Source organism: Peromyscus maniculatus, chromosome X (assembly GCF_049852395.1).
Source record: "Peromyscus maniculatus bairdii isolate BWxNUB_F1_BW_parent chromosome X, HU_Pman_BW_mat_3.1, whole genome shotgun sequence".
Classification (NCBI taxonomy): domain Eukaryota; kingdom Metazoa; phylum Chordata; class Mammalia; order Rodentia; family Cricetidae; genus Peromyscus; species Peromyscus maniculatus.
The window spans coordinates 121,949,406-122,076,771 of record NC_134875.1 but is presented as its reverse complement, the minus strand read 5'-3'; the positions used below and the strand labels follow the sequence as shown (position 1 = coordinate 122,076,771).

Sequence of the window (127,366 nt, the reverse complement as noted above, 5' to 3'; positions counted from 1 at the left end):
TAATAATAAATGACTTAATACCCGCCAGGTAATAGCACATACATTTAATCCAAGCACTTGGGAGTTCAAGGCCAGCCTGGTCTACAGAGTGAGTTCCAGGATAGCCAGGGCTAAGTAGAGAAACCCTGTCTCAAAAAACCAAACCAAACAAACAAACAGACTCATTACCGACACAAGAAAGGAGAGTACAGACATTTCCCCCCAAAACAATGCCCTCCTTGAACAAAAGAAACAAGAATCGGAGTACATTAATGTAGGAGTTCACAGCTTTACTTAAAAGCTAATAACAGCATCAGCTCAGTTTTTGGTGGGTACCTAGTGCTGCATCATCATAACAGTGCAAATGATAAGGGCAAACAGGCACATGTGGGATAGACTAAATGTGGGAGTCTGGTTATGCACTCCCACTGTCAATAATCTGCTCCCTTCAGAAAGGCATGAATTTATCTCAGCAACTAATCACCTTGTAAGGACTCCACATACCAACACACGCACACATTAAAAATTTTCAAAATGAATTTTGAGAACTACAACTGTATCTGAACCCAACAGCTGGGTTCCCCCATTAAATTAAGATATTGCTGTAGTGCTAAATTACACCACACACATATTCTCACATACATGTTAATACCAAATTCCTAGTCTATTGAATACTTTGACATTTCTCTTGGTTTTTAAAAATTATTTTATGCTTATGAGTATTTTGCCCATGTGCATGTCTGTATACCACATGCATGTGGTACTCACAGAGGCCAGAAGAGGTTATCAGGCCCCTGGGACTCGATTTTCAGGTGACTATGAGCCATGATATAGATGCTGGGAACTGAACCTGGGTCTTTTGGAAGAGCAGTCAGTGCTCTAAATCTCTGAGCCATTTCTCTAGCCCTTTTGGGTACCTTTCATCAGCACTGCTGGGGTCTGAATGCTGGGCCTCACATGAGCTGGGTATGTGTGCTACTATGGAGTTCAGCTCCTTTTTGAATGTTTTAAAAATGAAAAGTTGTATTTCTTTTACATTTCTCTTCTCCATCTGCTGAGACGAACATAAACATTTCCTTCTTAGCCCTGAAAACATGATTGATTATGTTAATGATCCAACTGGTAGAGAAGTACCCTTGCTTTTGTAAAAATAAACAAGAGGATGAGTATATTTTAACATGCTTTGAAGCTGGTTTGCTAGCATTATTTTTGTATTGAAACAGTATAAAAAACTTTTTTGAGACACAGTCTTACTTAAGTAGCCATGGCTGATCTATAATTCACTATGTAGACTAGGCAAGCCTCTAATTTGTAGTAATCCTCCTGCCTCTTCCTCCCACATTTTGAAATGACAGGTATGTGATATCATGTTGCCTTTGTAAAAAAAAAAAAAATGAAATCTTTGCCAAGGGAAGGGTCAATTACTGTTCCATGAAAGAAACATGGATCTCTCTCTCTCTCTCTCTCTCTCTCTCTCTCTCTCTCTCTCTCTCTCTCTCTCTCTCTCTCCTCTCTCTCTCCCCCTTCTCTCTCTCTCTCTCTCTCTCTCTCTCTCTCTCTCTCTCTCTCTCTCTCTCTCTCTCTCTCTCTCCTCTCCCTCTCCCTCTCTTGCTCTCTCGCTCTCACTCTCGCTCTCTTGCTCTCTTTCCCTCTTTATATTTCTGTTTGACACAGAACCCATGTAGCCAGGTTGGCCTTGAACTCACTATGAAGCTAAGGATAACTTTGAGCTTTTGGTCCTTCTGCCTGAGTGCTAGTTTATAGACTGCTTATACTTTATATATGTTAGGCAAGCACTCTAGCAACTTAGGTGTGTCCTCAGCTCCAAGTTTTTCTTCTTTTTCTTGGTTTGGGGAATAAGTTGGGGGGAGTTCTGCCATGAAGCTCTTTGGGCCTGTTCCATGCTCTGTTTTTTATTTTACTTTTTGGTAGAGGATTGCTTTAAGCTATTTTCTTAACCCCTTTCCTATGGAAGTTTGTCTTTTAAATTTTATCTCTTGACCCATTTAGTTTAAACCAAGACCATTCGTGTTATCATTTGGATTAGAACTATCCATTATAGCCTGTGGGATCATCAGTGAAGACCCCAGTGAAAGCAGTTACATTCCCCTGAATCTATCAGTAGTCAATAGTTCAACAATGTTGGATAGGACCCCCCAGACCTCCTCCACCATCTCTACCTGTTGACAGGCATATTTTTGTTCAGACCCAGTGCATGCATCTGCAACTTTGAATTTGTGACAACAATAGCTGTGTCTTGTCAAGGAGATTGCATTTCACACCCTCCAACTCTATGTTCTGAATATTATATTCTTTCTTCTGTTCATTCTGCAATTTCCCCTGAGCCCAGAGGGGAAATATAAATGTCTTATTTAGAGATAGACAATTATTTGTCACTCATTCCCAGCACTTTGTTCAGTCATTAGTCTCAACATCTATCATCGTTTACTAGAAAGAGAGATTTGTCTGGCTAAGGCTAAGAGTGCTGTATGAATACAGAAAAGGAACTGATTACGATGGGGTAGTGTTGACAGGGATGGGGGAGATAAATGAGAGAGCAATCAGAATATGTTTTACACATGTATGAAATTGTCAAAAAGCAAAAATAATTAAATAATAAGAACATTTCTTGAGACGAACTTGGGTAAGCTCTATTTTTTATTATTAGCTATATATGTTTGTGTCTATGTATGAGTATGTGAAAATGAGTGTAGTGCCAGAGGAGGCCAGAGGTGAGTGTCAGAACCTCTGGATCTGGATTACAAGCAGTTGTGAGATGCCCACTTGGGTGCTGGGAAGCAAGCTCAAGTCCTCTGAAAGAGTAATATGAGCTCTTGGGTGCTGAGCCATCTCTCCAGCCCCATAAGCCATAGTAATTTGAAGTTTATTTTATCTGTGATTTTAAATTTCTTTGTAATCTTTTAAAGAAAATATTTCTTTTTGCTGAGGGGTCTATCTATTCATAGAAGGAGGTGGAAAGATTGTAAAAGCCAGAGGTGATGGATGACTCCAAGGAAACACCATCCTCTAGATACAACAGTACTAATGAACATATGAACCCATAGAGTCTGTGGCAGCATACACAAGACCTGCACAGATTCAAGCCAGATGGGGTCCCAGCACTGAGAGAGAGAAGGGGACAAGAACTTCCATTCCTAAACAAAAAACTGTCTCCAATAGACACTCACTGCAAAGGAAAACTTAGTTTCTCCAATGGAGTCTTACTGAAACCACACTTAACGTTAGGCCCCATGCCTAGCAGTAGATAACCAACACAAACTCCATGTGTTTTCTTTCGGTGTATGAGGGGGTGGTTTCTTTGTTTAGTTTTAGCATTTTTGTTTTATTGGGTTTTGTTTCTTTGGATTTTTTTTAGAGAGAGAAAGAACATGAAGTTGGGTGGGTAGGCAAGTGAGGAGGGTCTGTCTGGGAAGAGTTGTGGAGGGGAACATGATCATGATACAAAATATATTATATGAAAAAAAAATCCTCTTTTTCTAGTTCTTTCCCCTGTAATTTCCTTATTTCTGTGTTTGTGTTTTCTTCCATGTGTTTTCTTGATTAAATTTGTTTTTAGATTAAAAACAAAACCCTTTTCTCTTATTTTTAAAAGCCTGAAGAGCAGGTATGTCAGACCCATGCTCCCTCCATGGACTCCAAGGGAGGGTCATTTCTGTCTCTTCTAGATCCTAGGGGTTACAGGCATCCCCTGGCTCGTGGCTCCATGCCTCCTGTCTCTGTCTCCATTTTCACAGGGCCTTCTCATCTTTGTCTCCTCAAATCTTCCCCTCCTTTCTTTTATGAAAACACTAACTATTGGATTTATGACCTATCCTAAGTTTCAGCTTGAGAATCCTTAGCATCTGGCTGATGCTATTTCTAAATAGTCATGTTCTGACATTCTGAACAGACCTGAATTTGGGGAACAGAACACATACACATTTCAACACTGCACACACTTAAACACATATATCCAAGCACTAGTGAGCTGCTTATTGGTCATACTACCTGGATGCTCTTCAGCTTTGCTCAGGTCCTGTCCATTGGAGTTGTCCCGGGTGTGTTGATACTTGCGGGTTAAAGCTTCCATTTTTCATCACACTGATGGTAATTCCTACTTTTGAAAACTATTGCCTAATGACTCTTTAACTTTTCAATGCACAGCATCACCCACAGCACCTCCATGAAGTGGCCTTCTTTATTGCATCCCATGCTTTTCAGCCCCAACTCCATCTTGTTAGACACCAAGAGTGCCAAAGATGCTTTCATTTTGTTGTTTTCTCCTTTAAGTACCTTTGTACATGTTCTGTTTTCTGTCTTTTTTTGGTACCTGTGTTTCTCTATAGATTAATATTAAAATGCATTGTGTTTGATATTTCTAGAAATGCTTTCTTTGAACAGATCATCTGGATGTGCACATTTATTAATGATGTTGCTTTATAAAAAACGTTCTTGCTTCTGTTCTGGCAGACACTTTTCAGCTGATGCCTAGCTCTCCTGCTGGTAGTTGCCGGAACTTGTTCAAGGACCTGGTCCTTCTTTTAGGCTTACATCTTAATGCTCAGGAAACCCTTTTATTTTATCTTTTGGTCTCAGCAATGAATCCAACATAACAAATCATAACAATGTTAGAGTTTTAACAACACACATTTACACTCTTATACTTCTGGAGGTTGGAAGTTTATAATGGGCTACACCGAGCCCACAGTACTGTGTTTAGTCTTCAGGCACAAGGGAACAACATTTCTTTGCCTTTACAACTTCTAGAAGCAGCTTCAATTTGTCTGCTCATGGTTCCATCCTCAAGGCTCATCATGCACTATCTTTAGCTCTTGTTTTTTAATTGCTTATTTAATCTTCATGTCATTTTCTCTGATTTTGATCCTATCTCCTTATTAGGTTCCCATTGATGTCATTGCAACCATGCACATGTTCTAGGGTGTGCTGGTTATTTTTTATAAACTTGACACAAATACAGACATGTCTAGGAAGAGGTAATTGTAATTTTAAAAATGCTTCTTTAAGATTGGCTTGTAGCTAAGTTTGTGATGCATTTCCTTAATAGATGATAGATAGGAGGCCGAGTCTACTGTGGAAGGTGCCACTTCTGAGAAGGTTTCCCTGGGGTGTATAAGAAAGCAGGCGGAGCAAGCCATGGGAAACAGGCAATATTCTTCCATGGTCTCTTCTTCAGCTCCTGCCTAAGTAACTTTGAGTTCCTGCTATGATTTCCTTTGATGATAGATTGGAATATGGAAGTGTAAGCCAAATAAACCATTTTCTCCCCAGTTTGCTTTTGGTCATGGTGTTTATCACAGCAACAGAAACATAACTGAGACATAGGGCAAACTCTCCATCACTCAAGACCCACTAATTCAATCACATCTGTATATATCCTTTCCTCATCTAAGCCAATATCTTTAGAGGTCCTGCAGACAAGGGACTAAACACTTTTGGGGGGCAACTGTTCAATATAGTGCAAAAGCACCCCCATTTGAAGGGTGTGTTTCTGAGTTCCTATGTGGATATCCACTTGAAGCCATCTCTATCTTTGCTTTGGAACCAATGATCAGGTACTGCTGTGTCTTGTTGAAGCAAGGTCTGGAGGCCCAAAGGCAGAAACTGTCCATTTTGTGGCATTTGGAAATGCCATGCCTGAGTTCTGTACTTAGAGGCACATAGACCTCTGGAATCTGTGCCTTTCTATCATTCCCACCAACATACTTTCCAGCCAGATTGCTTTACCTGCCCTGAAATTACAGGCAGCATGCCAAGGGCAATAAACACAAATTGTTTTACCTCAGTGGAATTCGTTTAGTAGAAATACTTGGTGGCATTAACAGAATCATCTATGATGATGCAATTTTCTAGATCCCTATTAAAATATTAAAGTTAATGGAGCACATGTGAGATTTAAGCACTTGACATGTAGCTACTATGAATGAGAGACTGAATTTACAACTTATAATTTAAGCTAATTCCTTTGTCAGTTGCTAGTGTTGCTGGTGGCCAGCATCCTTGGCCAGTACAATTCAGAAAAATTTATATTTCTGCTTCACAGTACTGAGACAAGGAACATTTTTTGTAGGTTAAAAAAGCTACTCCTGAGGGTTGGGGATTTAGCTCAGTGGTTGAGTGCTTGCCTAGCAAGCGCAAGGCCCTGGGTTTGGTCCTCAGCTCCGGAAAAAGAAAAAAAAAAAAGAGACTCCTGGCTTAGGAGCAGTAAAATCTTAATTCTGTCATTTAGATAAATTGACATAATGTTGAAGCACCATATATATCCTTAATCTCAGAGAAGGTTCTCTTTCCAATGAACTTTGTTGAGTGAATAGAGACTTTTGGTTGCACGAGGTACTGAGACTAAATGACAATGGGGTGCTCAGCCCTAAAGAAGACACATGTAACATTTCTTTCAAACTCAGGGAACATTGTGGAAGAAGGGAGTGAAAAGAATGTAAAATCCCGAGGATAGGAGAAGGGTTGTGAAACAGAACCTTTTGGATAATACACAGTTGTTGTAACCATGAATACTCAACAACTGCGCAGGACTGCACTGGGTCTGCACAAGAATGAGTAGCATCGCCGGGTGGTGGTGGCGGCGGCGGCGGCGGCGGCGGCGGCGGCGGCGGCGGCGGCGGCGGCGGCGGCGGCGGCGGCGCACGCCTTTAATCCCAGCACTCGGGAGGCAGAGGCAGGCGGATCTCTGTGAGTTCGAGGCCAGCCTGGGCTACCAAGTGAGTTCCAGGAAAGGCGCAAAGCTATACAGAGAAACCCTGTCTCGAAAAACCAAAAAAAAAAAAAAAAAAAAAAAGAATGAGTAGCATCAACAATAAGGCATGAAAGGAGGAAATGCTCAGAGGGCCCTGTCCCTCACTGCTGAACTACTTCCTCTGCATAGTTTCAGGGAGAGTAGAAGTCAATGCCCTTGGTAGTATGTATCCCACTGATGACCCCCAACTAGCTTCCAATGGGTAGTCCCAATCTGGTAGTCACACACATGGCCCTGGTGAAATTAAAAGGGTCACAAAACCAAACAAAAAGGCATGAATCTGGGTGAGGGACATTTGTGTTGAGGTGTGGATTGGGGAGCTTGATGAGGAAAAAACTAGAATTCATTATATACATGCATGAAATTTTCAAAGAACTAAATAAAAATCCAATTACTTCTAGGGTCCCTACACAATGGTGATGGTATGTAACAATGGCCACTGTGTATCAGTTTCCAACTCCTCATTCAGTAGTTTGAAATCAGCCTTGGTGAATCAACACAGTCTATGGGAGTCAATAAATGCTGTAGCTCAAGTCTTCTTTGCTCTAATCTTGAAGAGCTGGGTTGCTTGTCATTGACAGACATATCACAATACATGTGTCAGCTGGAGAAGATGGCCTTCTGAACCAAGCTTGGTGATGCATGCCTATTACCCCAGCTACTATGTCTGACTGAAACAAGAGTATTGGAAGTTTAATGCATGCTTGGGCTACTGAGTGGCAAGGCCAACATGAGCAACTAAGTAAGATTGTTTTAAAAAATGTCAAGAAGAGGGCTCAAATTGTAGCTCAGTGGTAAAATGTTGGTCTGGCACGTGCATACCCCTAGGTTCAAATGGAGGGGCTAGAGAGAAGGAAGGAGAAAGAGAGGGGAAGGGGAGAGATATGAGTTGCCTTAGCACAGTCTGAGTTTCCTGGCAGCCAAATAGAAAAGGGGGATACTATCACCCAAGAGTTCTAAGCGTAGAGTCACAGGGTGTGGGTGTGGGTATGGGAGGTGGAGCAACAGTTTTCTTACTCCTGTAACTTATGCACGCTCTTGCCTCAAGCAGCCTAGAATAAACAAAGACCTTGACAGCAACTTAATTGAAAAATGGGGGTTGTTTATGGCTGTCATTTATCACATCCATAAGGCCATTCCCTCTATCTAGATCAAAGTAATATAGTCCAAGTCTACAGTTTTCAGATGTCTGATAGGATCTATAAACACAGCTCAGAATCCTGGGGAAATGCTGAATTGCAGTCTTATATTTCACGCCATTTACTTATTCCTCTAAATCTTTTAAAACATTTTTCACATGTATAGCACCAAATTGGATGGGAAGGATTCATTTATTAATTCATTCAAGACAATGGACCCAGGTGTAAAAATATTCAAGATGCACCAGGTGGTGGTGGGGCACACCTTTAATCCCAGCTCTCAGGAGGAAGAGGCAGATGGATCTCTGTGAGTTCGTGGCCAGCCTGGTCTACAAAGCTAGTTCCAGGACACCCAGGACTACACAGAGAAACCCAGTCTTGAAACAACAACAAAATACTCAAGATGCAAAGTCAAGTGGAATAGGCTTTTTTAAGTCTCACCATTCACAGAATAACTTACCAGATACTCATGGCTGAAATTTGTAGGCAAGTGAGGTAATTGCCTTGTGTGCAAAGTTTAAGAGCACTACAAAAGGCATCAATAACGATTACGTTATTTGTTAATGTAAAAATTAGTACAAGGGGATAGAGAGGTGGCTCAGCAGCAGTTAAGAGCACTGACTGCTCTTCCAAAGGACCTGGGTTTGATTCCTAATACTCACATGGCCAGTTCACAACCATCTGTAGCTCCAGTTCTAGGGGGTCCAATGCTGTCTTCTGGCCTTTGGAGGCACCAGGCCTGCAAGTGGTGCTCAAACATACATGCAAGTACAACACACATATGCTTAAAATAATAATAAAAATTAATGGAAACATCTATAATGCAGAAAATACCAAGTTTTAATGCATGTAATGGAGAGAAGCTTCTATGTTTAAGCATACTTGTTTTTGCAGAGGACCTGGGTTTGATTTCTAGAACCCACATGGTAGCTCACAATTGTCTATAATTCCAGCCCCAGAGTATCCAACAGCCCCAGAGGATCCAACACCTTCTTCTGAACTCTGAGGGCAATAGATACGCATGTGGTGCTCTAACATACATGTAGGCACAACACTAAAACACATAAGGTGAAATAAAATAAATCTAAAAATTACATTGTTGTTTGAGGAGCCTAAATTATTGTGCAAGGGGAGCAGTAAGCCATGGGTTTATATGTCTCATGTGTCCTCCTAAGATAGGTTTATACAGTTTTACAATGGCATGTAAATAAATTGGGCATGGTGTGTATGTCTGTATAATCTTAAAAATTCCACTCAATTGAAAAGATTGGAGAACTATATATAGGTACATACATTTCCCCTCACGTCTCCCATGCAAAAAAAAAAAAAGGCACTACTTCCTCTATCTCAGTGGCTCACTTATGCCTCACAACAACTCCAAATGGTGGTGTCTCAGGGTTACTATTGCTGTGATGGAACACCATGACCAAAGCAACTTGGGGAGGAAAGGGTTTATTTGGCTTACATTTCCACATCACTGTTCACCATTGGAGGAAGTCAGGACAGGAATTCAAACAGGGCAGGAACCTGGAGGCAGGAGCTGATGCAGAGGCCATGGAGGGGTCCTGCTTACTGGCTTACTCAGATGGCTTGCTCAGCCTGCTTTTTTTTTTCCTTTCAGACAGGGTTTCTCTGTGTAGCTTTGGTACCTGTCCTGGAACTCACTCTGTTGACCAGGCTGGCCTTGAACTCACAGAGATTCGCCTGCCTCTGCCTCCCAAGTGCTGGGATTAAAGGTGTGCACCACCACTGCCCAGCGATCAGCCTGCTTTCTTATAGAACCCAAGGATGGCACCACTCACCATGGGCTGGATCCTCCCCCAATGATCACTACTTGCAAAAATGCCTTACACCTGGATCTTATGGAGGCATTTTTTTCCAATTGAGTTTCCTTCCTTTCAGATAACTCTAACTTGTGTCAAGTTGACATAAAACTAGCCAGCATGGGTAGATTCTATGACACTGCCCCTATTCACAGAAGAGAAAGGTAAGATTTATTTGGACTTGAAAATATAGCACAGATAGGACTGGGGCTGTAGTTCAATTGGTAGAATGCTGCTTAGCATGCACAAAACCATGGCTTTGATGCTTAGCAGATATTGGGTATGGTGATGCATGCCTGCAATCTCAGCTTTCGAGAAAGAGAGAGGAAGGAGGATCAGAAGTTCAAGGTCATTCTCAGCTACATAGCAAGTTTTAGGACTGTCTTGATACATGAGATTATCTTTTTAAAGAGCACAGAAATTAATATTGTAACATATTCAAAATATATCAAGATGGTATGTTAGATGTGTTAATTTTTGGTTGAGAATATTTTTAACATTTATTTTTGTTCTTAATTATGTATATATGTATGTGTGTGGGTATATGCACATGTGAGTGTAGGTACTTGCAGACAGAGTTCAGAAGAAGGTGTCTGATCTTCTGGAGCTAGAGTTACAGTCAGTTTGGAGCCACCAGATGTAGGTGCTGGGAACCAAACTGGGGTCCTCTGTAAGAGCAACAAGTACTCTTAACCTCTACGCCATCTCACTAGCCTCTTGGTTGAAGACATTTGTTCAGAACTTGAGTTGCTGTAACTTGGTATGGCCTAGAGATAGTGCTGAATGTTAGACTTTCTTTGGCAGGTAGATCCAGCTCTTCTTGTTTCTAAGAGTGATAGGACTGATGTGAGCAATTTACTTTGAGTCTAATGTGATGCATGCCATGCCAGGGTCTTGGAAGCTGTGGATGCACACAGGAAATAAGGGGACAATCAGGGCAGGGACATCATGCAGAGATAAGCAGGGACCATGAGTCCGTGTCTGAACACACAGTGTTCCAGGTTGAAGAGCAAGAGGCAATGTCAAGCCTATCTTCTGTCCCTTCTGCAAGACAAGGACACAGCATTTTCCCTGTGCTATTGCTGATAATACCTGACTGAAAGCATCAAAGGACACCCTAAAGAAAAATGTGCTCAATGCACTGAATATTTGACACATGCACCTAAGAGTGCTTGGGACATGTATGGTTAAAAACATATTTAAATGCATTGCAAAACTCTTAAAACTTTCCACCAGCCTCTGAGAGCCAGCCACTGGGTTCTCCTCCCCGGAGATATAACCACCTATTTCTTGTGGCTCTTTCAGAGACGGTGTATGTGCAGGCAGGCAGTTATTCTTTCCTTATGCTTTAGTGCTGACATGTAAGAGCTTCATTATATAGCAGAGCCTCTAGCACATTGAAATGCTTCAGAATGGCAGGGGCATCTAATCATACCTTATAAGTCATTCTAAGCCAGAGGCCCTCAGCCTCAGTCTTATTGATATTTGAGGCTACATCATTCACTGTCACGGGCAGCAGTTCTGCACACTGTGGCCTGTTCCCTAGCATCTCTCAACTCCACCCACTGGATGACAGGAATACACTGCCAGTCACTATAGTGCCTGGGCTGGGCAGGTGAAAATGTCCCCAGGGGAAAAGGAGAAAAGTTATTACCACTAAGAACTAGTGTTCTAGTTGTACAAGGTGGCTCACAACACTCAAGAGGCAGCCTGAGCTGCAGAGTGAGATTGTTTCAAAGCAAAACAAAGCATGCCAAACTGAATAACAATCACATTGTGTTGTAAATCTTGTGTGGCATTTCTGGAAATAGCAGATAATGAAGAGGGGGGAAGTGGAAAAGATTCTATGTTATGAAATTCCAAATATGTGAAGATAACATTGGGATCTAGAAATCAGAGCCTAATTGTGCTTCCACAGCCACCGAAGAAACTTTTTTCTTTCTTTTATTTTACATACCAAGCACAGTTTTCCCTCCCTCCTCTCCTGTTTTCCCCCACTTCCTCTCTTACCTCCCCCCATCCACTCCTCCTCCATCTCCATTCAGATGGCTCTTTGGAACCCATTCCCTATGGTGGGGTGTCTTGTTCATGCCTTGTTCAGCTTTGAAGCAGGGGGAGGAGCTCGGCCTTGCTCCAACTTTATATGCCATGCTTTATGGATTCCCAAGGGAGACCTTATCCCATCCATCTGAAGAAACTTTTTGAGACAACCAACTCTCTCTCTCTCTTTCTCTGTCTCTCCCTCCTTCTCTCTCCAAAAATGAGAAGCATGGTTACAAGAAAGAGAAAATGCCATGATTGACCCTCAATTCCAGTGCCTGACAGGTAGAACTCCAGAGTAGGGCTGGGATTGTTTCTTTCAAGCTTTGTGCTTAGGACTGGAGATTCTTCAAATAAGAACTGTGCATCAAAAATTAGCTACAAGTGTGTATTCTGCATACTTCTTTTGTGTCACTGTGGAGAAATGAGATTGCATAGCAAAGAAGAGGAAGGATAGGAAGAAGGAGGAGGAGGAGGAGGAGGAGGAGGAGGAGGAGGAGGAGGGAACTAAAACACTCTTAATCTTATTTGCCGGTGAGTTGCCACATTTTGATAATTTGGTGAATTATTCTTTATTATTTTCCATGTTCATATATAAAAGTTTGTGTGTAACTAACTGCAACTATATTATACCCACAAACAACAGATAAATCACTTGGTACATAATGTTTTGGAGCCTAATTGTGTTCCATTTAACCTGGTACAAATGTCTTTTTCTTCTTAAGCATCTACCATCATAGTAACTTTTATTCTCTTTTGGTATTTGAGGGTAAAAGATATTACAAGAATAATTTCATTCTGTTGGAATTTCATGGCCCCATTTTAGGTCTGGTGTGTGTGTGTGTGTGTGTGTGTGTGTGTGTGTGTGTGTGTGTGTATAAGAGAGAGACAAACAGAAAGTGTGTGTGTATGTGTGTTTAAGAGAGAGAGACAGAGAAAGTGTGTATGTGTGTGTAAGAGAGAGACAGACAGAAAGGGTGTGTGTATGTACAGTGTGTGTGTGTGTGTGTGTGTGTGTGTGTGTGTGTGTGTGTGTGTTTGGTGGGGGGGTGTTTGCTTTCAATTGAGCAATCACCTGGGTAAAGAGAAGATGAAACTAACCTGTTTTTTTTGTTTTGTTTTGTTTTGTTTTGTTGTTTAAATGTCCCCAGATGAGGAAGGTGTAGGCATTCAGTCATTTAAGCCAAGCTGAACACAAAGGAAAGCTGTGGGCAGCAGGGTGAGTTATATGCGCTGCAGTCCTCCACCCCCCGCCCCCACCCCGGGAAACTACGACCAGGGAGCACCAGCCACTGGAGCTGGGGCGTCCTGTATTGCAGAAACACGGTTCTCTCCAGACACTTTTTCACCAAGGTTGGAAGGCCGGACCACATTACAAAGTATCTTTCAGAGCCAAGAGGTGGCCAGGAGGGCAGGGCTGGGCTGAGTGGCTGAGCTGAACACGTGATACTGCCAGACTGCCTCCTGGGCCCTCTGTGAGCCTGAGGCTGAAATCAACATTTGCCTCTGGCAGGGAAATGAACTTTTTAGTTTCCGTGTGCTTCAGACCCTCAGCCCAAAGGAGCCAGGAGTTGCAGTAGCAATTTGGCTTTGTGCATCGAGAACCTCACGGCTATAAAGGTAAGTTGTTTGTCACTCTGGGAAACAAACCTGAGAGCAGTGACCTAGAAATCCACACCACCACTGTCAATTTACAAAAATATGCTCTTGAAAAGAATAGATTGCTGACAGAGGCAAGGGCTGTATTTAATCTAAGTTAGAGTTTGACTTTGTGAGCAGAAATGTGGTTAATCTGGAGGCAATGTTGGTAAAGGGGACAGGTTTAAATATAGAAGGAAATAAAAGCTGTTGGAATAAGTGGCCAGCCAACTTACCTCAAGCCTGCTTGTAAAACAATCTATTTAACGTGTCTTTCAGAGAGTGAGCAAAAGGCAAGTTATAATTGTGATTTAAACTTAAAACAATCCCTGTGAAATTGGGGTACAAATGAAAAGAGCTTCCACCATTGCCCTTTTACATCCCCACAACATTTATGTGGTTTGGCAAACAACAAAGATTTTATACATGAACTGCTTTAAGTTCTAAATGTGCTAGTTTCAATTTATGAACTGATCACAGAATATTCTAAAAGCCTTTAAAGTAAGGCTGTTTTACCGTGAATGAAAACGACAATGTACATTATAATAGTAAAGTGACTCACTTCTTCAGAATGTCAGAAAAATTAGACAAACCGAAATAATGAGTTGTTTTCACCAAATTCGTGCTTGAGAGATGAAATGGCTTATCCAGGAGTTAAGAAAAATAAACACAGACACATACAGTTGTGTTCTCAGTGTTTTATTTTAAATAATCAAATATTGCAGTGAGTAGTATTAATGTGTAGTGCCACTGTTTTTGTTTCCCTTAGCAAATAAAACTAATGTAATGCAGCTACTGAGAGTAATTAAAAGTATTAGTTATCGGTACACTTAGCAGAATATTTCAGCAAGAATTGCTGGAGTGTAATATTTGGCATATAGTTTGGAACACCAAACCTCAAATGCAGTGTGTTCATGCATATTCAGGTGTCATTTTTGATTTTCATAAAATATATTTCTTTACTGCATCTGATAAAGTAGAACACCAGATTGTGTTCCATTCCACAATAATCTCCTTATTGTTACCTTTTTTTTTTTTTTTGAAATCCTATTATATGCTTGGAACCTGTAATAATGTCGATTGCTCCTGTGTACTGTTTCCCCTAACTTTCCAAACAAGGCCAAGCAATAGGCAAGCATCAAGACAAACACTCTGAATGGAGGTCAGTTTGACTGTTACCTGCCTTCTTTGGAACATCCAGGGTCTTCCCACCCCACCCTAGGACCTCCGGTCTTGCTCCCAGCCCAAGGACTCCAAAGCCATCACGTGGCAGCGTGGAGTCCGCCTCCTGATGACGTCATAGCACTCGCAGCAGACGTGCTGAAGAAAGGATGCTCTAGGATGCTGTCCAGGTGGACCGCCAGGCTGCAAGATGCGGCATTGCAGGTAAGGGGTGCGTGGTGCCTGAATGCCCTTCATGGAGCTCCCAACAGTGGAGACGCTCCAGGTGGAGCCCGGGTCGGTGGTCTGCTGCCCTGGCAGCGCCCCCAAAACCGAAAGTGGGGCCTTTGGCTGCTGCAGAGCGTGCTGCCCACAGCTGCTTCCTCCTGCTCCTTTTGCTGTTGCAAGCATCAGATGGGGAGTGGCCTGATGCAGGTCCATGCGTGAGTTGGGTCTTGGTGTGTTCACCTGCAGAAAGTGGGCAGGGGCCAGACAGAAAGATAAGAGCCTCTTGCAAGGAGGGGGTAGAAAAATATGTACTGACTACAACACATGCATTCTAAGGACAGAGAACAAGAGCACAAGCCGCTTTGAAAAGATAACCATAAACCATTTTCCTTCTGCCATCGTGCTGGCTCAATAAAAAATATCTTTATTAATTCTTCTCACAGAGGTTGCTTCTCAGCAGTGATCCTAATTTCATTCAAAGCAAAAACTTGCTGGGGAATGGCAACTTCTTAGCTGGAATATCCAGGCCAGGTGTGCATTATTTTGCAAGGTACCAGCGTTTAAACGTATTGTTTTTTTCAGGCAGGTGTTTTCAGTAAATTTAAAAATAACAGCATTCAATTAAATACAACAAAATATAGTTTGCAAAGATAATGGGCCACTGTAAAACATGGCTATATCTCTAAGAACAAAATGCTACTTAGCAAGAGCTGGGGGTTGGAGATAACCCAGACCTTCAGAATTTCCGGCACTCTTCTTAATTGTTTTGCTGCATAATTAGCTCACTGAAGGAAGGGGCTTGATGACTCAGCGGGAGATGGAGGGGTCAGGTGACTTCAGTCCCAGCATGACAGCTTGTGTGTGCACGTGGTGGGGGGTTTAATGCCCTCTTTCCCACCAACCCTGTTTACATTCCTTTTCTTTTGGTCTGTGGCCAGGAAATGTGTGGGCACCCTAGGGAGGAGAATTAACATTCTTTTCTGAAAACCTGATGTCTCTAGAAGCTGAGGCATCAGTCAACTGCACTGAAACTTACCCTCTGAAGAAATCCATCCACCAGCAACTTTGGTGAAACAATGCTATTCAAACTGATAATTAAAGATGGCATTTTATTTAGACTTTGGGCTATCCTGATGGGTTGTTGTATCGTTCATTCAGTGATTTATTTATTGTGATTTTCTTCCTTTGGTTTAGGTTGGCTGCAAGCATTAAGATTAGTCAGTATTGTAGCTCAGTGTTAGGTCATGTGCTTTATATTTGAGAGACCCTGGATTCCAATTTTAACAGCAAAAAACGAAGCACCCTTAGGTCCCCATCCTTTCTTCTCCCGAACCAACTCTTGACAGAGCAAAGCAGTGATGGAAGCAGGTGAAATAGATACTTGGATCTACTTCTGATTTTGCAGCTATATAACCTGGGAATAGTCACTGTGATCTTTACAGACTTCAGCTTTCTCGTTCTGAAAGTAACAAAGTCATTTGATTTACAGTTTCTTAACTTTAGGGTGGCCATGAGGGGCATCCGATTCACTGTAGGATGTTTAGCCTAGTCTGTGGTCTCCACCTACTGATGCCAGTATGAAGCTCTTCCTTCTGTTGTGACAACCCAAAATGTCACCAGACATTGCCACCTGCTTAAGGATTACATTGGCCCTGGTTAAGAGTTACTGATTTAGATGATACCTTTATTCTTTTTGCCACCCTGGTATTGGGGGTGGAATCTAGGGTTGTGTATTGTCTGTTAGGTAAGCACTGTACCACTGAGCCATAGTCCCAGCCCATAGATGTACTTTAAATGTTTTTCCAGCTCTTACATTCCAGAATTTTTTTTTATGATTTGTTTGATGTGGAGCCCTTGTTCTGAAATCGTCATATTGGGTATACGTGAATTATAAATGTGAAGGCTTTCTTTATTGAAGATTATCATTTGCAGTTTCTGAGGGAAGAGGAGAGGGATGCTTGCATGGCATTTGTAGTTGGGGGCTGGACTGACTCAAAAGTGAGTGTTGGGGACAAAGAAACAGGCATTAGCCCATCATATGCTGACATCTTCCCAGCAAACCTGTATACATAATAAGTCTCAATCTGGGTGAAAAGTGTCCAGTGAAGATGCCATTTTTCTCTTCTGCAAGGGTGAGAATGACAAGCTGCACTGGAGGTATCTGAAGGATGGAGTGAGATGCTTTGTTCTGGGGCCAGGTATGGTGAAGTAAGGATGGCAGTAGGGTCCCCACAGCTATGAGGAGGCCAACATGACTACCTGCTGAACCAGCAATCTGGCAGGTATCTCAAGGAAGCCATGCATGCAGGCCTCAAGATTTAGGATAGGACTATGTGTCTTCACACTTATGAGGGTAGACATTTGGCTACATTACTTCTCATCTTAGCGTAGATGCAAGATATGTAAGATGGGGCCAACTAGTACTTTCTATTCCTCCTTCTTCATGTTTAGAAATGATCAGACTAATGGAAGATAGAAACATTCCAAGAGACATGAAACTGTGGTCCTGGTGCTGTTGCAAGGTGGGAAACATGTTTACTAAGGGTTTGAAGAATCTGAAAATATTTCCTTGTCTCCTGTGCCTGAGGATTTGGGATGTACCCATTCCAATTCTTTTGTCATCAGCTCATGTCTGTCTGCCCCTCCTCTCTTGGCCTCATCCTTAGGAAATGGTTTGCTTTTAGTGAAACAGGCTGCTGCTGAATTCTAGGACGATAGCAGCTGGCCATATCTACTCCTCAGGTGGCTTTCTGCTTGGGCTTCTTTCCCCTGAGTCCGGGTAGCTCTTCTTGCAGCCAGAGAGGTAACAACTCTTGTTACCTCAGAAGGCTTGGCCTTCACTCTCAGCTATCTGGCCTTGCTTCTTCATAATTCAGTATCATAAAAGCAAATTAGAATGAGGACATGAGGGTATTCTTCATCAAATGATACCTCAGAGATCAAAGAACCTAATAAAATTTGTGGCCCTTGATTGGATCCCAGACTGAACAAACATGCAGTAGACACCTGGGGGGACACTTGAAGGGTTATGTGTCTGGCTATCACATGATCCAAGGAGACTAGTGCCAATTTGGTAAAATGAATCTGAGACTTATCCTCTTACTGGGTACAATCTTGCATAATCCTCTCCCTTGGCAGTTGGGCCACACCTAGTGACTCACATGGATATAAAATGGCTGGGACAAAGATGTGGCACTTCTAAAACTAGGGTATAAAGAACCAAGACTTCAGTCTTGGTTATGTGTTCTCTCTCTTGAGTCACTCCAGCACAGGGGCGAGATGCTGAGCATTCCTGCCTTGTGTTGGAAGCCAAAACCAGTTGTGGCATGGGTGCACTTGGCAACAGATCTCTTGGCCCCAGCTGAGGCTTGAGGTTGTGGCAGTCTTCTGAGAGGCCTGGGACCTAGGGACTTAGCTTAGGTACACTCAGATTTGTGTCCCAAACACCGTGATCATTAGTTTTAATTGTTAATGTGACACAATATCACCTGGAAAGAGTCTCAGTGATGAATTGTCTAGATTGGGTTGACCAGTAGGCATGTGGGGGAGATTTTTTTTTTAATTTTTAAAAAATATTTATTTATTTATTATGTATACAGCATGTATGACTGCAGGCCAGAAGAGGGTACCAGACCTCATTACAGATGGTTGTGAGCCACCATGTGGTTGCTGGGAATTGAACTCAGAACCTCTGGAAGAACAGCAGTCAGTGCTCTTAACCTCTGAGCCATCTCTCTAGCCCAGGAGATTTGTTTTGATTGCATTAATTGGTGTGGGAAGACATAGCCCATTGTGGGCACCACCATTCCCAGAGTTTGGCTCCTAAACTGTATAATGGTATAGAAAGTTAGCTGAGCAATAAATATTCATGCATTTATTCTCTCCCTGCCCTTGACTGTTAATGTAATTAGCTGCTTTAAGTTCTCACTGCTTTAACTTATCTGCAATGATGGACTGTCATGTGGAATTGTATACCAGATAAACCCCTTCTCCCTTGAAATTGCTTTTTTAGGGTATTGTGTCACAGCAACAGGAAAGGAAACTAGGACACTCAGTGAGATAAGACATGCTTATTTCCTATGACTGTGTTTTGGGTAATTTGTTACACAGCAATGGATAACTCATGCATATGTTTTGGAGATTCTTGTTGAAGTACTCCGGTTGAAGAGGTAAAACGCCATGATAAAAGCAATTTACTTTTTTTTTTATTTTTGGTACTTTTTTTTTTTTTTTTTTTTTGGTTTTTCGAGACAGGGTTTCTCTGCGAAGCTTTGCGCCTTTTCCTGGAACTCACTTGGTAGCCCAGGCTGGCCTCGAACTCACAGAGATCCGCCTGGCTCTGCCTCCCGAGTGCTGGGATTAAAGGCGTGCGCCACCACCGCCCGGCTATTTTTGGTACTCTTTTGAGATCTCTTTAATATATGTTTAAGTAGAAGACAGAGAATTATTCTCCTAACTATTATTTTCAGTGCCTTGTAGCATGGCCCCTCCCTGCTCATCCAGTGGGTGTGCTGGATGTGGGAAAGTCTTACTATCAGTCTTTTGCTTAACTATGTTTTCAGAAGCAACCCAACAGACATTTTCTTTCTCATATGCAGGGGTGAGCTTCTTTTATAGATCATGATGTTAATTATATATTAATGAAAAATAATACCTTATTTTTGATGAAATAGGCATTTATGGACATGATGACAATTTCAAGGTTACATAAAGACCATTTTATTCCCTTACATTCTAGTACTCCCTACTCCCTAACCTATAGATAATCTGGTTATATACTATTTCAGAAAATGCTTGTGCAGACACACCCATCTATATAGTATGTCATCACTTGCCTCTTTTCTCCCCTGTCTTGACATACAGTATGTACAAAATTGGGGCTGGAGATATGGCTCAGTAGTTAAGAGTACTTGTTCTTGCATGGGACCTGGGTTTGCTTCCCAGTACCCATATGCCAGTTTGAACTGCCTGTAACTCCAGTTCCAGCAGATTTCACACTCTTTTGACCTTTATAAGCAGCAGGATGGATCACATGTAGTATACATACGTACATATCACATGTAGTATAGCACATGTAGTATACATACGTACATATCACATGTAGTATAGCACATGCAGTATACATACGTACATATCACATGTAGTATACATACGTGCATACACACACATACATATATATGCAAGCAAAACCACGTACACATAAAATAAGTAAATCCAAAAAAAATTAAAAAATGAATATACACAAAGTCAGATTCAGGAAGATTGCTTCCATTAATTTTGGTATATCTGTACATTGAACATTGCTAGACCTTCCAAGGAGGTCACTACCATTTTGGTTCCTATTAGCACAGGTTTGCCTATTCTTGAATTTCACATAAATGGAATCATAAAATACACTTTCACATCTAGCTCCTTTGCTCTGAATGCCTTAGAAATTCATCCCTGTTATAGCAGTGACTCAATCTGTGTTCTTGTAAATAGCACCATAAGAAATAAAATTGGGGAAGCCAGGTATGGTGCCTCATGTACTAAGGAGGCTGATGCAGAGGATTGTGAAGAGTTTGAGGCCAACATGAAGTGAATTCCAGAGTAGCCCGGGCTACAGAGTGAGACTTTGTCTCAAAAAAAAAAAAAAAAAAAAAAGATAAAATTAGAGCACCTGAGTACCTGACAACTCTGTTTCTCCAGCTATTGTTAGAGGATTAATTTATATGCGCGCCGGGCGTTGGTGGCGCACGCCTTTAATCCCAGCACTCGGGAGGCAGAGCCAGGCGGATCTCTGTGAGTTCGAGGCCAGCCTGGGCTACCAAGTGAGCTCCAGGAAAGGCGCAAAGCTACACAGAGAAACCCTGTCTCGAAAAACCAAAAAAAAAAAAAAAAAAAAAAAAAAAAAAAAAAAAAAAAAATTTATATGCGCACATTCATAGTACATTCCTATCTCAAGGTCAGTACAGGAATTTACCACACCAATGATGATTGATAGACATGTGGATTAGGCACTCTTTTTTAATCAATGATAATGGTTTTATATAACTAGAAAATCTCTAAAGAGGAAGCAATCCCCTGAGATGAAACTACAGTGTTTAGATGTTGAGTAAACTTCAAAATCAAAACAATTTTTGTAATTTACTTCTGAGGAGTAGATGTCCAGAGAAGCTGAATGACTGGTCTAAGATCAAGCAGCCAGTTTTGATAGAGCTAAGTATGAACAATTGAGATATCTTTATTTTTTTCCAGTCTGTCTTCTTCAGTGCTGTGAGCTTGAAGAAGGTGCTTCTTAAACAGTGGTTCAGTGCAAGCCAAAGTTATGTGCGAAGTGTGGTGGTGCATTTTGGAGGCTGTGGCAAGAGTATTGACAGTTTGAGGCTACCTTGGGCTACATAATGAGTTCCAGGCCAGCTTAATCTGTATAGTTTGACATTGCCTCAAAACAACAAAAAAGTGTGGCAGTTGGCTACAGAGATGGCTTAATGATTAAGAACTAGCAATGCTCTTTCAGAGGACCCAAGGTCAGCTTCCTCCACCCACACCAGGCAACTCACAACGACCTGTAACTCCATTTCTAAGAGAGCCAATGCCCACTTCTGGCCTTGGTGAGCACCTTCACTCAAGTGCACATGCCACCATATGGACACATACCCATACATATAATTTAAAAAAATAAAACAAATCCTTAAAAGACCCAAAGGCATTAATGCCCTTAGAAAAGACCAGTAACATTAATATGGCAAAAGCATTTCCATAAGACATGAACCTCATTATCCATTCACTCCTCTGCTCAACACCTTAACAACACTAGTTTATTTTTGAGTGTGTATGCATGCACACCTACATGTGTAGGTGTGCGTGCACACACAAAAGTATATTCATATGTGTGAATGTGGGTATATGCATAGAGGTCAGAGGACAACCTTTGATGTGGGGCCTCATCTTCCACCCTGTTTGAGACAGGGTCTTTGTTCTTTTTCTACTGCATATACAAGGCTAGCTGGTCTACAGGCTTCTAGGGATTCTCCTGTCTCCATCTCCAGGAGTGCTGGGATTATAGATGCGTGCATCACAGATGTTCATGCTGTGTATCTGGCTTTTTTTTTTTAGTTTTTCAAAACAGGGTTTCTCCGTGTAGCCCTGGCTGTCCTGGAACTTACTCGGTAGACCAAGCTGACCTCAAGCTCACATAGACCTGCCTATCTCTGCCTCCCAAGTGCTGAAATTAAAGGCATACACCACCACTACCCGGCTTTTGTATCTGGCTTGTATGTGTGTTTGGCAATTCCAACTCAGGTCCTCACATATACGTGGCCTATGCTTTTACTCACCAAGCCGTTCCTCCAATCTCTTTAATAACATTTTAATCCATCAACTATTCCTTGCATCTCTGTTGTGTGTCTAGGCTAGTTTCTCAACTTGATACTATGTATATTTGAGGCTGTGTGATTGTTTTGTTTCTGTTGTTTTAGAGACAGGCTCTCAGACTTGTAGCCCAGGCTGGCTTCAAATTTACAGTGTTCCTGCCTCAATCTTCCAAATGCTGGTATTACAGTCATATACCATCACACCCTGTTGGGGCTGCAAGGTTCTTTATGGTGGTGGTAGTGTAGGATGTTTAACAGTTCCCCTCACCTGCATCTACATAGCAACCCCTCTAGTTGGGACACTCTAAAATATTTCCAGGGGTTGGGGATTTAGCTCAGTGGTAGAGCGCTTGCCTGGCAAGCGCAAGGCCCTGGGTTCGGTCCTCAGCTCTAAAAAAAAAAAAAGACAAAAAATAAAAAAAAATAAAACATTTCCAGTCATTACCAGGTGTCTGCTGGATGTAAAAATTGTAGACGACTTTGGGATGGTGAGGGGGCAGTGATGCAATCATCTCTGCTGCTGGCCCTCTAAACACCAGGCTGGTGACAGTGACAAGAGCTCCCCATTAGCCATTTAGTGCCTGAGAGCCACAGGACCAAAGAGGAGACAGTCTCAAACAGAGGGAGGCTGGGAACAAAGGAATGCATAGAGACGTAGGAGAACTAAAGGGGCCCTGTGTCAAAGTGTTAACAAATTACAAACCTGTAGCACACAGAGCTCAGGGAAGATCACTTCCTATTGCCTCCTCTGACTTCTTCCCTGCCCACCAGTGCTCTCTGTACCCTGCTATCCCAGGCTGCCTTACAGGACTGAGCAGGCTGCTGTGTGGCATGGCAGGCTTCCTACAGCCCCAGGCCCACACAGCTATTTGTCCCATTTTGAAACCTAGCCTGTGTGTTGGAAAGGAGACCAGGCCAACCTCATATGGCCTCTAGTGACACAATCAACCCAGTGTTCTCCACCCTCACCCAAGAGGGGGATGGGGCTGTGAGATCTCTGTGTTGCTATTGCCAAGAACCAGCTACTTAGAATTTCCCCACAGACACTTCCCAATAACAACAAAAAGAAAAGGCTCAAAATAATAATAATAACAGCAACAATAATGAGTATATGGCTCCTAGTGCATCTTCAAGCACTTTATATGCATTAAACTCATAGGGCTCCTGGCACTCTATGAATCAAGAACTGTTACCATGGGCCCTTGTTCAGATAAATAAACTGAGGCAGGAAAGAACATAATTCTCACACACCACGAGAAGCAGGTTGCATAGAGCCCAGGCCCCAAGGCCTTTTGCCATGCCCAACAGGCAATGATCATTTTTGGACCCTGATGCTCCCTGGTTACACTGAGTGGTTTGTTGGAAGCCATGTTTCTCCATGTGGAAGTATTTTACTAAAGACACTTGGGTTATTCTCTCATTTCTCAGGTGGGCAAAGGCAGACACATCCACACAAAAACCTGGTTATTACTATATTCATTGTTTGGGCTGCTGTGACAAAGGATCATATACCAGGTTGTTCAGTAACAGCAAATTGCTCATAGTCTGAGATTAAGTTGTGGGTGGGGTTGTTTCCTTCTGAGGGCTGTGAGGAAAAAGACTCTTGTAGGTCTCTCTCCCTGGCTTGTCTTCTTATGGTTGTGTTTCTGTGCCCAAATTATGTCTTATAACGACACTGATCTTGTTGGATTAGGGGTTCCATCCTAATGACTTTATTTCAACTTAATTACTTCTTTAAAGACTTTGTCTCCAAATATGGTCACTCTCTGAAATACTGATGGCTGGGACTTCGACACAGGAATTTGGAGGTGGATACAATTCAACCATAACAGTGCCAAACAGTGCTTGAGGGAAGTTGTGCCCTGTGTCTCTCCCTGTCCTGGCATTCCTCACATTAGCCTTCTGCTGACCATTTTTTTTTCTGGCAAGTTTTTCTCTACAATCTGTTTTCTGCCTCCCTGTGATAGTCCCACTCATAGATTAATAAAAGTGAAATGCCACCAATGACTAGTGACTTTGTCAAGCTTACATGCAGGGGGGCATCAAACACAGCTTTGATGTGTCCCTCCTGTGTCCTCATACTGGCCACAGCAAAGAGAACAAGGCTGATGTGGCTGGGGTGGTGGGGGAAGTTTTAGTCCTTTCACATGTTTCGGGGGAAACAGGGTTGGTGAAAGGTCTGACTAAGCTGTGTGGAAAAATAGCTCACTGTGGTGGCTCCTCCTATATACTGACCACAAAGTTTTTTTTTTTAAGCCAACAAGCACCTCGCAGGCTTCCTCTGGAGGAAAAATAGTAAGTATCACATTTAGCCAAATCAACCCAGACCAGGAACTAAGACCTGAGAAGTAAGCAAACACAACCAGGCCACAGAGCCCTGGAAGAACTGCTAAGTCAGCGTAAGTATAGACCTTAGTGGCCACCCTGAGATGTATGTGCAGGTTCCCTAGCGAAAGCCAGAGCAGGTCCCAGGGGATCTGCAAAGCAGGCCACTGGATGGCCTTATTTCAGCCAAATTCCAACTCAACCCCAGGAGAGGTGCGCCTACACGACAGCATTCTCTCTGCCATCCTTCTTGTTGTTGTTGGGTGATCATTAGACCCAAGCCTCCCTTACACCCATCTTTTGTAGCTTCAAGTCTGGTTAAACTTTCCTTCCTGTAAGGAAAGCTCTGGTCTCAAATTTATACGAACTCCAGCCAATAGCTGGATACTGTGCTTTCAAGAATTGCTGGTCATCTTTTGCCTCTGACTATTGAACTCCAGAGACCTCCACAACTCCAATGACCTTGTCTTCAGTTCCATCAAATGTCCCATCATCTATTAACTGACACAATTTTGTCCCTAGGGTTCATTTGACAGTATATTTTTTTAAAGCTAATTTTAAAAGATTTTCAGACAGGGTCTCATGTATCCCAGGCCGGCCTCAAACTCATTTTGCTGAGGATGACCTTGAATTTCTGATCTTCCTGCCTCTACCCTCCCACATAGGGGATTAACAGTATAGGCTACTACTCCTGGTGGGATTCAAACCCAGGGCCTCTTGCATACTAGGCAAACACTCTGTGAACTGAGCTACATCCTCAGGCACTGACCAACACTTTCGAAAAATTTATTTATTTACATGTGTATGTGTGTATTTGGGTATGTATCTATGCTCATGCATGCATGATGCTTTATCGGAGGTCAGTCAATTGAGAGTTGGTTCTTTCCATTTACCACGTGGCTACTGGGGATCAAAATCAAGTTATTGGTGGTAAATGTTTTACCTATTGAGCTGTCTCACTATCCCAACAGTAACTTTTAAAGAAAAATTTATCCTTGGGTAAGTTTTTTTTTAAGATTTATTATTTTTTTTGCATGTTTGCCTGCATGCCAGGAGAGGGCGCCAGATCTCATTACAGATGGTTGCGAGTAACCATGTGGTTGTTGGGAATTGAACTCAGGACCTCTGGAAGAGCAGTCAATGCTCTTAACCTCTGAGCCATCTCTCCAACCTCCACCCCAACAGTAACTTTTAAAAGTAAGATGGCATTAACTCAAATGAATTTGAAATGGCTGGGGATTCCCACAGGCAGCAAGATGAAGGGATGAGCTTCCATTGCTGAGGAACCCACCTTCTAAGATGGATCTTCCCTTATGTCTGATATATAGGCCCCTCTGTTGATTAACTATAAAGGCTTTTGTGTATGTACTTTATCTGCCCTCATGGCAGTTTATTGTCTGTGTATCTTTTCTCTCTCATTGCTTTTAAGAGACCTTGGTTTGGGGTTATAGAGATGGCTCATTGGTTAAGAGCACTGGCTGTTCTTCTAGAGGACCCAGGTTCAACTCCCAGCACTGATATGGCAACTCATAATTTCCTGTAACTACAGTCTCAAAGATTGAGCACCTTCTTCTGGACTCTGAGAGAACTGCACATATGTGGTACACAGACATACATTCAGGTTGGATACTCATTCATACACATAAAATAAAAATAAATATGTAAAACATATAGAGAGAAAGATCCTGGTTTTCACTAGTTTTGGCAATTTGATTGTGATGTGCCTGGGTGGTTCTTTTTATTTTGAGATGCATTGAGCTTCTTGTTTCATTTAGAATAAGATTTTCTACAATTAATGTTCTAGTTATGATATTAAAAGTGATTTCAGATAAAGTTCCTGAGATACTTTATATAATAATTGTACAGTGCTGTAGATGGAACCTAGGGTCTCAAACATGCTGATCCACTCTCTAGCCCCTTGAATGGGTTTAAAAACCAGTTTCCCTGTTGAATTCTCACACTCCTCCACCATTTGCCTGAAAACATTAGGGGTTGGTCTCATGGTTGGTTTAAGGAGCTGCCAGATTGTGGTTAGTGCTTAAATTATCTGGAGGGGCAAGGGAGTAGGGGTATTTGTACACCAGTTCTGAGAGTCATTGCTAACATTGGCTCCCAACCATACATTTCAAATATGTCACATGAACAGAACCACCATCCCTGGCTTCCACAGCAAAGTTAGAGTTAGAGATGCTACTAGAAATCAGTTGGAGCTTACTACAAAGTTTTGAGTGATGTGGGCAGGGTACATCAGATATAGTTGTTATTCTAGAAATTGGATAAGAACAACAGAGACACATGTACAAGGCAGTTCACATGTATGTGGTCACATAGCAGTGTTGCAACCATTGGCGAAACTGGTCAAGGTCCAGACTTGGCTATAAGTTCTTTGGAATGTGGCAATAATGCCTGGTAAAAGTTAAGGACAGAGGTATGGGGAGAGCCTCATGTACCTAGCTCTGCATCTTGTGTGTGTGTGTGTGTGTGTGAGAGAGAGAGAGAGAGAGAGAGAGAGAGAGAGAGAGAGAGAGAGAGAGAGAGAGGAGAGAGAGGCAGAGAGAGAGAGAGAGATGGGGGAGAGAGAGGCAGAGACAGAGACACAGAAACAGAGAGACAGACATACAGAGATAGAGAGACAGAAATGTAGGTGGAAAATAAAATCCTGGTTGCTCTGTTATGTTTTTTTTCTTTTGTTCATTTTTTTTTCCTTGAGACTGAGTCTCATATATCCTAGTTAAAGCTAAAACCTGCTATATAGTATGGGAGGACACTGAAATCCTGACTCTCCTCTCTCTCCCTGTTCTGGTTAGTTTCTTTTGTCAACTTGACATAGGCCAGGGTCATATGGGAAGACGAAATTTCATCCATCTAATTGGCCTGTAGGCAAGTCTATGGGGGCATTTTCTTGATTAGTGATTGATGTGGGAGAGCCCAGCCCATTCTGGGCAGTACCATCCTGGGCAACTTTATCACAGCGAAAGAAAGCAAACTGGGGCCCTCTCCTGGGTCCTAGTATCATAGACTGCTAGAATTACATACATTCATGACCATAGCTGGCTCTTCACTGTTTTTAAACTTCCATTTTTAATCTTTCAGTTCTAAGCAGTATGAGTAGATCGCTAGAGCAATATTTTCTACTGCCTTAAAATATTTGTGGCAAATTTATTTTTGCCTCTATCCACTCAGGCAGGTTAGGAACATTAAGTGCTTAATGGTGGTGAATGTCTGTAATATCTACATTCAAGATACTGAAACAGTAGGACTGTTTTAAGTTTTAGGCAGTCTAAGGTATAGAACAACAGAAAACAGACGAAGTAAACAAAAAAAGGAGCACGGTTCTCTCTTGGGCAATGTGATGCTAGAGGTTACTTTGTACTGGATGGCAGTGTTTGAACATTTTGTGAGGAAAGGCAACCTGGGGCATCATTATTCAGTGCGAGCTCCCAATACTCCTTTCACCAGAGAACCAAGTGGAGAATGAGAAAGTGGCCTGGCTATCCAAAGCCAGTGGGCTGATGATGCCCCTCTATCTGACTGCCATGTCTAAGAGCAATTCCCTGAAACCCCCAGCCACCCTGGTCAGGACACAACATATTGCCCTCATCCATCACTAAACCAGTCTTGTGACTTTTGTTGTTTGTGTCTTTGCTTTTCTCTGTAGAATTACCGTTGAATTGTTCATTCTTGTGAATTATAGCCTATTTCTGCCTGTTTTTGAATATTCCATATATAGAATCACATCATGTGTATTCTGATGTGTCTGAATTGTTTGGCTCACCCTTTTGTGTTTAAAAGTCATCTACTGCAAGCATGTTTAGGGATGTGCGTGAGTCGGAGCAGATTAGAAGAGAAGCTACTGAAGGGAACAGAGAAACTGTCATAAGTTTTAGAGCAGTGCCTGTTCCTCAGTGCTCGGTTGGTATCATGGGTTCTTCAGTTTGGGACTTCTGGCAACCTACAGGCCCAGCAGAGAAGCTCCAATGAGGCTGGGTTGAGTTGGTTGCTGGAGCAATTGCTGGCTTAACCAGGAGATCCTGAGAGGCTCCCTCTGGTGGTCATATGTGATGACACTGTGTGTGAGCCTGTACCAATTCCTGAGTTGAGCACTTTATGTAACCCATGTAGATTACAAGGAAAAGACCTTTAAAAGGCTGTTTGTGGATTAGTCATTTGGAATTGGCTAGAAAATCTGTAAGAAATGAAGGTTTTTTTCCCTGTAGGGGAATGATGCTTATTTTTAGATGCCACCTGACCTAGGCCTGTCTCTGAGCATGCTATTCTCAGGTCCTCTCCTCCAGCTGTACACTTCTAGAATTCCTATTGAGTCTTATGTTATTCACTAGAGGTGACCTCTAATACTGTCCTTGAATACTTTATTAGAGAAATGCAGCCATTATATTTTATTCATGAACCAAAGCAACAAGAAACTGGAAGAATTAATTAGTTGGGGGAAATCCTTCTGGTTGGAGAATCTCATAGAAACCTTAGAGTGTGTGTGGGGGTAGGGTGTGTGTGTGAATATGTGTGTATTAGGAACTGCCTTTTATCATCTCAAAATGTCAAGGTCAAAATGTTAGTAATGTTCTTTTTTTTTTTTTTTTGGTTTTTCAAGACAGGGTTTCTCTGTGTAGCTTTGCGCCTTTCCTGGATCTCGCTCTGTAGACCAGGCTGGCCTCAAACTCACAAAGATCCGCCTGCCTCTGCCTCCTGAGTGCTGGGATTAAAAGCGTGCGCCACCACTGCCCGGCAGTAATGTTCTTTATTGGTATTTCTGAACCTCCTTTTGTCCTTTAAATAACTCTATGAGGCACAACTGGCTGCTTAACTTTGAACTAGCCCCAGTGGATCACAACAAAAACCTGTCCCTAGTGGAATGGAGCAATACATTGGAACTTAGTTCTACAGTCAAATAACAGAGTAGGAACTGGAAAAATACATTGTTTCATGGGCCAAACCCAGCTTGCTACCTGCTTTTGTGCGACTTCCTCTGAGCTGAGACAGTTATATTGTTGAAGTCAAATGGTTTTTTTGTTTTTATATTGTTGACAGCCCCAAGTATTTTGTAACACATGAAGATTATGTGAAATTTGAATTTTGGTGTTCATAAACAGTTTTATTGAACCAGAGCCACAGCTGTGAATGCATGTCTGGTCTTTTGCTGCTTTTGAATGACAACATAGAGACATAAAAACCTAACATCAACCACATGGCTCACAAAGTTTTAAACATTTATACTCTGACCCTAGAAAGAAAGCGTTGCCTCCCACCTCCCCAGTTACAAGGCAGAGAGGTTGAACACACAGTAATTATGTTCAACAATGTAGATAGACCTTATAGCATGATTTAGAATGCAAGAAACTGGAAACAAAAGATTAATAAAAAGTTCGAAGTAGTGGTAGCATATGGTGTAGGCTTATCATAGCAGTGCTTAAGGACTAGGGGTGAAATGAGAAGCTTCTAGAGCCTAGGTATATCCAAATTAGTTTTTGAGACATGGTCTCTCACTGAACCTTGAGCTCACAAATTCAGCTAGACTGTCTGGACAGTGATTCCCAGGGATCCTCCTGTGTTTGCCTCCTCAGTGCTGGGATTACAAGTATATTGCTGCATTCTGCTTTTTTCTTTCTTAACATGGGTGCTGGGGGTTGAATTCAAGACCTCATTTGTGCACAGCAAGCGCTTTACTGACTAAGCTGTCTTCACAGCTCTGATTTTTGTAGATAGATATTAACTTCAAAAGGAAGTGATTTCAAGTGACTTGTGGTGTAGGTTAGTGGTAAAGCACTTGCTTAGTATGCATGAGACCCCGGATCTATCTACCAAAACTGAAAAGAAAGAAAAGAAAAAGGTGGAACGAGTGAAGAAAGGATTTCAAAAGATTAAATACAGAGTTCCGTAGTGGTATTTGCTCCGCCCAGCGCTATAGGCCTAAAAAGAGGAGAGAGGGGCCGGCTAATGGCAGTGAACTGATAGGTGCTATCATACAGGCTCGAGTCTCGAACCCGGGGGGTTGGGAAGTTCAGCCACTACCTTTAACCGCTGGGCCAACTCTCTCCTGTAGTTTCCAGAGCTCACTTACGAAGCTAAGAAGACTCACTCCTTCAGGCCGATGGCCGGAGGTCATGGGCGGAGCAAATACCATTGCCGAGTTTCCCTTTGTCCGAACAGCTTCACGCTGAAGCATATATGCAAGAGACATGAAAACTTGAATACGAACACTTTACACCATGTTTAAAATAGCATTATTCATAGCATCCCAAAAGTAGAAACCACCCAAATATTTTTTCAGGAGAATATAGAGCAACCAAATGTGATATTGTGCCACAATGGAGTATCATTCAGCAATACAAAGGAATGAAGTGCTAATATATGGCTCTTAAAGATATTGTGCTAAGTGAAAGGGGATAGCCACAAAAGGCCACATAGCAGATGATTCCATTTAGGTGAAATATTATAGAATAGGCAAATTCATAAATAGAAAAATAGATCGGGGTTGCTGGAGGACTAAAGAGGGAATGATTGCTAATGGTTATGAAGTTACATCTAAGGGAGACTGGATGGTATTGGTGATTGCACAAGTCTAGGAATGTACCCAAGTATAAGTTGCAATTTTATAATAGATGAATTATGTATAAACTATGCTTAAAACAGTTTACTGCTCCATGGCCCCTTCCGCAATGTGGGTCAGAATGCAGAATTCTTTTATTATTATTATTATTATTATTATTATTTTATTTTATTTTACAATACTATACAGTTCTACATAACAACCTCAGATTCCCTTGTTCTCCCCCTTCCTGCCCCCCTCCCCTTCCCTCCAGCCCACCCCCCCATTCCCACCACCTCCAGATCAAGGCCACCCCCGAGAACTGAGATCGACCTGATAGACTCAGTCCAGGCAGGTCCAGTCCCCTCCTCCAGACTGAGCCAAGCGTCCCTGCATAAGCTCCAGGTTTCAAACAGCTATCTCATGCAGCGAGCCCAGGACCTGGTACCACTGCCTAGATGCCTCCCAAACAGATCAAGCCAATCAACTGTCTCACCTATTCAGAGGGCCTGATCCAGTTGGGGGCCCCTCAGCCTTTGGTTCATAGTTCATGTGTTTCCATTCGTTTGGCTATTTGTCCCTGTGCTTTATCCAACCTTGGTTTCAACAATTCTCACTCATATAAACCCTCCTCTTTCTCGTTAAATAGACTCCCAGCACTCCACCCGGGGGCCTAGCCGTGGATCTCTACATCCAGATTCCACAGTCCTTGGATGGGGTTTCTGGCCCAACTATTAGGGTGTTTGGCCATCCCATCACCAGAGTAGGTCAGTCCTGGCTGTCTCTCGGCCATTGCCAGCAATCTTTTGTGGGGGTATCTTTGTGGATTTCTGTGGGCCTCTTTAGCACTTTGTTTCTTCCTTTTCTCATGTGGTCTTCATTTACCATGGTCTCCTATTCCTTGTTCTCCCTCTCTGTTCTTGATCCAGGTGGGATCTCCCGCTCTCTTTCCCTCGACCCTCGCCGTTCATTGCTCCCACTCATGTTCAGGCTGTTCATGTAGATCTCATCCATTTCTCTGTCATTGGGTGGTCCCCGTGTCTTTCTTGGGGTCCTGTTTTACAGGTAGCCTCACTGGTGATGTGAGTAGCAGTCCAGTCATCTTTGTTCCACATCTAGTGTCCTCCTATGAGTGAGTACATACCATGTTTGTGTTTCTGAGTCTGGGTTACCTCACTCAGGATGATTTTTTCTAGATCCATCCATTTGCCTGCAAACCTCATGATGTCATTGTTTTTCTCTGCTGAGTAGTAGAATGTAGAATTCTTAAAGTGACAGCCACCTTATCAACACAGATACCTCAAGGGATTGGCTCTCCCACCAGGTTATCTAGATTTGTCACTTGGGTCCAGGCTGATTGTATCTCGAATTCAGTTAAAAGGGACAACTAGAATTCTAGTTCTCAGAAAAACAAGGCAAATTAAAAGGTCATAGCAAAATAACTAGTTTCCTTGGGCTTTCCCTGTGATTATATCTAGCTTGGTTCCCACTTCCCTGACCTCTGATTTCCTTTAGTCTGAAGGGAGAGCAGTGAGACTCTCAGTTGGCTACTGCTATTCATTGCCACTCCTGAGGGAGGACTGTTAGTTAGCTCCTTGCAGGTTGCTATAAGGACCCATTGCTTACCTGTATGTATCTTGTCTCTTTTCTTCTCTGTTACTTTATTTTATCCTCTCTCACTTCTTCCTTTCCTCTCTGTCTCTCTACCTCCCAGCTCTTTTAAGACAGGGCCTCTCTCTGAAGCTCTGGTTATCCTGGAACTTGCTATACAGACCAGGATGGCCGTGAACTTGCAGCAGTCCTCCTGCCTTAGCCTTTCAGGTATGCCTAAGATTCCAGGTATGCCATTAGACCCAGTTGTAGATATCTTTTTATAAATAGTTATCAGCTTCTTCTGTGTCATACTCCTTGGTCCTCACTTCTAGATGGTAAAGACAATAATGGCTATTAAGAGTTTGAGACAATCTCCCTGATTATCTCTATTTAAATTTTGCTGGCACCAAAGAATAGGTATTTTAGGATTTTCTTTTCCATATTACTAACTAGTTAAATACAAATGGCAGTGAAGATAGCTCTGAAAATTCTGGAAAGTCCCAAGGGCCTAAACATTAGCTGTGGCACAGACAAATCATTTTGATTAATGAATAAATGTTTGCTTGTCAATGAGAGGGTAAAAAGACTAGGCATTAACTTTCAGTCTCTGTGTCACATGTTTTGGCAGGTCAGAGGAGGTCACATAGCTAGACTGGGGATTCATGCAAATATCTCAGTGGTTTGTCCACTTTGAATTGAGGAAACTCAGATTTGAAGGAAATTAGTCTAATAAATGCAAACACTTTAATGGTATTTTCAGGAAAAAAGATTTAAAATCTCTGGCATAGATTCCTATTTTAGTGATCTAATTTACTGACCCTTGAAAAAGGCAACCATAGGAGGCCCCATAAAAAGCACCATTGGGGGCTGGAGAGATGGCTCAGAGGTTAAGAGCACTGACTGCTCTTCCAGAGGTCCTGAGTTCAATTCCCAACAACCACATGGTGGCTCACAACCATTTGTAATGAGATCTGATGCCATCTTCTGTATACATAATAAATAAATAAATAAATAAAATCTTTTTTTTTTTTTTTTTAAAAGCACCATTGGAGCTGGGTGTGGTTACTCACACCTTTAATCACAGCACTCGGGAGGCAGAGGCAGGTGGACCTCTGTGAGTTTGAGGCCAGCCTGGTCTACAAAGTGAGTTCTGGGACAGCTAAGTCTATTAAAACTGCTCTCTAAAAAAAGCACCGTAGGATCACCCTAGTCTCCTCAAGCTGAAATGGATCCTGGGTTTGGGTGGTACTGTTGTCAGCCAGAGACTCCACACAGTCATCTTAACAATATCCTGAGGCAAGTGCTGCTCCAATCTCAGTTTCATAGCAGGGGAGAATGAGACCAAGTAGGGCTCAGAAACTGGCCTATAATTATATCACTAGGGAGTGTTGCAGCTAGGTTGGAACTCAGACAGCACCGCTCCAGGGTCTTAGATGTGCTACCTTTCAGGATGAAATCTGAAAGTACAGCGGGAAATATGTATTAAAGAATTAGTTTGGGCTAGGGATGAAACTCAGTTGGTAGAACGCTTCTTTATCGAGCACTAAGCCCTGGGTTCCATCCCTAGCACCATATAAACTGGGAGTGATAGTGCACACCTGCCGTCTGCAGCAATCGGAAGGTGGAAGTAGGGGATCAAAAGTTCAGGTGTGGGCCAGTGGTGGCATATGCCTTTAGTCCCAGCACTCGGGAGGCAGAGCCAGGTGGATCTCTGAGTTCGAGGCCAGCCTGGTCTACAGAGCAAGATCCAGGACAGGCACCAAAACTACACAAAGAAACCCTGTCTCGAAAAAACAAACAAACAAACAAACAAACAAAAAGTTCAAGTTTGTTGGTGCATGCCTTTAATCTCAGCACTCTGCAGGCAGAGGCAGACAGATCTCTGTAAGTTTGAGGCCAGCTTGGTCTACAGAGTGAGTTCCAGGACAGCCAGGGATACACAGAGAAACACTATCTCAAATCTACCACACCAAAAATGTTCAAGGTCATCTTCAGCTATATAGCAAGTTGGAGGCTGGCTTGAACTATATGAGATCCTGTCTCAAAAACAAAGTAGTATTTGATGTTTGAATCTAGCATGCTAGTAAGTGCACTACCACTGAACTACAGTGCCAGCCAGCCGATTGTTTAAGATATACTTATGAAAAATTATAGCAACATGTTATAGTGACCTACAGCCTAAGATGATCATCAATAATCAGTATTTTCTTTTAGATATTTTTCTGCATTTGTGAAAACTTTTTGTAACGTGAATGATCAGTTCTACTTTTCAAAAATGGCCACACCACTATTTCTGGGTTCTGGGTGATTTCTAGAGACTCAGCACTCCCCCATCATCAGGATTGTGATCTACTTTCTTTCCACTTGACCTTGAGTGTGCTTTTGCAACAGCCACGATAGGCAGTATGTGACAAGAGGACTTCTGAGGCTAAGTGAGGTCAAATGACATAGCTTCTGCCTGGTCTCTCTCAGGACACAGACACTGTAGAGCCTGGGGCCTCCAAGTAAGAAGGCCTGCCACCCAATCCCAGTGCAGCCATACTGGAGAGGCCACATGGCGGTGCCATGTGGAGCCTTAGCTATTCTAGTCCTCACTTGTTGACTCTCCCAAGCCAGGCACAGATGGTAGTGAGCAAGCCTTCAAATGATTTCAGGCCCTGCTGTCTGTAGCTCCTGAGCAATCTCTAGTGAGAACTGTCTTTTTCTGGTAAAATTCCAGTGCTAATGGGAGACAAAAACAAGGCACTTGGTCCTATGTACGCCATCATAGTTTGAGATCAACTATCAATAACCTATATAGCTCATATTACTTTTATGGTTATGATAACAGTGATACAACTACTTTTTGCCTCCCCAGTACTGGGATCATAAGTGTGTGTTACCCATTCTGCTCTCTGCACGGATTCTTTGGATCTAACTCAGGTCCTCATGCTTGTGTGGCAAGCACTTTCCCGAGGCAAGCTTTCTACCTAGTCCTTTATAGTAGTATCAGAAGGTAAAAGGACAGATATTATATTAAACCTAGCTGTCTGGGGCTGAAGAAAAAGGTCTGCCCAACCCAAAGTTGTGCTCCTTGAGCTACTTTCTTGAGCTCCTAGTCAGAGGTCAAGAGTTTCTTTTACCTCCCTCACCCAATCCATTTGGGATAGAGCTGCTCCCAGCCCCCTCCCCCCATACCACCTCCCTGCCATTCATGGTAGACCATAGCAGTAATTCAAGATAATAGTTTTCTTGCTTTCTCTGAGCAAGTCAGTGACATGTTTTCTTGCTCACCGTGGTCTTCTGCTGGCCTTAGATCCTCAAGGTCAAAGACGGACCCAGAAACTTTAGAGGTTGCCTTATCAATTTATTGAGTCCTGTCCAGTCTTCACTTTCTGGCTTCTGGAAACGAAAATGTTCAAAAGCATCACGAGAAGCACCTGGGGCTGTTAACCTGCCTGGCACTAATACCACTTCTGGTATCTCTACTTCCTTGTGTTTGAGCTTGCATGATGCTTCCAGAGATGAACCTGGAAATTCTGGATCCTTAAGTCCAGACAGATTTGGCTTTGTCCTGGAAAGATGAATATAGTGTAGAGTATCCTGAAGGCTGACTCAGTACTCAGAGAAAGATCAAGTTTTAAACCCCTTATGACTAATAGCATGTGTTAATGCCACTAAACTCAGTTTTAGAACCACAGAGTCAGGGGCTGGAGAGATGGCTCAGCAGTTCAGAGCACTTGCTGCTCTTTCAGAGGTCCTGAGTTCAATTTGGTGGCTCACAACCATCTAGAATGAGATCTGGTGCCCTCTTCTGGAGTGCAGGCATACATGCAGGCACAACACTGTACATAATAAATAAATCTTAAAACACACTCACACGCGCGCGCGCGCGTGCACACACACACACACACACACACACACACACACACACACACACACACAAAAAAAAAAACCAAAACCAAAAAACCACAGTCAATGAATTCCAGATCTGAAATGACCCTCACAGGACTCATTTTATGGAGGAGAAGACTAAAGGCCATGGAAGTCAGGAGGCCTTTTCCCATCATCCCACAGCTGGGTAGAAGCAAAATCAGCCATGTACTTGAAGATTTGTTACATTGTTTGGGTCTTTCTAAACTGTACCCTTCAGAGTGAAGAGATCAGGGCCTATTTCGTCTCACACAAGTTCTTTTCAAAAGGGGTGAAGTACATCATATAGAGTTTTAAAGTCAAAAAATGTAGTCCCATAGAACTGCTTGTGAGTGCTGTATCAATAGTGTTGTCTTGCCTTATTCTCACAAGTACATAAGGGGAAGTCTTGTTTCTCTGCCTAAGGGATGTGAGGAAAGTGGCACAGAGCCGAAAGCCTAGGCAGGACCTTGTGGGAGAGCACATGCTGGGGATCAAACTTCATTTTCCCAGCCTCCAAATTTAGCTTTTCCAGGGATGTGCCACCAATCAGCCATAAGGGAATTGGTCAACTGAAAATGGATGAGGAACTTTGTTGTACACCCAGATGCTGAATTATTTATTCAAATAAAGGATGGACTAGAGTTTGGGGGGTTAATTGTTGTCTATGCTTTGTATAGCAGGGCCTTATGGCAATGGGCACAGTCAAGGGCTTCTTCAGAGTGATCTGGTGGCTTCTAACATTTTGCTCTGAGAGATGAATACCCTCAAAATCATGCTGATCATGCCCGCAAGGTTATTGGTCTAATCTGTCCTGGACCACACAGTAACTACTGGCAAACTCACTTATTTGCTTTTACATCTTTTGTCCATGTATCTTCCAGTCACACTTCTTTTTCTCCCTCTCCCCTCTCTCTTTCTCATTTATGATAACATTAACATTAAAACTTCTTTGCTATTTTAGGTGGTTGTAAGAAGTTCCAATGGGCTTTGTTGCCCCAGTGGTCCAGAAATAACGCATACAATTGAATTAATTCAATAAAGGTTATTGAACACCGACTGCACTCCAGGCCCAGACACAGAGAGGCAAAAATGACTAAGGTTTTCATACCACAGAAGATTACAGTAAAGGAGAAGTTAGTAATTGATGTGACGTTCATAGGAATTCTGATAAGGGAGACTTTGAAAGAGCCTAAGCAGAATGCAGCATCTCTCTCTCTTTCTGCCTTTCTCTCTCTTTCTGGGGAAACAAATAGGTGAGGACATGCAGCAAAAGAGATCTACAGAGTAAACTAGAACTTTCCAGGCAGAGAATGAGAAGCCATTCAAAGAAGAGGAGCAGCACATTCAAAAGCATGGCATCTGGGGGCAGATATGCTGAGAGCCACCATTTAGTTCAGGGTGGCATGTTCTTTTATACTTAGTCGGGGCCATGATTATACTTCTTGATCTTTATCCAAGTGATTTCCTGCCTTCTTTCATGTCTAGAATCCATTACATCTTTACCATCACCCAACTATGCACAGGCTAGGTTTCCTTTAAATGATACAGATCCCTATTCTGAGGGTGAGCTGACCCATTCAGAGTAGCTTTTAACATCAAAGTCCTAAGTGGCACCATTGATGCTATCACTGCTAACACATGCTTGTCTTTGTTGGGCTCTGGCAAATTGAGTTTATGGGATAGAGTCTGTTTTCATCTGCTGTTGAAGACTTTGATCCTGGCCTTTTGGGGCCTTCATGCTGAGACTAAGCCTTACAGATATTTTCTTGCCTTAAGGGATTAGATAAAAGATCTAGGTGTCCTGCATGCTTTTTAAAGACCCTTTGTAGGTAAATAATGGTTGTATAGGAGAGATGCTATCTTCTCAGGCAGAATACCACCAGCATGAACTAAGGAAAACTCTGTTCCATCCTCTCTCTTCTGGGCATTGTCATCCATTGCTTCAATCTCCTTCACCACTGGAGTTGCTTTTCCTTTCTGCAGAGCTGACTCCAATAGACTTCATTTTCCAGAGCCCAAGTGGGCATGACTATATGCTGATAAAACTTTATTTCTAAAATTAAATGACCTGAATGTTCCTATGGGTTGCAATTTGCAGAGGCTTGATGTAGGTGATTCAGGTCAACAAGGGATTTCAGAATCAGACTGTAGGATGCTGTCATTCTTCGATACAGTGGCTTCAAGGTCATATGCAGAGCTATCATATGCCAGCAAAATGTACCTGTTGGGAAGAAGGAACAAAAAATAAGTGGAAGAAACAATGAGCCCCTTCTCAGGTGCAAATGATGATGTGTTCAGGGTTCCTATACCATACTGAGCTGACAGAGTTGGTCAGTTCATTATGGTGTCTGATCCAAGCCACGTACTTCTTTCTTGTTGCTCCCATATCTGGCTGGACTCAAGTTACTCCTCCATTTGTGATATCCCACTGGATCCCAGACAGAGTTCCTTTCATTTTTCTCACCCATGTTGTCTCTATTTGCACTCTTCCCAGCCATCCCTTAGTCCCTTCTCCTTGTTTTTTTAAACTCAGTCTCAGGAGAGACATCAGCAACTCCTTTGGGGGTTCCTAGGAGGTAATCCAAACACAGTTGATTATATCATGTTTACTTTTCCCTACTGATTCTGGGTCTAGTCGTCATACCTGACATCCTCTATCCATGTCTACAGATGGATGGGCTGTGGAGATAGCTCAGCGGGTAAAGCTCTTGCCATGTAGTCATAGGACTTGAATTCAGATCCCCAGACCCCATGCGGTACACTGGATGTGGTAACACATTTATGTGTAATTCTAGAGCTCCTGTGATGAGATGAGAATGAGACAGGGGAAGCCAAGGAAGCTGGTGGGTCAGCTAGCCTGATGTACACAGTGGTGAATAATAGATCCTCTCTCTAAGAAGGTAGGAGGCAAAGAGCAACACCCAGGGTTGCCCCCTGACACTTGTCTGTACACACCCACACACCTCCACCTCTTCCCCAAATGAAAATTTTGCTGATGAATTTATTCTCTAAAGTGGCTTTTTCATTGTAGCACTGTAGCCTGGAGTAGCTGCTGCAGTAGAAACTTGGTTAGATTTCAGGTAGTCCCTTTCCCCCCCTCTTTGAGATATGTCTCAGTCTGTTGCCCAGTCTGATCTTGAATTCATGGCAATCTTTCTGCCATATCTTCCAAGTACTGGGGTTATATGCATGAGCCACTCTGTCCAGCACCAACTTTCCTTCAGGAGCAGGACCAAGTCTCTGCAATTCTTCCATTAGCTGAGGTGTTTTTGTTTTTTGACAAGACCTCTGCATTGTGGGTCTACAGCCTGTCATCTTACTTTTCCCTCATCAGAGGTTTCCCTTCCCACATGTCATAAGAGATTGTGACCATTGTGTTTTTGTAAAACTGAGAATGCTAACCCTGCTTTCTAATTTTATTCCTTCCCTTATATTATTGGTTATGTTATTGGTTGCTACTGACTTCTGCAATGTAATTCTTCCCTGGGTACTCATCAGTAGGTGTACTTTTCAACTTGGCACAGCTCAGACCTCAAACTTTGAAAGTTTTAAAGCAGCTGAGTTACACAGATGCTCAATAAATCACTCACTGTGGCCATTTTATTGCTTGTAAGGTGATTACCCTATTTTGTTCATAGTGACTTTTCTAGTTGATTAAAGTGCAGTTTCATCGGGACATGGTTGAGTCCTCTAAATATGTTAATACATAAAGCAATGAGAGAGGTCTGAACACAAATATTTTTATAACCACCTTCAATGTTTTAACCATTGATTCCAAGTCTTTTGTGGCCTTCATACTATAATTCAAATTTCCATGCTTTTTGCCAAAGTAATTTTTATTTGGTGCATTTTCCAGGCTCTTGCCTTTGTAGAAGTTGTTTATTTTTTTTCTGTTAATCTGAGTGAGCATTGGTCCTGCTACAAAAATTTTCGGTGCCTCAAATTGGTTTCTATGTGATTTGGAAATGAGACTTTGAGGGTGGCAGAACATGGGAGGTTTATGATTGATTGGTTTCCAGGCCAGGGCAGCCTGAATAGTTGGAATGGAATTGTTATCTAAGACATTCAAATCTTTTACTGTCCTGGCAGCAAGACCTGTTTGACTGTGTTTAAGAAAAACTTAAATCAGTGTCTGTTCTCAGAGCTTTGTATGGCTCTTTGCTGTCAGTGGTTTGTCCTATTGCTTTTGTTGATATCTGTGGTGGTCCTCCTTTCTCAGAGGGCTGCTGCCACCTACGGATTGCCTTGATTGTCACTTTTGGTTAAAAGTTGCTCTGCAGCTACTGTTGTACATCTGGACGTCTGTGATGATAACCGCAGAGGCTGTTTATTTCTTTCATCTATTCTATCTCTCAGGAGAATCAATGATTTTCGTTATTATTATTTACCATTCTGATGATTTCCTTTTGTAGAATATGGAAAGAAACTCATATTTATTTGTGAACTGTATTTGCAATTTTGCCTATTCACTAAAATTTGCCATCTTGTGTGCTCTTGAGCTTAGCATCACTGTAACAAAATGTCTGATCTAGTCAACCTAAAAAGAAGAAGGGTTTGTGGGGTTCATGGTTTTTGAGAATCCAGTCTGTGATCAATTAGCCACCTTGCTTTGGGATTGGTGACAGTGTCCATCGTCATATGATTTTGTGCTGGAACCGACACTTCATGGCCAGGACATGAGAGGGGATTGAGGGGAAGGAGCTAGGGCCCAGCACTCCTGTTTGAGGCACAAGTCTTATCATAGTAAGGACCCCCTCCCCTTCAGCTCCATCTCTTCAAGGTTTCACTACCTTCCAATAGCACCACCTTGAGGACAAAGTGTGTAATACATGGACTTTTAGGGGACATTCAAGAACCAAACTATAGTACCAAGTCAGTAGTGGTGCTTTAAAGGTTAGTCACTGACTTGGAAATTGTGTAGAATGGTGAAAAGTTAAACTCACCAGAAACACATCTGGCACCTGTGGTCAGAAAAGATAACTGTCTTCCTTTGTGTTTCCATGGTCGTACTGTGAACAAATGGCCTTTTTCTGTTTTATTTAGTTTCTCATTAAAAACAAACCCCCATGACTCACGCCTTTAATCCCAGCACTCTAGAGGCAGAGCCAGGCAGATCTCTGTGAGTTTGAGGCCAGCCTGGTCTACAAAGTGAGTTCCAGGACAGGCTCCAAAGCTACACAGAAACCCTGTCTCAAAAACAACAACAACAACAAAAAACAACAAACAAAAATCCAACCAAACCTGTGCTTCTTTTGTCAGTAATTTTGCTGTTTAAAGTGTCCTTGAAATACTACATTATAGTGCTGCCTGTGTTCCTATGTGCTAGAGCATTGTTTGCAAGTGCTTTGTGGAGAAAATATATCTGATAGAGAAACTTCGATCAGGCCTCAGCAATGGTGCAGTTGTGGTTGAGTTCCAGGATACTGAATGAGTAATGTCTATCAGATAAGATGTCTTTAAATAGAAACACAAAAAAAGGTGATATAGTGATAGGTTGGAAAAAAAGTTGTGAGCAGAGACTTGGAGGATTTGTTTGGGGGCATTGCTTGGTATTTCCTAATTCAGTGTTCAGTATTCTTTGCAGAAGATAACAAGTGAGTAATAAGGATGAACTGTGTACCTATTACATTACAGCAGAGATACTGATGTGGAAATAATTTTTATGTTATGGAAAAATGGAAGCAAGGAATGGTGGCAAATGCTTGTAGTCCTAGTTCCCAAGAGGCAGAGGTAAGAAGACTAGGAGTTCTAGGTCATTCTCTGTGATATAATAAGTTCAAGGCCAGTCTGGGCTACATGAGACCCTGTCTAGAAACAAACAAACAAACAAACAAAAAAACAGAAAAGAAATCAGTGATAATGTACTTGCTTAACATGTGAAAGGCCCATCCAACACACAGCACCACACACACACACACACACACACTTCCCCCCAGCCCCTTCACACTTCACCATACCACCCCCCCCAAATGCACCCCCACACCAACACACACATATAACACACCACAACACACATAACACACCACATACAATACCACACCCACACCCTTTCCTACCCCACTACATATACATACACACACACACCCCACAACATACCACACCACACACAATACCATAGAGAGAGAGACGGAGAGGGAGGGAGGGAGGGAGGGAGGGAGGGAGGGAGGGAGGGAGGGAGGGAGGGAGGGAGAGAAGAAAAGTAGATACAGTTCTTGGATTATGGTGCTATATTCATGTTGTGGTCATACTTATTTTGTTTCTTTGTGGAGCTGGGGATGTAACCCAAGCCCTCATGAATGCTGTAAAGACACTCTTGTCCTGAGCTACACACGAGCCCTGTTTGCATTTTTAACAGGTGGACTTCTCTTCCAGGAGTAACTAGCATGGTCAGTGCAGGAGCCATGAGTGCCTCTGGGAACCTAATGGACTTCCTTGATGAGCCCTTCCCTGATGTAGGGACCTATGAGGACTTCCACACCATAGACTGGCTGAGGGAAAAGTCCCGGGACACTGACAGACACAGAAAGGTAGGTGGTACTATGCTAAAGGGGTCTTTAACAATAGTTCCACAATGGTTCCATCTATAGGTTATGATCTGAGTCTGAGGCTATGTGTCACATGTTGGTTCCACAAAAGGAAAGCACTAGTATCAGAAGCAGAGACAAAGACTGAGAGTTACACTGTCAGGTAGGTACTTTGGGTAGAAATATGACCAGTGAAAGCAACAAAGGGACCCTGGAGTCAGACACGTTTGGACCACATCTTGCCCTTGACACGTTCATGGTGGTTGAGTTTGAGGCTGTCCTTTCTGAGCCTCATTTAATCATCCTTGAGAATAAAAGTGATTACATTGAAGACTGTATGAGATTCTGTGTGTGTGTGTGTGTGTGTGTGTGTGTGACCATGCTGCCAGACATCTAGTTGGCATTCGGTGTATACTAGAATGGGACACAGTGCAGTTATATGGCAAATGCTGTGGGCTCATTTAGGAGGAATGACTAGAGAAGGCATTTTTCAGAGACATAAGATTTTAATTTTGTCTCTAAGTGTGACCAAGAGTTTGGTAGTCAGGGAGAGGGAAAGGATCCTAAATATCAGGAGTGTTTTTTTTTTTAAGTTACAGAAGCATGAAAGAATGTTACACATTCAGGTTATTCAGGGGAGTCTTGGGGTTGTTGGAGGGTTCGCAGAAGGAGATGAATAGAGATGAGCCTAGACGAGTGAGCTATGGGGCTGTGTTAGGAATGATTAAATGCCCCATGGGGAGGAGTTGGTCAAGGCCACAGAGGACAGTAAGGAGGTGCTGCAGAGAGAAAAACAGGAAGCTTAGGAGTGTGGTCAGGAGGAAGGAGGAGTTCTTCCTGGAGGCTGTAAAAATGATGGACATAGGATCAGGGTCAAGCCATGGTGGGCTTTAGAGGAGGGAATAGAGTGAAATAGAGTCGTAGAACCACAGACTCTTGTCAGACAAAGTGAGCCTTTTGCTAATGAGTGGAGGAAGTGGAGTGGGGAATGTCCTGCAGTAGGGGCTGGGAGACAGCATGCTGTGCAGCTCATTGTGAAGTTGGAGCTCACCCTGGAGAGTGAGAGACTCCTAGCCTGCAGATGGCTGCTGAAGCTTGAGACATGGCCAAGGTGGCTTAGGCACTTAAAGAGAGAGGGGTGGTGGTGGAAACAGGACCCTGGAAAAGTTAGGGTACAGGTTCTGGGCACAGAGGGAGGCAGGTCAGGTGGAATCAGAGCCAGAGACTTGGAAGAAGCAGACAGAGGTGAAATAGGGAACCAAAAATAGGTGGGGAGATAATGATGTTAGAGGAGTGCAAGGCTCCCGCAAAATGGGGAGGGAAAAGGCATGCTATAAAAATGTCATAGCCGGGTGGTGGTGGTACATGCCTTTAATCCCAGCACTCAGGAGGCAGAGGCCGGCGATCTTTGTGAGTTCGAGGCCAGCCTGGTCTACAGAGTGAGATCCAGGAAAGGCACAAAGCTACACAGAGAAACCCTGTTTCGAAAAACCAAAAGAAAAAGAAAGAAAGAAAGAAAGAAAGAAAACAAAAAAAAGTCATAATGATCTCTAAAGAGTTAGAGTACCCCCAAAAGAACACAATTAAAAATCCATGTTGAATTTGATTTGTTCTTTGATTATCTAAAATTCATTGTGACGGCAGACACTGATCCTGTATTGCATCCTTATAGCTTTGTGAACCAGAAAGCCCATTTTATTTAAGATTGATTTATTATGTATTCAGTGTTCTGCCTGCCTGCCAGAAGAGGGCGCCAGATCTCATTACAGATGGTTGGTAGCCACCATGTAGTTGCTGGGAATTGAACTCAGGATCTCTGGAAGAATAGCCGGTGCTCTTAACTGCTGAACCATCTCTCCAGCCCCCAGAAAGCCCATTTAATCATTGTCCTGCATTGTTGCATGAACAGCATGACTGGGAATTTGGTGGCATGATTATATCCATCTTCTCAGTCACATTGCTTCCTGAGGAATATACTTCAGAGAAAGAAGCATGAACTGGAATTGTGTTCTGATCAACTGCTGTATATACTTCATTTCCAGATAACCAGCAAAAGTAAGGAGTCAATCTGGGAGTTCATCAAGAGCCTGCTGGATGCATGGTCAGGATGGGTGGTGATGCTACTCATCGGACTACTGGCAGGTATGTGCAAGATATATATGTGTGCTGTTCTCCTAGCACCCCCAAACTCCAGATGTTTGGGAGACACTGAAGCTATGGACTATTCACCCTCTGTCTCAATGCAAGGGATTTATTGCTTGAACTATTTAAGATCAAAATACCTGAACGAATATTTTTTCCTAGAATCTACCAAGACTAAGGCAGGAGCCTAACCCTAACTGTGACACCACAGACCAAAACAGATGGCTCACAAAACAAGTTTGGGCTTCTGGGAAGTTGTAATTAACAGCACTGCTTAGCCCTGTTCACATACTCAATAGATTTATGACTACCCTGGATTTTTACCGAAAGCACGCATTTTATATTCTGTTATACCTAGCTATGTATAGGATTACAAAATATGGAAGCATTTATAAGTTTGAAGCATCAGGCACCATATATGATTTTCCTACTACTGGAAAGCCCTAAAATGCATGAAGTTCAAAATAATGCTAACCACCACGGGATCCAAGGTGAGTCCAGGACAGTTGCATCTAGAATATACACTGTTCCTACCCTTAGAGACTTCTCATCCTCCATTGTCATAATCTCAGTGTCATTTCATGGATAGTAGATATTTGGCTCTTTGTGGTAGTTATTTGCTGAAGTTAACTTCTTTTTAGGAGGCTATGAAGATTGGTGTTAAACAACCTTTCTGGAGAAAACACTATGATGCTGAGTAAAGACCTCCTCCCTTCCTTCATGATTCTAATGTGCAACTGGAGGCAACAAACACTTAGAAAACTGGTTCTATGGACACAGTAGGAAGAAAAGGAAGGTGTAGAATGAAGGGGTTTTGGAGATAGGCACCCCCAGTGTTCTTTGAATTTGGATGCATATTAGAGGGAGATCTAGAAAGTAGCACCATTTTCCCATGGCTCCAATGGTGGTGGGGAGGACTCAGGTGTCCAACTGCCTGGATGGACGTTCCCTTGGTTTAATTTGGGATCTCCTCATAGAGAAATCACACGTATCCTCTGCATAACTAATTTACCAAAGCTTACCGTAAGGGGGCACTGTTGCACCACAGACCGAAGCATAGATGGTTCACAAAACAACTTGGTCAGCAAAGGAGATTGAGGGTGAAGAGTAATATGACTGTGAGTGGCTGAAAAATGATGGCTCTCAGGGTGATCATCAGATCTTGCTCAAATATCACTTTTCACTTGAAACTTTCTCTGATCACTTCTCTAAAAAAAAAATCACATTTTTCTCTCATTGAGCCTCTTCCTCACCAGTTTCTCTTTTTTCTCTCTGTCTGTCTCTCTGTGTAACAGTTTTACTGAATTAAACTACACATATTGCATGATTAACCCATTTAATGTGTGCAATTAAATGGTTTTTTTAGTATATTTACTAAATATACAGAGTCGTGCAGTTATCATCATGACCAATTTTGTAACAGTTCTGTCATTCCCACCTAAATATTATCTGAACCTTTTAGCTATGGAAGGATCTAAACCATTACCAGTCTACTTCCTTTCACTGTCTGTTCTGGACATTTCATGTAAATGGAGTTGAACATTATGCGTGTCTTTTGAAGTGGACTCAGGTCTAGATGCCTGGCCTGACCCTAACTGGCACAAACACTAAATGACAAAGACTTTTCTTTCTAGTACATAAACTAGTCGAACTACAGATACACACATGCATAAGCACATATACATGCATACACATATACATATATATACATACATCCGTATACATATACATGCATGCGCATGTACACACACACACACACACACACACACACACACACACACACACACACACACACACACCCTGTTATTGAAGACGGGTTTTGTGGGCCTGGATATACCTTTAGGGCTCAGTAGCAAGAGGGATACAAATAAGACAGTCAGGGAAGAATGCACAATATGAAAGGAGAAAAAAGATTTAGGGTCAAGCTTTGAGGAAACACCACTTTAGAAAGCTAGGTGGAGGAGCAGGAAAGATCAAGGGAAACAGAAGAGCTAAACATTGCAGAAGCAATGAGCTTCTGGAAGAATGGAGTGCTTGGCAGTTTCAAATGATGCCGAGAAGTCTAAAACTAGGATTGGCAACCTTCCTTCTATAAAAGGCTAGCAAATAAGTGTTTTCAGTTTCTTGAGCTGTGTAGTTCCAGTCTCTATAATTTGACTCTGACACTGTGGCAGGAAGAATAGCCACAGTTAGTATCCAGTGATAAAGTGTGGCTATGCTGGGATAAAGCTTTATTAACAAAAGGTCAGTGGGCTCGATATGGCCTCTTGGTTGTGTTTTGTATGACCTGTTCTGGAAAATGAAGACTGGGTACGGGTGATTGCTTTCCTAGTGGAAGGAAGGAATGGACTGTACTGAGGGGAAGAGAAAAGAAGGAAAGCTACAGGACAGTGTCTGGAGGGGAATGTGGACTAGGGGCGACTTAAATGTTGATGAGAAAGAGCCATCGGAAAGGGAAGGGTTGTTGATTTGTTCACATGTTTAGTGTATGTGGTATACATTACGTGTGGTGTGTGTGTGTGTGTGTGTGTGTGTGTGTGTGTGTGTGTGTGTAAGTCCACCAGTACACATGCATTTGGAGGCCAGACAAGGGCTTCTTCCTGTGTTTATTTCTACCGTGTTCCCTCCAGACAGGATCTCTCACTGCACCTGAAGCTTGTTTTTTTGGCTAGGCTGGCTGTCCAGTGAGCTTCCAGTATCTTCATGTTGCCTCCCGCAACACTGGGGGTATAGGCGCACATGGTCATGCCAAGGATTTATGTAGGTGCTGGGATATGAACGCAGGTCCTCATGCATGCATAGAAAGTGATCTTATCTGCTGAGCCATCTCCCGAAGTTGGGGGTAATTTTTCAAGATATGTATCGACAACTAAAAAACTTGGAGAAAGATGAGTGAATCATGAACTCCCATCAGCCCTCGCAGCATAAGAGTGGAACCATATAGCCCTCCTACCTGATTTGAGATCCTAGGGCCTTTGTGGCTCTTTGAGCTACCTACTGCCTGGCTCATACCATAAATGCTTGGGTGACTTCCAGGTGGCTGAAAGCAGCTGTCAGTTTCAGTGGCAGTATCATGGCATGGGTGTGCCCTCAGCTTTGGGAGTGCCCTGTCTTCTTTCCTTGTGACAGTTCTTCTCTATGATTCATTCTTTTCCTAGGTACCTTGGCTGGGGTCATTGATCTTGCTGTTGACTGGATGACAGACCTGAAGGAGGGGGTCTGTCTGTCTGCCTTCTGGTACAGCCATGAGCAATGCTGCTGGACCTCCAATGAGACCACTTTCGAGGACAGGGACAAGTGTCCCCTGTGGCAGAAGTGGTCAGAGCTTCTGCTGAGCCAGTCAGAGGTGTGTATCTGTGTCTACAATTCCTGAACACCCATGACTTCACCTTCAGATAATAAGCTCTGGCTTAAATAGTGCTGCCGCTTGCTTCCATTGAGCTCTGTGGCTGCTCAGAATTTACTTGGAAAGCCCTTGCTCACCTTGGGGCCCCTCGCTCATGGGCATTATATGTGTACTTTAGGAAGCCTCTTTCCTCTCTTCCTTTCTCCCTCACTTTGTCTATCTTTTCTCTCCTCCCCCTCCCCCAATCTCTCTTCTGATTTTTCAGACGTGGTCTTCCCTATAGCCCACCCTGGCCTGGAACTTACAGTAATTCTCCTGCTTCAGCTTCTCAAATTCTCCGATTTCAAGCATGAGTTATCACAGCTGGTATATTTGCCTTTTTTCTTACCAAAGGTGGTTTCTTATTTGTGCTGAAGAAATGGAGTTGATTTTCATGTTTTAAGCCAGAAGAAAAGATGTCGTCTGTTTTTAAAGTAACATTTTCAGGGAGCCAATTTATAGTTCATCAGATCTTTCCACAGAAAGTACAGTTCAGTGGCTTTGGTCATATTCACAGAATTGTGTAATGCTGACCATGATCAAATTTTAGAATGTTTTTATCTATAACACACACACACACACACACACACACACACACACAAAATTTTCTGTTCTGGTCCAGTGTTATTGATTGCTAGCCCCAAGCAACTGCCAATGTCCTTTCTGTCTCTATAAATTTCCACCTTCTAGACAGTTCAATTAAATGAATCCATGCATTGTATGGACTTTGTGTCACTTAGCATATTGTTTTCTAAGTTCTTTCATGCATAAGTCGGCATTTCCTTCTTTTTCATTGCTGTATGATACTCCACTGTATGGATAGGCTGAATATTATTTGATGAACATGTGTTTCTTGTTTTTGGCTAGCCTGAACGATGTCACCATGAATATCTGTGTTCAAGGTGGGGGCATATATTTCATCTTGGGTATAGGTGTAACTTCTAGGTGAGAGGTGACCTCTAGATTTAACTTTGAAGAACTGATAGGATGGTTTCCAAAGTGGATGCACTATTTTGCATTCCCATGAGCAGTTTATGAGGGTTCTGATTTGTCTACCTTCTTTCCAGCACTTGTTAGCATCTGCTTTCACTGTAGCTAACCTAGTGAGTATGAAATAGTGTCTCATTGTGGCTTCCATTACCATCTTCCATCGAACTTTTCTGACCCAATCAGAGATGCTTCTGTGAAGAGCATGTCTCAGGCACTGGAATATATGTCTGACCTACAGATCTAGTACTTATCTTCATGGCATTTAGATATTCAGATTACAATGAATATTTGCAGAGGCAGAGGCCAGCCTAGTCTATATATTGAAACTCTGATTCAAAAGGAGGAAGAAGAGGAGAGTCATTGATGGATCAGAAAGCCAGGTGAAAGGAGCTAGGTGACAAGCTTCACATTAGTGGTAATGGGAGAACTGTTAAAGCTAGAGTATGCTGGGAGGAGATCTATTTGGACTTCTCCTTCCTTTCCTGTTTCTTTTGACTGGCTTTCGCAGCTGAAGACATTTGGAATGTACTTTGCCATTTTACTAAACCTCTCTCTTGATGGAATATCCCCTCACATCTTAGAAATAGTCAGGGCTCTTGAAATCTCACACATTCTCAGTGCTTTCCAGTATTTCCAAAGAGAAATTCTCTACTTGGGTTGATGGGCACGGACAGATGAGTCTGGCTGGCTGCCATCTTTTTTCCTACTTGCAGCATGTGTTACAGGGGAAATAGAGGTGCCTATCTTTTCAACTGGCTGTAAGATTTATTCTCTGTTTCAAAGAACTACTCTTTGAAAGAGTGAGAAGTTATTTTTAGCCTCTAAAATGTACTTATTTAAGTGGATGAAAGGTATTCCTTGGGCTGATTTCTCACCACACAGAGTATGAAATATGTGGTTGCATTGCAGTCTCCAGGAACGTGTCCTTACATTTAACAGGCACATATGTGGCCATGGCCATGGCCTGACAGGTAGGTGATCTCTGTTTCCTTTTCTCTCATTTGCATAATCCAGACAGTGAGACAAAGCTGAAGCTCTGAGAAAGGAGAAAGTGCCTAGACTGTGTGTTTGTATCAGGAAAGAAAATGGAATAAGTGGTCCAATACATTCTTCTGAAGAGGATGTTCAAGCAGCTCTCTTCTATGAGTGCCTGTCACATGTTAGCACTTGCTGGAATCTTCCAGAGGCTTGTTAAAATACACTGGGCTATGTGCCTGTGTGAAGTATCTGATTTGGCAGCCCTAGGGTGGGACCCATAGGTTATGTTTCTGCCAACCTCCCAGGTGATACTGATGCTGTTGGTCCATGGACCACACTTAGAGAAGCAGCCTTCTCAAACACAGAACTGACGCTTATTCACTGTGGTCTGGGTGTGGCTGTAATGAAAGCTAAGAGAAGCCATCCCACCACAGACAAGACAAAACAAATCATCCAGAGTCTCACAGCCAGAGTTTTCTGCGCCACACCTTCTATTAACTACAGTGCAAGTGGTGATTACAACCCGGCATCATCCTTGCTTTCCATTACTGCTGAGATTTCATCCACTGGAAGGTTTGTGTAAATAGCTCCTGGAGAAACACCTGATGCTGTTTGTGTGTAGTAACTGTAGCAATAGCAACAATTGATTCTTTTGTTTATGCAGGCCTGGGATGAACCTCTCTGAGCCCATCACAGCTTCACTTTCCTGATGGAGATGGTGGGGTTGGGTACACTATTCAGGCCTGCTATGGTTCATTGCTTCTTCCTTGTTTTGTGTCTGCTCTTTAGGGTGCCAGTGCTTACATTCTGAATTACTTAATGTACATTCTATGGGCATTGCTGTTTGCATTTCTGGCTGTCTCCTTGGTACGTGTATTTGCACCATATGCCTGTGGCTCTGGCATACCTGAGGTAAGTTGTGGCTGAAGTCCTGTGTGCTAGCTATAATCCTCACAATAAGCTTACTAGATAGGCACAGTTAGTTCACTTAGTAGTTAAGGAAACTAGAATAAAATCCAGTTAAGTAACTTCCCTAAAGTCTCTAAGCTGGCAAGTTGTGAGGTGAACCCAGCAGTCTGGCTTCACAATGAGTACTGTATTCAGCAGTTTTGATCTGTTGCTTCCCAAATGATTAGACCTCTGCCTTAGAAGCCAAGATAAACTCTTAAAGCCTGAAGAATCTGGGTTCACAAAGCATTCATGTAAACATGCTACTGTAGTAACTCTATGATGTAATGTGAAAAACAGACAGTAGTGGAGGAGTATTGCTGGGAAAATTTACTGGTGATCACAAGCTTTTGCCACTTTTTTATTTTCTGGTGACAGGGTAATAGGAATCTTTGAAAAATAATTCTGGGGGTTGGAGAGATGGTTCAGAGGTTAAGAGCACTGGCTGCTTTTCAGAGGTTCTGAGTCCAATTTCCAGCAACCACATGGTGGCTCACAACCATCTATAATGACATCTGGTGCCCTCTGCTGGTGTGCAGGCAGAACACTGTATACATAATAAATAATTAAAAAAAAATCTGCTTTCAGTGCATACACTGGGACTATGCCTGTGTGAAAGTACAGTTCTTGTAAATAATTTTCAGCAATTTGATGTAACCACTGTATCAAGGAAGTGACTTTATCATTCACTGAGATCAAACTTGAAGCCTGGGAGAATCTGCTAGGTCAAATGATGGTCATTGAGCTGATGCCTGGAAAATCCTGGGTAAAATGCTAACCAGAAATCATAACATGTCTTGCACATTATCTCTAGTTAGCACACTTGCATTGTTCCTTGCGTAGCAGTCGAGAGGGTAAGTTGAAAGTTGTGAGTGAGCTGATGGTGGCACTGAGTCCCTGTCTCGCCTCTTACTTAAAAAAAAAGTATTTATTTATCTTTGGATACAGTTTTCCATGTATCTCATGCTATCTGAAAACTTACTATGTAGTCAAAGATGACCTTGAATTACTTATCCTTCTTCCTCATTTTTCCAGGTGCTGGGATTACAAGTGTAGACTACCAGCATGGGTTTATGTGTTGCTGGGGTTTGAACCCAGAGCTTTGTGAATGCTAGGGAAATACTCTACTAACTTAACTACATCCCAGTTCTAGTTAACCCTGTGTTGTGCCTTCCTACACTGATGCTGGTCACACAAAGGAATAAAAGATATATAAGGAAGATGTACTGAAACAGTACAATATAGACTTGTTTCAAGAGTGTAAAATATGTATTGATATGTCATACTGAATTTTTGGCAATTTATTTTGACATTTTACTTCAAGAACATCCAACCAAACTGCTTTACCTAACCTGTCTTATTCAGTGTTCTGTTGCTGTGAAAAGGCCATGACCATGACAACTCTTATAAAGGAAAGCATTTAATTGGGGTTAGCTTACAGTTTTAGAGGTTTAGTCCATTGTCATCATGATGGGGAGCATGGTGACGTGCAGGCTGACATAGTGCTGGGAAAGTAACTCAGAGTTCTGCATCTGAAAGAGAAAGAGCCACTAGGCTTATCTTGTGTTTTTGAAACCTCAAGGCCCATCCCCCAGTGATATAATTCCTCCAACAAGACCACTCACTGATGCCTAACATATGAGCCTATGGGGGGGGCATTCTTATTCAAACTACCTCATTCCACCCTATTTCCTCAATATAGCTAATTCTGCTCTAAAGAAGTGTATACACTTTGAAAGCATATGGTGCTATGCAAAATGGCACACTAAAAATCACAGAATTATGAGGAAAATGGGTCAGAGTGTAGTCACAATGCTCAAAACCTGACATATAGGAGGAAAGAACAGCAGCACAGTGTCACACATGTTAAATTGCCCCCACATATGTAAATGCTACAATAAATAAATATTTCACATGTTGAAAAACTTTGATGTTTGCTTGTAGAAAGTGGGGGCTAACAGCATTGCAGTTTGTGAGAACTAAGGTGGGATGTATTCCAAAATTAACAGAAAGTGGTCACAGCAGGTGTAGACAGCCATGGCACCCTAGTACAGGTATGAGATGGTAGATTAGAGGCATATTAAAATGCACATTTTGTGTTTTCCTGTACATCTCAGTTCAACTAGAGACACTTTTCTGCATTCACCTTTTATTTCTCCTGGGGGAAATTATCTGTAAGCAATCTCAAAATTCGCATTATGCTTAAATTCTTCTCTGATGAATGAATAGCATGGGTGGCATTTTGCATTTTTAAAGCAAGCATTATCACAGAACTGACTGTTTTAACACTCAAAGCCTAAGGCATGCTGAACAATAAAAAGGATGGATAATTATTACTGTCCCACTTCATGATCTTACTGCCCACTAGTAGGCATGTTTTTACTCAAGCTTTTTGCCAAACAGGAAGATGGCCATTAGGGATTTTAAAACAGCAGTAAAATGTACACTGGATCAATCCTTGTCTCCTTTCCAAGAACCATTGATGAATGGTGCTGGTGATCTTGTAGACAGATGTGACCTTTGTCTTTGAGTAGCTGCTTGAATGTTTCTTCTCCAATGTGAACATCTTTTAAAAGACATTTTTATTTATTATTACATTGTGTTCAATCATGTGATGTACACGGTTGAAGTGGGGCTCTACACATGCCATAGTGCCTGGGTAGAGATCAGAGGACAACTTTATGGAATCAGTTCTCTCCTTCCATTTTCATGTGGGTGCTGGGAATTGAACTAAGATCACTAAGTACATTGGCAAGAGCTTTTACCTGCTGAGAGATGTTACTGACCCCAAAGTAGATACCATTTTTGTTGACAATTGCACATTCAAGTTTCTTATGTGATAAAATGACATGTGAAATGGATAATACTCATAACAGTGATGTCAAGTGTGGAAAGTAAAAAGTGAATGGATACCTTAAGTATAGGTCTATTTATATGGCAGCCACAGGTAGCTAAAATGAAGCAACCTATGTACTAACTTGATCAAGAAATGCAATGGAATTATTGGAAGTGGAGGGGGAAGAAGGAAGGTTCTGCTGGTAAAGCAAACAGAGCTTCCAAAGATGTCTGCCCTTGTATTTCTTAAACGTGGTGGAAAGTATAAGAGCACTTGCCCTACCAGCACTCTTTTAGCCACATACAGTTACTTGATAGAGTCATTTCTCTGTTTTCAGAGCACTCGTGGTAGTCTGAAAGTTTTGTGAACCAATGGAGATTTCACAGTTGAGGTAGGCTGGTATGAGTCAGCAGTAGCAATGCCTGCACTGTAAGTGTAGTAGAGCTGGAACTCCTTCGCCTAGGAAGACAGAACCAACCATGGTTCTTGAAGAAGATGGACAAAGTGAAAAGCTTATGTAAATCCATATTTTTGTGTGTGTATATGAAAAGAAGCTTCTCTGAGTCAAAAGCCAGATCACTGTGGACACTGACTTAAAGTAGGGATTGGGGCCATGCTACTTTACATTAGCAAAGATATGGGCTGAACTGCTTAGAAAAACTACTGTGTCTTACTGGAGTCATGTGATCTGCTGGAATATGTTGTATGGCAGATAGCACAAAAGCAGACTTTGAACACAATGCACATAGGTACATACATATTCACTTCACTTTATGATGCTGAGACCGAAGGTCTTGAGCTATTGAGCTACAAACTAGTCCAAAGTCAGTTTTCAAGATTGCTCATCCCTCTAAGAATTTTCTCCCACAATATTTTGATTATTTAAAATGAAAATCTCTTTGGAAAAAAACCTCACTATATAGCTCTAACTCTGTGGAACTACAATGTAGCCTGGGCTGGTCTTGAACTTTTTATCAGTCTTTTAATCTGTGCTTCCTGAGTCTTGCCTGGGATTACAGATGTGCATCACTATAACCATTTTAAATGCTAATTTAGAGAATTTTTGTGTAATAAATGCACTGTGTAAGTTCTGTAAAGCACATTTGAAGATGAACTTGAGCTGAGAAGATAGCTCAGGAGGTAAGAGTGCTTGCATGTGCAAGCATGAGGGCTTGAGTTGGAATATTCAGCATTCAAGTAAAATTTGAGCTTGGCTATACATCCCCATAGGGCCAGTATTGTTGAACAGAGATGGGCATATCCTGGGAACTCACTGACCAGTCAGCCTAGCTGAAATAGTAAGCTTAGTGCTTAGTGAGAGACCCTGCCTCAAGGAATAAGTAAGCAGACAGTGATAGAGAAGACTCCCAGCATCCTCCTCTAGTGTCTATAAGTGCATACGTGGGTGCATGGACCTGTGTGCATACCCATATACCACACATACCACACATACATGCAAGTAAAATAAAAGTGGACACTTGTGGTTTTTTGGACTTCAAAGTTTGGAGAAAACTGAGTTCCTTTTGGAACTCTCAATTCCAAAAAGCCGTGATTGTTCACTACCACCTGGACAAGAAATTACATCCTCTCAGAACTTATTCTTCACCAATTTCTATTCTTCACAATATATGAACATTCATACAAACATTTATCAATTAGAAAGAGCTTTGGTCTTAAGGGTAACACCACCTAGTAAGAGTCTCTGCAATACATCTCACTAAAGCCCTGCTTGCTTCAGTCTCTATCAGTTCAAATTAAAGTAATTAGATTTGGGCATCTCCCGGGAACGAATTTGCCTTCTTATTTCTTAATTTGATCATGACAATTTTATAAAATTATTTTAAAGAATTACAAAATAACTATTACATTGTTCAATTTACCACATGTCATTTCTGGCAAAGGCTTGGGTAATTTAGATGCTTGTGATTTTCTAAGTGGTATTATGCTTTTAAAATGCACCCCGGGGTATAAATCCATATTAACTAACTGACAAAAATTATAGATATTTTTATTTGAGGCAACACAAAAGGGCTAGATTGTGGCAGGCATAATCAGACATCTGTTCCATACAGAGTTCTGATATCCCCAAAGCACAGGCTCAATTAGGGCAACTACCACTAGTTAAATACTAGTTTAACCACCACTAGTTTATCTGAGTAGTTAAATGCTAGTTCAAGAAATACTGTCTGACTATAGTTAAGGGTCCTGGCATATGTTCTGTAGGAAGGAGCTCACAGAGAATTTTGGGATTCTCTCTCTCTCTCTCTCTCTCTCTCTCTCTCTCTCTCTCTCTCTCTCTCTCTCTCGCTCTCTCTCGCTCTCTCTCTCGCTCTCTCGCTCTCTCGCTCTCGCTCTCTCGCTCTCTCGCTCTCTCTCCTCTCTTTCTCTCTTTCTTCCCTCCCTATCTCCCTCTCTCTCTTCTTCTCATTCTCTTTCTCTCCTCCTCAAATTGAGAAATAAAAAGTATTATCTGAGTGACTCTGTGGTGCACACCACTAACCTCAGCACTTGGGAGGTGGAGGCAGGAGAATTCGGTCTGCTTGGCCTACGTAGTGAGATCATGTCTTAACCCTAACCCATTAAAAGGCAAGAGGTCTCTATCAAAATCCTGAGATAAAGAGTCCTATGTACAGTCCTTTGAAATGTGAGGATTAGCCCATTCATAACCTCTCCAAGTCAACAAAGTAATACAATACAAGTAAGCATTGAAAGAACAAATTATGTTTCAGTGATGACCCTTAAATATTGAGAAGTTATGGATATTTGTGTTACTTTCTATGAGAGCAGAGCATTTTAGAATCATCTAGCCATAAAATTCTCTTTGCCTTGGCTGCATCTCTGGGCAATTACATTAGATCTCTGTAGTGAGCGTTAGGCCTTGATTAGATCTCTGTAGGGAGAGCTACTCCTTGATACTTTCTAGTTCGCCGAGTGATTCTGATGAGGTTGAGAAGCATTGTGTTCAATGTGTAAGAAGTTGTTTTACTTGGCTGAGTAATGCCCACAAGAAGACATTTTCATGTTATGTAACTGACACTGAAAAGGGAAAACATTATTCTATAACATAGTATACAATTGGGAAAACTGGCTGGGAATTTGATTAACTGACCTAGTATCTCATGAATCTAATCAGGGGCTTGAAAGTTGCTAGCTCAATACTCAATAGTAAACATTCACTCTTTTTTTTTAATCTCATTGTGCCAGAGTTTGGAGGTATAAAAGTATTGAATCACTTGGGGGAGTGGACTTCAGTATACAAAGTCCATCATAGATACTGGCATCCAGTTGAATTCTAGGCAAAGATTGAAATGTACTTGTACTTGTAGGAATAAAGCCATTGTTTGGCATTGACAAAATGGAGCAAGTCTGCAAAAGAGTAAAATAGTTCTCCTTTACTCAAAAGTGTTTTTCATATGACACAATAGGAACAAAGTATATGATTGATATGTATGGAAACAGCATAGTGAAATCCATTATTTTGTATGCTAAAATTATCTATTTAAAAAAGCAATCTATGGCTGGGAATGATGGTGCATACCTTTAATTCCAGGACTGGAGAAACAGAGGCAGGTGAGTTCAAGGCTAGCCTGGTCCAGGTAGTGAGTTCCAGGACAGCCAGGGTCACTTAGTGAGACCTCCAGCTCAAAAGAAAAAAGAAAAAGAAAAGCAATCTGTGGTACTTCCAATATACACCCTAATTGCAAAAATTTCATAAGTGCCTAATTAAAATGAAAAAGGCATTAATGTTAGGTGGACAAAAAGACAAATGGAAACTTATTTTGGTTGCTGTAATTGTTCTATTTTGTTAATTACTGGTGTTAAGCTCTCTCTCTTTTTTATTTATTTATTTTTTGTTCGTTTGTTTTTTGAGACAAGATTTCTCCGTGTAACAGCTCTGGCAGTGCTGGAACTTGATTTGTAGACCAGACTGGCCTTGAACTCATATAGATCCCCCTGTCTGTGCATTCTCAGTTCTGAGATTAAAGGTGTGTGCCACCACCACCCGGCTCCGTGTTAATCTCTTACTGGTCTTAATTTTTGAATTAAACTTTAATATGGTATATATACAGTTTGATATAATATGGGTTTCAGGAGTCCATTGGGGATCTTGGGATGCTGCTACAAAATTCTAGTCAAAGGAACTGAGCTAGCCTTCCATCCCTATGACTTAGTCTTATTCAGAGTCATTGCAGCTTCTTTCCTAGCCATGGACCAATGTTGTTCATTCCCCCCACTCTCTGTCTTCTATTGCAGATAAAGACCATTTTGAGTGGCTTTATTATCAGAGGCTACCTGGGGAAATGGACGCTGCTAATCAAGACTGTTACCTTGGTACTGGTTGTGTCTTCTGGCCTGAGCCTTGGGAAAGAGGGGCCACTGGTGCATGTGGCTTGTTGCTGTGGCAACTTCTTCAGCAGCCTTTTCTCCAAGTATAGCAAGAATGAGGGCAAGAGGCGTGAGGTGAGCCAGCTCCCTCCCTCCTACAGGGGACATAACTTCTTGGAGTCCCTACGTCATCCCACCTGCACTAAAGTCCCCAGAGCCCACCTTTAACTTCTTGCTTTGCAGGTGCTTTCGGCTGCAGCTGCTGCTGGTGTCTCTGTGGCCTTTGGTGCTCCCATAGGAGGTGTGCTCTTCAGTCTGGAGGAGGTGAGACGGGGGAGAATGGGCTTTTGTGGTTTTGAGTGGCCAGAAATATGGGGTGGCTGACAGAGCACAAAAACTATTGAACAAGGTTCATGCAGTAATTTAAGGAACACAATTTCTACTGTTAAAATGTGTTCTCAGGTACTGTTTTCAAAATTGCCAATAAAAAATTTGTGGAGATTTCTAGTGTGGGAATATAGACCAGCTAGCTTCCAACTTTTGGTTTCGGGACCTAATGGACCATTCCGGGATTAGTAAACATTCCTCTGAAGAGTTCAAGGGAGTTAACTATGTAGGTTTCAGGAGCCACACACTTTTTGCCACAGCCAACTGACTATGTCCTTGGAGCAATATCTGTGAGTAGGCATGGCTACGTGGCTGAAGACTTTCTTTATGGGCTTTGAAATTTCACCTTTATTTAGTTCTTATGTGTCACAAAGATGTTGATCTTTTAATGAATATCTCAGGGTATAAGTAGTTACTTTTGTTCCCCTCACCATTCATAAATATAAAAATTCTGCTGCCATAGAAATATATTTTCTGGGCAAGGAGTTGACTTGTAGACTAGAATTTTCCAGCCCTTTATCTATTCTGTTGTTCATACAATAAGAATTATTGAGTTTGGGAGGACTTCTGTGACATGAACAGTATTATGAGTACATATATTAATTTTTATCATTTTTGTGGTGTTGGTGATGAAACTCAGGGTCTTGAGCATAGTAAGCATACTATACTCCCAGCCTTCTGTTTCTCTTAAAAAAAAACATCATTTTGGTTAAAGCTGTCTCACTTTTGTTATTTACTAAGTTTTGTAGTGCTGGATATTGAACCCAGGGTCTTATGACTGCTAGATAAAAACTCTAACACCAAGCTGTATCCAGAACTCAGCTCACCAGTCTACGTTTAGACATTAATTCCCTTAAGTGTCATTGTTGGTGCTTTTTGGTCACAAGTAAACATAAACTGATAAAATGAGTAGCATATACTTTTGATTTTAGTCTGTGTCTTATATCAGGTGCCAACTGTTCACCCAAGAGAAAGGCTGTGAGCAGTCCTTTCTTTGGTCACTCTCTGATTTTCTATTTGTTTGTCTCAGGTCAGTTACTACTTTCCCTTGAAAACCTTGTGGAGGTCATTTTTCGCAGCCCTGGTGGCGGCATTCACACTGCGCTCCATCAACCCCTTTGGAAATAGCCGCCTGGTTCTCTTTTATGTGGAATATCATACACCCTGGTATATGGCTGAACTCTTCCCCTTCATCCTGCTTGGAGTCTTTGGGGGTTTGTGGGGAACCCTCTTCACACGCTGCAACATTGCCTGGTGCAGGAGGCGTAAAACTACCAGGCTGGGGAAGTACCCAGTGTTGGAGGTCATTGTGGTGACAGCTATCACTGCTATCATCGCCTATCCCAATCCGTACACTCGCCAGAGCACCAGTGAGCTCATTTCTGAGCTGTTCAATGACTGTGGGGCTCTTGAATCCTCTCAGCTCTGTGACTACATCAATGACCCCAACATGACTCGGCCTGTAGATGACATTCCAGACCGGCCAGCTGGAGTTGGGGTTTACACGGCAATGTGGCAGCTGGCCTTGGCACTGATCTTCAAAATAGTCATTACTATATTTACCTTTGGCATGAAGGTAAGTGAAGTAGAAAGAAGTAGAGGAGGGCATGTTTTATTTTGTTCTCCAAAATAAAATTACGATTTGAAGAAGAAGAACACTGACCTTTCTTGGATGTTCTCATGTGCTTGGTCTTCTTTTAACCAAAAGGAAACAGTTCTCTAAACAGCAAGTGTATAAAGTAGAGATTTTATTCCCATTTTCTTTTTTAGTTTTTTTTTTTAAGACAGGGTCTTACTGTATAACTCTGGCTAGCCCAGAACCTGCTATATGTAGATTAGACCAGCCTTGAACTCACAGAGATCTCATTGCCTCCCAAGTGCTGGTATTTAAGGCATATGGTACCACATCTGGCTGTTTTCATTTTCTAGTTGAAGAAGCTGTAGGTGGATTGGTTCCACCCAATTTATAAGATATTTATGGGATACAGAGCTGGATACCAAGTCATCTCATTGCCTTCTTAGAAGCACAGGTTTACCTGCTGAGTGGGTGATGGCAGATAGTGGGCAAACAAAGCCCAGTTTGGCCTCCATTTCAGTCAGTAAACATCCCCTGAGAATCATCTGTATCATGAGCAATATACTAGGTCTGAGAGGTACAGAGCCCAAAGCAGAATGCTGCCCTTGAAGGGTACATGGCTCTGGAGAGACATACCCAAAGTCAGCATTTTGAGAATCTGTACTGTGCAGCTCACATGCTACATCATCATCATGATGGCACAGAGTAATTGCTCCCCTGTCTGGATTTAGCTAGGCCTATAGCATGGGCTGTTTGCACACACCTTTTCTTGATGTCCTTTGAGAGCGGTGGATAATAGCACATGCTTCCATTTTTGGAGAAAAGACAGGTTCTTTCATTCTGTTTGAAGCACTATTTTAACCCTGCCCATATATATATATATATATATACCTCCAAGGGCACTGAGACATTATTGCTTTCTTTTTCTCTTTGAGGTGGTGTCTCAATGTTTAGACTAGGCTCTGTCTGAACTTGTCCTCCTGCCCTCCTGAATGCTGGGATTACAGGTGTTAGTGCCATGCCTGGCCAAGCTGATCATTTTAAAGTAGAGAGTTCATTGTCATTATGTACATCCACAATATAGCATAGCTATTGTCTATTTAGATTCAGAACATTTTCATTCACTCAAAGATAGTTATTCTCCATCCTCCCTTCCTCTAACTCTTGCAGCATTCATGTGTTCTCTGTCTGTGGATCTACCTATTCTGGTGGCCTTTTGTGTCTGGCATCTTTCATTCATCATCGTGGTTTTGAGGCTTATCCAATGTTGTACCATGCTCTAATACTTTGCTCCTTTTATTGGAGTATTTCACTATTGTATTTCATTCTATGTATTTTCCACATTTTCTTTATCCATTCATCTTTTGATGGACATTTAGATTGGTTCCGCCTCTTAACTGTTGTGAATAGTACCGTTATTTCTATTTAAAAACTTATCAGAGCTGGGTGGTGGTGGTACATGCCTTTAATCCCAGCACTTGGAAGGCAGACACAGGTAGATCTCATCAAGTTTGAGGCTAGCCTGGTCTACAAAGTGAGTTCCAGGACAGCCAACACTGTTATACAGAGAAACCCTGTCGAAAGAAAGAAAGAAAGAAAGAAAGAAAGAAAGAAAGAAAGAAAGAAAGAAAGAAAGAAAGAAAGAAAGAAAGAAAGAAAGAAAAGAAAAACAAACAAAAAACTTATCAGAATATACCATTCATACAGAGTTGGTCGCAACTTAATGAATTTCCACAAACTATGTGTGGCCATTACTGTTGTTGTGTGGTATTCTACAAATGTTTTCTTTTTACAGATTCTCAGAAATGATGATTTCATAAAGCACAAGATGGGTAGAACTCATTAAGCAGATGACTCACCCTTAATCTTCAATTCCTATCAAAGGAGTTTGTCTTGGTGTTCAAGGAAAATGCTATCAGTACCCTTTGTGCTTACTAAGGAAGGCCTATTTTGAAGTTAAGGGGGAGTCCGTGATTGTGGACTAAGGGAAATTCAGAGAGACAGTTTCTTAAAGATCATTCCAGGCTCTAGAAATTGCACAGGAGGCTGCTTCCGTCACTTCAGTGAGGTTAAAAATCTGTCTCCATCCTCAGATTGATGGCTGCTGGGGGTGGTGAGAAGAGCAGCTGCTGTGAGGTCTACAAGCTTGTGGATTCTCATTGAGCATGGGAAGTCAGGGCTCCCGTAGCACACGTATATTCATTCACCAGCCAAACCAAAATATGTTTTCATTCATAAAAGTAGAAAACTCACCACTACCAACTACTATTACACCACACAGTATGCCTCCTTGCTGCCGCTAAGATGGCTGGAAAATATTCTGAACGCTTCTTGGAAAATGTGTTTAGTCAGGAAAGGGAGATTTTTCTCCTCTCTCCCTGATAAGTGTCCAGCCAGCACCCTTTGAAGAGGGTACTAAGTCTTTGAAAAGCGTTTGGGGGATCCAGGACGGCTATGGTGACACAATACACTCAGTTTCTTTATTTTACCTGGGAGCAGTTGGAGGCCTTTCTCATCTATTCTCATGCTGTGGCTTGACATTTAATTTTCAAAGCCAGTGTGAATGACACAGCTAGGGGAGTGAGAAAGTGGTGAGAGGCTCAAGTGACAGATGCTGGCTTGGAAGTTATCTGCAGTGAAGCTTATCAGTCTTTAATGCACAGCAGGCAAAGGGGCTGTCTTTAAAGGAGAGGAAATGAAAGTGTCAAACTGTGTTCTTTTTGAGTTGCAGTGGAGTTCAACAACTAAGCCACTGAGCAGGTCAAATCATTTGTCTCACCTTTTCCCAGCTTGTTTTGAAGAACTGTGTCTCCTTTGAGGACCCAAGCCACATGCAAATGTGTGGGGGTGGAGGGATTTTCACTTTCCCTGGGACTGGGTGATGGAACTGTGCCTCCTTATCTCAGGCTACCTTTTCTCTCTGTGCTCCTTCGAGATTCCTTCAGGCCTCTTCATCCCCAGCATGGCTGTAGGAGCCATGGCAGGCCGGATGGTGGGAATCGGTGTGGAGCAGCTGGCCTACCATCACCATGACTGGATCATCTTCAGGAACTGGTGCAGGCCTGGAGCGGACTGTGTCACACCAGGGCTTTATGCGATGGTGGGAGCTGCAGCCTGTCTAGGTACAGCCATGGGTGGGGAAGGAAAGGGGCAGGGTGCTGATTTACCTTAGAGGTCACACAAGAAAGAAGAGATGGATTTGATCATTGACTTCACTCTGGATAAGGTTAGGCTATCCTCTAGTAACAAGCAAATTCTTACATCTTGGTAGCTCATGTCTTGTTCAACACACACATACACACATACACAGACACACACAGACACACACACACACACACACACACACACACACACACACACCCCTATCTTCACATGTTAGCAGAAGATTCTCTTCTGTCCAGTCATTTAGAGCCCAGGCTGATGAAATCTGTACTGTCTTTCAGCTGCACCATCTAGAATATGGCTTCTCAACAAGGAGTGACTCGGCCTCTGGTGATATTTGGAGACATTTTCCTTATCATAACTATAAGTGGCACTTGTACATAGTGGGTAGAGGGCCCAGAAGCTGCTTAGCTTTCAAGCATAGCACCTTCTTGATATCATAGAATAGCCAGACCCCAAATATCTCATGTACTAAGGTTAAGAGATCCTGCTTTAGGTTTATTGGAGTAGGATTTAGTTGGAATTGCCTTTGAATACCTAGGGATTCAAAGCCAGATCCCTGTCCAACCTAATATTCTTAATAATCTCCCCCAACGTTTTGGCTTCTGAATTGCTTGCACTGTCAGGAGCCTGGATAGTCTGGTAGGATCCACTCATCAAAGGGCCAGGCATACCCCCTGGAAGAATAGACACCCATGTTCCTCATTGAAGTGGAGCTCTGTCAGGCAATACAGGTCCCTGATGCAAGGCTGGGTTTAACAGAGCCTGAGCATCATGTGGGACTGACTCCATGGAACAAGTATGAGAAGGACAGAAAATTCTCATTAAAGAGCCTGCTTGGGCTGAAATTCTGGTCTGTAAGCATTTCTGTTTGCACAGATCACACATTCATGGGGTCTGTGGCTGAGCTTTCAAATCCCACTGTCCTTTTCTGTTATAGGTGGAGTGACAAGGATGACAGTGTCACTGGTGGTCATCATGTTTGAACTGACTGGAGGTCTGGAGTATATTGTGCCCCTGATGGCAGCCGCTGTCACCAGCAAGTGGGTGGCTGATGCCTTTGGAAAAGAAGGGATTTATGAAGCCCACATCCATCTGAATGGGTACCCATTTCTCGATGTGAAGGATGAATTCACCCACCGTACTCTGGCCACTGATGTGATGCGGCCCCGGAGGGGAGAACCACCATTGTCAGTGCTCACCCAGGATAGCATGACTGTGGAGGATGTGGAGACACTCATCAAAGAGACAGACTACAATGGCTTTCCTGTGGTGGTCTCCAGAGACTCGGAGCGCCTCATCGGCTTTGCCCAGAGACGAGAGCTGATATTGGCTATAAGTGAGTACAGACATGGAGGCTCTCACCTTTCCCTCAGAGGCTAATGGTAGCTTTTGTGACCCTAGAATCAGCACATGGGTCCCAGGGAGTTCACTAAGTCAAGGGCTTCCTTGACAAGCCCCTAATATGTCACTCAAGTCTAAATGGTCAGTCCTAAACCTGTGCTCATATGGGTAACACTAATTGGAGTCAATACATTATGTGTGCATTCATATGTATATATGTAATAACTATAGAAGCAGAGAACACGAAATTTAGAGGAGGATATGGCAGGGAAACCTAGGGGGAGTTGGAAGGGGAGGAGAAGGAGTAGAAATTATATAAATACAGTGCACTCATTATGATTATGTATTTGTATATACAAAATTCATTAGGATTGAAGGAAAAAACATTTTAAATAAGCCAGAGTCTTCCAAGTCTTGATTTAACCATATTTGTCACATGGGATGAGGTTAAGATACAAATTTTGAGCTGGGCGATAGTGACGCATGCCTTTAATGCCAGCACTCTAGAGGTAGAGACAGGTAGATCTCTGAGTTTGAGGCCAGCCTGGTCTACATAGTGAGTTCTAAGACAGCCAGGGCTACACACAGAAGCTCTGTCTCTAAACATCCAAAAGAAAAAAAAGACACAAATTCTGATTGAACTGGCCCACTGGGGGCTGAGACTCTATATTCCTTCTGAGCTTCCCAGGCATGCCAGTGTTTCTGCCTCCAACTCACATTGTGAAGAGCCAAGGTCTAAAGGTTTAAACTCAAGCCCTGGGGTAGATATTCCTGGTTAGAAAATGGTTACTGTGGGTACAGGCAGACATTGGGGGGTCTATTCCTGCTAGGAGGTGTGCTGCTGCTGCTGCTGCTGCTGCTGCTGCATTTTTAAAAGAATTGTTGACTAAAGCTGAAAGGAAGGAGTGCTGTGAGAATAGTTGAACAGCATGGCTGATGTCAAAAGTGGACTTTCAGGTAGCGTAGTCAGCCCACTGAAGTGGGGAGTTCAGCTCTGCACAAGTCTTTGCTTCAGTCTCTGCCATGATTTCAGTCCAGCCAATTAGGGGCCCACGTGGGTTAGCTAGTAGCATCAGTAGAAATTAGTTCGATGTGATTATGCTTTCCAGGTATTTGAATTGATGTCAGTCACCCTGAGGGCCAGACTGTTTTATTTGGGTAACAGGGAAAGGAATGATATACAGGTGGAATGTTCCAAAAACAAGCTGTTCAAGGAAGCCAATCTATGGATCTGTTGTGCTAGGGATGGCTGCAATGGAGGGAAAGTAAGAGGTAGACCTGGATAAGAGTTGTAGAGAAAGAGCTCTAGGCAAAGAGAAAAAATGTGTCTCAGAGGACCAAAGTCTTGTGGACCTCAGGATGTAAGCAGTTGCAAGGACCAGTGTAGTCCATCTTCCCTTGCATTACAAACACCGTGCCCTGCCCATCCGCAGTCTTGCTCCATGATCTGTGAAACACCCCTATATCATATGGGAGACAAGCCTCTGGCACAACTTTCATGCCCGTGAGACAGTGTTATGTTCCACCACATCTTCCAGAATATTTCTGCAGAGTAATAATGAGAGACCTTCTTCCTCCTGCCTGACTTCTGATTACCTCACTGTGAACACATTTTCACCATGCTGCTGTTTCATCCTCTGGCCCTTTGTTCCTTTTTCCCAGGCACTTTTCTATTTTTAAAACCCTTTACACATACTAAATAGCTTAAAATATACTTAAGATATCTTCCTATAAAGCTTTTCAAATGTTAGTGTAGATAAGCACTACCTTCTAACTTTAATAGTTAGCTCACACAGAAAACAAATTTGGAGTTTACATTTTAGCTACAATGGCAAATGCCTGTGTGAGTGTACTGAGATGTTTCTCTTTATATAGGTCCCATCTCTGAACAGGGAGGTGCCTTGAGGGTTAAATATTGCCTAACAAATAATAAGATCATTAAAAAGTTGTTTAAGTAGGGTTGGATTTGTTTTAAAATAATATAATCAATGGTCTTTAAAATGCATTCAATCCCCCCAAAATCTTTTACGCAAAGGTTGAATTTAGAAACTGAAGTAATAAATGTCACATAATCCATTGCCTATTGTGCTGCTCCAGGCACACCTGCTAAGAAACATCTTACTAATTTTGCTTAAATCCATTACTGTAATCAAGTGGGAAGTGATAATTGGCATCAACTGGTTGGAGAAGAAATTTAAGCTCTGCAAGCATGCACCCTGTAAGAAAGCTATGTGTGGAATATCTGAAGAGGCACCATGCAGTGTAAATCATATTTCTGTGCTTTTGGTTAGGCCCATCACAGTGCAGAAACTGCTGTTTATATGGCTTGCTGAAAGATGAGGGAAGTTTTGCTCCAGAGAATCAGACGAGCTGTTTTCCTAAGCCATGGAAACTGAGGGATCACCACATACTGGTAGTGAGTGAGATTCGGGACCTGTATATGAGGAATTATATGCCCTTGTATGAATATCAAGATAGGACATTAAACATTTGCTAAAAACTCCCCCATGCCAAGTTCACTTTTAAGGGAATTAGAAACAGAGCTTTTGCAAGGAACTTTCAAGAAAGTTATCATGAGTAAAGAATGAGAAATGAGCAAAATAAGGATTTTCTTCCATTCATTCTTTTCTTCTAAAACTTAAAAACACTTTTTTACATTAGCAAACAAAGTAATGGATCTCATAATAGCATTTTCACACATATGTGTTATTATGTTTTGTCATTCTTAATCCATCTCTGCAATGCCAGAGAACAGCCATTGCCTTTATATTAGCACCAACTCTCGGCCATCAGAATTTATTAGCCAATGGGGCCCTGTGTGTGACTGTGTTCAAACTCCTGGCAAGTGGATTTTACCTCTCATTACTCTTTGCAAATATGAAGATCCTTCTGTACTCAGCAGGGCTCAGGCTTTTCAAGTCCAGGCTTCTGCAATTAAGCAAGTACAGGTTCCAAGAGGACTCAGTGGGAAGCCACAGAGATGATTAAAGGAATGGAAAGTTAGAGTTATAGGGAAGAGTTAAGAGAACTCTCAGTTTTTTTCATCTGGTGGATGACTTAATAATGATTCTCCAACATATGGAAGATGCTTACTTGCATAAAGGGAACCACCTTCAGGACTAAATGAGAAGATAGGTATCAGATCTACCAGACAGGCTCTGTAAGAGTAGAGGTTTCTGTCTGGAAGAACTGTTAATTATTGGAATGGGTTATGTGGCATAGTGGTGTTAATTACTTTCTGCTAAGTGTTAAAATACATGGAATGTTTAAGATTTATCCATTCCTTGGTGGATAGTATCTTTTAAAATAATCTGCTTTTCTTTCTATGTAGTCTTTAAATCATGTCATACTGCTATTTAGCATGAGAGTGGTTGCTTCCAATTTTCCATTTTAACCTTTCTTGTTAATTGTGTTTGTTTTATGGAAGCATTCTTAACCAACTGGATGATAGAGTATTGCTTCACTGGAAACAATTACTCTAAAAATAAAGGCTTTTAGCCTTATTACCACTGACATTTGTATGTGGTTGGGACTGTCCTGCACACTATAGGATTTTGAACAGCATCCTTGCTCTCTCCACTAAAATCCAGGGACACTCCCCCTTCCCATTTTGTGACAACCAACAGGCCTCTAGACATTATCAAATTCCCATGAGAGTCAGGCCAAAACTGTACTCAGTTAGGAATCATTGCTCTGAAGCCACTCACAGGCTTATTTGGTGTTTGCTTATTTCTAATTCTTAATTTTTAAAAATCTATTGCATTATGTGAAATTCATGTCACCAACACTGTATTATTTACCCTCTTTGCATCTGATGTTATTGCTGCTGGAAAGTGGAATATGAGGTTGAGCAGCTTTAGCAGGTACTCATAAAACACACATCATTTTTAAAGGAGCTATGTCTACCCAGACTAGTTCTACCACAATATTATGATGGAGCCCTTCTACATTAAAATATTGAAAGAAACATTTAAGTGCTTGAACTCTTGAAGATTTACAAATGAAGTTTTTGTTACATTTTAAAAGTAAAAGCAATAGAAGCACCTACATTATTGAAAAAAAATTTGGAAAAATTTTAAAGGCACCATCATTCTCAGCACTGTTCAATGGGGCCATCATAGTCAGCATTCAGCTCATTTTCTTCATATCTTTTGTGTGTCCAAAACTGTATGTTAGGGGATTGAAGCTATGACTCAGAGGTCCATGTATAGCACCTCCTTCCCTAGAGTTTGAAGCCTTAATATAAATATTTACAATCTAGTTTCAAAGTGACCTAGGAGAGCCATTTTGAAGGGAGCAGCTCAGATTCCCATCTGACCCCAGCTAATGTTGAAAATCCTTGCCTGGTGGTAGATAGCCCTTGGGCATTCCTTTTCTAATGCCTCCTCCCTCCATGAAATAGGTGCTATTCAAACAGACATTTAGTAGATCTTATCCGTTCATGCATATATGCACGCATGTGACAGGAATGTTTTATATTGGGGCTAAAAAGATGACTCAACAACTAAGAGCATTGTTGTTTTTCCAAAGGATCCAAGTTCAGTTCCCAGCACACATGTCAGGTGGCTCACAACTGCCTGTAGCTCCAGTTCTAGAGGATCCAGTGCCTCCTTCTGGCCTACACAAACTCACTCCCCACTTCTCTGTCTCTGTCTCTGTCTCTCTCTCATACACACACACAAATCAAAAGGAAAATAAATCTTTTTGTTTTGGTTTTCTGAGACAGGGTTTCTCTGTGTAGCCTTGGCTGTCCTAGAACTCATTCTGTAGACCAGGAGGTCTTCAAACTCACAGAGATCTACCTCCTTCTGCCTCCCAAGTGCTGGGATCAAAGGCATGTGCCACCACCTATCAAAAAATAAATCTTTAACAAAATGTTTTGTGCCTACTTTATGTTTAGACATGGTCTTGGCATAAGGGATACACTAGTGAACAAGACTTCATTGAGTGTGTAGCTGTTATTATCAAGGTTTCAAACAGTATCAGTAGATTCTGAGGAAACATGAGCTTGTTGTTTATTTCAGCAACTGGGCTGGTTGGTTTTATGAGGGGCTTGGCAAATCCATGTGATCAGTTCTTGATTAAGGGTTGTGGCTTGATCCAATCCTGATGTCCAATCTGATTGTTGAAGTGGATGGAAATTATGTTATATGGGACTTTAAGAGAATATATTGGTTCGTGGAAATGAGAAAATAAGTGTGTACTGAATATAGCCTCTGTGCCTGAGAGCTTTAAGACAGAACCCTTTGGATTAGGAGACAAGAGCACAGTGTGTAGCCTGTAGTGTGGATTGTGTAGGATCTGCAGTTGAAAACATGTTGTACATCAGTATTATCCAGTATTTGTGGTTGAATCACATCCCATTTGATGTAACTAGATTCAACCTGACCCATATAATGTGCAGGCATTTTCCCAGCAGGCCCTCCTTTCCTCTTTACAACAGAGCCCCCCTTTCAGACTCAACTTGACCCCTGATGCTGCCAGTTTTCCATTAGAGTACTCTATTGCACTAAATGGTCTTAGAGGAGGCAGTAAGAATTTTATTTTTGAAAGAACAATATAGGTGAATAGTAGTCTTTGAGAAGGTTAAGAAATGTACTGTAGAAACTGGGATTCATTTTTAAGGCATGCCCTGCTGTACATTTTTTTCTAACCTTTTCCCATGAACTAAAAGGAAGATTAAAATTCCAACAGCAGGAAAATGGCCTTGGAGAATAGCTTGAGACTGATGGATTTATTTCATGTGCGACTTAAAATAGCGTGGATTTCAAGCACTACATTAAGCTGTATTTCTAATGAATTCCGGGTATACTACTTTCTCTTCTGCTTTGTATGGCCTTGCCTACACACAGAAATAGACTAATTGCTACCATAACAGTTTTACTATCTTTCTTTGCAAAATCGATGAAATGACACACTTTAAAGAGAGGAGAATCTAGAGGCAGAGGGATGAAACTTTTCTGGGGTTGTTTCTTTGGTCCCAAGAGGGATATTTGGGATTGAGCTGCATTTCTGGGCTATGAGCCTGGGCAAGTCTTATTGGTTTCTCATCCCTCTAGGATTCATAATGCCATTTAGGCCGCTTCTAAGCTCATTTTTAAAAATCAATGTGCTAAGGTTACTGGGCAGTGAAATGAGGTTTCTTAACCTCATGACCTTCAGCCCATGTTGAGATGCTGTAAAAGCAAGAATGAAGGACCTTTGGTCATTTGGGGTGCTCTGGAGTCTAGGGAAAAACTGTGGATATCCGCAAAGGGCCATGTTGGTGGGGGCCCATCTCATAAGATGTTGGCAGTGAACATTCTTGTCACAGCAGGGCCCCCCTCTCACAGTATGTGAAAGGGATGCCAGGTTCACAGATGTTTGGCAGAAGTACTTGTTATGACTGTGCCTTTTGCCCTCTGAACTCCTCTTTGTGAGATGCTGATATGCTGTATGAGGGCAGGTGGGGGGAGTTAAGTACAAGATTTTTGTGTGTGGCTTATCATTTCCCCCCTTGACCATTATTCTAGAGAATGCCAGACAGAGACAAGAGGGCATCGTGAGCAATTCCATCATGTACTTCACAGAGGAGCCCCCTGAGCTGCCTGCCAATAGCCCACATCCACTGAAGCTGAGGCGCATTCTGAACCTGAGCCCTTTCACTGTCACAGACCATACCCCCATGGAGACAGTAGTGGATATCTTCCGGAAACTGGGGCTCCGCCAATGCCTGGTGACGCGGAGTGGGTGAGTAGCCAGACAAGGGAAGAGAAAAAGTGTACTGTGGCCAGCTTTAATGTGTCTGCCCTTAAGGAACTCCTGGTCCATTGGGGTGGACCAGTCCTTGACGGTTGATATCACTAAGCTGAGTTGAATATATCGAGAAGAAAGTGTACAAGAAGCTTGGGAATTTCGAGCGGAGGGAAGAGGGAGAAACTTCTAGGCGAGACTATTGCCTGTGTTCAGTCTGAAGGTTTAGTCAAAGGGAGGAGCTAAAGAACAGCTTGTTTCTTCTTCTGTGTAACACTTGGCCTAAGGAGAAGGTGCAGCTTGTTCTGCTAGTCCATGACATAAATGCTCCTCAAAAACTGTAGTAGTATGCCAAAAGGAGCAGCAATCAAAGCACAGGAGTTATGGGGAAAATAGACAGATGCACAGTTCTCAAAACCTTCACCAATGATACATCATCTTAAAAGGACGAGAATCTAAAATACACATAAGTTTGTATATTTTATACTGGTTAAATAGTTGGGAAATAAACAAATATGACAATAATTATTCTCCCCTGGGGGGAAAAACCCTGAAGTTGGCTGTGAAGTGGACATCTGAAGGGTTGTTGCTCTAGAGTTACTGTGAAGGAATCAAGGGAGGGAATGGGAATTCATCACAGCAAGCAGGATGGGTATGGTTCCTAACTCTCACATGAGGGCAGAGTGTGGATGGATGATGATGATGATGATGATGATGATGATGATGATGTGTGTGTGTGTGTGTGTGTGTGTGTGTGTGTGTGTGTGTGTGTTTTGTTGGGTTTAACTGGGAACACCTTTCTTTGTTCCCTCACTTTATTATGAATGTTGTTACCCCAAAAGCAAATGCTTTATCTGTTATTCTCAGACTGTTCCCTAAGACATCAATACATTTTTTTAACAAAGATACTTTTGTTACACAAATAGTATTAGAAAACAAGGAATTTGATAGCTTGATGGCATCATTGCTGAAACTTTTACCTTGTGTTCTCACAGGTCAGGAAATCAACAACACAAATATAAATGGCCATGATAATGCCTAAGATATAGTTCTCTAAGGGCCATTCTTTAGGCTCAGAGGTGTGGTTCAAGTTCCATAGCCTCAGAAGATTGTACAGAGAAAGGTGCTGGAAGCCCCATCATGTATCTGCTATACTCCCAGCTTGGAGTCTGGAAATAAGAGATGTTGTGTAGCTTCTGATATCCAACATAGTTTAGGCCTTTGTAGAACCCAGAGGCTGAACTGCTTAACACAGTCTACCACTTTAGAGCCAATACACTCTAGTTTAACACGGTAGTTCTCAACCAGGACATTATTGTCCTGCTGGATCTAGGGACAATTTTGGATGTCACATTCAGAGGAAGAGGTATTATAGTTGTGTAGTGGGTAGAGGTCAATGGTCAATGCTGGTAACATTATGCAGTGCACAACACATTTCCTACAACAAAACCACAAATTTGGCTTAAAAAAAAAACTAGTGTCATAGTAGAAGGACCCTGGCTGGGTTGAATATTGAGGAATCTTACTCATTTGGCTCCCCCCTGCTGATCTAGTAACAAGAGTACAGACTCTGCAAACTTTCAGTGTGTACATTTACCTGCAGAACTTCTAATTGGCAGGACAGGTTTCTCCTTCATTCTGACTGAGGCTATAGATCACACTTCCCGTGGATTCTAGAGGTACTCTCTACTTTCTCATACTTGCACATATATTGGAATGCCCTTCCTAGATAGAGGATGAACCTCCAGGTGAAACTCACTTTTATGTTGTTCACCCCAGAACTTCTGTTCCCTGAGGTCTTGGGTAAGGCCTGAAAAAGTGAGTTTTTAACAAGCTCCTGGGGATCCCACTTTGAGAACCACTGAAATGAATATCTGCATTTGGGTTTCCAGCATGGAGTAAATACTGCAATGATTGCCCAGGCCATCTCAAGTGTACAGCAGTTTCTCCTTCCCTCTAAAATAGTCTGATGTCACTTATCATTGGAATTTCCAGTTCAGTCAGGAAATTCTGCCCCCAATGCCCACTTACACCTCATGGAGCCCCACGAGGTTTTCCTGTGAAGATCTGGGTGCTGAAATTGGCTCCGAATGTTCTAAGAGAAAACAACTCTCCCTCTCTCTCTGGCTCTACATGTTTTAAACAAATACAGATGCTGATACGTTAGTGCTGGCAAGGGATCCTTGTTTTCCGGGCCTTTCATCTTCTCCTTGGGCTTTCAGCCAGGGCAGGCCCGGCTCAAGCCAGCTTATGGTTTTGATACGTTCCATTGCCATGTGCCTTCCCTGCTCTAGTGGATGAGAGTCTGAGCCTGTCCCTTGACCTGATTGTCTGCAGGCTATCTCTGGGCCTGGGGCCCAGAGTATTCATAAAACTAGACTAGGAATCAGAGATGCTTTGTACAGAGTGCTGGAATCTAAGAATCCTTTAGGTACTAAGATTAAATTTGGGTGAGTTTTTCTCCCTAAGAAGTTCTAGAAATGGAAAGCAAGTCTGGGTGATTATATCAGGTTTCCCTCATCCTTATTGGGTACCCCACAAGGATCTGGGTAGCATAGCTGTCTCAGAAGATTCTAGCTGCTGCAGTCTCTAATTTAGGTCCTTTGTCATGAATCTGGCCATTTATAATTCCCCAGATTTTTCATGACTGCCACCCAAAGAAGCTGGAGTTCAAACACTTGATTTAAATCAAATAGGACATTTACTACCACTAATGAAGCCTGCTGGGTTTGATGTTGCTTCCTTCCGTAAGGATGTTTTGCTGTCACGAAGGTCAGGACATGATTTATGCTCAAAGCCAAGGAAGATCTAGAACATATATTTTCTCAGTGCTGCTGGAACCAACCAACTAACTAACTAACCAACTAACTTGGAGACTTTATAGTCACAGAACTTTATGAAGAGGTTTTCAGAACTATAATGCTTGATTTTTATTATTGTTGTTATTTTTGGTAGTAGTGGTGGTAAGGGGATCAATCTCACTAAATTGCCCAGGCTGGCTTCAAGTTTCTGGGCTTAAGTGATCCTATTGTCTCAGCCTCCCATGAGCCAAAACTATAGATAGGTACATGTTACCATTCATGGGTATATTATATCTTTGGATTCTATAAAACAAGGCCCAGACTACATAGATACATGAAGGGTATGTGTGTACAGTTTCATCATTTTGCAAATGATAGTGGTCATAGTTTTTGCAAGGAGATATGGGTGCAGTCAGTGTTTTTTACTGAGCATCCATTGTGGCTGAGAACTGGAGAAGACTCAAATTGGTTTTAAACAGAAGACCAGGGATGTAGCTCAGTAGTACATCACTTAGTGTGTACACAAGGCCCTGAGTTCCATGCCCAGCATCACACAAACTTAGGAGGCTAGGACATGAGAATGGCAAGTTCAAGCTCTGCTGCCTAGGCTGCAGAGTGAGTTCAAGATCAATCTGGGCAATGTAGTGAGACCCTATCTCAAAATATAAAAATAAACTTTAGAGGAATGGGAACATGGCTCTGTGGTAGAGTGCTTATCTTGCTTGCATGAGGCCCTAGGTTCAATCTTGAGCACTACACACAAAAAAAGCGAAGGAATCTAGTAAGGAATAAGTAATAAGGAATCCAATTTAAGTGGCATCACCCAAGGCGAGTGCTCCAGAGGTAGCCATCTGTGTTATAGCAGAAGATGAGTGAGCTAGTTAAGCTAAAACAGTTTACATGTTGAGTGTGGACAGCTGTGGGATCCTTGCCAACAAAAGAGCAACTTGTGTGCTCAGATTTAGTTCTTGATCATTGTTTACTTAGTGGCATATTATAACTATATGCTATGAGCTTCATAACTATTATTATTATTATTATTATTATTATTATTATTATTGGTTTTTCGAGACAGGGTTTTTCTGTGTAACTTTGTGCCTTTCCTGGATCTTACTCTGTAGACCAGGCTGGCCTCGAACTCACAAAGATCCGCCTGCCTCTGCCTCCTGAGTGCTAGGATTAAAGGCATGCACTACCGCCGTCCAGCTATTTTTTAATTTTGAAAGAACACCAGATTCCTCACACTTGCAAATAACCATGCTTCTTCACTTCCGGCTCCCGGTCCTTTGCACTAGAATTCTTTCACCTGTCCTTTATTCCTATCACTGTATTTTAGCATCTGAATGGAGAAGTGGACTTTGTATAAATCCATGTGGTCCTGCCTTTATTTTTATTGATTGATTTTTCTTTTACAGCTATTATTTTAATAATAATAATAATAATAATAATAATAATAATAATAACTTAATACTTATTAAGAAGAAGAATTGGGTGAATGTGCATATAATATGTTTGTGAGAGAATGTGAGTATGGGTACATTTGTGCCACAGCTCATGTGTGGAGGCCAGAAGACAACTTTTGAGAGTTGTTTCTTTTCTGCCATCTTGTTTGAGGCGGAGTCTCTCTTGTTTCTTTCCTGCTGTGTACTTCAGATTACCTTCTCTATAAGCATCCATGTGATTCTCCTCTCTCTGTCTTTCATCTTGCTATAGAAATGCTGGGGTTACAAGTGCATGCTACTGCATCCAGAATTTTTTTCCACTCAGGTTCCAGAAATCAAACCCAGGTCTCAGCCTTGCACAACAAGCACTTTTACTTGCTAAGCCAATCTTGCCAGCCATCTTAAAGCTTTATTGAGATAGTTGCATAACCTGCAATTCACCCATTTAAAATGTATAATTAGGTAGTTCAAATAGAAAAAGAATTTTGCATCCATCATCACCATCAAAGCCAAAACATTTCCATTACTTTTAAAGGAAAGCTTGTATCCCTTAGCTGTCTCCTCTTGTACTAGTCCTGCCTTAGGCAAGCATGGATCTACTCTCTTAGCTTTGTGGATATGACATATCAAGGTGGTCATATACTGTGTGTCCTTCTGTGATTGGCTTCTACCACTTGGTATAGTATTTTCAAGATTCATCTATGTTGAGGCTTGTGTCAGTACTTCATGCTGTTAGTGACAGAATAACTTTTCATTGTATGGATAAGCCACCGTTTATCTATTCATTCTTCTATTGTTAAGACATTTGGGCTGTTTCCAGTTGGGGCTATTGTGAAAGAAGATTAGTGTGTAAGTTGTTAAGTAGACATGTTTTTAGTTTTCTTTTTTTTAATTTATTTTATTTTACAATACAAGTCAGTTCTACATATCAGCCATGGATTCCCTTGTTCTCCCCCCTCCCGCCCCCCTCCCCTTCCCCCCAGCCCACCCCCCATTCCCACCTCCTCCAGGGTAAAGCCTCCCCTGAGGACTGAGATCAACCTGGTAGACTCAGTCCAGGCAGGTCCAGTCCCCTCCTCCCAGGCCAAGCCTAGCAACCCTGCATAAGCCCCAGGTTTCAAACAACCAACTCATGCAATGAGCACAGGACCCCGGTCCCACTGCCTGGATGCCTCCCAAACAGATCAAGCCAATCAACTGTCTCACCTATTCAGAGGGCCTGATCCACTTGGGGGCCCCCCAGCCATTGGTTCATAGTTCATGTGTTTCCATTTGTTTGGCTGTTTGTCCCTGTGCTTTATCCAACCTTGGTTTCAACAATTTTTACTCATATAAACCCTCCTCTTTCTCGCTAATTAGACTCCTGGAGCTCCACCCGGGGCCTAGCCATGGATCTCTGCATCCCCCTCAGTCATTGGATGGGGTTTCTAGCACGACAATTAGGGTGTTTGGCCATCCCATCACCAGAGTTCAGGCTGTCTCTCGACCATTGCCAGCAGTCTGTTGTGGGGGTATCTTTGTGGATTTCTGTGGGCCTCTCTAGCACTTTGCTTCTTCCTATTCTCATGTGGTCTTCATTTACCATGGTCTCCTATTCCTTGTTCTCCCTCTCTGTTCTTGATCCAGCTGGGATCTCCCGCTCCCCCAAGCTCTCTTTCCCTCGACCCTCGCCCTTCATTACTTCCACTCATGTCCAGGCTGTTCATGTAGATCTCATCCATTTCTTTGTCATTGGGCGATCCCCGTGTCTTTCTTGGGGCCCTGTTTTCCAGGTAGCCTCCCTGGTGATGTGAGTAGCAGTCCAGTCATCCTTGTTCCACATCTAGTATCCTCCTATGAGTGAGTACATTCCATGTTTGTGTTTCTGAGCCTGGGTTACCTCATTCAGGATGACTTTTTCTAGATCCATCCATTTGCCTGCAAACCTCATGATGTCATTGTTTTTCTCTGCTGAGTAGTATTCCATTGTGTATATGTACCACACTTTATTTATCCATTCTTCAGTTGAAGGGCATCTAGGTTATTTCCTTGTTTTGGCTATTACAAACAATGCTGCTATGAACATAGCTGAGCAAGTACTCTTGTGGTATGATTGAGCATTCCTTGGGTATATGCCCAAGAGTGGTATAGCTGGATCTTGGGGGAGATTGATTCCCAATTTTCTAAGAAAGCACCATATTGATTTCCAAAGTGGTTGTACAAGCTTGTATTCCCACCAGCAGTGGAGGAGAGTTCTCTTAGGTCCACATCATCTCCAGCATAAGGTGTCTTCAGTGTTTTTGATCTTAGCCATTCTGACAGGCTTAAGGTGGTATCACAGAGTTGTTTTGATTTGCATTTCCCTGATGATTAGGGATGTTGAGAAATTCCTTAAATGTCTTTCAGCCATTTGAGTTTCCTCTTTTGAGAATTCTCTGTTTAGTTCTATAGCCCATTTCTTAATTGGACTGTTGAGTATTTTGATGTCTAATTTCTTGAGTTCCTTATAGTTTTCTTGACTTGCTAACCAGGAGTGGGTTTGCTTAGTCATGTGGTCACTCATTTAATTAATTTAGTCCTCCCCTCCCTCCCTTTTAGTTTGGGCAGTGTTTCTCAATAAAGGGTAACGTTTGGTAGTACCTGAAGAAATTCTGGTTGTCACAATTGTGGGGCAGGGCAGGGTTGAGCACCAGTGCTGCTGGCGAGTAGCAGTTAGAATCTGGGTAATGTACAGGACATGTCACTCCCTACAAAGAAGTCTCCAATTACCACAAGTATCAAAGTGGAGAAGTCATGAGTAAAGCCTTCATGGGATACAGAAGAGTAGAGAGTGTCATTTAGATCAAGGTTAGAACTCCTTCAGCTACATCTATCTAGGAGGGAACCTCACTGGACACTCCCAGTTGGCTTTAAATAGTGACCTCTCTCAGCCTCAAATGTCCTTGCTAGCTCTGTTGTATCCTTGAAATTAATTAGTATTGGCAGAATGAGAACGAACTGTATCTGACCCCAAGGGGAAAGCTGTCTTCTTTACCTGGGGAATCCAAGCCTCTGACATGGCTCAGACCTATGGAATATATGACTGTGAAGACCCAATGGCAATAATGAGGACTCAGTGACATTTCTACTGAAGCATGCTGATTGACTAAATACTGGGTAATAGTACCACTGGGAAAATCATTACATCTCATTGGATGAATGCAGGGGCCCTTATTATGGCAGTTGATCCCCAAGCAGCTTAGACAAATTGAGTTGGAAAAGAGGATTTTCAGGAGTTTCTAGCTGAAGCCAGGCTCATTCCCATGTGAGAAGCCCAGAGTGCCCCACTTCTTTTGGCTGTGGTCACACTTGTGGAAGGGTTCCCAGGAGAAGCTAGCATGCCATTACAAGAAGAGTGTCAATGTTTGGTTCCTTCAGGTTAGTTGAGGACTAGAGCAATATATGGGTAGACCAACATATGGGGAACCCACTAAGTTCACTTAAGTCAGTTCAACGTATTATACAAGTTTTAGAGTTTCACATGATGTGGAAAGGGAAGCACGCAAAGGGAATTGTTTTGTCATAATTGTCCAGTACAGGCAGTTGAAGTCCTGATAAGGACTGAATTGTCTCCTTCTAAAATACTAAAGACCTAACCCCGATTTATGGCTGTTGCAGTGGGGGGGGGGGGGCTGAGCCTTAAGGTTAAATAAGGCTGTTTCAGTAGATCCTTAATTCAACAGGACTAATGTCCTTTAAAAAAGAAGAAGAACCCTAGAAGTATCTATACACAGGGAGGAGGCCATATGAAGACACAGTGGGAGCATGGTGGTACCCATCTGTCATCCAAGGAGATGAGGCTTGGGGAAACTGGCCCTATTGGCACCTTGATCTTATACTTTAACTCAACCACCATGTCTGTGGCATTTTGTTACGGCAGTACAGGCTGAATGATTCCAAAACTGCAAGTCTTCTTGGCAGATTTGGCAGAGCAGTGTTTCTGTTTCACAAAAAAAGCTTCAATTCAATTTTACTGCATTGTGAGGCATTGTAGACATATATTTTGCTGGGTGTGGTAACTTATGCCTGGTAAACCCAACACACAGGAAGCTGAGACAGGAGAATTGCCTTGAACTTGAGGCAAGGCAGGGCTACATAGTAAGCCCCTAATGTATATAATATATATCTTATTACATATATAACGATATATAGCGTAACACACACATACATACATACATACACACACACATATAAATCACGGAGCCCAAAGCAGCTCTAACCCATTTAAGTACTCACTCCCCAGTTGCTGTCTAGCATGCTTTTAGAAGGCCTTATGGCTGCTTTCTTCCCTCCCAAAGATGCTCCTGTGACACAGAGGGTGGGGAACAGTATTTACTCACTTTCTTAATGTGATAGAAGAAAAAACTACCACCTGAAAGATATCACATTTCCTAGATTGTTTGAGGTCAATGTTGTCAGAGATAGCCTGATTTGTTCACCAGCTGTAGCTGGCATGGCTATCCCTTGGACAAATGCAGCTTTCTTCATATTAACTACTGCATAGTACAACATGAGTTGGGCTAATTAGGCTTGAGTGAAATGGCAATGTCTTTTCTTTTTTTGGTTTGCCATCATCTTACATAGCCCCAGGAGTAGAGGCCTGTCATTTTTATTGCTCCGTAATTCTGAAGAGAGGCTGCTTTGGCTTGCTTCCTGATCCCTTTTTCTCCATCGTGATGGAGATGGAGCAAACAATTATTTTCATACTTACCCGGTGATGGAATGTATTCCAAAGAAATGTTCACATTGTCTTTGTAGAAAAATTCACTTCACCAACAGGGCATGATTTGGTCCCACAGACCGTTATTTAAGTATTTAATAAAAAGAATAAGGCAAGGTTGGTTCAGATGGGCACAGTATTATCTGCCCTATTTACATCCCAGACTCTGTTCAAATGGGCACAGTATCATCCAAGGAGCTCTACTTGCATCCCAGTGTCTGTGAACCATGCTCCCTAGGATTGTACAGTTCAGATAACCCTGTAATAACAACCCTGGGAACCAGGTTCCTGGCTCAGCTGGTAAAGTGCTTGCTGTGCAATCGTGAGTTTGTATCTCCAAGACCATCCTAAAAGCTGGGTGTGGTATTGCATATTTGCAACCCTAGCACTGTGGGGAGGATAGATGGAGCAGAAAACGGGAGGATCCCTGAAGCTCATTGGCTCCAGCCCAGTTGAACCAGTGAGCTCTAGGTTCAATGAAAGACTCTGTCTCAAAAAATAAGCTGGTTAGCAATGGAGGAAGACCCATAAGTTGACCCCTGGCCTTGACACACACATATACACAAATAAGTACATACACCATACATATGTATTTGTGCATATGCACACATACACACACATGTGCATACACACACACACACACACACACACACACACACACACACACACACACACACACAGACAACAGACCCTAGAAACTGGCACTCTTTATAGTTAAAAACAATGGAATTTTGGAAGAGAAGAGAATGTGTATATTTGGCCAGAAGTGTACACTGTACTTTACCCATCCAGTAACATAAAATTAAAAGTAGAATAATTTCTTTTTGATACAATCTTACTTTGTATCCCAGACTTTCCTGGAGCTCCCTATGTAGGTCAGGCTAACCTCAAACACATGACACTCTTCTTGTCTCTGCTTACTTAGTGTTAGTATTAATAGGCATATGCTGCCATGTCTACCTTAGTTTCTTATACTAAGAAAACCCTTATATCTGAATTTTCTATGGTGTGGTCAAGTTGTGACAATAGCTTTAACAGCCCTTTATAAAATCTTAAAATTGAAGGCATTGTATTATTCACTGTAGGTTCACAGCTTGTGTCAAAAACAAGCTTCTGATATCAGTGGCTAATGCAATAAACATCTATTTTTTATACTAACCATAATGATACATACTTATAATCTTACACTTGCGATGCTGAGGCAGGGAGATCAAAAGTTTGAATCTGACCTGGACTACAAATTCCAGGCATGGGCTGTACATGGAACTTCTGTCTCAAAACATATAAGCAAAGAGTAGAGTCATTTTTCTCACCTATTACATACTTTGTAAGTTGCAGGTACAGGCTCTTCTCCAGTTATTCAGGGATCCATATCTTTGAATCTAGTGGCTCATGAATCAGTCTTCTGTGCATCAGAGTCCTTCCCTGGCTCTCTTGTCCTGGATGCCAGGGGAGGAGAGTGGAAGAGAGAACTACACAGGAGACCTGAGAGAGGCGCCTGTCATCTGTGCCCACAGGCCGCTGCCTGGAGCTTATTCTATTGATCCTGCATAACCATAAGGAAGCTAGGAAATGTTGCCTGTCCCTGAGCCTGGTCACGAGTCTCTTCTGTCAGGCTGACTTCTTTTTTTCTGTTTTGTTTCCACTCCAGGAGACTTCTTGGGATCATCACAAAAAAGGATGTTCTGAGACACATGGCCCAGATGGCAAACCAGGACCCTGAATCCATCATGTTTAATTAGCAATAAGGCGGCAGTTATTTTGAGAAGACCAATAACTACATAATTTTTAAAGAAATAATCAAATAAATACATTATGATTCCAGTGAAAGACCATGTGCTGAGGGCAGCAGAAATGAAAGCCTTGTTTGAAAGAAGGGGGAGAAGGATGAAACTTTTTTAAAAAGGCAAAACCACAAATTAGTAGGCATTTTGTAATTAACTACTTATAATTTCCAAGCCGTGTTTCTTAATGAGTTTACTAACTGCTTTGGGGACATGTGGAAGAGTGTAAATGACATGAATTATATGAGGATGTGGAACACCAGAAATTGCGGTCCCTTCACTCAAGGTTGATATTTGTAATTTTGGAGTACACGTGAAACTTTGAGTCCAAAAGACAAAGAGGGGTATCAGCATGCCACTATTATGTATTGGTTCCTAAAATTTTGTTATTATGTTAAGAAATCATAGGGAAGATATTGCACACTGTGTTGGAAGAGAGAAGAAAATTAAAGTTGGATACAGTGAAAGCTACAAGCAGACCCTGATGGGCCTATTTATGACCATCTCTTATCTTGCTTTTCTTCTCAAGCCCATTATTTTGCTTCTTTATCAGTCTGAACCAGTATCAGTGGTGCCCACCATAGTGAGCATGAAGAAACCACTTCTCCTACAAAAGACCAATACCTTGAGACTGGACAGTGAACTTTTGGAACAAGTAGTACTGTGTGGACATTCCCCTCATATAAGGGGACACATTCTTACTTTGAGGGGACACCTGCCTCATCACTGATTTGCAACCCCAAAGCATCGACTTGATTTATTTATGCAGTTACTTGTGCATTTGATATATAGACCAGTCCAGCCCCTGCCATGGATTATTGCCTGTGTGCTCCCAGATTGCTATAGTGTGTTTTGGTTTCTAAGTAGCATGTGTAATACTCAAAAGCCAGCTACCCAGTGTTTCTACTTAACTCTCTTCTCAGGTCTTTTAGATAGAGCCATGATTAGGGTGAGGCATATGAGTTCTCAGTGGGAACTCCTCCAAATGAATTACAAAAGAAATAGCAAATTGATTCTAAATCTCTTCCATTCTCTTCTCTGTAGGATATAAAATGTCCACTTTTAATGCTTAAGCATGTACTTTCATAATAGCAATCATAGCATAGGACAGAGTTACATTTTATACGGCCAATTGAAGCATTGGGTCTCTTTGTATTTGATCTTAATGACACTTTTATTCTTTTAGTCAGCACTTCTGTCTTTTCTGCAGGAAGGAATTAGTGTTTTAGGTCCATTGCATGATCTCTGTAAGATTTATGTCATTTGCCATTTCACTTCATCTTTGCTCCCCCACCTTTCCCTCAGTCATCATCATTCTTTTCAATCTTATTGTCATTAGATGTGGATGTATCAGGTGCATGTGCACTTGGCTGTGTGTAGCAGAAAGCACAATTGACAGTGAGTCTGAGTAAGAAACCTAGGAGATGGTCACTCCAGGACTGTCTCCATACTATTTCCAGAGATCCTAATTCTTCTGGCATTTCATTTTCCCTCCTCTTATCCTCTGTCCTTTGGCTTACTGCTTGATAGTTGTAAAAATGTTAGCCGGGCGGTGGTGGCGCACGCCTTTAATCCCAGCACTCGGGAGGCAGAGCCAGGTGGATCTCTGTGAGTTCGAGGCCAGCCTGGTCTCCAAAGTGAGTTCCAGGAAAGGCGCAAAGCTACACAGAGAAACCCTGTCTCGAAAAACCAAAAAAAAAAAAAAATGTTGCCCAGATGCCAGGTGTGATGTCTACTTACTGTGTGGGAAGAGGGAGGAAGAGGCGAGTAACAAGATAAAGTGTGTGTATTTGGGGAAGATAAGCTTTGCTAGAGATGCTCAACATAAAACCATTGGCTGGAATTTTGTCACATGTCTCGTCCTCCTAGATATATGTGACTCTAGAAAGAAAAGTTTTAGCTAGACACATTACTTTCTGAATGACAACTAGATTCTCTTAATAAGTAAGGAGGATTGGCTTTGGGGAGGGGAGTGTATCTGTCATATTAAATTCCATCATCACGTCCCTACCATTGTCTTTTGTGTCTTTTTTTATAACCGTTGTGCATCTTACCCATTGCACATTTGAGAGAAAAATTAATTCCTAAGCCGAGTCCATTTCTCAGGTTTAATAGGAATTTTAATTTTGAATAAACCCTAGCTACAAGTGGGTTTCTGTGAATCTTCTCATTGTTACAAGAAATATATATTCTGAAAAGCAAACCTTAAGTCAGATCATGCTGACAATTATGGAATACTATAGTTCCAACTATTTGTTTCTGTAAGTAATTGTCTCCCTGTGAAATAACACTAAGTAGGCACATCAGTGTGAAAATATCCAGGTAATAGTAGTGATTTTAAGCCTTGGTTTGAGAATGAAGTTCATTGTCTCATTCATAGCATGTAAATATTAAGTAGTAGATCCTAATGTTAGGGTTGTTATTAGGTTTTGCATGGAGCATTTATAAATGAAGCTGAATTCTCCTGGACTGTAAATTCTAAGTGTGAAAGATTACTTCATGTGGCTCCCCTTTTTTGCCCACGTGGTTCCCCTCAGAGTTGGTTTGCAATGAGAGTATTAATTAGTCATAGCCAAGCCTTCTATAATCCACGAGACCCCCAACTCGTGTGTGTGTGTGTGTGTGTGTGTGTGTGTGAGAGAGAGAGAGAGAGAGAGAGAGAGAGAGAGAGAGAGAGAGAGAGAGAGAGAGAGAGAGAGAAACAGGTAGCTTAAAAAATAATGCACAACAGTGGAAGTATCACCAAAGGTCAGCAAAGTCCACGGAGGAAGACAAGGGAATCAGTTTACTCTTGGCCAAAGTCACCAAGCGGAAATTGAAAGCATTGTGTATTTCTCCTAGTGCTTACCATGGAGATGGTGAAACTCGTTGAAATAATTGAAAGTGTAACTGGACTGAAATAAGCCAGTCTTCTTTTCACTTGCAAATTGATCCTCTAATGTGGGATTGAGGATCAAAGCTGTGGTCAGACAGGCAGGTTAAGGTCAAGGATGGGTAGTGTGCTGTGGAGACTGCCTTCCTCCCAGGGAGCCCATCTCTCAACCTATCATTTGCCATTGAATAAGCTCCCTTGGGAACTCAATGCCCTGCTCTTTGTCACTTTTTTCCTTTGGTGGGGATGGGGGTTGAGACAGGGTTTCTCTGTGTAGCCCTGCCTGTCCTGGAACTCTCTCTGTAGACCAGACTGCCCCCAAACTCACAGAGAGCCACCTGCTTCTGCCTCCTGAATGTTGGGATTAAAGGCATTGCACTACCACCTCAGGCTCCCTTTGTTACTCTTAGGAAAGCTTCCAGTAGGAACTCTGAGGGTATTTGCTGTATCCCAATATTGAGTTCCCATCCACTTGGTGGTCTGATAAGAACTGGGACATGGAGGTGTCTTTCCCAGTAATGCTCCTCCCCCTTTCCAGAACCAAAATCTTCAGGCAGCTGTAAAACATTCTGGAGTCTTTCTGAATCCATTCTTAATACTAAAACCAAACAAAACTGAAAGTACAATGGAGAAGGTGTTTTCTGATGAGACACACCACCTATTTCTTGCATTACCTCTCTGTTACTAAGGAAATGGGTTATAGAACACCAAAGAATGGCTAACCCCACCCCAAAGACATGTGGATTTATTCTTGATGTTTTTCAGTGCATTTCATGTTCCTCTGGCTTTTAGGGATAGGCAAATGTGCCAAAAGGAAATCTTCAAGTATTCAGCCCTCACTGTTCCCAAGAACAGTTCTCACTTTGTCCTTCCCAAAGGCCGTTCCAAGAAGAAGGTGTAAACATGCATTTTGAGCCTACTAAGTCACTGAAACTGGACATTTGAGAATGATTTGTTCCATTTAGGCAAGAATGGGTTACTTTAAGTTATAAACATGTATATTTTGCTTAGTATTCATTATCAGATGCTGTGCTAGAGATGATGAGAAACTCATAAATGAGAATGATGGAATCCTTATGTAATTGCAATATTCCACCTTTTGGATTTGGGCAGTGGTTTATCAGATTCAGCTTCTAACCTTTGAAATGATTTACATGAGCACAGAGCCAGTATATCTGACTTGGGAAATAATAACCAGATCCCATTTTACCAGCATGGTAATAACTATTTATTTGCCATGTTAGGTGTGCTGGAAATGAGCCTATGTGTGATTTTTATGGGATATGTTCACATTTGGTCTTGCAACAACCACATAGTAATGTGTTGTTTTTGTTTAAATTGTAACACTGTGTAAGCATTGTTTCCTTATTAAAAATTAAATGTTTGAACTCTATTTTTAAAAAGAAAACAAGCACAATTCTCAGCAAGCATGTTGCAAGTGGAAGAGAGGTGATTTCACTGCACATTTCTTCCCAATAGGCATTCTTGAGACCGCCTGGTGATAGTTGCTGACACACCCAGGCACAGGAAAGACCTGCTTTGCAAGATTGTTGTGCAGATTCTGATGCCAATGTGGTTGAATTTAAAATCCCTTGTTCTTGGCAGAGTGGACAATGACTAAATCAAAATTCATACTGGGCCTTTAAATTTCCAAGAATGTGGCAGGATCATTTTCCCCAGGCCATCTGTGTGTCTGCTCTGTGTTGGAGACTAGGAAGTACAGCTTGTCATTCTTTATTTTAATGAAAGTGGAAAACAGAAGGGCTTGCACTATGTCCTTCCCTACCATCTATATTTTTTTTTTAATGAAAACTTGAAAGAAAATTGAAAAAGAAGGAAGGACCAAAGAAATACTCAGAAGAGGTGCTAATCAATATCTGCAGTGAAAGTAGGTTTCTTCTGACTAGGGAGGAAACCAGTTTGGGGAAGGACATCAGGTGCAATTGTTCTAAGATAGAAGGTGGCCTAGCCTGCTGTGGTCCCATCCAGGGCAAATGGCTACAGATGTGGTAGAGCTTGGGGCAGCAGCAGACATGTTTGAAGTCTGTTTCTTTTTGGAGAGAGAACATACATTAGTAGATATCTCAGGATCTTGAAGGACCAGGTAAAGACTCAGAGTTTGAAGGAGTGACATAATTTGACTTATGCTGCTCACAAACCATTCTGGCTGTTGGACAGTGAGTCGGGAGGTCAGGAGTCTGGCTAGATGAACAAGTGTGGAAGCTTGCTCTAGTCAAGTTCACGAATAAAGGCTTGATTGCTAAGGTGTTGTACCTGTGTCACAAAACCCCAGAGACCAGCAAAGAGATGGTTTCTTTCTTTCTTTCTTTCTTTCTTTCTTTCTTTCTTTCTTTCTTTCTTTCTTTCTTTCTTTCTTTCTTTCTTTCTTTCTTTCTTTCTTTCTTTCTTTCTTTCTTTCTTTCTTTCTTTTTCTTTCTTTCTTTCTTTCTTTCTTTCTTTCTTTCTTTCTTTGTTTGTTTCTTCTTTTTTTTTTAAACAGATCCTGCCTCAAGTTTATTTGTAAAAACAGCATGGGGTCCTGATCATCTGCAAATAGTGTGTAGGTGTGTCACACCAGTCCATCTGTCTGGCAGACAGAAACCTTTTCTATGGGGCCTTCACAGGGGCCTGGGCACCTTTGGGAGCCTGAGCTGGAGCTGAGGCCTCTGCCTTGGTTTGAGCCTTAGGCTTTGGTTGGCAGAGCCTACGACCCTTGGCCATGTAGCTTCTAATCCGCTTCCCGAGCTTGGGGTGAGCAATGAAAGCGAGATGGCTGAGCTTGCGGTTGGGGGCCCTTTGGCATCTTGGGCTTCACTGCCTTGGGCTTCACAAGGGCCTTGATGGCCTCTGCACACGCACTCACTGCCTTTGTGTTGTTGGCCTGCATCTTCTTCAGGCCTTTCTTGTTGTGCTTCTTGGCAAAGCTCATGTTCCTCAGGAACTTGGGGTCCACCCCCTTAAGAGATTCGTATCTTTGTGACCGGGGTTTCTTGATACCATTTCTGTGCCATTTTCGAGATTGGTTGTGTGTGGTGTGGTTCTTGGACTTGGCCATGTCAAAACGGTAACCTGCGGCTCCACGGCTCCCGAAGCGCCTGGGACCGGAAGAGAAAGCGAGCTGGTTTCTGATACAAGCACATAGGAGTATTTTTATTGTCTGGTTTGAACCTGGGCCGCCACCCGACAGATGAAGGGAAATGCAGCCCAGGGCTCAGGGGTTGGAGGGTTTTAAAGGAAAAAAAACACACAAGCCAGGAATTACATGCCTTGGCAGTTTGGGGAATTGGGTAGAAGGGATATGGGGCAAGGTGATTTTTTTAAAACTATTGGTCTAGACTTTCAGCACAAAACTACATTTAAAACTATTGAGTTACACTTTTGGCAGAGAGCCACAACCTGCTGACAGGATTATCTGGATATCTTCAAGGGCCATAAATTGCAGACAGAATGTCTGCAAGAGCATCTGGATCTTGTTAAACTTTACTGCCCTGTATCTGTTCTAGTTGTCATGGTACATTCCTGAGATTCTTCCTGGAACTGAGTACGGCTTCTAGTTACCAGGTGGTCTAAGATGGTGGCCCTTCCCTAAGAAGGAGTCTGTAAAGTCAAGTCTAGGCCTTCATATTGCCTTCACAATGGAAGAGCTAGCAAGCTTCCTGGTAGACTGGCTATATTGACTGAGATGGGCTAAATGAGACAAGGAGCTTCATTGTTCTGCCCAGATCGCGGGGATCCCCCAAAAGAACACCTTGGTGACCAAATCCCATATGTAAAAGCAGAGAGCCTTTATTCAAGCTCGAGCTTGGTCTCTTTGTCTGTCCAACACAGTGTAGCTGTGAGAGCAGAGAGTCCTGAGCTTGGGAGGGGTAGGGTTTTTAACCATAGCAGAGGTTGGGGTAAGAAGATTTCTAGGGTTCAGGACCCTGATTGACATTTGTCTAGGGGTATCTTGGTAAAAAAGGGAAATAGGTCTGTGCTAGGCTCAGGGACATCTGGAAATCTAATCTTAATGATTAGAATGTTTGGGATATCAAGTACTTCCTCTTAGATGCTGGCCCATCCTTGGGGAGATTCCTGGGTGGTGTCATCTTATGACTTTTCCTGACCAGTAGGCCTGTCACAGCAGCTGTGTGTGGGCCCCTAAGCCTGCCATGGCAGCCATGTGGTCAAGCTGTTTTGGGCCCCCCACATTCATATGGAAATGTTGATGGTGAAACCAATGTTAAACTTTCAAGTACAAAATTAAGAGAAATCCATAGGGTTAGAAATGGAAATCAGGTCATTGGTGTATCAGTGATACTTAAAGCCATGCCATATTGGGCGTTCAGAAAGTTACATAAATGTGAGGTGCCTACAGGACTACACTTGAATTCGAGCTCCATCAAGACCTAGCTGAGTGACATTTTCAACCTTATCAAATGTCTTAGAGTGGTGGTTCTCAATCTGTGGGTCGTGACCCCCTTGGATTTGCATATCAGATATTTACATTAGTAAAATCACAGTTATGAAGCAGCAATGAAAATAGTTTTATAGTTGGGGGCACCACAAATAGTTGCAGTTTAGGAAGGTTGAGTACCACTGTTTTAGAGCCTGTTTTTCCCCATTTCTTTAAATTGAGATAGATCCTTCACCCATTAGCTTGCCTGTGAGAATTAAATATAAGAACTACTATGGGGGCTGGAGAGATAGCTCTGAGGTTAAGAGCACTGACTGCTCTTCCATAGGTCCTGTGTTCAATTCCCAGCACCCACATCATGGCTCACAACCATCTGTAATGAGATCTGGCACCCCCTTCTGTATACATAATAAATAAATAAATCTTTAAAAAAAGAACTACTATAAAATTTTGGCATAGAACATAATCATGCAAATATGACTATTATTTTCTTCCATTATGAAGCCTTCTCATTAGGCTTCTTTAATTGGAAATTCATTTAGTGTTGGGAAAGAACACACACACACACACACACACACACACACACACACTACTTTGATAATAAGACACTTGCCAATGTAAACCCAGATTGGGCTAGCCAATTCTTTCTCTTTCCAGCTCCTATTATTAGTTTTACAATGAAACAAAACAAACACCTCCTCACAAACCAACAAAAAATCCAAAATTCACACCTCTTAAGAGTTTTCAAAATTGTTTCTTTGTTGATTCCAAGTTCATGGGAGAGAAGTTATAGAAAAGGAAACAAAAGAAATTTTCATTTTTCGATAGCTTTATATTAGCTTAAGGAGAAAAATCCCTAACATGAATGGATCATCTATTGATCAATTTGAAATTTGAAACAAGATCTCATGATAAACAAGAATGTGTGCAAGTTGCTTATTTTCAAACAATGTAAAACTTGATACCCACTATACAAAGAAAAAAAACTCTCCAGCACAGTGTTAATGCAGAAATAAGTCTGTTAGTATAGATACTTGTCTTTAACACGATGTAGTTAAAAACTAAAGAGTGATAACGAACAAACAGGATTTGTCCCAAAGGTGACAACCTCTCAGTATTACTTCTGGGAACTCAGCCATAGTGGCCTCACAAAAGTCTGGGTCATGCATTGGGTTCCTGGATTTTTGTAGATTGAGTCAGGACCAGAAACTTCCATCTCTGCCTGGGGCCATGTGCACAGTGCTGGCATGCCTATGCTTGTGGCTCTTCTCAGTTCATTGGTAGTTAATTGGCTAGAAAGAAGCTATGTGGAGGCAGATAGGGAGCTTCTATTTTTGGCAGTTCCTCAACATTACATTTCATTAAAGAAATGTTTTTTTTCTTTTCTTTCTGAATGAGCAATAAGCAAAGAGCACCTTGTGGGGATTTCCAAACCCCTTTAGTCAGGGTTTGGCTCACAGAATGAAGGGAGCAATTTATATGTGATTCCAGCATTTGTTATGGAACACATTATTTCAAAGATTAAACAGCCGTCCTCAATCTAAACAGATTCTGTCAGAGAAATTGAAAACACATCCATAAATTCTCAGTACACAGGCTGCCTGATGGGTTGGGTCCAGAGTACGCTTGCTTGACAGAACATTCCTTCCTTCTGCGGTGCTCCATGCTCATTTCAAAAGCTCACATTCTCAAGAATTCCACCTGTTTCTAGCTGATACAAATGCAAACACAAATTGGAGCTCATTCCCTTTTGATGAACAGGTTTCCTTTCCTGCCATTTCTCAAACTTCAGTCTGTTACCAGAAAGCCATTTTTAGGAATGGTTGCTGGGTGGTTTACAGGATCAACAAGGAACTTTCTCCAGAGAGTTGCCAAGCCCAGTTGTTGCCCAGGGCAGATATTTCCACGGGTTATTAAAGAGGTTGGGGAGAGAGCAAGCCTGTATAAGGTACAGAGGGTTGCTCACAGCTCCTGCAGGATAAACATCATTCTGTGAGATGATCTAATATGTCAGATGACAAGTGGATTCTGTAGTTCACTAATTGGTGGTGGGAACAAGGGAACTCAGGAAGTCTCTTTTTTAGTTTCTTCTATAATTTCTATCTGTGTGCCCTGAGAGAAGTGAGTTCATGTGAGTGGACTATAATTGCATCATGTATATAGTAAGGACTTCTCCTTACATTCTGCCAATAGTTTAGATGATGCCCCATTAAGCCTATACTATCAGAGGAAGTGCAAGGTCATAATGCAAAATCTACCTGTGTCCTGGTCTGCAGAGCTGAATCTTCAACTTATCTACCTAGCTGATTTGTGTGTGGAATAAAATTTGAGAAGCCATCCAAATGAGAATTTACTGCCAACTCTGAGATAGACATTCTCCAAGATTCCCTCCCAAAGGAGGGAGTGATGACTACAGTAACCACAAATCCTTCCACAGCTTCCCAAGTGCTGATATTATAGGTGTGCTTCATGATGCCTGGTGAAATACTAGTCTTGATTTAGATATTCACAGGATGGGCGTGGGGGTGGGGGGAGAAGGTGCGGTGAGTATCAAGCCAATTAGTTAGTTCTAAGGCTGCCATAGCTTGCCACCCACTGGCCTATGGGAATGAGAATGGGCATAGATGAGTTCTGGTGGAGGTAAGGTGCTAAAACAAGCACACAGATACATGTGGATAGTTATACCTGCATGGCTTAAACAAACCCTGCCACTGGGAAATCAACCCCAGGTGTAGAAGGGTAGAGTGATTGTGAGAAGAGTTGAGGAAAGCAATAGTCCAGGAGTGTCTGGAAAAGCATAAGCCAGGGCAGTGTGTGTGTGTGTGTGTGTGTGTGTGTGTGTGTGTGTGTGTGTGTGTGTGTCCTGGGATGAGCACCTATACGCTTAATTGTCCATAGGCCACACTGAAGGTGTCAGCAAGAATTCATGCATCCTCTTGCTCTATTTCAAGTTGGAGGTTTTGTTGTTATTTGTTTGTTTGTTTTGTTTCCTTTTTGAATGTTTAATGTTCTGGGGTTTTCAGGATCACATATTTTGTAAAGATGAACATTCTTCTGTGATTAAATGAGACCCCATCTGTTTATATCCAAAGTCACATTCTTTGCTTCATTTTGATCCCAGGTGCTCCTTTTTTTTTAATTGCATTTCATATTCATCTGTGTAGCCATCCCCTTCTCTGACAGGGCTGGCCCCTAATCACTACAGTGCTTTTACCCCTGCATCTGGGACTTCAAAGGCCCCAGAAGTCATATTGAAATATGAACTCCAAATTGTCCCTGTGAGGGAACCCAGGCAAGCATTGTTAGTCAAGACTCATCAAGGGGACAGGGGAGAACCGGGTACCTCGGCATGACATGGAGGTGAAAGAATGCAACTTCATCCTCAGTCCTCCTCCAGCCTCCTGGTCCAGTGCACTGCCACTGATCATAAAAAACCCCACTGGGACATACATAATGCAAGGCCATACATCGGTCACCCAGAGTGTGGGGACAGCCGCCTGTGCCCAGGAAAGAATGTTTGTTTCAAGCAAAAGGTCACAGCAGCAGCTGCCAATGGGAGAAAAAAAGCCGAGAAGGGGGACTCCCGCAGACTGACATGGGAAAGTATAAACAATGATTACAGGCTCCGCAAAGGGGCTGTTGTTGGGCGAAATCACATCATCTGATTCGGGTTTTGGTTGTGTAATTACCGACCTAGAGAATGTAACTGCAAAGCACATGCTGTTTCCAGAATGGGCAGGACCACGTGAGCTCCTGACGGTTTCAAGTCTGCACTTTGACATTCCTGTTGGGCTCCAAGACCTAACAAGAGCAGGCCCTGCTTTAAATAGAAGCTTCATTTTAAGTTCCAAAGCACGGTCCCGGAAAGCAGATGGGGCAACTTGCGCTTCCATTTGCTTTCTTCAGCCTGGAGCTAATACAAAATATTGATTCCTAATGTGAGAGTTCTGAGGGTGCAAAAGTGGTATCGGCTTTCTTAGTCAAATTGAAGAGTTTCTCAAGGGCAAGGAACTTGGCTTTTGGTGTCAGTTTTAGCATTTTATATATTGATGATTATCAATGCTTGGTTTTAAAGAATGGATAGAATGCTGAAAGGCTGTTCTTTAGCTGTTACCTTTTGCAATCAATCAAGAAATCATCTTGGCAGAGTTTTCTGGAGATGGGGATCACTTTTCCCAAAGATATCCATCTGCCATCATGTGAAATATCACATAAAACAGTAAATTCCAAAAGAAAATGAAATGGGCCTGGTATTGTTTGGCCTGAGAGTGATTCCTTAGTTGAGACCCTGAACTTCCAAAGGATAAATATGAAAGTGGAGCCTGAAGACGCTCTGTGCCCTGCTGTATCTTTGATCAAACTCAACCTGTAGAGGAAGTGTGGCAGGCTCTAAATGCTGTAGAGACTAAGTGTTCAGGAAATCCATGCCAGTGACTTTACTGAAAATGTCACATCAAAGGCAAAGGGGAAAAAAGCCCCACTAACTAGAAAGTTCTTTTGGTGTTCAGTGTTGAGAGAGAATAGAAATAATATTAAATTTCAGTATTTCTGGATTTAGTTACTAGATGCCCCTCTCTTTATAAGAACTTTAAGAGATTTGATTCTGCTTTACTAGAAAACTACTCAAAAGTACATCCAATAAACCAAGGCTGAAGAAGATAAAAAAATATAGTTGGACTCCCAGAGACTCAATCATCAACTTCAGAGAAGTAGTCCAAAGCATTATTATTTTTTACTTTTATCTGCATTTATTTTATGCGCTCTCTCTCTCTCTCTCTCTCTCTCTCTCTCTCTCTCTCTCTCTCTCTCTCTCTCTCTCTCTTTCTCTCTCTCTCTCTCTTCCCGTGCTATAAGTTTTTGTTTCTCCAGTTTCTTCTGTGCAACCTTCTCTTCTGGCTTCAGAACAATTTGTTCCTGTTCAGTGAGGATCTTCTCAATGTGGCAGGGAGAGCACATGTTTGGGTTAATCCTCTGTAAGTTTGTGAGTGCATCTTAGGTGCTTTGTTCACCTGGATGTGTTCAATGACTAGAGAATCTACATTGAAACCCTTAAGTTTTTGTATTACTCTGCAGTTTTAAGCATGTGCGGCAAAAATTCAGCACTCTTTTTGGGCCACCAATTCTATGTTCAACCCCACTGTTTGGCCTGGGTGCATCTATGACTCCACAATTTTACCACGGCATGTATTGCTTCTTCAAAGTGACATCTTTCAGATACTTGATGGCTTTTTGGATATGCATACCCTTGATGGCCTGGACAGTTTCACAGGTGTTCTTAAAGTGAACACAAAGATTTGAACCTCTTGATTTGCATGACTTTGTAGGGTGTGTTGAGAGTAGTGAACCATCTTCACAAGTCACCACAGAAGTCAAGTCCCAGGCATCCTAGTCTCCTCAGATCATCCAGTGCCTCTACCCGCAGCCGGGCCCTTGAGCTGCTCTGTGGTCCAAAGAGGCCTGTGCAAAACATTATTTTGAACCACAGCATCTACGATGGCCACAGGTCATCAATGCAGATGTTTCAAAGATAGACACTGTTTGCAATGCGACTCTGAAGGGGTTAAGAAACTGCCACTACAAAGTGTGCAATTCTGAGGTATTGACCTCAGAAACTCACTCTGTTGTATTTTTTAAAAGCAGGAGGTGATATTCCCATGTGAAGGTGCCCCTTTTTTTTATTTCTTCTTATAGTACTGAGACTGTAACCCAGGACCTTACACACGCCAGGCAATTGCTTTTTCACTGAACTATGTCCGGAGGTCCTTTTGAAATTTTTCATTTGAGAAAGGGTCTTGAAAAGTTAAAAGTTTCTCAGGTTGGCTTTGAACTCACTCTGTAGCTTAGGCAGGCCTTGAACTTGTGATCTTTCTGCCTTAGCCTCCAATTAGTTGGAATTAAAGGTCTGTGCCACCAGAACTGGTGAGATATCTTTTTTTTATGAAAAGGAATTACATTTTTATTATCAGCAACAAAAGATGAAATTAGGAAAATTCTATATAGGCTTCATTAAAATAATTCCTTTAGCTTCCCCACATAATTTAGATGCTTTTCCACCACTTACAATTCTTATTGAATTTGGTAAATGACTCATTCTTTGGGTCTTCATTCCTTTATGACCAACCCCCTCACACCTCATAAACCTGTATTTAATAAATTCGTATGTTTTTCTCCTCCTAATTCATTTTGTGTGATTTTAATTCTCAGGCCCAGCTGAGTCTCTCAGAGGCTAGAGATGGGAGGCTTTCCCTCCTCCCAGGGCTTTTCTCAGAGGGTCAAGGAGTCAAAAGCAAAATATAAATAGTATTGGGCTAATAAGCATCTTTATTGATGTTTTATAAAAAGAAAGCTTTTTATGTGCATTCACATATTTCATGCTAGTACCAACCTCCCTAAGAGCCCACACACAAGCTACCTTAGCCAACTTCTACTCTCGCACCCTGTAATGACTGCAGTGCTCTTGGCAGACACATGCTGTGCCCGGAAGAGTCCATCATTAAGGCCCCAGAATTTAAGATGGCAAACTTATTTCTGGTCCTTTTAGTTGCCCTGAGTCAATACGTCAAACTCTCTTTCTTTACCCAAGATGACTCAATCAGAACCTCAAGGCATAGCTCCAAGGCACTGGTATTTTGTAAAACTATTAACACTAAGATCTTTTGGTTAATCTTTTTTCTCTTTCTTCTTTCCAAGCTCTGGTTTTATGCTTCCATCACTCCTATGCTTGAGCTAAGAAGTGCCATTTCCCTTCAATGTGTGCCAGCCAATATATTCTGCAGAGGCCTTGGATTCTCATGGTTCATCCCTCCAAAATGAATACATTTCTCAGGTTGGCTTTTAACTCACTGTAGAAAGGTTAAATAAATCTCTATTCACTAAACTATATCATTTCTGATAACTAGGGTTAGTAGGCTCATTTGCAAAAACAATCACCTCACTCCCTTTCTTGAGACTAAAGGTATGAAGAAACAAGACTGAGAAATAGCCTTGCCAAAGGGGAATGACTTTATTAAGGCTCTGACTTAAAGTCACATTGTCTCTGGCACCCACCTTTACAAAGGTGAAGCTAGATGAAACTTATGTATATTGATGAACTTTGTTATAAGACAGACATGGTTTTGAGTCCAGACTCTCCTACTTCCTAGCTATGCAACCTTGGGCAAATCACAGAGCCTCTGTAAGCTTTTGTTTGCTCATCTATAAAATATGTGAATTCACCCATCCACACAAACTTGCTGAACACAGTAGCTGACACAGCATCAACACTGTGCCATACAAATATGACTGTGGCAGAGAAAGTACATACTCAATGAATCCATGTTCTTCTCATCTTTCTGGGCTCACAGATTCCCTACATTTCCCAGCTCTCTTTGCAGATAGGTGTACCCATGTGCTGGTTTTAATCGATGATATAGAAACAAAAATTGATGCTCACAAACTCTGTGGTAATCCTTTACAGCTTTCTTCTTTGGGGCAAGAATGGAGAGGACCTAGAATGACATTTGAAGTCATGGGTTGAAGACAGAAGCTCGTATCAGCCTAGGCCTCTAAAAGACTGTGAAGGAAGACTTTCCAGTGGTCTATTTGCCTGCTCAGTATTGATTGAGTCTGTGGTACTCAATTAGTTCTTCCACAGGAGTCAGTTTAATCCAGTAAATGATCTACCCAGAGTGGGAAGTTATTTCCAGTACAAAGTCTTAGAAGGCTGGGTAGTGTGACGAGGCCAGCTATAGCAGCTCACAACAGCTAGTTAAATATGTAAGAGTTCTGCGAGCCATCTTATGTCAGAGTACTAGGTTGCAATGAGCCACAACAGTAATATTTACATCATAGAAATTGATAGGCACTATAAATCAGGATTTTGTGTCTTTGTTGGTGGTGAGGTTGCCCAATTGGAACATTTGTTCATACCACTGGCAGAGAATAGATCATTTTCCTGTTTGCCTCAGTCTAAAACTTTGTAACACTGTATATTTGTGTGAACTAAAAGTATTTGTGACTATGAGCCAAGATTAAGGTTGAATTAAGACAAGAGATATTAAAGTATGCTAGCTTCTATCTAGGGTTGAATGTCACATAAGGTAAAGGGGAAATAGGAAGAGCAACCCCATGTCTGCCCTTCATAGGGATATATTGTTGTGTCTTGAATCCTAGAAAATTTCAGGTCTCTAATTTCCTTTACTTCCTTCACTGGCTGTCACTTGTCCATCTGCAAGTGGGTATTATACTCCCTAGTGGCAGGTACCAGGGGAGTGTTTTAGTCTCTTTGTGTTCCTGTGACAGAGGCTAGGGCTGATACAAAGAGGGAACTGTCTCCATCTAGGCTTTCCCAATAGTAAATGCTGAGTCAAAGAGCCAAGTGCAAGCTAGTCATGTAGAATGCGATGCCAGAACATGAGAAAGTACGGGAGAAATGAAGCAGGGAAGGGAGGGCAAATAACCCTCAAACGGCCTGTGATCCAGTACATTGCTGCTGTGGCCATCTGGGGGAAAGGAAAAAAAATATAGAACACATATTTCAAGGTCCTTTCTCCAATAAGAGACAGTAGGCTGTGTCCTATTAGCTCCCTTCAGACATTGATTGGTATAGCGCTATAAGCCTAGGATTCCCATATCCTGTTGAGACAGCCAAATTGCTTTTGTGCTTTCATTATCTAGCCCCTGAGAATCTCTTCTCTGGCAAGACTCTCACTTTATCAGAGGTGAGCTGATCAAGTTCTCTAGATCAGGACTGTGACTCTATTGACATTTTCTCCCTGACCTCTGCACACATTTAGTTCTCTGTATTCATACACTAGAAGAAAGACTTCAACCACAGTCTTGATGCTCACATAACTGGAAGGTGTAATCCCCTATGCAACATAACTATGACCATCTTAGATTAGATGTATGTTCAATTGGAATTTCTGTCTTTGGGAGAATGTCACTGTGCCAAACCCTTGATATTAGTCCCTCCTGACTTCTGACTTGTAAAACTGTAAGGTAATAAATTTGTGTTGCTTTAACCTACTCCTCCTATAGTAATTTGTCACAGCAGCATTATGGAACAAATACATGTTCAATATTTTTAAATTATATATTTTTGCACTGCCTTTTGAGGATCCACTATAATTGCTATGTTTATGTTTAGCTGTCTTTGTTCAGCTGGTTTCAGGAGTAAGTTTTGTAGATAAAGTATAAGCAAGTCACATCTGGGTTGACTACCCTCTGAGGCTTGTTCTCAATCAGCTGGTGGCTTCTCAGGGCAGAGACTTGACCTCACACATAGAGAGGCTGCAGGGTAAACTATTGCTGGTGAGAAATTGGCGGTTGATGGCACCTGCTGATTGTGGTGCAGTTATTTCAGGATTAAGTGCTGCTTTTGATCATTTGCACTCTTTTTGGTGGATGATCCTCTATCTAGATGATTTAAAAATTCTCCTTTTGAACATGGATTATTTTGTGGCACTTGAAATGCTAAGATTTTGTTTTTTCCTCTGGTAAGTACTTTCAAAACATCAGCAACAATAGTTCATATACTCACCAAATTGATTATCTAACTCATGAATATGCTTCATTCTAAATAATCTTTCTTGAATGCTTTCCTATGCCAGTCAAGCTGTCGACTAAGCAACTTTTACATTCATTAACTTGGGAATCCTCACTCTGAGGTGAGTGCAACCATAGCCCCCACATCTTACAGATGAGAGGCTAAGAGTTGCAGAGGTTGTATGGATTATGGAGGGCCACATGACTCATGTACAGCCAAGCTGTATTGTGAAATCAGACAACATCATTCCCAAGCCACACTTCTAACCATAATGATATTGCTATGGTCTTTTTGGAAATGACTCGTTTGTTCTCAGAAATAGTGTTGAACTTACAATGTTGAACAGTGTTTAACTGGCAGTGGAAGAGACCAAGAGTCAGGAGGCAACATCAAGATCAACCCCTATGTTAAGGTTAACTATTGCGCTTTCTCTTGGACACAAGCTTTTGATGAGAGAGTCTGTCTGTCTGTCTGTCTGTCTGTCTGCCTCTGTTCCTGTCTAACTCTGTCTGTCTCTGTCTGCCTATCTGTTTCTGTCTGTCTGTCTTCTCTTCTTCTGTCTGTCTCTCTTGTCTATCTCTGTCTATATCTGTCTCTGTAAGTCTGTCTCTATTTCTGTCTCTCCTTCTGTCTTTCTATCTCTCTGCCTGTCTGTCTCTCTTGCCTGTCTGTCTCTGTCTTTATGTCTCTCTCTGTCTGTTTCTGTCTCTCCTGTCTGCCTGTCTGTCTTTGTCTGTCTCTGTAAGTCTGTCTGTCTCTCTGCCTACCTCTGTCTGTCTCTCCTGTCTGTCTGTCTTTGTCTGTCTTTGTAAGTCTGTCTGTCTGTAAGTCTGTCCCTGTCAGTCTATATGTCTGTCTCTCCTGTCTGTCTCTTTCTATATGTGTCTGTCTGTTTCTGTGTGTCTGTCTCTCCTGTCTGTCTGTCTGTCTGTCCTTGCCTGTTTGTCTATCTCGATAAGTCTGTAAGTCTGTCTGTCTGTGTATCTCTCTGCCTACCTCTGTCTGTCTCTCCTGTCTGTCTATCTGTCTTTGTCTGCCTGTCTCTGTCTTTGTTTATTTGTCTCTGTAAGTCTGTCTGTCTGTCTCTGTAAGTTTGTCTGTCTGTCTCTACTGTCTGTCTATCTCTGTCTATATGTGTCTGTCTGTCTCTCCTGTCTATTTCTGTCTCTGTCTGTCTCTCTATCTCCATCTGTCTGCCTTTCCATCTCTCCTGTAAGTCTATCTCTGTCTCTGTCTTTGTCTGAAGTCTGTCTGCCTGTAAGTCTTTCTCTGTCTCTTCTGTCTGTCTGTCTATCCCTGTCTCTGTTTGTTTGTCTATCCCTGTCAATCTGTCTGTCTGTTTCTGTCTCTCCATCTCAGTCTGTCTCTCCATCTCTGTCTGTCTCTGTCCATTCATCTCTGTCTGTCTTGTCTATCTCTGTCTCTCTCTCTTTGTCTCTCCATCCCTGTCTGTCTTACCATTTCTGTTTGTCTCTTTCGGTCTATCTGTAAGCCTGTTTCTGTCTGTCTGTCTGCCTCTCCTCCTATCTGTCTGTCTTTCCATTTCTATCTCTGTCTGTCTGTCTTTGTCTATTGTTTGTCTGTCTGTTTCTATCTCTTTCTGTCTGTATCTGTCTGTCTGCCTATCTCTGTCTGTCTATCTCTGTTTGTCTGTTTCTGTCTCTCCTGTCTGTCTATCTCAGTCTCTGTCTGTCAGTCTCTGTAAGTCTGTCTGTAAGTCTGTGTCTGTCTGTCCATGTCTTTCTGTCTCTCCTGTTTGTCTCTCCTATCTGTCTGTCTGTCTCTGTGTGCTTGTCTGTCTCTGTCTTTGTAAGTCTGTCTATTTCGGTCTCTCTGTAAGTCTGTCTCTATTTGTCTCTTTTTCTCTATCTCTCTATATGTCTCTGTTCATTTGTATCTTCATCTCTCTGAATGTCTCTGTCCATCTCTGTCTGTCTACCTCTGTCTGCAAGTCTGTCTCTGTCTGTCTGTCTCGATCTCTCCCTCTGTCTCTCCATCTCTCTGTCTCTATCTCTGTCTCTCTGTCCCTCTTTGTGCTTGTATGAGTGTGGACCTCTCTCTGATGGTCCTAGGTTCCTTTCTTTTTTCAGGACCTCTACCTTGCAAAGAGGCAAAGATAAAAATTCTTTTTAAAGTTTAGTAATCCAAAATGGATTAAAAGGAGTGCCTGCTTACACTGAGTGGTTCAGAAGAGAGGCCCCATCAATGAAGAAGATAGTAGCTGTTTCTGTGTTTTTGCTTCCCCAGTTTTGTTACAGTTTGAGCTTGTCTTTATGTTGGTTGTTTTACCCTGCTGCCTAGGTGATCTGATGACTAGGGAATTTTCACAGACATCACAAGTTCCTTTTTTTTTTTTTAGGTTAGAGGGTATAATGACAGCACAACATTTTTTAAATCCTGGGACCATCTTGCTTCTCAAGGGGCATTTATTAGTACCTGGGGAGAGTTTTTATTGTCACCTTGGAGGAGGATGCTATTGGCATCTTAGTGTAATGCACTGGTCTCTTGATATTGCTGTATTTATCAGAGAATCAAAAGAGACTCCTTCCTGTGGTCCTCTCTTAGACTCTCATGACCATAAGCAGTCATTAGTATTTATTCTGTGGCTTGTGGAAGCATCACTCCAATCTCTGGCTCTGAATTTTCATGGCCTTCTTTCTTGTATCTCATCCCCTTACTATTCTTATAGAAATCCACCTGTCACTGGACTTCAGACCCTCCCTCAGTGTAGGATGAGCTCATCCCAAGATCCTCAATGTGATTACATCTGCAAAGACAAATGCTATTTCCCAATAAGCTCACACTCACAGGTGCTGGGGCTTGGGACTTGGACTAATCTTTTGAGAGCTCATTCCTCAACTTGATGTACAAGAAGAGGGCAGAGATATGAGAAACATTCTATGGTGCCCAGAACAGCTCCATAGCAAAGAGACTAGAAAACTGCTTTGCCCTGAGTGAGAAGTTTACTTCGTTTGAGAATACCTGTCACTAAGCCACAAGCCCTTCAGCCAGCTGTAGCAACAATGTGACCCAGTGCAAGCAGTGCTGCTAGCTGGTAGTTGGTTCTAGGTTCTGTAGTAGGAATGATGCTTTTCAATGCATTGAGGCTGTTTGTGCCCAGTAGGTGGCATTCACATACCCCATATAACTGAGCCTGGTGTGCAGATGACACAATGCAACTCTCAGGAGTGTATGTGTTCTGGTCTACAGTTCTAAGACTTATATCACTCTTTTGAATGCAGACTAAATCAGTGAGCCTCTGATTTCTCAGCACAAACTCTCAAAGTTTCAATTCCCCCAGGTTCCCCAATCATAATGATTAATCTATTTGGATAGTGTTTTGTAGAAATTCCTATTGGTGTGATCCCAAAATTTAGTGTGAAAGGGTAGATAACAAGTATTTGGGGATTTTCTTGCCCAAAAGTAACACAGAGGAGGTTGTGTGGGTTCTGGTTTATTGAGGGGGAAAAGTCTTGCTGTACTCTGTTCCATTTGACTTAGATGGTTGGTCCTAAAAGGAGTTGCCATGTTACATAGACTTCCTCAGGAAGAACAGTGCTCATAGGGCTGGGGTCTGGCTCCAGGACGGGCAGGTGGTGAGCAGGGTTAGGAGGACTAACCCAGATCAGTTTTACTCTCTGCCCTGGTGATACCCACTGCCTAGTATATCTGCTGGAGATCTGTGCCATTCAACTTGGTAGCTAGCCAGAAGGATCCTAGACTGCTTGGTACCCAGAAGTTGTCAATAGCAGTGGCATCAATGTATACATGGTGACCAGCACAGCCCTTTGAACAACATCCACCAGTTTGGGAAGCAGTGTCTGGGCTAGAGGCAGAAAAACGGGATGCCTGATTGGCCTTCTAGATCACAGGGCTAACCTATAGCAGCAATGTCTTCGGGTTACAAAAACACAAGCTGTAGGTTATATTTAGACCACAGGCCATAGTTTTCTAGACTCTGGCCCTGCATAACAGATAAATAGGTTTTTTTTTTTTTTTTTTTTTTTTTTTTTTTTTTTTTTTTTTTTAGCTTGGCAAACTGTGCGCTTCTTCAAAGTCACAATGATGACAGCAGTAAGGACCATCCGACACACCCCCATACCAAGCTAGTCTGTCTTTAAAGTTTTAAAACTTATTTTATTATTTTTAAGTGTGTGTACATGCATTCAGAAGCCAGATGTATTGGATTTCCCCAGAGTAGGAGTTACAGGTGGTTGTCAATCATCTGATGTAAGTGCTAGGAATCGAACGTGTGTCCTCTGGAAGAGCAGTACATGTTTTTAGTCACTGAACCACATCTATGATTTTTTTTTTTTAGACAGGGTTTCTCTGTGTAGCTTTGTGCCTTTCCTGGAACTCGCTTTGGAGACCAGGCTGGCCTCAAACTCACAGAGATCCGCCTGCCTCTGCCTCCCGAGTGCTGGGATTAAAGGCGTGCGCCACCACCGTCCAGCCTACATCTATGATATTTCTAAAGCTAATACATACAGGCTTAGAAACATGTACTGCTGCTCATCATCACTCTGAAAATTCATAGGTAAGTCAAAGGGATACCTAAAAGTGGGGAGCCAAAAGAAAGGCTCTTACCCATTGTCCTTTGAAGTTTCATTCCTGTCCTTCCTGTACATTGCCAAACATCTTGCCAGAGTGCACCATTTTGCCAAACTGCTGTACAACAGATCACATTCTATTTATTTTGGTGATATAGAGTTTCACCTGGGCAAACCTGTGTTTTGGCAATGGTGAGCAATGAGTTTATTTTGTCTTTTACTATATAATCCTCCAAGATAAATATTAGAAGCAGTATGTTTGGAAAGAACAAAAGACCAGTGAACTCCAACATCTGAAGTTTTGCACGTCAGGAACTGTGTGCTGCACAAGCTAGCCATCTGGTATTTGCTATACACACACGTTGGGTAAGACAAAATGCCTTTCTAGTTACACTAAAAAAAAAAAAAAAACCCAAAAAACAAAAAACAAACAACTGTCTTTCCTCACAGTGGCAACCTCTGTCTGCTAGCAAGTGTTCTTCTCTGTCTTAGAAATGTCATTAAAAACCTCCTGAAAAATGAGATGCCACCTCCTGCTTTATTCTGCTGACCCCCCCTATTATATATTCCTTTAGTTACCTGTTGGCCTGTCTGCTCTAAGTCAGGTTATAGAGTGTCTGCTCTTGTCCTCTTTTCTTTTGCGCATGATTGCAAAGTCAGGATGAACTATCCAGAGTCTTTTGATATTTTTCTCTATTATCATTTTTTTGTTTGTTTCTTCATTTGGATGTTTTCATTCATGGGTATCAGTGTACTTTGCTCATATTCACCCCTGCCATTATCTTGGATTACTTAATTATGCACTAACTTAGGACTGAATACCTTTTCTGCCTTCTTCTCTGCCATGGAGTCTTTTAACTACCAGAAACAGAGGGTTTTAAATAGAAAATGGGGGAACTTAGGATAACAAGAGAGAGATCTGGGTCTGGGAAGAGGACAGAAGTTTTTTGGTTTTGATTTTTGTTTTGTTTGTCTTCCAAGATTTCTCAAAGCACATTCTTACCTTTTTCTCCGTTTTTCTGTTTTTTTGTTTATCTTATTCTTTTTTTCCTTTAAAAAATGTTTGTTTGTTTATTTATTTTTACTTTAATTGATTCTTTGTGAATTTCACATCATGCATTCCAATCTCACTTATCTCCTTGTCTGCGCACATCCACCTCCGCCCTTGCAACCTCCCCCCAAAACAAAACCAAATTTAAAAGAAAAACCAAAAACCAAACAGAGACAAACCAAAACCAAAACCAAGAAGAAGAAAAAGAGGAGGAGGAGGAGGGAGAGGAGGAAGCGTAATTATTTTGTTGAGGAAGCTGTGGTGTAGACTGTTGAGACCCACATGTTACCCTTTAGTCTGTTCGTCTTTACTTGCAAGTGTTCATTGCCATGAGTCATTGGTCTGGCTCCATGCCTCCTGTTTCTGCTACACTATTGACAATGGGCTCTCACTGGGGCTCCTCTTGGACATGCTATTGTTGTCCTGTGTCATGAAGATCCGGTTGTTTTGAATCTGTAGCTTTGTCCCTTCACATGCTCCAATAGTTCTTAGATGGGGTGGATGTTGGGGTAAGCCAACTCATAGCCCTGGTTCTGGGCCTGAGGGTGTGAAAGCAACAGAAGTGGAGGGTAGGTGGGTTAGTCAGCTCGATAGCTTTCTCTCATTGTTACTACCCAGTTGACCTCTCCAGCACTGCTTAGGCTAGCTCACCCAATGCAGCCTACAGCAAGGAGCTGGAGCTAGTTCTCCTGCTCTTGGGCCCTCAGAGCCACATCTCCTTCACTCATATAGTCAGGGTCGCTCTACTGTTTTGCCCAGGCAAGGTGCAGGGCCCCCTCTGTCTATTGCTGTAGGGGGCATATAAGGGGAGCGGGGGTTACCTGCGTTCCTGACAACAGAGTCAGCTCTAGTGTGCTTCCCAGGTGAAGTGCACGCCTGTGGTGAGGGGTAGGGCTATCTTTCCCGAGTATGAGTATGAGCTCTCTCCTGAGGGGTAGGGCCAGCTCTCCTGCTGCAATATCCAGTGAGGGCAGGACCAGCTATCCTTGCTTCAGTGAAGGGTGGGGCTGGCTCAGGACAGCATGGTTCCAATGACCCCCGTGCTAACTCAGGCCATGGATACCACTACAGACCCCAGATGCACTAGGACCTTGAATTCAGACATGGTCCTTAGCTGCAGTTCAGGGCCAGATACTACCATGGCCTGGGTGGCAACATAGGCCCCTCAGGTCAGTCCGGCCCCAGCAGCAGCATGGCCCCCGGGCATCAACATAGGCCCAGGTGGCAGGCCAGACCATAGGCATCCACAGAGCCCTTGGTGGCAACTGGAGCCATGGACACCATCTCAGACCCTGGCCTACACCGGGCCATGGACCCTGACATGGCCCTAGGTAGTAGCCTGTGCTCAGATGTTTCCATGACTCCAGGTCACAGCACCAGCCACCCAGATCAGCATGGCCCTGGGCGGCACCAATATGGTCCAAGGTGGTCAACCAGACCCTCATCCTCCCCATGGCCCTCAGTGACAACAGGAGCCCAGGACATCAACTCAGACCCTGGCTGCTGTAGGGCCACAGACCAGAATGGCCCTCTGCAGCTGCCCTGGCCTGGATGACATCTTGGCCACTGGTGACAGTGTGGCCACTCAGATCAGGATGTCCCTGGTGGCAGCATGGCCCTCGGATGCCCTCATGGCTACAGGTTGCAGCCCAGACCCCAGACATCTATGAGGCCTTTGGTGGCAATATGGACTACAGACCCTGGTTGTCCTACCCTTTTCAATAGCAGCCTTTAGGGATCTGATTGGTGCTGATGAGAAATTTCTCAGAGGAGAGCTCTAAGCTCAGAGACAGGGCTAGACATGCTAGACTGGTTGCTTGTACCCTAAGACTTAGATTCTTGCCAGTGCCCAGACTGATGGAGTTATCAGGTAAAATTAGTGTTGTAGGGAGGAGCAGGTCACTTCCTGGAGCAGGTCACTTTTTCACTTACAGTGGCTCTTGCTATTTGGCTGCTAAATATTTTTGTGCCTAGGCAACAAACTCTATGTAAAGTAACAATGAACAGTGTCTGCCTCCCATGCCTGAATATGAGGCCAGCAGGTCTCTAGCCTTGGCCTTCTTGGTTTTACAATCTTTCAATAACTGTATCCAAGCTTTTGATTTGAAGAGTATCTTCCCAACCTGTATCTGGGTCCAGCCCTAGAACTTTTGTAAAATATATTTTTAATTGAAATATAATTACATCACTTCTCCCATCAATTTTCTCCCTCCAGCCTCTCCTAGCTACCCTACATGCCACCCTCAGGTCAATAGCCTCTTTTTCTTTGGTTATTATTATTACATACATATATGCATGTATGTGTATACACAAATATGTATTTACAATCAGCTGAGTCTATTTTGTTGTGTGTATATGCTTTCAGGGTGACCACTACACACTGGACAACTAATAAAGGAGGTTCATTGCTGGGAGAAGTTAATTTCCTTCACTCAGCAGTCATTAGTTGACTATAGTTATTTGTCACAAGTGGGTCCTTGTGAAATTTTCCCCCTTCCGTGTTAACATGTCCATTGATAACACTGTTGTCTGGTTTTGTTTATGCAACTGTTTCTAAGAGAAATTGTTTCACAGCAGACTTCCTGGTGCTCTGGCTCTTACAATCTTTCAGCTCTCTCTTGCTCAGTGTACCCTGATCCAGAGATGTAAGAATTGTGATGTAGGTATATCGGTTAGGGCTGGGATCTCCAAGATCTGTTGATCACTCCATTATGTCCAGTTGTCTTCATTTTCTGTAAAGAGAAGCTTCTTTGATGAGGGGTAGTACCTACACTTATCTGTGGGTATAAGCATAAGATTTGGATGGTTAGTAAGGAATTATACTCGACTAGAAAAAATATCCCCAGAACTTTTGACTTGCTTCTTATTTAGATGTAGTTGAAGGTCCTGCAACCAGTGAAAACTCAATATACTACTTACAAGAGAAGCCTTTTAGATGCAAAGGCACAATCAGGTTGAGATGCATCCTCATACATATTGGAGGAGACAGATGAGGAGGAATCAATGAGTTTATTTCATCTTATTGGTGCTGACTATAAGAGTAGAGAGACATATGGAAGATGGAGGTTGGTGTGAGATGAGGATGGAGGAAAATGAGGTTGGGTCAATGAATTACGTTGGTTTCAAATTTCAAAACCCAACTCACAGAGATCTGCCTACCTCTGCCTTCCAAGTGTTGGGACTAAAGGCACGCACCACCACCGCCAGGCCTCAAGATGGTTTTAACATACACACAGAAGACAGAAAAGAAATTATCTGAAGGAATTAGGAAATCTGAGGAGGTTATTTCAGGAAGAGTTGGATTCAGGAATTCCAGTGGTGCAATCAGTTATGGAGTTAGTGTCTTCTATTCAGGAGGCTGAGGCACAGATATATGCGTAGGTCATGACACTTTGAAGAGAACTAAGAGATATGTGACTTGATGACTTGTCTGGCACCATGGGAAACTGCAGCTTGATGCTGGGGTATCTTTGGGAGAGTCTTAGAGAATGTATGTTTTCTAGGCTTTTCCTTCCAGGAGTCAAAATAGGAGGAAGCATTTGTTTTTCTGTTTCTGTCTCCCATTCATCAAATATGTCCTCAGTATTGACATGATCACATTTATGGGTTGTTCCTTATGTGTCTGAGTTGGTTCCTCATGTGTCTCCCATGTGGGAAGCCTCAGGGCAGTGAGCAAAGTTTTATTTTGTTATTTTTTATTTGTATAAGTGTTTGCCTCCGTGTATGTCTGTTGAAAACATGTGTGCCTTGTGCTGGTGGAGGCAAGAAGAGGGTGTTGGATCCATTGGAATTGGAGTTACAGACACTGGTGAGCTGCCAAATGGATGCTAGGAATTGGACCTGGATCCTTGATAAGCAGCCGGTATACAACATAATAACCCTGAGCTGTTTCTTCAGCCCTGACAGTCTCAGATTTTGATCCAAGGTTATGCTCTTCTGACAGTGTTTCCTGGTCAAGGAATGAGTAAAGGCCCTGGCTATTTATGGCCAACACAAATCTGTTCTAATGCCAGTCTTAGCTCTGATACATCCTGTTAGTTGATGGAGATGTTGCCAAATCAGTTTCACAGTCTGGGAGGTTCCTTTGCCAAATCCTGCTGGGCTCTCTCTTTTTTTCTCATATTACTCTCCAATACACCTGATACATTCCTAATTCTGTCTCAGTGCAATACTTTCTATTGAGCCCACTAGCACGTAGGCAGTTGTGAAAGGATCAAAGTTTTTTTTCTATCCCCTCCTAGGGATAAGAAAACCTGAAAAGTAAAGGAAGGAGAACTTTTTTTCCCATTCTCTGGGAAGGCCCAGATGAACCCACATTGGCTGCTTCTCGGGAGGGTTGCACCCTCGAGGAAAAATGCATAATTCCCTAGATGAACTTTCATCGAATTGTCTTTTATTAATGGGCACTATACAGAGGGGGATGGGCCTCCTTAGCAAGGGGGTTGGTCTTGCTAAATTGGAAATCTAAAGTCTGAGGAAGAGTAAGGAAACACATTGTTAACCTTGACTTGGGTGGTGATATTTCTGAAACTATTCTGTTTTATGTATCTCCAAAACACCTGGTTTGTTCATCATTGTCTTTAGGTTTACAAATTGGGAATGAATTTTATGAGAAGGTGCCGCATAAAGTTTTAGGTCTATAAATGGCCATCATAAGCCAGCTAAATAAAAGACATAAATTCCAAGTTATAGGGTATGAAAAATCAGAAAGTGTTAGTCAACCATTCCACAATATTTCATCCCTGAATAACACAGAACACAAGTATAAGCTTTGACTTTTTGCCACCCACCCTAAAGACTTTGGTTGTCCTGATGCTTAGATAGCTGGGAGGTTTGCTTAGAAATGGGAAGACCGGAAGGTAGAAAATCAGAATTGTGACTGGTAGATGATCCTAATGGCTACTCCAGTTCATAATAACTTTGAATAGATAACATAACTCAGTAGTACTCACCTCTTATGAATGAGTGTGGTGCTCATATTTGACAGAGTCAATGCTTATCTGTCTCTCTCAGTTAAACAGTAACACATTTTGCTTTTATTATACATGTTCTGCTAATCTTCAGGTAAGTCAGAATCATCCTATCTATTAACTACCCTGTTGTGAGGACTGGAGAGGAGGCTCAGTGTCTCCCAACACCCACATGATGCTTACAACCATCCTTAACTCCAGTTCCTGGAGATATGATACCCTCTTCTGGTCTTTGTTGGTACCAGATCCATATGTACTGCACATCCATCCACCCAGGCAAAACACTCATACACATAAAATAAATCTAAATACAATTTAAAAAACAGCTTGTTGTGACAATTTAATACAATGGATTACTTCATAAAAAATTTAAAATATTTATTATTTCACTATTTTTTAAAGTATGTGTCTGGGTGTAGATATGTCCCGTGACTACAGGGACCTGTAGAGGCTAAAAGAAGGTGTGGATCCCCTGGAGCTTGAGTTATGGCTAATGTGAGCTGCCCAATTTGGGAGCTGAATATCAAACTTGGGTCCTCCAGAAGAGCAGCAAGCACTATTAACCACTGAGCAATTTCTCCAGTGCCCTATAAAATAATTTTTAGACATCCTCTCTGTAATGATGCTGGTATGATTTGGGGAGCTTACCAAGATCATACGTAACTTTTATCTTTTTTAGTTTTGATGATCTTGTGGATTTAAAAAGTTTTTCTGAGGGATAGAAATTGCAAAATATCAACAGGCAGGCAAACACAAGAAGAGTTTATAGCATTTTAAAAGTTTCCTATGACATTATCAAATTTTAATCATATAGTAACTACATTGAGTTTTCTTTTGATCATCTACTAGTAAGATTTTTCTGTCTTTCAAAAGTTGGAACTGAGCAGGCTGTTCTGAGATAGAGGGCTGAAAAATAGGGTCATATCTGCCATTGTAGTAGTCTGAATAAGAATGGCTCCCATAGGCTCATGTATCTGAATGCTTAGTAATCAGAGAGTGGCACTATTTGAAAAGAATTAGACTTTATGGCCTTGATGGAGGAAGTATGTCACTGGGAGTGCTGGGTCCAGTTCTTCTCTGCCAGTGGATCAGGTTATAGCTCTCAGCTACTTCTCCAATACCACACTCACGTTCCCACTATGTTGATTGTGGTAATAATTTATTTGTGCACCCCAATAAAGCTTATCTGGAGATCAGAGGAAAAAGCCAGCCATATTAAACATAGAAGTCAGGCAATGGTAGCACACACCTTTAATCCAAGCATCCAGGCGGCAGAGATTCGTCTCTTTGAGTTCAAGGCTACAATGGGAACAGAGCCAGGTGTGGTGGCACACGCCTTTAATTCCCAGCACTAGTTAACCATAGAGGTCTGGAGGTCTGTACAGACAGACAGGAAGTGATAGAACTGGCCAGAAAGAGGAAGTGATGTAGCTGGGTGGAGAGAGGAAGTGAGATGGCAGGGTACAGAAAGGATACAGGTGTGAGTATACAGGAAGTAGCTCTCTTTGGAGGCTGAGGAGTTGGTAAGGTGAGATTGGCCGTGGCTTGTTCTGTTTCTCTGATCTTCCAGCTTTCACCCCAATATCTGGCTCTGGGTTTTTTTTTTTATTAATAAGACCGTTTAGCAATTCATCTTACAGTTGAAAATTGACTAAACCTCTGAAACTGTAAGCAAGATCCAATTAAATGTTTTCTTTTATAAGAGTTGCCTTGCTCATGGAGTCTCTTCACAGCAACAGAGAAATAACAAGGACAGCTATCAGACTTGAATCTGGTGACTATTGTTTCAACAGGAGCACAAGTGATTAGAAATGGCCACATCAGCTTGTGATTTTACTCTGCTCAACTTGAAACACCAAAGGCCATGTTTTCTTTCTTCTCTTTAGTAATACCATAGCAAATCACAATTTTGAATACAGGAATCTTTGTTTCAGTAATTTTACATTTTATCTCCATTTTTTTTCTTTCTGTAGCATGTCTAAATTCTACTTTGGGTTAAAACAAAAGTCTTGTAGCACTTTGCAATAATGATAAAAATGTCAGTTTAGGAATCTTTTCTTTTCGGAAGGGTAGACATACCACTGGTGAGCTAGAGTCTCTGTGCCTGCCTATCTCTATTGGCTAATGGTTTCCCAGACCAGCACTGTGCTCATAGTTTGGGATATATCCTAAACTCTTTCATCACTCGTTTATATACACTCAATTCCTGACTTGTTAAATTCATCCATGATATGTGAAAATTGCTTGTGGACCTTTCTACAAGTAATATTATTTTCCTTATAAGGCAAAGATGGTTGTATTCATCAAATTTACACTGTGCTTCCCTGTATTTCCCAGATGCTTTTGGAATGGAGTGTAGGCTATCTATTAACTTCTGGTAAATCAATTGTGCATGAAAATGGTGTGTATTACTTATGGCCCAATGAAGTGAGGAGCTGGTGTGTCTCTTCCAGTCCTCTCTTTTCCAACCATCACAATCTGGGAATTTACATCTTGAGCGGGCAGGAGCACCAGATGGAAGAAAGTTAGATTTCCAATGTCACCAGATGGAAATGAACTCTGGCCAACTTGTATCAGACTTCATGCAACTGAAAAGTAAACTAATGTTTAAGCCTTTGAGACTTTTATTACAGCAGCATACCTTGTCTCAAGTGAACTAAAAGTTATTTCCATGTTCTTGTAAAAAATGTATAGTCTTCTCTATGAACTAATTACAAATATATTAAAGACATGGAGTTCCCATCTCCAAACATCTGTGACAGTATAAGTCAGGTCGAGAAAGATTCTAATTAGCCTCCATTAACTCAGACATAAACAAAAAACAGACAAGCAAATACACTTCCAAGTTTTATACTAAAAAAACCTTCACTTCTAAACTGTCCATTATTCCAGAAATGAGGAAGTTTTTCATGCAGAATTATGGAACATCATATCTTTAGAAATACTGTTTAAAATATGCATATGATTTAGTAGTAGTGAACAGTGTTGAGTGTATATGGTGGGGAGGAAATGGAAGGATCTATGGACAATTTTACATTTCAGAAAGGTTTTTTTTAGACAGTTTTATTCTTGTCTTCCTCTTCCTCTATCACTTCATCTTCTCCTATCTCTCCCTTCCCCTTACTTGTTCTTTATCTTCAACAGGTCTCAATATGTAGACATGGCTGGTATTAAATTTGTGTTTTTCCTGCCTTAGCTCCCGGAATGCCGGGATTATAGGTATATACCATCCCATTTGGCTCTGTCTTTCATTTTCTGACATTCATTCTTCAGTTACTAGGCTAAATTTGATAATCTACAAATTTGATTATCTAACAGGCAAACTATAAACACATACACATAAACACACACACACACATACAAATCATTCTGGGGGAGTGAACTAACTATTTTGAAAAGACAGCAATTCAATAATCAAGGAAGAAACCAAAAATATGACTTCATTATTTTTTAGCTCAGTATATTTTAAGTTTTAATTGACATTGGGAAAGGACATTGGATTTGGATGAGGTTTCAGTCATATATTTCAGATGCTAAGGCCTATAGCTTTCTTCATAGGATTCTGCTTAGACATTTCTTCAAAATTGTATTGTGTATTCAGTTCTCCCACTGCTGATATCAGACATTAAATACAACTGAAGCATTGTTTGATAAGAGAATTTCTTTATATTTAGATATGGTAAGGGTGTGCAAGTGAAAGTTTATGGTAGACTCTGACTGGTGATGGAACCATTTTCTTTCCTTCTCAGGTCATAACAGTTTGATTACATTTCCCAGAATTCTTTACAGTTGGGAAGAGAATGTATTGTGCAGCATCTCTAGGCTTGGCTCACCTACAGTCTCTCTTCAGTATATATATATATATTGCTTTGTTTGTTTTCTCTTTCTGTGAGGAATGACCTATTGCAGAGCACCCAGAGAAAGAGGCTGCCATGGATTTAGTAGAATTTAGACAGAAGAATCCTGAGTCTCTAAATGATTGTGTGGAGCAGAGTGTACCTGGTAGCCTGTATTGGACTAGTGCATATGAGAAATAAACCTTCACAGTGTAAACACACTGACATTTGGAAGTTGTTTCCTGCAGTCAGCAATCTATTCTGCCTAATGTAGACATTTTAACCAGTAGCAGGTTATTGTTTAGGAATTGTACATGACAATAAACAGTTCCCCAGGTGCCATAAGCACCTCAGTTAAAGCTCAAGGTTTGATTACTGCCTTTGTGAAGAATTCCTAGTTGCTCCCTTCCCAAAGTATTATATCCTTGTTACTGACATCATGACAACAAACTTCAAAAATACTTCATTTATTCTTTGGGAATTTCATGTATGTACATAATGCATTTTAATCATATCCACCCCTACTTCCTGCTTCAATTACTCCCAGAAGTCCCCATCACACCCCCTCCCAACTTCATGTCCTTATTTTATAACTCATGGAGTGTTATTAGCATTGTCTGTATACACATGGGTGCAAAGCCAATTCCTGGAACATGTGCAATGTACCAGAGGCCACACCCCTGAAGAAACAAGTGACTCTCCCTCTTCCTCTAACCATCAACTACCAACAGCTTCCTTGGATAGAGGTGGTTCCTTATGAGCCTCTCATTAATCTAATAGCAACAAACACATGTCCCTGATGTAACATGTCACATAGCACTTAAATTGATATTATTGATATAATCTGACAAACTTAGATAAAGGGAAATTTATTTTATGTTAGGAAGTAGGATTGGTAATCTCCCCAAATGGTTGTCATCAGTTCCTCTCTTCCATGTACATGCATGTTGCTACACTCATCATAGGTGGAGTCTATTCCTTCCCCCATCCCTTATTACTTGTTGTGATTGATAGATGACAGAAAATACATTTTGGGTATTCTGGGTCTTATTATTAGTGTGAATAATGGATCCTTTGTCATTATATCTCCTGGAATCTGACTGGAGTTTAGGAAATCTAGAGCACAGGTATGCATTCTTATCTGCTTCTTGGCTGCTATGAGGGGAGCATTTAGCTCAGCTATGCCCTTCTGCCATTACACTTTGTCTCTCAATGTTCTAGAAGCAAAGGAGCCAGCCACCTAAGGACTAAAACCTCTGCAAATGTGAGCTGAATAAGCCAACTCTTGGAAAATGATGTTTGGAGCCAATATTTTAAGAATCACCATGGCTATGGCTTAAGGACTGAATTAAATGTTATTGATGTGCAAAAGTATGCAAACAACTACCAAAGAATGCTTAACATAGCTTCTGCTGATGTGTGGCAAGAAAGGAAGATGAAAACTGAACACTCTGGAGAGGTTATTAAACCATGTGACTAAAGAATCTGTTAAGGTAATGATTGTACATGCTACAGATCATATACAGACAAAGTAAAAGCAAGAGAATAGGTTAAGCTTCTTAAAGAAGTTTGAACTACATAATGATGGAGTTCCAAACCTGGGTGTGAAAGTTAGATTAATTCCTTTGACTTTTTCCATTGTTGCAATTTTTTAAAGAATTGATGGGATTGATTATCAGAATGAATGACTTTAGGCTTTACCATAGGCCAACATGACCTATGGATTATACAGATCTCATAGGAGAGCAAAAATGTTATTTCAGTGTACGTCTCACTTGTCCACTTCACAAAACTAATGAAACATTTCAATATTTTCCAGCAAAAGTGGCAACTTTGTGAGAAGTTAATATTTCAGGAAACAGTTGGTTTTAACCTTGAAGACTCATAACAAAACACACTTGTGAGATAGAATGTCATACAACATGGACTTACTATAGAATCTGACTGGACACATTGGCCATCTGTAGGAGTCTTTTTTGTGAGAAATAGTTACCCTGCTTATTTGCAGATTTCTGTGTAGGTTGGGGAAAAATATTGTTGTAGCTAGGTTCTATTTCAGGAAAACAAAAATCTGACTGTGTTGAGACAACCATGCTAGGAGAGAGCCCAAGCTAACTGTGTGGAGAACCCACATGCAGAAGCATTTGGGCTCCAGAGCCAAGAAGTATTCTTGAACCTTTGTGTTCACCTAACTGAATACAACTATGTACGTGACTCCAGACAGGGCAAATGACCATGAAGAAGCATCTAGCTTAGCAAGCTCACAAAATCATGAGGGAAAAAATAAATTGCTGCTGATTTAAGCCATTACATTTTAAAGTAGTTTGTTACACAGTTAAAAAGTAGTAACAATAATAACAAAAAGTGTAGGAATTTTAGGTGTAAAGTTTTGATTGGTTAGGGTCATGAAAGATGGCACCTGTATTTCCTTTTATTTATCTTTTTTTTTTGTACTGGGGTGTGAATCTAATGCCTTCTACATGCTGTGCAGGTGTTGTACCACTGAGCTATATCCCTAATCTTCTTTTATTTGTTTGTTTGTTTGTTTGTTTTTGTTTTTTCGAGACATGGTTTCTCTGTGTAGCTTTGCGCCTTTCCTGGGACTCACTTGGTAGCCCAGGCTGGCCTCGAACTCACAGAGATCCGCCTGGCTCTGCCTCCCGAGTGCTGGGATTAAAGGCGTGCGCCACCACCGCCCGGCACTTCTTTTATTTTTTTATTGGATAAGGTCTCCCTTAGTTATCTAGGTTGTCTTTGAAGTCACTGTGTACTCCAGGCTACCCTTAAACTTGCTATCATCTTGTCATAGCCTCTCAAAAGCTGAGGTTATATACCTGTAATGGCTAACACACATTGCTTTCAAAGAGTTTTAAGAAAGGCCATTTTGCTCAGGGGCAAGCAGTGATCAGTTTCCCATACTCATGCTTGAGCCATGGCAAATATTTGATTCATTAAAGTATTTTAAATGAAAACAATTATTCATTTACCCCTCTCTTCTATCTTTTAGGCTCTGAGCTCTTGATGATGCAGCCATGCATATCCTAATCAGAAAAGAGTGTCTCAATAAGGCAGCATCAGGCTTGAAGGATTTGTTCACAGAGTTAATACTGGGCAGGGTGAAGGAAGGGTGAAGATTCCATCCTTGGAAGAAATGACGAAGCTATGAGGAATCTTTATTTCACCTCTAATATCACACCCAAAGGTCAAAGGATGCCTAAGTGGAGAAAGTATTGGTGCTTCTTGACTCCTGGCAGTTTCAGGAAATCAATAAATAGTCTAGCACATGTTACAGAAGAGAATTCAGTTGCTACTCAAAATTTTTTAATCATTAGGCCAAAAAAACCAACCACTATGTGAGGAGAAAGATCAGTCAAGCTGCATTTGTAAATTTTTTTTTTAAGATTTATTTATTTATTATGTATACAGTGTTCTATCAGCACATATCTCTGCAGGCCAGAAGAGGGCACCAGATCTCATTACAGATGGTTGTGAGCCACCATGTGGTTGCTGGGAATTGAACTCAGGACCTTTGGAAGAGCAAGCAGTGCTCTTAACCTCTGAGCCACCTCTCCAGCCCACATTTGTAAATTTCTATTTTGATTTTAGAAACACTCTTTTCTTCAAGCAGTAGTTTGTCTCTCCTTAGACAGTGTGATGGTCTCCAAGGTCAAATAGCAGAAATGGCCAAGCACCAGGCAAAGTAGATGTTCAAAGGGAGCTGACCTGAAAACCAATATATCCAATGGAAGGAAAATATGCAAAGGCTGTTACTTATCTGTTTTGTCCTATACTCAGACTATAGCTGTTTTCAATAGCCAAGTACAGATCTTGCAATTCATATATGAATTTATACTCTAGCCTGAGAAAATATTAAGGCCAGGCCTTTGTAGAGATACAAATGGAATAGCTGAGGAGAAATGAACACATCCAGTTTAATATTAAGTTGAAGAAATGTTTGCCACAAATTCTCAAGAGTTTACTGTAGGGTTTTCTTATAACTTACAGTAACTCTCCTTTTTAAGGACATGATATGAATTTTTAGTTTTTTTGACCAAGAGACCCAGAGTTTTAGACTGAAGTCATGCTTACCATCCATCTGTTCATCCATCCATCTGTTCATCCATCCATCCATCCATCCATTTCTGAGTTAGTTATACAAGCATTTGCCATTGGCCTGGCTCTGTGAACACCACTGGAGATATGAACCAACAAATAACTGTGAAGCGAGTGTGACAAACGGTTTTGATGTGGGAGCCAATGAAAACATTACTATGACAGCCTCAAATTGTTTTGATCCTTTCTTATTATGTCCTGGTTGTTTAAAAAATGTATTCTGTTATTTGTAGACTCCTGTGGTGTTTGAATGAAAATGGGCCTTATAGGCTCATAGGGAGTGACACTATCAGGGAGTGTGGCTGTGTTGGAATAGTTGTAGCTTTGTTGGAAAAAGTGTGTCACTGGGAGTGGGCTTTGAGGTCTCAGATGCTTAAGCCAGGCTCAGTGTCTCTCTCTGCTGCTTGAGGATCCAGATGTAGATAAGAATTGCTGTGGTCATGGTGTCTCTTCACAGCAATAAAAATCCTAACTGAGACAAAAGTTGGTACCAGCCACTGGAGTATTTCTGTGAGAGGCTGGACCATGGTTTTGCCTGGAGGAATATGGAATACTTTGAGACTTTGAGCATTTAAAGCAGGACTTAATGAGCATTCTAGTAGGAACATGGAAGACAGTGGTGCTGTGGTGCCTGAACTGGCCTACTCTGGTAATCAAATGCCCTAACTATCATCATAGAGCCTTCATCAAGTGACTGAAGGAAGCCTATGCATAGATCCACAGCCTGGCACCAGGCTGAGCTCCAGGAAACCAGCTCAAGAGAGAGAGGTAGAATTCTATGAGCAGAGACAATCAAACTAGACTAGTGTGAACTCATGAACTTTGCACCAATAGCTGTGGAGCCTCCATGGGACTTGACTGGGCCCTCTTTGTGGGTGAGACAGTTGTTCTGATCTGCTTGAGGGGCACCTTGGCAGTGGGATCAGGATTCATTGCTGGTGCATGGGCATGTTTTTTTTTTTTTTGTTTTTTTTTTGGAGCCCAGTGCCTATGGTAGGACACCTTGTACATTTTTGGTTCAGGGAGAGGGACTTGGACCTGTGTCAACTGAATGTGCCAGGCTCTGCTGACTCCCCATTGGAGACCTTGCCTTGGGGGAGGTGGGAATGGGGGCTGAGTTGGGGGGAAAGTTTGGGGGTCAGGAGGGCGAGGAGAAGGGGATCTGTGGTTGGTGTGTAAAATGAATGGAAATTTCTTAATAATAAAAAAAAATATTTCTCCATTGGGTGGAGATAGTACACTCCTATGCCAGGATAGCCAACACTAACACTTAAGATTTTCAATTTCAGATTTTATCATTAATAAAAATCTGATACTATTTGGGTCACAAGCTCAGGATTTTAAACCTGCAGGTATGAGTCTACTGCTGCTTTTCAGATGTCCCATCCCTGCTCCAGTTCAGGAGTCTTTCTCACATGTCTATTCCAGAGGATGGCATTTTTCTCTCCTGGTCTCCAATTACCAAAACTATAGGCCTGAAGGCTCCAAATAAATTCATAAAGTTTAACTCCCATCTCTAGTCTGTGTTCCAGCAGGCTGGCAGAAACATCGAAGCAGCAGTTGTGGACCTCAGCCAAATGTACTTGTTCCCTGCCCCTACAGCCAGGTCAGATAACCACATGCTTCTGACAAGTGCTCCATTGCCCAGCCTTTGACTAAGACTTTCAACCTTTTTTTTGGGCCCGGGGGGGGGGGAGGGCTGACAGTAATGCCCAAATGCCAGCTTGAAGTAGTTCCAGAAGAAAATACATCATCCCATGTTCCCTTTCCAAAAATAGGCTGAAATGCTGGGTAAAAAAACAAAAACAAAAACAAAACAAAACAAAACAAAAAACAAAACAAAACAAAAAAAAACAACCCTGGCATAGAGGACCGATTGGCTATCTAATACCCACTGATATTTATTAATTAAAATGGTTCTGCAATAAGATAAGACACGACCTTTTTTATGCAGAACCAGGGAGATATTGCATGATATTAAGGAATTAATTTTTCTATATAAATCATTCAGGATGGAGTTTCTGGTCCACCAAGAGAATCCTTTTCTCAGAGTTGGGCTATACCCTGACTCACAAGTCCCTTTTCTTCTGTTCTCATTCAGCCTTGGGATCCCCATCACTCTTCCTTGCCTTCTCAGGAGACAGCTTAGGAAATAATTCTTTCTTTCTTTCTTTTTTTTTTTTTTTTTGGTTTTTTGAGACAGGGTTTCTTTGTGTAGCTTTGCGCCTTTCCTGGAACTCACTTGGTAGCCCAGGCTGGCCTCGAACTCACAGAGATCCGCCTGGCTCTGCCTCCCAAGTGCTGGGATTAAAGGTGTGTGCCACCACTGCCCGGCAGAAATAATTATTTCTATATAAGTCATTCAGGATTATATTCTGACTGTATTCAAAGATCAGCACAATGACAAGAGGCCCTTAAAAATGGTAATAGATTCAAATAACACTGCCAATAGCTTAAAGAATGTCTTCCTTACTCAAGATCTATTTTGTCAGGGACCAAACATGGACCATGGAAAAGTACTAGCTAGGCCAGAGAAAAAGCGCCTGCCCTAAAACAGATGCCCCTAAAGATAAAGAACAGGTCAGGTAGGTCAGGTAGGTCAAGTAGCATAGCAACAGAACAATGGGCCCTGACCAGTGGCCTTATCACCTAGCAGCCTCACGACTTGCACGTAGTCCTTCAACTGCATGTCTCCCTTCACCTGCATGTACGGCATGTCGTACACTCCTTCCCTCCTTCCTGCCCCCTGCCCCCATGCTATATAAGCCTTGCTGAGGAGAATAAAATTTGCAGCTTGATCAGAACACTGTTTTGCTGTCTTCTCTCATGTCTCCCCATCCCTTTCATTCTCTCCCACAGGTGGGCCGCCCCCGTTGACACCCCGCTGGCCAGGGCACTATTCAGCTTAAAAATGTGAACTTTCTTGTCCTTGCTAACTTCATTAGGCTGTAACTAACCGAGAAGCCTGTATATTCAAATTTATCTCATATATATGCTCTCAAAGTTATAAATACATCTAACAGATTTTGTTCTTCTAGTCCTCAATTACCTGTAGAGATCTGAGAATATGGCTTTTAATATAAAAGCTTTTTATGGTAAAGATATATGTCATCTCCTGGCAATAGCATCCTGTATCTTCTCCCAAGAAGATAGATGGCCACAGAACCTTCACCTGTAAGCTTATGGCAAGGCTTGCCATACAGTGAAAAGCTGAGATCCTGTCCAGACTATGAATAAGAGTAACAACAGATTGGTTTCCCTCTCTGCCAAGACAGGTAGGATGACCTCCCCAAATTTCTATTTCACACACACACACACACACACACACACACACACACACACACACACACACACACACACAATGTATCAGATCTTTGGGCTTATCAACTGAACAAGTGCTTCCTTTGGGGCTTCTGCCCCCACCCCAACGACCATGGAGAGACTTGGGATTGCTGCCTAGGTAGCTGGAAAACTGTCTTACTTCTTAAATTTATCCTTCTCAGATCTGATGATGTTTGATGACTAGGGTGCATCAGTTTGACAACCCAATCCCAAGATTACTGACAGTTCATTAATAAACTTATTAAAATTACAGACAGCCAGGCCTTATTCACAGACTTCATGGTACAGGATAGACTGGTTTCAAATATAACTCCAGAGGTTCAAAATTTTAATATTGATGAATACAGCTTTGATATGCCAATACAACATTGACTACAATTCTTAAGAGTCCTTAAATTTCTATGGATTTTTAACCCTTTTGCCATGATGTAAATCTATTACAGCTGTCTTATAGATACCTAGAGGAAATATTCTGCTACTGCATCAAAAATCTGGTCTGACAAAAATTAATAGTCTTCAGAGCCCATTCTGACCTCATCCATTTTCAAGAATATTTTGCAGTTTCCCTCCTCCTGTCTGGTCCAATGGACTCTCCAGGTATGCCAGCCCCTGCAACATCTGGCACTAACTTCGAGGTTGCCAATCCCCAACTGAGAATGCCAATTGGGATGGATGCACCCTCACCTCCAGAGAAATGACAGGTACGATGGCTCCTACAATTCTGAAAAAAACATCATTCAGTGTACTAATGTACTGCCAGTACCACCTTTCCAGGCTCAGGAGGGCACCTGCACAGCAACTGGAACTTGTTCACTCTTGCCTCTTCTGTACAACCAGGGCACTTCTCTGTTCCATTCTTTTTTTAAAATAAATTTTTTTTATTTTATAATTAATTTAATTTTACATTTCAGCCACGGATTCCCCTGTCCTTCCTCCTCCCACCCCCCAGCCTTCTCCCTCAATCCACCCCCCATTCCCACCTCCTCCAAGGCAAGGTCTACCCTGGGGATTCAGCCAAGCCTAGTAGATTCAGTTGCGGCAGGTCCAGTCCCTTCCTCCCTGCAACAAGGCTGAGCAAAGTGTCTCAGCACAGGTCCTAGGTTCCAAAAAGCCAGCTCATGCCCCAAGGACGGGTCCCGGTCACACTGCCTGGGGGCCTCCCAAACAGTTCAAACTCATCAACTGTCTCACTTATCCAGAAGGCCTGGTCCAGTTCCATGGGGGCTCCTCAGCTATTGGTTCATAGCTCATGTGTTCCCACTAGTTTGGCTATTTGTCCCTGTGCTTTTTCCAATCATGGTCTTGATATTTCTTGCTCATATAATCCCTCCTCTCTTTTGCTGGTTGAACTCCTGGAGCTCTACCTGGGTTTTGGCCGTGGATCTCTGCATCTGCTTCCACCAGTCATTGGATGAGAGTATCACGACAGTGAGGATGTTCGGCCATCCAATCACTAGAGTAGGTCAGTTCAGGCACTCTCTCGACCATTGCCAGTAGTCTATAGTGGAGGTATCTTTGTGGATTTCTGGGGACCTCTCTAGCACTTTGCCTCTTCCTATTCCCATGGGGTCTTCATTTATCATGGGGTCTCTTTCCTTGTTCTCCCACTTTGTTCCTGATCCAGCTGGGACCTCCTGCTCCCCTAAGCTCTCTTTCCCCTGACCCTTGCCATCCATTAACCCCCCTCATGTCCAGTTTGCACATGTAGATTTTATCCATTTCTCTGTCGCTGAGTGATCCCTTTATCTTTCTTTCTGGCAGTTCTCACTCTACCCATGGCTAGAACATCTCATAAGGCCAATGATAACATTTTTTTTCCTCCTAGCAACCTCAAGGAACAGAGATTTCCACAATGACAGCTAAAAATGCTTCTTCACTCATGCCTCCCACCATGTGTGACTCCTGGCTTCCCCCACTCCCCACTTCACCCTTTGCCAGCTTGAAGTATTCTAGAGAATTCAGCACCCTTGTTCCCTCACTTGCTCCATAACTCACCTCTTTTTATAATAATCAAAATGGAGAAATGTTAATATTCTGATCCTGCCCCTTGAGGCTGACCTGTATCCTGACATATAAGCCTTTTCTTAAGGAAAAGCTCCGTCCCTTCCTCTTTCCCCTTCTGCTTTTCCTCTCATGAGATGTGCACCCCTCTCTCGCCCTCTCCCTCTGTATTCCTCTTTCTGTTTTTCTGCTTCTTCATCTCTCTATTATAATAAACTCTGCATGTGATTGCAGCATCTGGGTTGTGTATTACTGGCTGCTGCAGCCACTACCATGCCTGAATGAAATGGGTCATCCACCAGCCCACAGCTGCATCTGCCCAGCATGCCTAGCACATTTCCTTGCATGCACAGGATACCCTTTGGGGTCCCCTGTATAATAAATAATAACACCAAGTCTTCCTGGGTCTGCAGATTGTAGCATAGATATCCTTTATTTTACAGCTAATATTCACTTATGAATGAGTACATATGATATTTGTCTTTCTCAGTCTGGTTTACCTCACTCAGGATGCTTTTTGAGCACAGTGTACCTTCATTCCACACACTACCCTTTACAATTATCTCTGGATGCTTGTGAAGAGGCAGAAACACAGTATCCAGCTATAGCCCCAGGAACAGTAGAGAGCTTGGAGTAAAAGTTCGTAAAATCTGAACACAGGACTTTCAGAGCTCACAGTGTTGATTTTAAACATGTGGCGATGTTACCATATGGAAAGGTAACAAGGCATGACAAAACCCAGTATCAGAGCTTTATTAGGAGGAAGGGGAGAGGGACAGAAGAGAGTGACCAGGCTTGGGAAGAGACACATGCAGATGGGGGAGAGAACAGAAGAGAGAGGAGGAGTCTGTGACTGGCTTTTTAAGGATTTCCCTACACATGTGCATTGTGGGCTTACAGAGCTATGCCACACATGCGCTGATTGTGTGACTGAGCTACGTGCATTTGTGCAATCATGCAGCACACTGATGACATAAGACCTAAGACCCCTTACTTAGCTACTAAACTGCGCATGTGCAGTCATATAGCTGTAGTGGCAGAATCCTAAGACACAGACTGCTGTGTCTGACCTCTGCCTAGTGATGTTTGAATTCTGGGGGTTGGAAATTTCTGGGAGGGCAGGGAAGACAGAGAGAGTTGCCATAGAAACAGCTGAAGGCTGAATGTTTTGTTGCTGAAAGGGATGATTTCTAGTGGGCCAACTAGCTATTCAAAGAGGGACCCCTTTCAAAAAAGTAGCCTGACCAGGTGTGTGTTGGGAGGGAATAAGGAACTATTAGAGATAATAGCTAAGAGCAGAGGTAGAGGTGGCCTTGCATCCCTTTAGCAGCAGCGTAGAAGTGGCAACAAAGCTTCAGGGGTGGCTACATCAAAACTCCCTTGCAAAGTACACCTCTATAGCAAAGCACCTCTGACCTTCACCATAAGAATGAGTTCAATTGACCGATAAACAGTGCTCAGGAATCTGGGCCTCGGGAGGAAGACTTTGTAATAAGCAAAAAGATGGCTTTTATTAATTGAGAATGCTAAGTACATGGTACCTCTTTCATAAGGATGGGTTCACTGAGATATAAAGCTCAGGATTAGGACCTAAACAATGCTCAGGATTTGGGCAGATTCAGGTGAAGGCTAGCCTCGTAGAATCACAAAAGGGCACCAGGATGTTAGACAACATCCATTCCAGTCTTCTGAGTGAACAGGTGCCAATGCTTTCTTCTCTTGAAAACAAAAGCTTGCATGTTTAACAATTCTAGTTTTTCTAATACTTTTGATAAACTGTGCCTCCTACAACACACCAATACTGCTGGCTCATGGATCTTGGACTTTCTTCCCTCTAGAACTACAAAATGAATTTCTATTTTTTTTCTAAAGAACCAAGTCCTGGGTATTTTGTTACAGCAGGATGGACTAAGGCAGCAGTTTAGTAGGAAAAACAGCAAACAATATTGTGAAAACTGGCTTTTGTGTTTCTTTGAGGAGTACTTGATTAAATGTGTGTTAGGGTTAGATGGCTTGGGTTATTTGGAGTTAAGCTCTGGCACATTAAGCTGATAAAGCATCAGAAGAAAGCCCTGGATCATTTCCTTGCAGCCCTTCACTTCTAGCCCAAGAGTAGTCCTGAAGGTCAACCTCGTTCCCAGGTGGAATGTCTCCTTCCTGACATTTATCTTTGAGTTATTATGTAGAACTCCAGAGAGCAAAGCCAAAAGCGCCTCAAGCATGAGATTGTCTGTGGGGTTGGGACAGAAGCAGGCAGGGGTTGGGATTGGTCGAGATAAGGTAACAGTTCAGGTAACACTCATTTTCATATCTCCAGTCCTTATGATTTCATTTTTCATCATTTAAAATCAGATTATTAAAGAGGGCAAATTGCCATAAAGAGAGTTGCTCTGAATCCTTTTCCTTTAAACAGTGTCTTCCTGCCACCTCTCTGGGAACTTAGAACTCAGGCACTGGATTCTGTGACCTTGTTGGAAATGACCTTCAATTTGCTTTGCTTAGCAAAACTATATGTGGTTCTGATAGCCTGGCTAGCTGCCTTTCACTTCCACAAAGCTTTCCATGACCCTCCAGCTCCTAGCACTTAAGTTGAGGCTTGTTCCCACTGTATTGCATGGCTATTTCTGTGGCTGTTTTGTGAGTCAGTACAACTGCAGTGTCAGTTTCATGATTGATTCTCCATCCTCTGGCATTGTGCTGGGTAGTAGGAAACACACGGTAATCCTTTGCAAACAAATCCTTGATGATTGTCCGTTGTGATTTTTTCCACTATATCGTAATGACATATTGCATTTTAATCATTATTTTACCACCTCTAACCCTGACATTTAAGTTCTGGTTTCTATTGATCAGAGAGGGCTTTGAAGTTCATTTTAATCTGATTTTTGTATTTCAGTGAAGGAGGACTCAGTTATCCCATGTGACTCACTCCAGATAATCTTGGTTCTCTGTGAGCACAGCAGGGAACTTTAGTGCACGTTTTACTGGAATTCATTACCAATCTTTATCTTTTACTTACTAAATTACATAGCAACGACTATGAAAAGTTAAAATTAAAAATCCCATAAAATTAAAAAAGAAAATGGATTTGAGTAGTTCTTGTGATAAAGTGTGTATTTTTATACAGTATCAGTGCCAAAGGCACACATTCAATTTTTTTTTTGAGATAAGGTCCCATTCTGTAGCCCAGGATGGCTATTGTACAGAATAGCCCTGAACTTACAACAACCCACTGCCTTAGCATCCTGTGTATTGTTGTTACATGCATTATGCATGCACTACCATGCCCAGCTAAATATTCAGTTTCAGGTTCTTGTCTACTTTTCAAAAGCATTAAGGCAACATGTAAGAAATGGAATCTAACTCTGAATCCCAATTATGACCAGTGTGAAAGAACAAGGACTTAGCAACAGAAACTTATGTGCCATAAGCTTTATTCTTAGTGTTTATAATCAGCCTTCATAAGGGGGAGATGCCCAGGAGGTCCCACTTCTCCTTGGACTGGAGCAGTTCACTATTGTTACAAGATGATCCCCTGAGCCACAATTCCCTTGTGGGTCCAGAGACTCAATCCCTCCCTGAAGGGCTACTGGCAGTTAACTGTTGTTGGAGGAGAGGCTCATGAGGCCCTACCCCTCCCAGAAGGTCTAAGACAGTTAACTATTGTTAGTGGAGAGGCCTTTTGAGCAATTCCCTGCTGCAAGAGACTCATGAAGCCCACCCCTCTGTGAAGAGCCACTGGCAGTTAACTGTCATTGGGGGAGATGTCCATGAGGCCCACCCATCTCTGAGGGTATAGGACAGTTAATTGTTGTTAGAGAAGGAGCACATAAACAGCCTTCCTTGAGGGGCTCATGAGTTCCTATCCTTTCCTCATGGTTGTTGGGAGAGAGGTATCCTTTTATTTAGTGATGTTACCTTTCCCTCATTGTTGTTAGGAGAGAGGTGTCCTTTTTTTTTAGTGATGTAGGTAGCCATGAATAAGTTGTCTTTGCTCCAGTAAACAACTTCTTACCCATGCTTAAGCAAGAATCTGTGGTGATATATTATGTACCCTAGTAAACTTGCCTGAGGATCAGAGAACAGAGCTAGCCACTAGATTAGACATTGAGGCAGTGGTAGCACA

The 127,366-nt window shown here is 42.0% G+C and overlaps 1 protein-coding gene and 1 pseudogene across 4 annotated transcripts; one reads left to right on the top strand and one right to left on the bottom strand.

Annotated features, from left to right (window-relative positions):
- Positions 1-13,171: 13,171 nt before the first annotated feature.
- On the top strand, positions 13,172-85,288 carry Clcn4 (chloride voltage-gated channel 4). Of its 4 annotated transcripts, none has more exons than XM_042269689.2 (13): positions 13,172-13,370; positions 14,590-14,774; positions 42,861-43,015; positions 45,055-45,154; positions 48,313-48,500; positions 51,297-51,419; positions 58,546-58,752; positions 58,861-58,941; positions 60,035-60,580; positions 63,516-63,702; positions 64,683-65,081; positions 71,599-71,815; positions 82,451-85,288. In XM_042269689.2, exons 3-13 carry the CDS (start codon positions 42,872-42,874, stop codon positions 82,539-82,541), a joined length of 2,283 nt encoding a protein of 760 aa, XP_042125623.1. In that variant the 5' UTR covers positions 13,172-13,370; positions 14,590-14,774; positions 42,861-42,871; the 3' UTR covers positions 82,542-85,288. The 4 variants fall into 4 exon arrangements, with proteins under 4 accessions (XP_042125623.1, XP_006994376.2, XP_076418400.1 ...); XM_006994314.4 differs by having other exon boundaries at positions 13,226-13,370; positions 14,611-14,774; positions 42,844-43,015; XM_076562285.1 differs by having other exon boundaries at positions 13,232-13,370; positions 14,611-14,774.
- A 2,668-nt stretch (positions 85,289-87,956) lies between these two features.
- LOC107399602 (large ribosomal subunit protein eL29 pseudogene) lies at positions 87,957-88,528 on the bottom strand (annotated as a pseudogene).
- Between the last annotated feature and the right edge of the window lie 38,838 nt (positions 88,529-127,366).

Coding starts and splice junctions, on each gene's coding strand:
- Clcn4 (XM_006994314.4), top strand. Junction 58,753..58,860: donor ATGAGGGCAAGAGGCGTGAG/GTGAGCCAGCTC, acceptor CTTGCTTTGCAG/GTGCTTTCGGCTGCAGCTGC. Junction 58,942..60,034: donor TGCTCTTCAGTCTGGAGGAG/GTGAGACGGGGG, acceptor TGTTTGTCTCAG/GTCAGTTACTACTTTCCCTT.